Source organism: Pimephales promelas, chromosome 9, assembly GCF_988280905.1.
Source record: "Pimephales promelas chromosome 9, fPimPro1.hap1.1, whole genome shotgun sequence".
In the NCBI taxonomy this organism is placed as follows: Eukaryota; Metazoa; Chordata; class Actinopteri; order Cypriniformes; family Leuciscidae; genus Pimephales; species Pimephales promelas.
Genome location: NC_142777.1, coordinates 9,801,917 through 9,946,095, shown reverse-complemented (window position 1 = coordinate 9,946,095; position 144,179 = coordinate 9,801,917). Strand labels below are relative to the sequence as shown.

At 38.5% G+C, this 144,179-nt stretch overlaps 5 protein-coding genes and 1 long non-coding RNA gene across 8 annotated transcripts; 4 read left to right on the top strand and 2 right to left on the bottom strand.

The window, feature by feature from the left end:
* Window positions 1-30,880: 30,880 nt before the first annotated feature.
* Window positions 30,881-100,865, bottom strand: LOC148977510 (uncharacterized). Its single transcript, XR_016169641.1, has 7 exons — window positions 100,776-100,865; window positions 73,852-73,961; window positions 72,414-72,552; window positions 38,920-39,053; window positions 38,797-38,833; window positions 33,310-33,531; window positions 30,881-31,227 (listed from the first exon to the last, which is right to left on the bottom strand). It is a non-coding gene; the product is annotated as an uncharacterized LOC148977510 (long non-coding RNA).
* LOC148977511 (uncharacterized) lies at window positions 52,627-63,172 on the bottom strand. The gene is made up of 2 exons (XM_089134739.1): window positions 55,091-63,172; window positions 52,627-54,988 (listed from the first exon to the last, which is right to left on the bottom strand). Exon 1 carries the CDS (start codon window positions 59,700-59,702, stop codon window positions 58,776-58,778), a length of 927 nt encoding a protein of 308 aa, XP_088990865.1. The 5' UTR covers window positions 59,703-63,172; the 3' UTR covers window positions 52,627-54,988; window positions 55,091-58,775.
* On the top strand, window positions 70,345-91,350 carry LOC120474924 (matrix-remodeling-associated protein 5). The gene is made up of 7 exons (XM_089134740.1): window positions 70,345-70,671; window positions 72,352-72,584; window positions 73,805-73,934; window positions 74,103-74,493; window positions 78,777-82,052; window positions 83,352-84,255; window positions 89,361-91,350. The coding sequence occupies exons 2-7, from the start codon at window positions 72,391-72,393 to the stop codon at window positions 91,267-91,269; spliced, it is 6,804 nt and encodes a 2,267-aa protein (XP_088990866.1). The 5' UTR covers window positions 70,345-70,671; window positions 72,352-72,390; the 3' UTR covers window positions 91,270-91,350.
* Window positions 100,602-113,593, top strand: rab33a (RAB33A, member RAS oncogene family). The gene is made up of 2 exons (XM_039665565.2): window positions 100,602-100,993; window positions 110,011-113,593. Exons 1-2 carry the CDS (start codon window positions 100,730-100,732, stop codon window positions 110,455-110,457), a joined length of 711 nt encoding a protein of 236 aa, XP_039521499.1. The 5' UTR covers window positions 100,602-100,729; the 3' UTR covers window positions 110,458-113,593.
* A 1,327-nt stretch (window positions 113,594-114,920) lies between these two features.
* selenot2 (selenoprotein T, 2) lies at window positions 114,921-121,694 on the top strand. Of its 2 annotated transcripts, none has more exons than XM_039665563.2 (6): window positions 114,921-115,198; window positions 115,725-115,835; window positions 115,930-116,056; window positions 118,022-118,109; window positions 118,201-118,347; window positions 121,506-121,694. In XM_039665563.2, the coding sequence occupies exons 1-5, from the start codon at window positions 115,014-115,016 to the stop codon at window positions 118,320-118,322; spliced, it is 633 nt and encodes a 210-aa protein (XP_039521497.1). In that variant the 5' UTR covers window positions 114,921-115,013; the 3' UTR covers window positions 118,323-118,347; window positions 121,506-121,694. The 2 variants fall into 2 exon arrangements, with proteins under 2 accessions (XP_039521497.1, XP_039521496.1); XM_039665562.2 differs by having other exon boundaries at window positions 114,922-115,198; window positions 118,201-118,354.
* Window positions 121,695-123,419: 1,725 nt separating this feature from the next.
* On the top strand, window positions 123,420-134,949 carry rnf4 (ring finger protein 4). Of its 2 annotated transcripts, XM_039665561.2 has the most exons (9): window positions 123,420-123,555; window positions 124,078-124,165; window positions 124,322-124,448; window positions 128,525-128,601; window positions 128,741-128,753; window positions 128,978-129,101; window positions 129,608-129,659; window positions 133,794-133,945; window positions 134,056-134,949. In XM_039665561.2, the coding sequence occupies exons 2-8, from the start codon at window positions 124,154-124,156 to the stop codon at window positions 133,941-133,943; spliced, it is 555 nt and encodes a 184-aa protein (XP_039521495.1). In that variant the 5' UTR covers window positions 123,420-123,555; window positions 124,078-124,153; the 3' UTR covers window positions 133,944-133,945; window positions 134,056-134,949. The 2 variants fall into 2 exon arrangements, with proteins under 2 accessions (XP_039521495.1, XP_039521494.1); XM_039665560.2 differs by having other exon boundaries at window positions 123,421-123,555; window positions 133,794-134,949.
* The last annotated feature ends 9,230 nt before the right edge of the window (window positions 134,950-144,179 follow it).

The window sequence follows — 144,179 nt, the reverse complement described above, 5'->3', positions numbered from 1 at the left end:
ACTCATCCAATTTTCAGCATCAATTTTGCATCTTGCATCAAAATCCTTTCTATTCATTGTATGCATTTAGTGTATAGTGTACCTAAAATAAAAATAGTTTTCTTTACAGGTTTTATGACTCTTAATTTCTTTGTATTGATTAACCACTAGTAAACTTATGTCCACTGTTCTTTTTTTATAAATATAGGATATGTATTACATCTATATTCATTATAGTCGAATCGAGAATCAAATCAGGAATTGAGAATCGAAATCGAAAATTGAAATCGAATCGAAATTGAACATGTGAATCGATACCCAGCCATAAAATTGTTGTCCCCGTCCCCACCAATTTCAAAATCAAACCTACGCCCTTGATCGAGAAGCATTGTTATCCCTTTCAAATAAAGGCAATGTTGTAACATAATGAACTCCCATGTTGCTGTTACATACTGAGAGAAGAACAATTCCTCTGAGATCTTCAGATCTGGTCCTCAGTGGAATACACAATCAAACCCTGAGACCACTCCTTTCTCAATTATTTCACTGTTTTAATTATCTATGCTTTTAGCTCAAATTAACCATGGTAACCACTTATCATACCAGAATATTTAGTATTAGAGAGAGGAAGAAAAATTATATTTTTAAAGCTACCAAAATAATGGCCACTTAAACTCAGCCAGTTTATTTATGTGTCCACCAATTATAATTCTATTCTGTTCATGTGACCCTATGGCTCTTTGTTAGAGTGATTGGTCCTCATTTCTGCCATCCGCAGTGCTTCAAAAATGAAACCATTTCAAAGAATCTCACAGTTTGTTCTGTCTCTGGTGCTCTTTTATGAGGTAATAATGTGGTAAAAGTGATGCACTGCATTGTCCAGCTCAACAGTGGTTACTGGAAATCAGAGTTTTTAATGAAAACTCCACTGAACACTTTGAAGTCTGGGTTCATTAAGGAAGCAAAGCTTTCATATGCCAATCAAGTGATGCTGTGTATACCTTTCTCATTAGCTAAAAAGGTACTCTATGTAGACATTTTACAAATTGATCCACATTATCCATATTGAAGCAATGGCAAAAAAGTGTGATCTTTCTCTTCCTTGATACTCTACCACATTGGTTTGACTCAGAGCAGGTAATAAAGAGGAAGATCAGACTCTAATGTGAGTTTTCTAAAAGGCTAATTCTTCTACTTGTCATTTAAAAGGAGAGACAGAGCATCATCTGCTGGAGAGACCATGAAAGACAGACAGACTAAGCTGAAGCATGACACTCCATCTACACTGAGGTTTGCTGGTTAAAGCCCATTTACACCTGGATTTAAAGGATTATTTCTCCCGTAATGATTTCTTATACTCATCCTCATTATGTTCCAAACCTGAGTGACTGGAACATAAGATGATAGTTAGCATAATGTTAATGCGTATATTTTTAAATGTATGTGTGGCAAGAGAGGTCAGGTAGGAGATGGAACAAAGGAAACCATAATCCTATAGTTGACTATGCCACCCAGAATACCCCAGGAAATAATGCTAGGAATGCCCCAGGAAAAAACGCTATGCTAGGGAGCAGGTTCGTTGCCAATGGCAGGGTGAGCATGGAGACAGGGACAAAAATATATAGACAAATCACTTTACTCAAGCATACAAATTATTTATATAAAGTCAATCAATAAAATACTTCACACAAGGTCTCAATCACTGCATAAAGACAATACCAAATAACAGACAAATCCATGGAACAATAGTAAAAGAAATAGAGTGGGAGATGGCCAGCAGAGACCCTTAGAATTCTACCCCACACTCAATACCAAGCGGCAACATTCTAATCTGAAAAATGAAGCCTACCCGGAAGTGCGAAAAACTGCAATACATCGAAAATACGCTAGAGGCCAGTCACAAAAGGGAGCAAATATCCATATACCGCATGTTAAAGTCCCCGTGAACCGGAAGTTGCAAACGATTTTTCTCTAGTGCTGTGACGTATTTTGAAGTGAAACGGAATTTAATCAGATTTTGATTAAAGATTACCAAGGTAAAACATTTTTTTAATATATTTTTACTTGCATGGATTAATTGTTCACCACAAGACTAGTAATATGCGCTAACAAAGTAAATAGGTTCAATTTTGATTTCACGGGGACTTTAAAATGTCCGTTTTCACAGCATAAATTCATGTTTTTACAGTTTGGTCCCATGGACTTTTACTGTTATCTTCAATATATTCCGCGCACCTGACAACTGTGAGGGGGGTGAATTTTTTTTTCTAACTCGTTAGTTTAGATCGTATTTAGATGTAGATCTAAACTGTAGATACATTTTATTTTAGATGTAATAAAATGTATGACAAATAAGGGCAGTTAACTTTGATTGACAGCTGATAACAGGCAGGGCCGAGTGGAATTTGACGTCTCAGCCATGATCTGACACATCATACCACCTCTGTATCCTTTCTGAACATTTGTATTTTGTATTTCCCAAGATTTTCCAGTATGGCGCCGCCCAACAAACAGCCTCAAATCCGTTCTTCAGAAAGTCTATGGGTGATGTAACAGACGCTTTGTCCATATTTTTTACAGTCAATGCTCAACACACATTGTCAAGGCAAAATGTTAAGTGTGTACACACACACACGTACAGGATAACCATGGCCAACCCCTCTCACTTAATTTAACAAAATGTAACTCTACACAAAAAACAATACAAAAACAAACTAACACACAAGAAACTCAAGTTACCTGGTACAACCTTCAGGGTGTAGCTAAAACCCCAAAAGCAATTACACTTTAACAATAATCAAAAAGAAATTAAGTAATTAATCCACTCAAAAAGGAACACATGCCAATCAAATCAATTCAATGACAAATTAAGGAAACAAAATGGCAAGCAAGGGCCAGATTGCATAAACGTAGCCTCCCAGCTAACACCGACTCAGGCCAGTGCAATGCTCATTGACTCCAACACAAACATACCAAAATAAAACAAAATCGACCTAGGTGAGATCTAGGCAAAAATGCAAGTTAAAATATACCAAAGCAACCAAAAAAAGCCAAAAAAGCAGACGTCACAATACTTATTGTGCATTTGGCTCCACTTAAAATCATAGGAAACCCCTGGGTGTGCAGTTAAACCTGCCAAACAAGAAACAGATTGCTCATAAAAACTCATAAAAAGCATTTTTAGAACTGGGAATAACCTGAAAATTGGCTTGCAGTGCAAAACAAACATGAGCACGCACCAATCGATATCGCTCCATCGTAATGCCACATACCAACAAAGGGGCGGTAACAAAGGTCCCAAGCAACCAAACACTTCCCTTTTTATATTCCCAATATGGGCACCGATGGGGCTTATGATGACCAGTGGTGGAGGAAGTACTGAATCTCAGTACTTAAGTAAAAGTACAAATACCCAGATAAATATTTACTTTAGTAAAAGTAGAAGTAACACAATGACAACCATACTTAAGTAAAAAGTAAAAAGTACTTTATTTTAAATGTACTTTAAGTATTAAAAGTAAAAGTACTTGCATAACAATTTATTATCTTAATGTCTATTTTCTAATGATTAATAAAACATTTAATTCTAACTCATTCAACCTAATAGCCTACTCCTATAATGATGTTCAATAATGATGGAAAAAAAATGTCACCATTTCTGAAACAAGCTTGCAATTAGGCAATATCATGCTTATCCTTACAATATGTTAATAACTATGTTTGGCAGTAAACGCGATTAATTTATGGTGTAATTCTGAACCTCTTGGCTTGCCATAATCCTAACCAAACCAAACATATATTACACACGGTGTGTTTCCTATGCACGTAAAAACAAATTTTCGCGTATGAGTTGCATGATAAACACACTGCGTGTGAGACGCATTTAGTGTGACCGGGTTGATATACTGTATCTATGGCAACCAAACGTCACTGGTGAGACAAACGTGCAACGAACGGACGGTCAGATTACGTTTTGGCAGGGGAAAAACTGATCAGAAAATGTAACGAAAATGTAACAGAAGTTGTAGAAATGTAGTGGAGTAGAAAGTATAATAATTGCTGCAAAATGTAACGATGTAAAAGTAAAAAGTATGCACTATTTATTGTACTTAAGTAAAGTAAAGATACGTGAAAAATGTACTTAAGTAAAGTAACGAAGTATTTGTACTTCGTTACATTCCACCACTGATGATGACACTGACCAATCGTAATGAAGTGCAAACACTGATAGGTTCACAGGCTTGGATGACACCTGCCAATCATACCGAGGTTATACCTCACCTGGATTCATGTGCATACATGAGCTGTTAAGATGTGCAAACAGGACAACATACATCTTGGGCAATTGAATCAAAAGTGGTCAGTGCAAATTACAGGTTTTGTGATCCGATCATTTAAACCACATTTGAACATAGTCAGAAATGCACACTTTTGTAAACGCTAATGCTTTCTTTTGCATCCAAGACAAAAGTGAAGGAATGCCTACTAAAATACAAACTATAATCATTGCTCCAAAAACAATGGTTTTAAACCAACTCAATATTTCTGCAAGTTAAAGGGTTAGTTCACCCAAAAATGAAAATTAAGTAATTAATTACTCACCCCCATGCTGTACCAACCCCGTAAGATCTTCGTTCGTCTTCGGAACACAAATGAAGATATTTTTGATTAAATTTGAGAGGTGGATCACTGCTAGGCTGCCTAAGGGAATAAAAACTTGACGGCCCAGAAAGTCAATGAAGAAAATGTTTAAATATTCCATGTGACAATAGTGGCTCAACTATAAGTTTATAAAGCAAAGAAAATACTTTTTGTGCGAAAAAACAAACAAAAATAATGACTTTATTCGACTATTCCTTTTCTTCCTTGTAGGCCTGAAACGAGACTTCAAGAGATTTCCTCAACGCATGCGCGAGAACTGAACTAGAGGTAGTAGAAGATGATCGCAGTTCTCACGCATGCGTCGTGGAAATCTGTTCAACTCTCGTCTCAGGTCTACAAGGAAGAAAAGGAATAGTCGAATAAAGTCGTTATTTTAGTTTTGTTTTTTCGCACAAAAAGTATTCTTGTCGCTTGATAAACTTATAGTTCTGGACCGTCAAGTTTCATTCCCTTAGGCAGCCTATGTGGTAGTGATACAGCTCTCAAATTTAATCAAAAATATCTTCATTTGAATTCCGAAGATGAACGAAGGTCTTACGGGGTTGGTATAGCATGGGGGTGAGTAATTAATGACTTAATTTTCATTTTAGGGTGAACTAACCCTTTAAATTGCTTCTAAAAGTCTTTTTTATTATGACTCATAGAACTCATTCCTGAGCAATGTTCAATGTACCAGGTGAGCTGCTGAGCAATTTACTACACAAGAAAAGCCATACATATGGAGCTAGTTTTTTTATGCAAACAACAACATTTATTTACAATTCATGCACTATAGTATTTCAAGGTCATAACATTATATTGTGCAATGAACCAAACAAAAATATGCTGACCTGCCCCTTGTAATTATAATTTTATATGATTGTGTGTTCATTTCTGTTGGAAACTGCAGGGAATTGTATTTTTAGCTAGGACTGTTTTTTGTTGTTGATTTATTTTGTATCTTTTTCTACCCCAACTGTCCACTCGTATTAAACTCCCTGGTGCGTCCCAGTTTTGCTCCAAATAGATGATTAACGAGGGAGAGAACGAAAAGAAAAGGGGAAAACGGTAAATAAATGAATAGTGATTAAATAAATAAATATTAATAAAGTGAGGATTAGGTTGATAGATTAGCCTTATAGATATTTGTATTTAATATATAATACTAATATTTCACGTCATAATATCATAATCTCTCTAATATCTCACGTCATGATGTGTCTTCCATTATTGCTGATTCAGAGATGATATTTTAAATTAATATTTGAATCATTTACCAAAACATTTGCATGTTCACGGCTCTCTTAAACTATTTATTGATTGTAATTTGATAGGGGTGTGACGAGACCCTTATCTCATGAAACGAGATGAGACTCGAGATTGGGTTCACAAGAACGAGGTGAGACTTTTGCACAATATTTCAGAAATCCTCGATGACAAAATTCATGACTGGAAAAATAGTATGCAGGTGCATACTATTAGTTTTAACTAATAATCTTTTACTACATGTCATTTTAGGTCCACTTTATGAGTATGAATTATCAAATGCATTGAAAGAAAACAATATACAAGCACTGTAAAAGTTTTTTTTGACTGGCTTTCTCCTGTTTGATTTCACATGACTCTCTTCAGACTTAAATGTACATTTAAGAGCTTTCAGAACTTCTGATTGAGGCTGTGTGTGACCTCCTAACTGAACTCCTTGAAGTATTAAGTGCAAAGAATAAGTGCAACCATAATCAGAGTTAGCACACAGACTCTTTATAATTGTTTTGAAATTGCTGTTTTATTTTGCACCGGCAGTTATATGGTTAATGCGGTGAGTTCAGAAATAGAGCATCCCTTGTCTTTTGTCCTTAAGACATTACAGTACTCTCTCAATATTCGAAGTGGAAACAGAGACCATAGCCGCAAATAAACAGCCCAGAGATGGGTATTGGGAGACGGACTACGAAGCCTAATTTGTGCGCAATACACACCAGGGAGCTTGTGTTTTACTTTCAAATTGGTGATCGCGCGTACTCTGTGTATAGGGAGCAGCGGTACTGAGCGTGCATTCTACAAGATAAGACATTTATCAGACGTTTAGTCTATGTTGCACAACGAATCCTCCGCCATCGTCACACAATCAGTGAATTGGGATTCGTGCTGCACTGATTGCAACGCAACTTGTGCTGGATGAGCAGAGCAGACTTTTACATTAGTTTATAATGGTTTTCATTATTTTTTTATAAACACAGCAAAACGATAGTTTAGGCAAATGTAAGTGCGTCCTGCGTCATCTATCCATCGACTACAACTGATACAAAACGCAGCCGCCCACTTGCTCACAGGCACTCGTAAACGGGATATGTATATAGAGAGCCATGCTATTTTTCAAAAGCCACTTTGTCTTGAACTAAAAGCCTCCCAGGAAAAAGAGAAATGGGATGGGAATTAAGGTATGTCACTGATGCATTAAGATCGGAGAGAAGATAGATGTAATTTCACATTTGGAGAATCCTTGCGCAGAGGCAATTATCAAATGACATTAGGATGTGACAGACTGTAGGGGTTATCAAGAGGTCCTTAAGCCCTGCAAGACTGTTATAACTTTACTCAGTTCATCTGAGGACCCGGAGTTGTACTTGCAGCACCTACAGTACATCAGCAAGGTTTCACACAGACGCACAAGTCTTGATTGAGAGAAAAGAGTAGAGAAACTTAGTAGGTCAGTCTGCACATAAATGGTTTGATGTTTAAGGATGCTTTCACATCTGTAGTTTGGTTCATTTGGCCCGGACTATGGGCAAAAAATTATACTTTGTATCACTTTCAGGCGTTTTGGTTCCTTTTCACACCACACTGATTGCTCTGGTCCGAATCAGTAGATGAGTTGATTAAACAAACCAGAAAATGCAGTCACGTGACAACATCCAGATTACTCGTTGGTCAGATGTGTCTTGAACATATTTCCACAACTGCACTTCGATTGGTCAGAATTAACGTGCAGGAAAATTACGACAGAACTCCCTAAAAAAGAGGAGGAAAATCCGGCAGACATGCAGAGAAATCGTTCACAATGTCTGTTCAGAATCAGCACGGGCGTTATCCTTTCGTAAATCCCCTCATAAACAACAAAGTCTAGACGCAATATAAATAAGAGATTCACTGTGCAGTGTGGACAACTTCAGTGTTTGTGATGAGAGTTTTATTGAGAGTGCAGAACACGGTGAGTCAGTCATGGCTTAAAGGGATACTCCACATACTGGAAATAGGCTCATTCCACCACTCCCCCAGAGTTAAACAGCTGAGTTTTACAATTTTCAAATCTATTCAGCCGATTTTCTGATATTTAGAAGAATAACAGTAACCACACAGTTTCTGGTCTCATTGAAGTCAAGTCTGGTTACTGATATATTCTTCTAAATATCAGAAAATCGGTTGAATACATTATAAAACGGTAAAACTCAACTGTTTAACTATGAGGGAGTGGTAAAATGAGCCTATTTCCAAAAAAAGTGGAGTATCCCTTTAAAGGGAGCGCTATTGACAATCTAATAATTTTGTTATTATGGCAGCTGGTCTAAAAAGCACAGTTCTTTGACAGTTGGGTCTGTTTGAGGTTGGATCCCATTCTCACCACAAACGAACTGCTCCAGAGTACATTTGCAAGGGTACTGAGACCACCTCTTGGAGGAGGTCTCAGTACTCTTGTTTGGTCAGCTTTTGGTGCGCACCCGAGTGTGATTCACACCTGCCCAAACGAACCACAGCAAGGGGGAAAACGAACTCTAGTGCGATTCAACCAAACTAAATGAAGCAGGTGTGAAAGCATCCTAAGATGAAAAGTCAATGTAGAAAACAGCACAGTTGATCTTTTCTAGCCCTCTTTTTATTCGTTTAAACAGTTAACCACAATTATTCCAGTAATGCATGTTTGTATAAGATAGAGAGAGAAATGTCAATGCCAATAAGAAATATTTTAAGCTGTAAATCAGCATATTAGAATGATTTTTGAAGACTGAATTAATGATGCTGAAAATTCAGCTTTGATCACAGGAATAAATTACTTAAAATATGTTATTATTAATATATTTTATATTTGTACTATTAATATATCATATTATTAGTGTAAAATATATTATAACAGAAAAACGTTATTTTAATATCATAATAATCATAATATTAATTTAAACCATAATATTTTACAATATTACTGTTTATAAATGCGGCCAAATGGTTGGGAACTGAAGTAAATAACATATACAGAATGAAAAGGAATGTTTCGTTGCATCTTTTTGTTATACTGTGTGATTGGGGATCAATCATAATGAGTTTGTTTATTTTTTTAATTATATTTGTAAATATAAACTATCATCTGCTAAATAACCAATATTTACTTTATTAATCATTGATATCAGATTTGCTATAACTATCTGTCTGTCTCAGTCTTTTTTATGAAATCATGGCTTATGAATTTGTATAGCCTGTCATCACTAATTATGACGAGCCATCATCACCCACTGAAAGCCTAAGTGAACCGAGCAGCTCTTGTAGGAGAAACAGAGGGAGAGAAAAACCAAACAAGACTAGTGATGAGAATGACTCTGAACACAGTCACTCACACTGTTCTCCAAGTAAATATGTAAATAACGGAGGCCAGCTAGTCAGACAGTAGACCTCACTCCCCGTTTGGTGCTACGCAGCACCGTTAGCCAACTACGTTCACATAAGTCCTGTCGTTAAGTCCTCATAAGTCCTGTGTTTCCTTAAAGCATCGTTCTAACAAACATTTGCAAACAGCAGCGAAACGTTGTGTGGTTGAAACGACAGCTCTCGACCTGTGGTTTGAAGTGCATACTGTAGTTTCATGTTTGCATGACATGTGGACTCACAAAATCCTTATCTTGAGTAAAATAAGCAAGCTGACATTCAGTATAATCTGTATCTTTTATTTAGAATACATGCAAATTTAATGTACATCTTTTAGTTTGTCAAGAGAATGAAAGTGGCGTTTTTGAAGAGTGTACATGTGCGAGCATGCGGTACTATGTAAGAATGAGCCTATTACTGAATCTGGAAATAAAACAAAATGACTGTGAAAAATGAGAAATCATCCTCAGATGGCACGTCCGTAATTTATAGCAAAACATCTAGCATCAATTAGATCTCAAACAGATCAATTAAAAGAAGTTATTACTCCACCACGTGCTTGACGTCATAAACCAACGTGGTTAAATGACCAAGTTGCGACAATATGGTTTCGGTAAACAGTCTTGACTAGCTAGTTGATTTCTTCACCAATACATCATGCAATAGTAGTTAAGCAGCGAGTTATGTCGTTGTAGGGAAACGCATCCCTGCTCAATAGTGTAATAATGACAGCAAGGCTATACCTCATTGGTCTTGTGGACATTTAGAAATGAAACTCTCCTAAAACACTGTTCAAACTCACTTGTTTATTTAATCTGTCTACTTCTGCTTCTTAAGGTCCTGTAATTCTACATGATCAAAGACCTTGATTCATTTTGGCAGGTGTGTTTGATTACAGTGGACCTCCAGGGACTGAACTGAAGAACCCTGCTCTGCTACGAAGAGTGTAGGGTATATAAATCAATCACAGAAGAATTGTGTTCTTTTAGATGAATATTGGGTTAACACTTTATAACACGATCCCATTATTTAACAATTGTTAATGCAATAACTAACATTGAGCAAAACAACGGTTCATTGTAGTTCAAGTTAGCTCAGTTTCATTAAATATGAACAATACAACTTTTGATTGTAATAATGCTAGTACATGAGTTAGTAGGGCTGGGTATTGAGACAAATTTCACAATTCGATTCGATTTCGATTCACAAGCTTGCAATTCGATTCGATTTCGATTCGATTCAATATCGATTATTTTGGATATCAGTTACAATAAATGGCATTTTTTCTCAAGGGAATCAAATCTCTTAACTAATGCTGTAAACTATGGGAGTCTAGTTGTAGCCTATTAGGCTTCATTAGCCTAATATGAAGGTAATAATGAATGAATCACTTAAATTACACTTTTATTTATTTTTATAATAAGAAGATTATATGAAATATAGATATTTAAATGGTGGCTGTCATAAAAAACTTGCCAGATTTATTCAAATATGAAGGTAATAATGAATGAATCACTTAATACACTTTTATTCATTTTTATAATAAGAAGATTATATGAAATATAAACATTTAAATGGTGGCTATATATTAAGCAAAATGCTCCTCTCTGTAGTTATTTTTTCCTAGCTGACTAACGAGTTGATGTGGGTTTTCTGAGGTAAATATGACGATACATTGATTACAAGCTGTTTAACTGACGTCTTTCCACGTTGAAACGCTGATTGAGCGAATCAATGTGACATGATACGAATTTCGATAAGTTATACTCTATCTTTTAACACACTTTCAGACGCTCATTCATGTTTATTTCGCGCTGTAACTGGTATTATTAACCCGGAAGAGAGATCAGCGCTGCTGCTTCTCATCAGCTGCGCCAGAGCGATCTCACGCCACAGCGCCAAAACTCTATTTATGTTTTTGAATTTCTAAAGAAAATGGACGTAATTTGAAAATTGAGACTTTGCTTCATATCAATAGTAACAAAGGACAAAGATTATTGCGATTTTTTTTTTTGATGCGCACAGCCGCGATACAATATCCCATTCCTTCAAATGAAACAGGATGAATATTTGATTCTTGAGACTTAAGAATCGATATCGGTTCGTAAAAATGAGAATTGATTAATATCGAGAAATCGATATATATTACCCAGCCCTATGAGTTAGTAAATGTTAAGACTAATAAATGCTTTAGAAGTATTTTTAGAGTTTAGGATTGAAAGTCTGGGTCTGGGACGAGGCACAAACAATAAAATCGATAGATTAATGCCTTTGAAAAATATAAATGTTAATAATGAGCTTGTTGAAAAAAGAACAGCATTTTAATTTGACTTTCTTATTAGAAAATAAGTGATATCTGTTAGTTTAACCTCTGGGACATAAAACTGGCTTTAGTTAAAGAAACACCAAATGTTTAAGTTAGTGGTGCAAATAGGTGGAAAAGTCCCGTTTAATTAACACAATAAACTTCCTTGTGGGGCTGAATGTAATGTTAAAGCAGCCCGATCTCATGAAAGTTCGTATCTATGGCACGAATGTCATTTCTCGTGGCATTTATACGCCAAAAACAGTTTTTGCGTGTATATGGCACGCGATTTTCGCGTACATATGATACGCACTTTTTTGCGTATAATACGCACAAACTCCCCACCCCCCTCCCCCTAAACCTAACCCAGGGTTTTTTAGTGCGTACCATATACACGAAAAAAACACTTTTGGCGTATAAATGCCATGAGAAATGACACTCGTGGTATAGATACGCATCTTCATGAGACTGTGTTGTGTTAAAGCTAGGGTATACGATTTCAAAGATTGTTCATTATTACAGTTTTTTTCGATTGCTAAACCACAGTGGAGCACAACTGGAGCTACATATGCAAAACTCTAACTCCAATCTGCACAGCAGCAGTTCATGTGGACCAAACTCTAGATCGTTTTTCATTGCTTGAACACAGTTTTCAAAACTCTACACACTTATCTCATGACTTTAACCACAACCTGCACAACACTGTGGATTTACAGCACTTTGTTCAAAAGCTAAAACACTGCTGTCAAAACTGTGAACCACTCATTCAAAACAGAATAAATTTCAGCCTTGTGCCTTTCACACACTGCTGATTTTCGAACAATTTCAGCTGAAAGGCTGAAAACTTGTGGCCTAATGCTTGAGAGAGGCAGGGTTACAGTATTACAGTATGTACTTTTAGTTTCTACCTTTTTTTTTCTCATTACTGTAATTCTGTAAATTACAGTTTTTTCGATTGCTAAACCACAGTGGAGCACAACTGGAGCTACATGTGCAAAACTCTAACTACAGTCTGCACAGCAGCAGTTCATGTGGACCAAACTCTAGATCGTTTTTCATTGCTTGAACACAGTTTTCAAAACTCTACACACTTATCCCATGACTTTAAACACAACCTGCACAACACTGTGGATTTACAACACTTTGTTCAAATGCTAACACACTGCTGTCAAAATTGTGAACCACTCATTCAAAACAGAATAAATTTCAGCCTTGTGCCTTTCACACACTGCTGATTTTCAAACAATTTCAGCTGAAAGGCTAAAAAACTTGTGGCCTAAATCTTGTGAGCATTTCTTTACTTGCTTGTGAGCAATTCTTTACTCTGATATACGAGCACGCAGTAGTACGGGTGAACCCAGGACTTAAATGAGAGGGCGAATCGGCGAAATGTAAGTTTATTTAATAACAAATAAAATGATGAAGATCATTTATGCATTTTATATATTTAAAACATGTAAAACATCCGCGTTAGCACATCGCCTAGGCTGCAGCAGGGTTCGTTTTCAAAATGTAAATGTAAGAAACTAATCCAAGATGATTATGACGATGTGTACTATTATTTAACTGAAGTTATGATTACAAATGCCTTTAATTTGAAGTATTTTTATGCGCCGGGATGATAGAATTGACATCATTACGTGATGACGTAAAAGAACTGATGAACCGTTTTTTTGAACCGGTTCATTGAAACGAACTGTCCGAAAGAACCGGTTCGTGGAAAAGAACCGGACTTCCCATCACTAGTGAACTCAAAAGTGACACAGGTCTTGGATCAGGTAGCACAGAGGGGAGGGGTGTGTGTGTGTGGAGGGGTGGGATGAGTTTTTTAAAACTTCCCTACCGTCTCAGGCTTTCTCGACCGATTTTTAACATCGTATACTATAGCTTTAAGAAGAACTATTATTTGTCTTTTCTTCTGTATACAGAGTCTGCCCCAGTCTGTCTGTCTATAACTGAGAAAACACAGATAAAAAAAAGACTTAGGTCTGATAAAGGCAAACAGAAAATGCAGACGCAGAGTTACTGCATGATGCATGGACACACATCTCATATAGCACACTAATCTCTGAGCAAACACAAATAACTGCACGGCCATAAACGGAGCTGTGAGACGGAGACAGGCCTGTGTGTGGGATAGCATCACAGACTCATCTCAGTCGAGCAGGAGGGCTGAGCAAATACAATCACTGGTGCTCAATAAGACCCTCGGCCACTTCACAGGGACCACAGGACACACACAACGTCTGTGTGTAGGCGATGAGGACTTCATGACAGATGATGAGTTATTCTCATTCAGCCACATGTGCAAGAGCAACACAATAATGACCAACTTACTGTCATGAGAGATGATACACTGATTGCAGATCTTTAAAATTACTTACTTTTATTAGGTTTTTCATTTATACTACTTTGATCATATTTTAGCTTTTTTCATTCATTTCATTGGCAAATAAAATGCTGTTTAATCATACTTCACATCAAACATTATGTCCAAATGACAGTTGTGGCCAATTGCACAGTTACCACTGTTATATTCCAAATATGAATTATTTAGTGTCTTGTGCTTTTTTAGAAAAAATGCTATGAATACCACAGTAAATGTTTGTACAGTAAGACAAATATCAACAAATGTGATTGTGTTCTAAAGACTTTCCTCATATTCAATGTGTTTATACATTTTTTTTTTTTACTTCTGAAACAGGTTTACTAAATTAAACATTGCCTGTTTTCATGAATGGAAGAGGTCAATTGATGAATGATGAAGAAAACACATTAAAGGATTAGTTCACTTTTGAAAAAACTTTTGCTGATAATTTACTCACCCCCATGTCATCCAAGATGTCCATGTCTTTCTTTCCTCAGTCGAGACACTGATTATCTAGTCTCAGTGTAGTTAAAAACTCTAAACAACTGCACTAATTATGCAAGATAGAAACAAATATTGGCAATTTGACATTGATTGACTATTGATTTATAGGCTATATTGAATTTAAAATGATGATTAGCTGGACATTCTGGTCAATATGAATGCAAATCCCTCAGTAAATAACCATAAATCAAGATTTTGCTTCAACATGCATAAAAAAAATAAAATAAAAATCATAGGCTACTGATTCTGAAAATACCCAGGCTGTAGAGTGAACCAAAGTTAATCCCAAAAGCCAAAGTTCAGGGTTGTACTTTATTATTTTCTTCTTATTTATGTTTACGTTAATATTCACTTGTTATCTTAACATTCTATAAAAATGCTTTATTCATTATATTCATTATATTTTTGTTTAAAGGAGGGAGGATTGTATTGGGTGGTATTGAGTGGCAATGGAAAAAGGTTTACATGGCTCACGGCATCACAGATCAGGTAGAGGGCCCCTTAGCAGAATTTTGCTTAGGGCCCCAGGGCGAGGTCAGGATTGGCAAAAAAGGATTGTATTTTTTCCCGAAATCTAAGCGTTTTTTTTATTTTTTTGAGTTTTTCCATTCAATCCAGATTATTTCTTTTCAAATAAATAAATAAATAAATAATAATTTAAAAAACAATAAACAACAATATGAGGAACTCTTTTGCTCATTTGTCTCATCTCTGACATTTTGCAATCTTTATAAATAATAATAAGACCATAAGATGAGGCATTGCGTTTGGACATAAACATGCCGAGATAAGGCAATTTGGAAGGGGACAAATTCAACTGAATATATTCCTTCATGTAGCCCGTGAGGGGGGAGGGGGGTGCCCTTTTTTCAGGTCAGAGCAACTGCCCCTCAAAATTCCTGTGCACGTCCTGTCTATACAGATGCACAAACAATATCAAAATATACAAATAAAATAGTACTGAATTATGTGTGTTACACACAAGTGTTACAGCTAACCCCTCTGTCTGTTACAATTAACCTCGCATATGGGGTAAGTTGTAACATTTGCACTTCTGTCACTTTCAGTCCAACTGTACGAAAATGGTAGGTCCTAGAAAAAACTTTATGTGTTCATTTGTAGCAGATATGTCGCATGTGTATAAAAAAAATAATAATAATAATCTAACCTAATTATTTTTTAATTAATTGAGCCAAAACCAAAATGTGTTAGGTTGTGCCCCGCTCTCCCCTAATTTTAGTCCATCAAGTGAAGTTTAAACAAAGAGTCACAAAGAGATACAAAGAGGAAGGCTACTTTATATCAACATACTCATTAAAAACAACTGATACAAAGCTTACACGTGCATTTTATCGTATCATTCTCTAGCATTGATTATAATGTATTTTCTCCCTCACTGCAGCATGCATGAGGTTGTAAAGGACGGGACACAGCTACATCTAGTGGTGAGGAACAGCACTGCGGACTAGGACAAGATTAATGATCTGCCTCTCCTACAGAGCCTTTGAGTGCTTTTTCTCTCCTTGATTCATTCCTTATTTATGTCAGGTATTGTTAACTTGACCTCAGAGCAAGAAAGGTGATGGAAAAGATTTTGGAAAGGTAACAACAGCATTTAAGTTCTGTGGACACTGACGAATCATCCTACTTCTCAGTTTACAAAGTTAACAGCACGTGAGGTCACAAACTTAATTTTATTTTCAGCCTGATAGCTGAAATCAAGACCCCACTCCTTTGACCCATCTTCCTTTCGCCTGTGTGTGCAGAGGGTCAAATACTCATAGGCCTACGTGTTGACCTACTTCTAAAACTCTACTAATTCACAAGGTGTTAGTAACTGTGCATTCTGGGATGTAAACAAGAGACAACAATGTTAAAAAGTCGATTAAAAGAACAACATTTTTTATGCAGAGACAAACTTCTAACTGACGCAAGGAAACGGTACATGGAAAAGATGGCATTGATCGGAAATCTGGATCTGTATGAGGTCCCTGAATGCACTCGAGACCCTGTTGATTTACCTCCTCTGACATTTCCAGATATTTTTGTATATTTAGAGTGCTTACCAAGGCTTAGTTTCGTAATTATAAATCTATTGAAGCCCAAGTTCAGTTTACAAATGACTGGGTCCATGACTTGGAAGCCTACAAACCGCCGAGTTGTGAAAACACCTTCCTTCATTCGTACAAAGATATGTATCATCTTGCTTTCCTACCTGTGATTAGTAAAACTCCCGACTACCAGCAATGGTGTTTTGTCCTCTGTAGAGGACATTATAGCCCCTTTCACACAGAGATTCCGGAAAATACACGGATAATGTGACCCGGCATTTGTCCCGGGATTGTTTGATTTCAGTTCATTCACACTGCCAGTGATTTGCCGGGATCTGTGAGTGCATTCACACACAACCTGTAAAAATCACCGGGAAGACACATGATGTCAGGATGAGACGTATAACGTATGCGTCGAAAACATGTACACGCGCATAACGTTCCACAAAGCCGGTGAACGATCTCAGCTTCAGTACGGATAGTGAGGAGCTCCTGGTCTCTGCTTCGCTCCAGTTTGCAGGTATTTGTTCGTCCTTTCTTTGTTGATGACGAACACAAACTTTCTTCTAAGAGCAAGACAGTCGCGCGATTGCATGAGCGTCATCACTATGACATGGCATTGTTCCTGGCTTTTGTACACACTGCGCGCGTTCCGGGACTGATTCTGGGAATGTTACTAGGTCCACAATCCGGGATCGATGCCGGTATCAATCCCGGGTCGTGTTTGCGTTCACACAGAATGCGTTCTGGCAATTTCTCGGCAATTTCCCGGGATCAACGCGCTGTGTGAAAGGGGCTTATGTTTTCTCTGAGACATTACAAGTCTGGATGTCCTCTACAGAGCACATTCAGGGCTTTTCAGAGATATCAAATGATTGGATGTTTCACCATGACCGCTCCCTTTCATTGGTCTTTAAAATTGCCTACATTCATTTAGAGATCAAGTTTAACACACTTGTGGAAAAATTGTAATATTTTGTACTCATTTAAATTTGACTCAATATTTTTCAAAATTATTCTTATGCTCTAAACAACGTAATGGCATGACAAAAATATAATGTTTGTTTTTGGATCACGGTCCTGTTGAAAGATCCAAACATTTTCCCTTTATAAGCTTTCTATGATGCCATGTCTAAGATGATGAACAAGATGTCTAGGACCTCTGGTAGAAAATTAGGCCCACGGCATTAAAGATACAGCAGAGTATTTCATTTTGTACTGGCCATCACAGCAATAATACTTTATTTGCAAGCAGTACAGAATATGACATTAATCTGGATGTATATATGATTCTGTAACTGTTAATTCCTGGACATTATTATTAAAATATGTTTATTTGTAGTTTCACTCCATACCCAAGACCATGAAACCTGTGGACGAACAAACATGTTAATGAACAGTCGTTATTTTTGTTGTTTTTGCGCACAAAAAGTGTTCTTGTCGTTTGATAAACTTAAGATTCAGCCCATGTAGTCACTTTTTTCAAATAGTCCCATGTAGGACTATTTTAACGATGTCCTTTAATGACTTTTCAAGGCCAGCAAGTCATTCCCTCAAGAAGCCTATGGACTAGTATACAGGAGTGATCTTAATATCTTAAATATCTTAATTTGTGTTCCGAAGATGAACGAAGGTCTTACGGGGTTGGACTTCCTCCACACGTGCACGGACTTTGGTCGGCTCACCGGTGAGGCCGATTCAACACCTATACACACACACATACATTGGACAGACTCATACTTACCGGACTCAATGTATATATTATAATTATTGTTGGTGTTGGTATTTAATACATTTTGTGGTTACTCATCCATCTTGTTGTTTATTTTTGCTTTCACTGGTAATCAGTTTATTTTTCACTTAGATATAATGGTTTTTTTCCCCCCCTAATTATATTTTGAGGTGTAACCTGCCATTCAAGTGAGGCTGAGCGTTACAACGTTACATTGGCAAACTTATTCGTGAATTATTTCTCATTTGTATTTCTTTCTATATGGTGAATTACTGCATGATACCTGAATGTTCAATCAGGCAAAACTAGGATGGTTCACATCACAACACAAACGTCCGTGTGCTCGTCTGATTCAGAGATTTTGTTCAGGAGAAATTGCCATCTTTGAAATTCTCTGCAGCAGACGGACTCTGTGTCCGTAGTGCACAGCGAGAGCACAGGCACCAGCAGTCCGCACAGCTCGAGCCAGCCTGGGCTCCTTGACCGACAGGCAGCCGCCTCCATTTCCTCCATCAGCCTCAGCTACTCTATACTGCGGCTCATAAAGATAGCCACGAACATCGGATCCGAGCAGCAGAATTTCAAAATCCTCTTCTTCCATATCATGTTTAGTTTCTTCCGTCATTGTCATACTTCCTATTTCCACAGTGCTTGTTAGCTTAGCTTCCAAACAAGATGGCGGATATTGATTTCAGTATCTGTAAGTCCCACCCACTGATCTGTAATAGGTCTGTAACGTGAGTGGGTCCCACCCCCTTAACTAATAATGAGCCAATGGTTGTAGTCTCTACACTTTTCAATGAAATGTCCTATTATGACCTATTATAACGCAAAATAGTAAGTAAAACACTTGAATCCTTATTTCTCCCATCTCAGGGGAAAATAAGGGAATAAACCACGACCATTAAAAATATGACTGGGTTTCTAAAGATACAAAGCTTAATGCCAATGAGTGAAGTGTCCCTTTAAGTGCCAGCCTCAACAGCCCTGTGAAGGCCTCATCAACACGACAGCCATCGGCACTGATCCTCAACAACTTGTCTCCATACCGGCATGATTACTTTGACTTCCAAACAGATGGAAATGGTCAAATACTAGAAATGATCCAATCCTATCTGACTTGCAATGCTGCCTGAAACATACACTGTTCCTTCGTTGGCCAGAGGAGAACTGGCCCCCGACTGAGTCTGGTTTCTCCCAAGGTTTTTTCTCCATTCTGTCACCTGATGGAGTTTTGATTCCTTGCTACTGCTGCCTTGGCTTTTGGCTTGCTTAGATGGGGACATTTAATATTCAACAATATTATTGATCTCCCTTACTTAAGGTGGACCTTGACGCAATTTTCTTCTAGAAACAAACTTTGTTGTATTATTTTCATGTTACCACTGTGAAGCTGCTTTGATACAATCTGTTTTGTAAAAAGCGCTATATAAATAAAGGTGACTTGACTTGAATGGGCCTGAAATGTGACATTGTGTCTACACCAGAAGTGAACAGCGTGACATGTCAAAAGCAGATAGAACCCATTGAAATCAGTGATGCTGTCTACATTGAATGCCGCTCAACGCGACATGATAAATCCCAGACAGTAAACTGAAGCCCCGTTCTTTTCCTGACACACTTCAAGCACTCGCGCTACTTCTGACACGAGGAACAAATGGATTTGCAACAGTCGCATTTGCCTCAAGCTATTGTGCCGCGAAGTCGTATGATGAAATTCATACAAAAACTTTTTGTATGTTTTCATCAAACAAATCAAATAATTCATTTTTAGAAAAAAAGTAAGCAAAATGGACACCCCTAAATCTATCCAATAATGGCGCACAAGCAGAAATTACAAAAAAAATATGAACATACGAATAACTGTATGGATCCACCACCAATTCGCCAAAACATAAAATAGCTATGAATTGGCATTTGAGTTTGCAGGTTAATAAGCTAAAAATACCTAGTTTAATTGTCCAACCAGGTCCTCAAGTAGTCTGGTGTCTGAAAACAAGGTGTCTGAAAACATTCCTCAGACAGAAGCCCCAGATGCAGAAAGTGCACTGCATTCTGACAGAGAGGAAACTAGGAGTGCAGTGAGGAGTGCCATGAGCCTTTTTTAATCTCTTGAGAGAAATACTTGAACTGTTTGTGTGCGAGCGTGTGTATAATCTGTCCCTGTTGCTTGCAACATCTGTACAGCTCATCATATGGAGGAATTCCTATGTATGAGCCTGATATCTCATCTCTCTACCTCTGACCTGCTGCTTTGATGGGTTGTAACTAGAGACTGATTTCCTCTTTGGAGTTTGAGGTTTAGGAAGTAATAATTTACTGTGGAGGTCCCACACTGTGGCCTACATTTCAAACTGAGATCTCCTTCATGGCCGTAGCCTGGGGATACCGGAAAGAAACAGTTGCTCCAGAGCATGAATAACATTTTTGTGCTCACATTTTTAGAACATCAATAAAGACCAGATAACTTTAAATGAATGAGCTATAATTAGTAGGGCTGCCACCTAATAGTCGACTAAATGTTAATCGACTAAAAGGCTTAGTCGACCAAGATTTTATTAGTAGGTTAGTCATAGAAAAAAAAAAAAACTCCACAGGTAGTGGCAAAGTCACGCAGTCTGATAGGGTCAATAAATGCAGTGCTTTTGCAAAATAAAGAAGACAAAAATGTTGCCGTCTTGATCTCCCTGAACAGCAGGGAGCTAGGCTACTTGCCTCACATATATATGGTAAACCATACCCCAGACCAACATATACAAACTGAGGAAAACTGAATATTTTCTGAAGAATGTCTCCATACCAAAAGTAAATAAGACTCAGTCATAAATGCTGAAAATGCTCTGGTATTAGATGAAATTAACAAAGCTCTCCAACACATGCCAAACAACAAATCTCCCAGTCAAAATGGTTACACGGTTGAATTTGATTGAGAATTTTGGCATTTTGTCTCTTCTTTAGGATTACTAGTGCAAAGTGCCCGTGCAAAATCCGTTTTTGTGTGTTTTTAGTAATTGTTGGTTTGGTGTGTTTGAGTGCTCATTGTTAGAATTACACAGCGAAAGTTCAGTGACATTTTATTTGTGCGTAGCTAATCCAAACAACGTCAAACTCGGCCCTGCACCCGTAGCAAGACACCCGTCAAGTGTGAAATCCATCAGACTAACACACACACACACACACATACACAGACAGACAGACGTTCCTGTAATTTATAGATAGAATTCCTGAAATTTATAGATGGATAGTGCAAAATGCCCGTGCAGAATAATGCCTGTGTGCCCGTGTGTTTTTAGCAATTGTTAACTTGGTTTGGTGTGTTTGAGTGCTCAAATGAATAAGCGCGATGATTCAGGGAGGAAATCTGCTTTCTTCGTCCCTCATCGGACTAACGGTTCAAGAGATTTGCGATTAACAGACAGACACACACAGACAAACAGACAGACGTTCCTGCAATTTATAGATAGATTACAGAAAACTGCGAAACTGGAAACATACCATATCATTTGAAAAGAACATTGCTTGTTATATCATTCTCATTCCAAACCCTAAGACTTTACACAATGTTCCAACTATTGGCCAATTTTATTCATCCATGTAGATATAAAAATCATAAGCAAAACACTGTTTGCCAGACTAGAAACCATATTCACAACTTTAATACACAATGACCAGACTGGATTTATTAAAGGGAGACATTCTTCCGAAAGTACAAGACGCTTAACAAATGTAATTACTTTTTATAATAACTTCATGCCAGAAAACACATCAACTTTCTTAATTGCATCACTACATGCAAGGTGAAATGGTAATTTCTCTTCACCACACTTTGTCATTTTGGTTTTAAAACACATTTTACCAACAGGGTTAAAATATTGTATAAATCCCCTGCAGCCTCAGTTGAAACCAGCAGAATAATTTCAAAGCCATTTCCCTTAAAAAGAGGTACTCGTCAAGGATGCCCATTGTCTTCTTTATTATTTGCCTTCTTTATTGAACCACTGGCAGCGGCAATCAGGCAGTCCTATGGTATTTCAGGAATTCAACCAGATTCATACATCATAAAATAAGCCTATATGCTGAAAATATTCTTTTATATCCATACCCATCATTTAGACATGGAAAAACTATAAACAATTTAGATATTAAGAATCAACCATTTATAGAAAGTAGACATATCCTTGAAAATGCATGCTGGTTACTATCTCTAGCACAATAAATGCCTGGTGGAATACTCACAAAGGTATCAAAATACAGATCAGATCACACCCCACTGTGGCACAAAAACATATACTCTGATGGCCTGCTTATGCACAATTAAAATATAACATTCCAAACCAGGCCTATACTTTCGAAACATACAGTTTAGTGAAGTAATAAGAAAAGCAGTTGGTTCAAGAAACTTAAAAAACTATCATTCCCCTCTTCCCCTACCAAGCTCTCTCACTTTTAAAACTATAGAAATTGCTGTCACAAATATATAAGTTATAAATACAACAGACAAATCAATAGCCATTGCTTCCTACTCAAAAATGGACTACTGACACGGGCACAGTGAACGTTAACTGTCAACATGTCTGCAATAATACTCAATATAATACAATAATACTGCAATAATTTAAGTTTTACAATTACTCTGTCGTAATTGTAAAACTTAAAAAAAAATAAAAATAAATAAATAAACTCAACTGATCCAATACAAACTGCTACATAGAACACATATTAAAATGCACAAACTTCACAAATGGGATATAGACAACAACAACAAAATGTAAACACTGTCCAACATGATAATAATTTATATGTCTTTTGAGACTGCCAATACGTTCAATACTTTTAGTCGTGGGCAGGCTATCAGAGATTTTTGATGCTCCATAATAGGCACTGAATGCATGAGCTAACATGTCCGTTACCTTACACTGGAATGCACGCAGCATTGCTTGCCTCTGACGAGTAATTATTTTCTGTATCCACTCCAACTTCACTCAGGTGTTTTTATGAGCATCATGTGTCTTGAGAAATTCAAGTTTGGATTAGTTCACTGCATAAAAAGTGCACATATTATGCTTTTTCAGATATAAATTGTCATGCAGTGTGTTTCAAAGATCAAAGTTCACAATAAATGAAGTTATCGGTAATTACAGTCTTACTTCCTGCACAAATCTATAGGTTTGTTACAAATTTGCATTATGCCAGCCTATGTCTTCATTGGCTGCCCGTGAACAACATCGTCTTTGACTCGCCCTCAAACACTAATTGTAGCTGAGGCCTGAAAGAGTTTGGTTTGTGTTGTTGACATGTCGAGAATGCACTGTGAAAGCCAATCCACTTTGAAGCACTTCCAAAGTATTAGGACTTGTGCTCAAATTGATACGTTAAAACTGGTGCCATTGTTACTCTTCGCATCGCTGAGGAAGATCCAGAGCTGAAATCCAGATATGGTAATAAGCGTTTGGTTTTTGACTCACAATAAGCGGTAGACCAATTAAAACCCCTGACCTGACCAACCTATCATAGCAGAGTAGACCAGTCACAACAGACTGGGCCATCTGACCAATGAGAACTGAGTAGATCTCTTGGAAAGGAGAGGTTTCAAGACCGAATCCTTGATCGAACCATTTCAGACACAGCGAGAAAAGAGGTGATGCTGCAACGTATATTATGAGAAATTTAAAGTGTCTTTTGACCTTGGATGCATGTAAATCTATTCCAGGAGACCTCCAAAACAAAACTAGGAACTTTTAAAATAGCAGAATTGGGGCCCTTTAAGACTCCAAGGTAACTGATTGTAGAGCCGTGAGTGACACAGAGCCTTGTAGCTCCTTTTCATATTTATAGAAACATGCATCTCACATTGCGTGCACGTTCTTGCCAAGGGCAAAGTTATGTACAGCTAAGCAGCTGTCTGCAAGTGTTTGCATGAGAGACATGCCTTGACATGAGCGATGTTGAGATGTAAAACATCTCTGACCAGTAGAACATTATTTTGTACATATCACACACCCTTTAATGAGGTAGTGTCACAGCTTCTCAATGTATGTTGCATGGATGTGGGTAAGAAATACAGAGAGATACATTTGAAAGCTTCGGTTTTGCAGTGAACGAGCTTTGAGGACAGTGGCTCTGAGAACTGATGAATATTTAATTTACCTTTGCATCTGGGAATGAAACCATTCCGTGCATCTGATTAAAATGTGAGGCATCTTACATCAACAGTTGCTTTTGTATTTGTTTTTCTTAGTTTACCACACAACAGGAAAGAATCACAGTTATCTAGAAAATTAAACACAAGTGAGTAACATTCTAATAAGAGATTACATAGACCGGTCCCCCATCTGCCACAGTCATAAGCATGAGTGGTGCACATCTAGCCTAGGGGCCTCCATATGGACTTTCTTCCCCTAAGTCATTAAAGGCGGGCATGCACGGGACGAATTCTGTCCAGGCACACTTTACGAGTGAGTTTATCCAAAAATCGTACGGAGGCAGTGATATACAACAAGATTTTACGACCTCCTGAATTCCGAAGAAATCGCACGAAGTTCCGCGCTAAAAACACTCATAACTACATATAAAATATTAATACAAGCCGTGATTATTCAATTTTTCGTCTTTCTTCTGTGGATTTCCTCAGCTCCTGATTGGTCAAGTTCAGATCGATCGACAAATCGGCTCATTCAACTGCACACACCTCACGAATGCAAGCCGGCAGCTCCCGAACTTTTTCGACATGCTTAAAAATTATCGGGAGGTCGAGAGGAGCTCGGCTCGTATCTTCCTCGCACACAATACGAGCCACGACATGCGAGCATAACTGATTTACACACGATTTCTCTCGAGTGAAAAAAATCATCTGCGAGCTCATAAAACAGCAAAAAATCGCACCGTGTACGCCCGCCTTTAGTCTGAATTAAGTCTGCGGCTGCATTAACACTGCAAGACCTAATGCATAGATCTAATATTTTGAGACATCATATGTTCTCTTTCGAGGGAACTCAACTGATGCAATAGGGATGCGTCCCACAGGACTCTGTGTCTGAGGCACTAGGTGTGTTCGACATCGCCTGCGGCTGGATGCAACCGATCGGCGAGAACAGCCGCGTGCAGGCGGGGAGGAGCTGCAAACGGAGACGTGAAGTTGGACAATTTCTGGTTCCCGTAGTGACGGCTCACGTGGTGTTTGCATGCTTATACCACAGCTGAAGTGAAATAAATGCAACATTTGCCAAATAAACAGATATTTCAGATATTTCAGACACATTTTCATTCAATACTTTACTGCTTCATACAGCATCTGTTTGAACTAGAATAAAGTTCAAAATAAGCCTATAATCAATGACGTGGAATCAACGTTTTTTAATCAGTTTTATTTTGATAAACATGATAAACATATGACACAATATAACATTGCGACTACATGAAAAGAGTGTTTACTGTTATAAAATACTGATTTGTGAGCTTTAGTGGAACTAAACGCGTGAGAATAAACACGAAACGCACGTGATCGTTGTCATGCGGTGAATCCGGCGAATCGTGGAACAGCTGTGACATCATCAGAGCTCGTGCAGCCGCTCTTCAGAAGCTGCGCTGGCTGAGTCCTCCGACTACTCTCGTATCGCTCTCGCGGTACTTTGATGGTATATGTCACAGTCACGTGGAGTCAGCGCTGCATCAAGTCGGACAAAATTTCTAACCGGCATGCACTGTTTCAAGTCAGCCGCCGATCGGTCTGCGCAGAGCTGCATGAAGTCGAACAAGCCTACTGACAAGGGTTCGGATGCAGTGATGACGTCACAAGGACGTCCCCAGCATATAAAAATGCTCCTCAAGTAAAGTCACTTTCATTTATATAGCACTTTTAACAATATGGACTGTTTTGATAATAGGTATGTTTTGGCTTTACAGCAGCTCTAGAATAAAGTTATTTTCCAGCTGAAGTTAGTGATCGATTCACTTCCGTTTCAAAGATCATTAGTTTTTAACTTACACAACACCGCTTAAACAACACCGCTCTAACAGAAACCCCGCAACGCCCTCCGTCCCGCTCATTCACATAACTATTTATCGCTTCTGAGTAGCCATGTAAACTGGAAATATTTTGACAACATTTTATCTGAAGTAAAGGGAAGAAGAAGGGGGCCTTCATAGGGGAGAGACAAGTTGACACTTCAAGACTGCATTGTCGTCGTGTCCAGGCACAGGTCCTCCATCAGATCTGGATACGGCCTGGATCCGGCGAACTGCGGTAGTCTCTGACTAACATTAGAGTAGACGCCATTCTCCTTATGATCTAATGAGAAGACCAGGATTTATGGGGAGTGTTCCCGGTTCTGGCTGACCTAATCTATGCAGCCTTACAATGAATTATAGAAGTTTATAATCTGTTATGTGTATGCTAGGTCAAAGAGATGTGTTTTTATTCAAGATTTGGACTGACAGTGTGTGTCTGCTTTTCGGACAATGTTAAGAAGACTGTTCCAAAGTTTTGGTGCTAAATAGGAAAAGGATCTACCACCACCAGCTGATTTTGATATTCTAGGTATTATTAACTGGCCGGAATTTTGAGACAACAATAGACGTAAAGGACTATAATGCATTAAGAGCTCGCTCAAGTACTCGGGAGCTAAACTATTTAGAGATTTGTAAGTAATCAGCAATATTTTAAAATGTATACAATGTTTAATAGGGATCCAATGCAGTATTGACGGAACCAGGCTAAGATGTTCATACTTTCTAGTAAGAACTCGAGCTGCTGGGTTTTGGCAAACAGATGACGAAGGTTTGACAGAGCAGCCATCAAGTGTTAGACAGTATTCCAGGCTTTACGGATAATAAGGACGTTTTTTTTTTCAGAGTTAAGTAGGAAATTACTAGTCATCCAGTTTTTTATATCAGCTATGTATTCTGTTAAAGGAGCCGTATGTAAGAAATTTATTCGACCTGATACGTCACTAGACATTAAGAAATCATGTTCATTTCAAATACTTATATCACTGACAACAGTAGTCCTTTAGTCCAACAGTAGTAGGATATTGTCATTAAAAAAAGTGAAGTTGCAGCCCTCAACTGTCATGTTGTGTTTTGGTCTGATGCTCCACCCTCCACCGATCTACCAATCACGAAGTCAGTAGTGTTGCTGCATTCGGGTTGCCAGCTCTGGTCTAGTTACCACAGCTGCAGCTACAAACGTGTGGGATAAAAAAAATGTTGGATCCTGTAGCCTATCTGGCAACCTTGAGTCAGGGGGGAGGGGTAGGGTATACACTGCTCTACAGTAATTTGAAACTGATTGCAGTACCAGTTTTGGCCACAATCTTATATTCAGCTCCTTTAATTTTGTAAATTGATAAGTTTTGTCAGAAATGTAGAGCTGAGTATCAGCATAACAGTGAAAACTAATGCTATGTTTTGATAAGACATCTCTTCATTTACTGCTACAAACTGATAATGGTAATATAAGTATGATTTAAATCATGCTAATGCATCTCCACAAATGCCAACATAATTTTCGAATCTATTTAAACAGACTGATCTCATGAAGTAGCGTGTGTATGACACGCCAATTCGTATTTCCATTTTTGGCGTGCCACTGTATCAACACGCATAATCGCTTTTCAGCGTATTTATGAACGCCGTTGACTTAACGTTATTACTGTATATATAAATATATGACTTACCTCCCCGTCCCTAAATCTAACCATCACTGGAGTTAATGGCATTTATGACTGTTCCCTTACCATCCTAGGAAAAAAAAAATATGACTTACCTCAACCCCGTCCCTAAACCTAACCATCACTGGAGTTAATGGCATTTATGACTGTTACCTTACCATCCTAGGAAAGAAAAACATAGCTCCCCAGATGTAGGACATTTGACGGCGTGTACGGACACGCGGAATGACGTGGACGTTAATAGCGTAGACAAACAGGCAGACACGCGGGATACACGCGGATAGCTCAAAATGCGTCGAGATAACACGCCACTTGACTCGAAATTGCCGTGTATGTTTACGCAAAAGTCATGATGTCATGTTGTTTTAAAAGAATGTTTTGCTCAATATTAAACATGTCATCTGTTTCAATGACTTTAGGAAGCTGTTTGTCTGTATACTGTGTGAAGATTACAGTGTGTGAAACGAAAGAGAAGGCAATATGGCAAATACTTTAAACTCCGTGTCCCTCCATGCCCACGTTTCATCACTGGTCACGGACTGGTATGTGTGTGTTATCTTTCTAGGAGTGGAGCATGTACGTTAAGCCCTCAAGATGGCTGGATGCATTCATTGAAATGATTTCTCACTCTCGGCTGTTGCTCTTCATGAGTGAAGAGAGTCAAGCTGCTGAGTTTCGCGGATCAAGTTCTTCTATAAAATAGCCTTGCCCTGTACCCGTGTCTTTCTTCCTAGAGGTGCATGAAGAATATGAGGACTCAATGATTCCTCAAGATCTTGAAGACGGTGGTGAACTGATTAAGAAACTTTCTTCTTCTCTTCCCTTTCTGTCATTCAAATATCTTCCCTATGCATGTTCTTAGCCCGATTATGCTTAATAAACTACTCGCTTACTATCGTAACCTCAGTTCCCTGAGAGAGGAAACGAGTATTGCGTAGCTATACATAGTGGGGGAACTCCTTTTCCTCAATTTACTGAAGCCGATTGTAAAATGCATTTGCAGCTGTACAGCCAGCACACTGGGCATCTGACATGCTCATAGGCTGTGCTGCAGCAACTGCACATCCAATGACACGGGCAACTCTGATGTGTGACCAATGAGCTAGCCTTACGTCAGAGCCGGCCGAGGGGGCGCGACCCCCGAATTCGCCATTATAGCAGGTTTATACGACTGAAGCGACAACTTGACCAGTTTCTCTAGTGGTGCCAGTTACACAATACTTGTTCCCTCTCTCAGGGAACTGAGGTTACGATAGTAACCGAGTAGTTCCCTTTCAAACAGTCACTTTGTATTGAGTAGCTATACACAGTGGGAACACCATGCAAAACGTCGCACCCTGAGTAACTGGTTGTCCTGTCCTGACCCTGAGCTGACAGAACAAGCCATAACCCACTAATATATATGTATACATATATAACCATATATATAATGGACCAGACACCATCAGGCCTGAAGATATATATATATATATATATATATATGGGTATTAAGTGAGGTTATGCTCCTTCCCATTGCAACGTTGGGCAGGGGTGTTTGCCACTTGCTGGCTTTTGAGTTTCAGTGCCTAAAGCCTAGAACATACCAAGCCGACGCCGATGAACTTGCACTGATAAAAGCTGACAGTGTTGTGGTCTTGCGCTGGGGTAAAAAGCTGCACTTGAACACACAGAGATAACTACTGGTGACTGTTAGTTAGAACGCGCGTTCTGCACCTGCGTGTAAATGAGGCTGTTGTGATTGTTAACCAGTTCTTTATTGTTGGCTGTTGTCGCAATACTGTTGAAATGTCATGCGAATGCATGGGCTGCCGTGTTCTGTGTGGCTAAGAAAGTAAACAAGTTGCATTCCGCCAAAGCATGGCTCGTATATGTCTTCCTTTACAACATAACATTTGGCGACAAGGATGGCTTTATCTTTGCCTCCACCTGAGCCATTTCTGCCCCACGCTGGCGAACCTGTTGTGCCGTGGGAGCGATGGTATTTGTCATTTCAGACGTACCTTGTTGCCGCGTGTTTGGATGATGTCTCAACTGAGAGAAAACGCGTGTTTCTCCTCCATTGCCTCGGTGCAAAGGGATTACGGATCTTTCAATCACTCGGCACTGCACAGAAATACTCTGACGCTGTCGCGCAATTAAAGGGACATTTTCAAAAGACTCATAGCATGCTGTTAAAATGCTTAAACTTTAGACAAAGATGCCAAAGATCGGGTGAGTCATCCAGCCAGTTTGTCGCTGATTTAAGAAGTCTCGCTGAGCCATGCAAATTCGGCGCTCTCCATGATGAATTAAAGGGGTCATGACATGAGAAACCAAATTTGCCTTGATCTTTTGGTATACAAGAGATCTATGTATTATTAAAACTTCCTGAAAGTTTCATAGCTTAAGATGTCCTCCCCATTATAAACGAACCATTTATTTAATCAAGCTCAAAATACAGCTCGTTCTGGATCCATGGTATGAAGTGATGTCACGGTACGAAGTGACGTACCAATCGTTTGCATATGACCGCCTCCAGCGCAAGACAACTACGCCTCATTTCGCATCATCGCATGCGTTGTCGTGCAGCGAGTGGGTCTGTTTACAAGATGACTGTGATGCCACGCAGATGTGCTGTTGCTGCTATAGACAAACAACATGTTTGAATACGCTGCCGAATGATCCAGACATCAGGGAAAGCAGTCGGATGCAGTTTATTTGCAGCATATGCAGTGCGTCGATTTAAATGGTGAGTGAGATGAGTGTGACAGGGCATGACAGCAGAGAGCGAGCCCCGGTCGTGCGCGCGCCTTCAAACTCTCTCTCTCTCTCTCAGTATTGGTGTTAACACTGAAGTCTTAAAGGGGAAACACCCCCAAAACAGTTTGAATCAGAGGTGAGAAACAGGGTGCGAAAATGTCATAAATAACTACATTTTTTATTTTTTTTGTACAAAAAACTATACTAATACTACTAATAATAGTAATAATATAATTGCACCTAAGGGAACATAATAAAAAAAAAAAAAACATGTCATGACCCCTTTAATTAGAGATCAACTTAGTGAGAAAACAAGCAGTGCACGAGTCAGAGAGAGACTGTTAATGGAGGATGATGAATTTACGCTGGATTAGGCTCTCACCCTGGCACTCCAAATTGAGGAAGCTACTCAGTGTGCAGCTAAAATAGCAGAGAATAATGCAGCTAAAACTGATGTCACCACTGTACCCGCAAATGCAGTCACTGATGAGAGCCTCCAGTCTGCAGGTGGAATCATCCAGCAAATGCAGCCTCAGTCAAGCCAGCAAAGACGGAAGTGTGGCAACTGTGGCTCCATCATGCCAACAGGTCCCCAGACTGCCCAGCTATTGGCCAAAAGTGTAGGCATTGTGGTAAGCTGCAGGCTTGTGCACAAATCAGAATTGAATTGAATTTGAATTGATGTCAAAAACGGGATCTAGAATTACAATTCAAATTTGAATTTAAGGAATCAGAATTACAATTCAATAAAACTTCAAAGAAATTCACATAGATATTTTAAGTGAAGTGTTTAACAATGTAGCTTTACAATATATGTCAGATATGATTACAGTACATATTATATAAATTATATTAGTTTGAACTACCAGCAATGTTTTCCCCCAGCAATGGATGTTAGAACAATAATAAGTTTGATTTATTGTAATTGTGGTGCCATTTCCCAGAATTAAAAGGAAATTGCTTTACATTGATAAAGTAATCCAAATAAATTAATCTTTAAAAAAATAATAAATAAATTAATAAATTAATTAAATAAATTAATGGGTAACTTATAACAGTGAGCAATTACATTTCCAAATTAAACTTCCTAACCCTGACTGTAGGGGAGTGCGGGGCACAACATAACGCGGGGCTAGTTCTAACACACTTGTTTTAAATACTTCCACATGCTAGCATGACGAAACTTGTATTTACTAATTTCCATTTCAACACTACTGAGAAAAATTTGAGCCAAAATTCAGAGATCTTTGTATGATATCACTGAACATTTATTTAAGTACATTTTTCGTCTCTATTTTTTTTTCTAAATTAAGATTAGAGAAATCTGATATTTTTTTTATCTCTAATCTGTTGTTTAACAGTTGATATAGTTCTTTAATGCTTCGTTAACTATCAGAAGACACTAGCAGGGTTTAAACCCCAGTTGTGCAGTTGGGGCATGTTGTCACACTGCGTTACAATGTGCCCCTGTTAGAAATATGCTATTATATTCTATACTTTTATGAATTCGATTGAGAAAACATGAGAAACATGTAAATAAAGACTGAGAGTCAATGTTCAGAAATGATTAATTATTATTTTGTTATTATAGGCGTATTTTCCTGTGTGTTTGTTGTCATATCAAAAATTTGATTATTTTTAATTATTTAAAAAATGCCATTATTTTATATGAAAAAGTTAATAATTTAAACACTTTAAAAACGTGTATGGAAACGCAATTTTGCATGCCTAAGTTAATTTACGCACAGATGATTACATATACGAATACGAATGCTTAAAGTTGTGCATACATTGACATTGAACATGATATTTGAAGCTGATGTTTTCAGGTGGCCTTTTTATACGTTGGGGAGCACCTTGCAACGTCATCACTGCATTGGCCATGATTGGCTAATTGGTACGCATGGACTTTGGGGTGGTGATGGTGCAGTGGATAAGACACATGCCTTTGGTGTGAGAGACCCGGGTTCGAATCCACTGCGAGACACCAATGTTTCCCTGAACAAGACACTTAACAGCTAGTTGCTCCAGAGGCATGCGACCTCTGACATATATAGCAATTGTAAGTCGCTTTGAATAAAAGCGTCAGCTAAATTAATAAATGTAAATGTTTCAATGCAGCTTCAGTGGGCACTACATGATCCCAGCCGAAATATGTGGGTCTTATCTAGGCAAGTGTTCAGTAATTTAAAAAAAAAAAGAAATAAAAAAATGAAAAAAATTAATCGTTTCTCTAGATAAGACCCTTATTCCTCGGCTGGGATCATTTAGAGCCCTTTGGAGCTGCATTGAAACTGCAATTTGGACCTTTAACCCATTGATTGCCATTTTTGACTGAAGAAAGAAAGACAAAAACATATTGGATGACATGGTGGTTGAGTAAATTATCAGGACATTTTTATTTTTGAAGTGAACTAATCCTTTAAAAACCCCACTGCTAAATTAATATACGCTATTTCTGTGGGATGCTCAAACTGGATACTAAAAAGAAAAACAATTATTTTGTGTGTTTACTTACATACAACAAAAAATCAGTTCCAGATATTAGCAAAGAAATCTGAATTTAATTACTAATAGTAACAGTTCGAAAATTCCAGAGTCAGCAGAAACAAGATGAACGGCAGCTAGAAAATACTGTGTATTGACATTCTGAAATACTGGTTTCTGTAAAAGCGATCAGAACTTACATGAGAATGGAAAGCACTCAGCAACAGAGGAGAAGAATATGGCTGGTGCAGGGGGAGCCCAGTGCTTGTTTATATTGCCTATAAGAAGGATGGTGTACATGTGTGCTCTGCCTCTGAGGGTTTCACGTCAGATGGTTTCCAAATCAACTCTCCCTGGACCATCCGGTGAACAGCTATTCTGACAGTAGTGCAGTTTAGAGATACTGAGGATGTCCAGAGGAACTGTGGGTAATAACACACATACTGAATAAGCATCTGGAAAGTGTAGATAACACACAAGAAAAAAAAATGTGTTTTGTGTATCTGATTTTTACATTGGGCAACTTTCAATTTTATTTTCTCTTTCAGATTGACAAAACAGTATTCATTCTCCAAAGTGTTTCACCAACCGCCCTCTCATATTACCCACTAATCCAACACATATCAATTAAAATTGCATGAAGATTGCTAGAATACATCTGCAAGAAAACATCGATTAAAAAATAAATAAATACATGTGCAAAAAAATAATGACTAATAATTACACTAGGTATTGGTAACTTACTGCCAGGGCTTTATCACAGACATTGAAAGTACAAGTAAAACACCTGTGAAATTTTTTAATGGAAAATGATTTCATATTAATAAAGATAATTGCATTTGTACTATTGTAACTATGTTTACTGACATTTATTGCAAAGGTAGTTGCCTGGGTTAAGATTAAAAAGGAAGTAGCCATTTTGAAGCACTGCCTTATGGGTTTTACTGAAATAATTTAATAAATAAGTGGATGTTGGTTTTGTAAATTGAGTGAGAAAATTGCAAGAGCGCAGTGTCTGTTGTCCAGTAAAATGTTGTCACACAGATTGCTTAGAAAAAAAAATAGCACAAATGCACGACTTGAAAAATAATTACAGTGATAATTGCTTAAGCAAAGATAATTTATGACTAAACAAAAATAATGAGTCAATTATAAAATTCATCTAAGACCCACTAAACAAGCGTTTGAAAGCTTTAAAAATGAATAGAATAACCTGAAATGTGTCTACCTCCAGCTATTTAAACAAGGTATCGATGCAGCATTTAGACGTGCCAGAAGCCAAATTCCTGCTGCCATGTTCTCTCTACACTGCACAGGTCTTCAACCAGAATCCTCTTAGAATCCTTTCTTCATCCGTTAGGGTTAGGACAGCTGGACAGCTGCCAAAACACAGCGCTGGCCAGCTATTCAAGAATGCCAGGTAGGGTGAAGGAATCAGAGTTTCTGATGGACTCTTGTCAAATGTTTGATGTTGTCCCAGAGTTGGTATTGTCTGTTGACATCAGATCTCAGAAAGAGTTAATTACACAGATTCCAAAGCCACGGAGATCAATCTTCATGTTGTAATGAAGCATTAGCTTGAGCTGGAATTGTAGCCTGTCTCTGAAGACTAACAGCCTGCCCTTTCAGCAGCTCATTATATAGAAGCAAGTCTCATGTATTCCCCAAATCCAACAGGACTAAGAGACTAAATATACTAGATGGAACAAAATTGTTAACTAGATGTTTAAATTTTAAGAAAAAAAAATATGAAAAGTTTTCTGAAAAGTTTTTTTCTTTTTTTTTTTCTTTTTTTTTTTTTTTTGCAAAAGTGGTTGCTGTTGCTAATTTGTTTTTAATGTGTTGCTATGTGGTGGCAACTTGCAATTCAATTTAATCCTTAAGAAAAAAAAATGTTTTCCCTCTCGATGGTCCACTTTAGTGTCAACTAACTCTCAAACTAACTGTCAGCTTAATACTAACACTGCTCCATCAACAGACATTCTACTAACTTTGCAACTACTTGTCATATACTATCGCTAACACCTATACCTAACAGTAAACTAATAGTCTGGGAGTTAGTTTACATGTAGTTGCAAAGTTACTTATAGTTAGTATGTATTTTGGACAATAGGTATTTATTAACCTGTTAAGCCAACCCCATTTTTGAAAAATCCCCAGAAATGGCATTCCTGAAACTACGGAGGCGTTGCATTCTCTTGAAGAAAAAAAATCTACTCTGTTTTTCTGAATTAATGAGTTAATTTTTCATGAGAAAAAAAATTGCTCTGTTTTTCTGAATTAATGAGTTAATTTTTCATGAGAAAAAAAAATGTCTCTGTTTTTCTGAATTAATGAGTTATTTTTTCATGAGAAATTTTTTTTTGCTCTGTTTTTCTGAATTAACGAGTTCATTTTTCATGAGAATTTTTTTTTGCTCTGTTTTTCTGAATTAATGAGTTAATTTTTCATAAGAAAAAAGTTTTTCTCTGTTTTTCTGAATTAATGAGTTATTTTTTCATGAGAAAATATTTTTTTCTCTGTTTTTCTGAATTAATGAGTTAATTTTTCGTGAGAAAAAAAGTTTTTGCTCTGTTTTTTTCTGAATTAACTCGTTAATTCAGAAAAACAGAGCAAAAAAAAAAAATTCCATGAAAAATTAACTCGTTAATTCAGAAAAACAGAGCAAATTTTTTTTCCTCATGAAAAATTAACTCGTTAATTCAGAAAAACAGAGTAGATTTTTTTTTTCTTCAAGTGAATGCAATACGCCTTCGTATGAAACAGATACAGTTCATGAACATTTTGTACTAAAAGCACATGATCTAATTTGAAAGCTGACACCTGGCAGTTTATTGTAAATGTAGAACTAATTAGTCATAAGGAAAAACATCATTATAAATGGCTTCAAAATGTTGTAAAGTTATTAGAAATGTATTTTTATGAAACATCTTCATGAAAATCAAATTGAAGTTGGCATTGTATCTAGAAATGCACTGCAGCTCAAGCCACATGTCTGACCATGTTATATTTAAAATTTGAAGATAAGTCTAAAACTCTGCATTTAATTAAATGTTTTTTAAGGTCATGCCATATGAACATTTTGCTTAGACTCTAAAATGCAAAATGGTGTTTATTGTCATCATCTAGCATCTATTCAGTCTATTGACTCTGATTGTTTGTTTTTTGACTCTCTATTGATTGTTTTGTGGTGCAAACGAACCCCATTCATTAGTCAGTCTTCCTGCACACATTCACACCTCTCCAGACTGGTTATGGCTCTAAATATGCTTTTCTTTTGTCTGCATTATAATCACTAACGACTGCCTATTCACACTGTTTTAATCCCTCATTTCTTTTATCAAAGTTTTCACTTCACATTTGAAACCTTATCAACTGTCCTTTTTTTTAAAAATAAACACTTCAGTAAGCATTCATATTTAGAAAAAAATAACAGATGGGTGGCAGGTGCACCTAAGCTAGCAAGCATATTAGCTTAGCACACCATCAATAGATGACAATTTATGAGATTAAAACGTCTCGGTTACGTATGTAACCCTCGTTCCCTGAGTACAGGGAACGGAGACGTGTCGTCGGGGAGTTCCCTGATGAATTGGGATCACGCTAGGGAGCCTGATTACCTCTGATAGAATTAACAACGAGCCAATAACTATTGTCATTCAATCTTTGCATTCCGCGAGCCGCCTACAAGCGCGGATATAAACGTGTATAACGTGTCGTTGGGGAGTTCCCTGACGTATTGGGATCCCTAATAAAACACCATGGTGCTGGCCCCTTCCAGAGCCCAGCGACGCTACCCACGCAGTTTCAGAAATAATGGTAGCTAGCTAGAAGTCACACTGCTGTTCCGCAAGACCCAATCAGTGGACATTGGATAACACTGAGAAAGCGTGCCCAACCTGAAGAAGGGGAAGGGAACGCTGCGGAAGCCAGCCGCCTGAAGAAGGCCTGGAATACACATGTACTAGCCCAGGGGGATAGTGAAACATATGGCAGGCCCTGAGGTAGTCTCAATCCAAAGGAATGGGAGCGTACTCAACAGGGACGACAGAACGAGTCTGTCAAGGGGAAGACACGGCTGGACTGCACATGGCATAATGGGTCACCGAAGAGACCACTGGGCATAACACCCAGTCTACACAACAAGTCCCATAGAGGTAGTACACCTGGCGCCTGGCGGTCCGCCACGTCAGGCACCGGAGGAGTGATGGAGGAACTCCCGAGACTAACCAATGTAGGGCGCCAACGGAGCAGAAGACGTACGTATCCGGCTGAGGCACGGAGTGGCGTAGCAAGCTGACACAACCTAGTCCCTCGCACCACTTGCCGTAGCGAGTACTTGGGAGGAAACAGGTTCCACACGTAGGCTATAGAATCTAGTGAACATGTTCGGTGTCGCCCAGCCCGCAGCTCTACAGATGTCTGTCAGTGAGGCGCCTTGAGCCAAAGCCCAGGAGGCGGCAACAACTCTCGTGGAGTGAGCACGCAACCTGGGAGGACAAGGCTCACCCGTAGCTTCATACGCTCGGGTGATAGCATCCACTAACCAGTGGGCTAACCTCTGCTTGAAAGCATAGAGGGGCCTCATAGAGGTAGATCTAGCAGAAGTGATGGTGTTTACCACTGCCTGTGGTAGATCACCTAGAACCTCCGCGTCCCGTCCAGGGACCAGACATGGAGTTTCCAGAGGTCTGGACGCGGGTGCCATAGAGTGCCCCATATCTGAGAAAGAAGGTCCTTCCTCAGAGGAATCGGCCAAGGAGGGGCTGTCGCGAGGAGCATGAGTTCCGAGAACCAAGTCCTGGTGGGCCAATACGGCGCCACTAACAGGACCTGCTCCTCGTCCTCCCTGACCTTGCACAGTGTCTGTGCAAGAAGGCTCACTGGGGGAAACACATACTTGCGCAGGTCCCGGGGCCAGCTGTGGGCCAGGGCGTCTGTGCCGAGGGTCCCCTCGGACAGGGAGTAAAACCACTGGCAGTGGGTCGTGTCTAGAGAAGCAAACAGGTCTACCTGTGTGACTCCGAAAACACTCCAGATCAGCTGAACCACCTGGGGGTGGATTCGCCATTCTCCTGGCAGGGGAGGCAACTGTGAAAGCTCGTCTGCCACACGGTTGAGCACCCCTGGAGCATGAGTGGCACAAAGCGACCTCAGATGTTTATGACTCCACAGGAGGAGGTGGGAGGCGGCAGACGGATGCAGAAAAGAGAAAAATAGCCAAAGCTCGATTTACAACGATTGAAAATTCTAGACACGAGGGGACCAAATACAGTCTAGGGGAACTTGTTATTAATGTTAAAAAACCTCAGAAAATGAAAATTTCATGTCGGGGACCTTTAAACATATATATTGTTGTGTGAGGAAATGTCTAAGAAAGACAAGAAAATCTTGGATGACGTGGGAGTAAGTAAATTATCAGGAAATTTTCATACTTAAGTAATCCTATAAATTGTAAAAACATACCTAATTAGTTTGTGGTTCCCATCTATATGCCACATGGCATTAGGTGCTGGAACGAAATACTGTCGTCGTCTTATTGTGCGTAGCGACAAGGCTCGTAGCTGTGTTCCCTGTGGATCCACTCTCAGCAGGGACTTGTATACTAATTTCAACTAATATAACAGACTTTCAACTAATATAACAAAAGAGAAAAATAACAACAACAAAAAAAATCTTAATCTTACCTGTATAATTTCTCTGACAACCGAAGATCGCATTTGCCTGTTTCAGAAATTACATCATGTAATGGTGTCCAGGTATAAGTATGGCCAATTGTATCATTTTACATTAAGATGAACAAGTCTTACCTTGTACTTTAACACCTCTTGAGCTCAAGTGGCCATGCATCATACGGTAGCCAGAGTTGGGGTAGAGGTTCTGGATTTCTGCTACAGTTCTGTCCAGATCATCATTTGATATGTCAGTCTATAGGTCAGATACTCTGCAATAATGGGAAAACAATGGCATTTACATTTAATTATTTAGCTGAAGCTTTTATCCAAAGCAACTTACAATTGCTATGTCAGAGGTCACACGCCTCTGGAGCAACTAGGGGTTAAGTGTCTTGCTCAGGGACACATTGGTGTCTCACAGTGGATTCGAACCCGGGTCTCTCACACCAAAGGCATGTGTCTTATCCACTTATCCTAAACAGGTATGGAAAGTAAATTAAAAACAAAATTTTAGCCACAAAGACAGAAACTAGTTTCAAACTAATTTAGAAAGAACTTGAAGCATGCAAGTTCTGTGGGACTTCATTATCTTCTTGTGCTTCTAATACAGTAAATTTACAGCTGGTTTTTCACACACATTTCTTAAGTTAATGTTAGTCCCAGACTAAAATACAAATTCGAGTAGAAAATAACTTGGACTGACATATCTTAAAGATGAACTGAACTGAAAAAAAATCGACATTGAAAACGTGTTGTTTGTGACAATTAAAAGTAAATTACACTAAACATTTTTATAAAAAAATACTAATATAGCTTTTTTTAAGCAACGCAAAATTGCGCTTGTTAGCGCTGGCAATTTCGATGACGTCACTGGCACGGTAGGACCCGCGGAGCTGCATAGACAACAGCTGTAGGTCCTATATACACAGACGAAAATGAGCACTTTTAACGGCATGGATTACGCATTTGAGCCCGTGAGGGACAGGCCGGTAGTATCTGACAACCACCACATGGAGGACGATCAGTTTCAGGCTTCACTTACAGTACAGGATCGTTTGGGGGGAAGTGACTGTGAGCGCGAGCGCTGTGGAGCATGGGCATGCATACTGCACCGGAGTCGATCTGTTGCAGAGAGGTCAACCTGGAACATTTATTGATCGGCGAAAAATGCATCACCATGCACCGTTCATTCCGGATGCTGTTCGGTGAGAGAAACGTGTTGGGGGCTATGCTGTCTATAATGGATGTCCGAGCTGAGACGCGAGCGCGGAGCGCCCCATCAGTAGCAGGGTATTTTACGATTAGGTGAGCTGGGCTAACTTGTTACACTTTTCTCAGACTGTTTAGATTAACAGCGTACTGCCAGTTCACTCTATGGGCGAGGGTGCATTTAGAAAGAAGAATCCCATCCTTTACCGTGAACTATACATCAGGAATCTTTTCCCCTCAGCCGAATATCAAGGATTCGTGTAACGTTAACGTGATGCGTTGAACTTGTAACTTGTGTAACGTTAAATAAAAACATTTAATGCAGACATTTTCAGTACGTTTCGTCAATGAGTACGTTTCATGTACTCATTGACGAAAGTACATATCTCTAGATAGTGTGTCGCTAAAAATTCTGTTTCCTCAGCCATGTCAGTTAGCCTCAGACTGTTTACAAGCTATGGCTGTTCTGCTGGTGCAGGTAGGCAACGGAGTGGCTTACCATGCCAGTGACGTAGTCGAATGTTGAAATCCAATATGGAGGCGCCCGTGTAACAAAAACAACACTTTCAATGTACCATTTTATCCCTTTTAACAAATTCTGCCATTTTAAAAATTGTACCAATGATAATAAATAAAATACATCTGTTATGTCACCTTTTCTCAAATTTCAGTTCAGTTCATCTTTAAAATATGCCAGTATCACTGTCTCAAGATTCACACCAGTAATGTTTTACCTTAGGCATTTTTATAAAGCTGCTTAAATATACAGGTTCTAGCTTATTTAACTAACAGCAATTTAGGGATAACGCACAAAACGACTTACCTTTTTCAATATTCACGCATTCAACGACGTATGGTCATCTCCGAAACGCCAAACAATCTTGCGATTTCCGCAGCCTTTATACCTCGCAGTAGATATGCCTCGATGGTCTCTGCTGGGATGTTTTGACTTGGTCTCCCTGGCAATGGCGTTCCTCTGACTTTTTGCACCTGCCTCAGTACCTTGCAATCGCAACAGGTTTGCAATCGCAACGTTGTTGACCTCGGTGTCTGTAAGGGCCAATATTTCCCCCATTCTCTCAATAATATATTCCAATAAAACCTTTTCATCAACGTTTCCCAAGGAAATTTGTGCAGCCATTTTGAGAGTTTGATTTATTATTTAAAGGTGCATTGCGCAACATTTCATGTTAAAAATAGTCGTTTTCTAACCCATACATACTTAAACAATCACCTGATGGGCTGAATGAGCCCTTCTCTGATCACTGCGATCGCCTCTATAATCCCTAAAAATAAATGAGAGGGATTCGGGCTCGAATCTGAGACTGGGCGTGACGTCATGTGCGTTAACGCTCGCCTGGCTATGTGCCTATGTCTTGCAGGTTTAGTGTATTCAATTCCATTCTCCGTATCAGAGAAGACTACTCGAGCGACACAACTTTAGTCAACTTTCCACAAAGGTAGAAGATGGATTCAAAGGGGCTGTTTACACGCACTTCATGCGTTTTCTGTGATCGGATAGCTTGCCCTCCGAAACGCATTTGAGATGGATTTGAACCCGATCGCTCAAATCACGTGAGGACGTCTGGGCCACATTTCAGACGAAACTGGACCGCATTCCAGACAAAACTGGACACGTGTAAATGCATCTGGTTGTTGAAACCAGGCTATATGTCATGTTGTTTTAGTCATATATGATGAGACGCATCACCTCAGATGAGCAGCTGAGCGTCTATTCATAAAGCCAGCTCGACGCAATCTATCGCAAATCAAAGTGAAAGTAAGTCGCAGACGCACTACCATCTTCACTAAAAGTAAAGAAATGAAATAATAATACAGATTTGACTCGCTTTTGCAGCCAGCCTCATGTAGCCACTCAATGAATTGCAGTTCAATTCACTTCCGTGTTGGCTCAAGAGAGAGACGGGGAGGTTGCCCCTTGCCCATAACCCATAACTCTCATAAGCCAAGAGTTCACACAAAACATTTCAACATGAAAGCACACAAGCTGCATGCTACACAGCACAAGACAAAAAATGAAACTACATGAAACAAGGCACACAGTCAAGACAAAACAGGAGTGTCAAGACTGTCACGAAACCAAGAAATAGACTAGAAGCGACAGATCCCTGACAAAACAATTGCGTTCATTCTTACAAAATTTCTCGTGCTGCCTGTCAGATGCAATCCATCCATGAAAAAAATATATTAAAAAACATTTTACAGTTTATTTAGTAATTGTTTAAGCCTCTCGGATTTACGCAATTCATGTGGCTCATACTTTTCAGGTCAGAAAATACAGAAATCTGTACAAATACAAAAAATCTAATTCCTGATAGTTAATTTTTTTTGCTTAACTATCCCTTTAAGAAGTACTGTTAATGACTGGAAATTTCCATTTTCTTGGATCTTTGAAATGTTTCTAGCATTGATCCTAAAGCCTAAAGTTCTTTTGGCAAGGTTGTTAATTAAGTTGGCTGACAATAGCCGTAAAACCTCACCTAAAGCATGTTGTGTTATTTAGCATGATATCAGGTATTTTTTATTCTTATTTTATGAGACTATTATAGCCTGCTGTTCAACCCAACATAGAGGCCCATAAAAGCAGATAGCACCATTCTTTAGAGACATCCAAACCCTTCCAAGAGCCTTTATCAACTTCAAGACAATAGTAACCTCAATATCACCCTTTTTGAAATATTCCAGAGTATTTCCCATCTCTCTTGCCTCTCCTATGGAAACAATTATCATGGGTTCTTCTCCTCAACTCCTGTTACACTACACACAAAATCACTTTTTCAGGCATGGACATTCAAGGCTGGTTCTCAGCAGAGGTCCTAGGTGGGAACACAAGTGGTCTTAGCCCTGTGAGGCAGGTGGGAGTTATTAAAAGCGTGCAGTTGCCAAATCCGTTCACAGTTTTCATCTGGAAGTGATGAAGTGTTGTATGGCAGGGCACCACCTGTTGGCGCGTCTACTGAGCCCTGGGAACAAGGCGAGGGTTTTCTTCCCTCAGGAACTGGAGGACTTGACATGAAACACATACCAGTCACTTTTGCTTAGAGGTTCTTGGTGTGTTTTTGTTTGCTGGGTTTGATATATTGATGCATGTCTTCATTATAATGTATTGAGACTGAAGCATTGAACAACACAAAAAACATTATTGTTTCTTTCCAGCTTGGTTAGGTCATTAGCAATCACTTCAATGGACACTTTCCACAGTTATTAACATCATACATCTAGCAAAGTTGAATACATTTTTATTTATATATATCATATAAGCTATCAACTATGACAACTTTCACTTCTGGGAACCCTGGAAAAGGGTCCATGATCTAGACTCTGTTGACATGCTGATTATCATTGAAAAAGAAAAATATTTTGAAAAATTCCTTACAAAAATGATTACTTTTTTTTTCACTGGATTTGATTTCTATGCTTGATTACTAGTAACTCCCATCAGTCTGCAATTCTTTGCCGACTTATATACTTACACACTTTAAGCATATATATATATATATATTAGGGCTGTCAAAAATAGCGCGTTAACGACGTTAATTCGTTGTTTGTCGTTAATTACGTCAATTTTTTTAACGCATTTCACGCATGCGCAGTGTGACAAATTATTCAGGTCAGGAAAGTGATTGGGAAGGGAGCAAGAGGCGAGATGGAGCAAGGTGAGCAAAGTGGGCCTATTGATGGATTCAAATTTAAAAAGAATGATGATGGTACAGTTAACAAGTACAAGGTTATTTGCAAGATTTGTAACAAGGAGTTTCAATTTCACAGGAGCTGTTCAAGCTTGAGGTACCATGTCAACGCCAAACATGCGTTTGCTGGGTCGTCAAGTTCAGCAAGTGGTTCGCGCCAGACCACGCTGAATTTTCGCGGGCCATTAACAAAATCAACCTCAGATAATTTGACCAACAAAATAGCAAAATGGATTGCAAAGGATTGTAGACCCGTTAACATTGTAGAAGACTCGGGTTTCATTGATGTTTTGCGAGTGGCGTCTCAAGACTCATCCTACAGGCCACCGTCAAGAGCCACAGTTATGACGAAAATCCACGAGCTCTATCAAAACGAAAAAGAAAAAAGGAAAGAGGTCTTGGCTAAAGTAAATCATATCGCCCTGACAGGAGACCATTGGACATCATTGAATAACAACAATTACCTCGGAGTAACTGCACATTTCATCAGTGACACATGGGAACTGAAATCTTTTGCGCTGACTATATTAAAAACTGAGGAGCGTCACTTTGCGGAGGCTTGTAAAGAACAGTTCTTGTCTGTTGCACGTAAGTGGGACATCGAGGGCAAGACGACAACAATTGGGACTGACAGTGCACGCAACATGGTTGCCGCAATTCGACTTACACGCTATGAACACATGAACTGTGTCGCTCACATGGTGCAGAGAAGTGTCACGGTGAGTCTTGCTGACAGCGGCTTTGTAAATGCTTTGGCGAAGGCTCGCAAAGTTGTCGGTCATTTTAAGCATAGCCCAGCAAATGCTGCGGAGCTTCAAGCACAACAAGTCAGCCTGGGAAAGAAGCAAGAGCCATTGATCCAGGATGTTCCAACACGTTGGAATTCGACGCTGGAAATGGTCAAGCGCGTGAGCAGAAAAAAAGAGGCTGTCATCGCAGCCCTGGACAAACAGGATCACAAACTCGTTTTGCCGACCGCAGCAGAGTGGGATAAACTGCAGAGGCTGGAGACACTTCTAGAGCCATGCAGGTAAATCAGTCTGTAACTTATTAAATAACATTGCTTTGATTATTTCCTGGAATTAATTAAACCAAGTCAAATATCAATAACATGTATGTAAATAATAATAATTATAATGATAATGATAATGATGATAATAATAATGATATTTTGATAACCACTGTTCAAATAATAGACTGTCTCTGTGTGCATGTGTGTGCGTAGGTATGTAACTGAGCTCCTGGGTGGAGAGGCCTATGTCTCCTGTTCTGTGGTACTACCTTCTCTCTGTCACTTGCGTCTCAAGATGGAAGCCTGTGATGAGGACCCTGCATATGTGGTGAGATTCAAGACCAAGTTCAAGGAGGACCTAGCATCCCGTCAAGAACAGCTCAACAATGCATGGCTCCAGATTGCTACAGTTTTGGATCCTCGTTTCAAAGACTTGAAATGCCTGCCTAAGACAGACAGGGAAGCGGTGTGGACCACACTTGAACGGATGCTGCAACAAGAATCACCCAGAATCAGCCTTCTGCAAATGGGCTCAGATTCTGAATCAGAAGATGAAGAGGTCCAACCTGCCATACAGAGGTACAGAGCAGAGCCCACCATTAAATTGGAGGACTGCCCCTTGAGGTGGTGGGCATCTCATTCGGGAGCCCATGAGAAGCTGGCCTCACTAGCTCACAAATATCTAGCCACTCCTGCAACCACTGTTCCCTGTGAACGACTTTTCTCAGTTGCAGGTCACATTGTGAACAAGAAAAGATCAGCTTTACTTTCAGAAAACGTGAACAAGTTAGTTTGCCTCAGCAACTGGCTGAAAGATGATGAAGCTCAGTAGATTTAAAAGGTGATGTTCAAACAAAAAGACCAGTTTCAGTGCAACATGTTATAGTAGTTAGCAACTGGATTTTTGAGCAACTGGATTAAAGAATGGAGGAAAAGTTAAAAGATTGTTCTTTCTTTGGTTTGATAAAAAGTTTTATTTGAAAATGTTTTTTTCCACATAAAAACGCAACAGATGACTCAAATTGTGCAAAAATATGGTAGGTCACTGTTATGATTTGACTACATTTATTGCTTTCTCTGTTCAATTGAATGCTGTAAATTGTACATCCTGGTTAAGAGAAAAGCGATGGGACAGCTTGATTTAAACCACCATTATTGGCTGTGTTAATAAACAGACATATTATGAAAATTATATGTCTTGTCTTTTTTTTTTATCTTTTGGTATGCATTTCAGAAAAAAAATGGTTAGGATTCAGGTGTAATTGCAAATAGTGATTAATCATGATTAATCCACAAAAAATTCTGATTAATTTGATTAAAAATTTTAATCATTTGACAGCCCTAATATATATATTGCTTAAAATACAACTGTGGAAACACCACACCATTTTGGAATCTAACTCATCCAGAATTTTTTTTTATGCAATATCCCAAAATGCACATAAAAATAATTTGATGGAAACATAGTTACTGATGAATGAGCTATCAAAACCAGCAGATGGAAAGCTGTACTTTTCAGTAAAAATATCATAATTAAGTGAACTTGGCTGGCTTTTTGGCCACATTCTCAACTAAAGACCCTCATATACCAAAAGGAAGAGCGTGTGTACATGCATAAGCAGCAAGAGTTACGGGACCCAGATAACAGAGATCTACATGCAGGCAAATCTGTAAGGGTGATCATGACAGCCCAGCAGCCTCATCAGGCCATGGATTATATTCTTCTGGAAATGCTCGACTGATCATCCCAGCTGCTCAGACTTATCATGCCAAGAGTTGTTGTTCTGGCTAGGGTCCACTGTCCAGGAGAGAAAAACCAGCAGCTGGTCTTTGTTATACATATTTCCATTTCCTCAGTTCTTCAAGAGAGGAACCAAACCACCTTGTTGAATCTGGGCTAATGCATGTTGCAGCAAATGAGATGTGGGTGCGTTGTGTGATCATATAGCCCCATGATTGACGAACTTTGTTGGCAGTTCTAAACACATTTTTGAGGATTTTTTAAGTTTAAAAACAAAAAAATTGTGTAGTTCGAAAAGTCAAAACATTTGTGTTGTGTAAAGCTCAATGGTTGTTCATCCAAGAGTAAGGCCCGTCCACACTACTGCGTTTTCGTTTAAAAAATGGAGGATTAAAACGAATATGATCTCCATCCACAGCAGGGGGGGGGGGGTGGATTTTATCTTAAATGGCACCATTTATTTTAAAGTATTACAGCTGTATCTTAAATGGCATCTTTTTAATGAATGAAAGCCAGTATCACTAATATTATCCTGATATCTCGATGAAAATTATTTTCCAAAAATTTTTATAAAAAGCCTGAAAAAATATTTAAAAAAAAATTAAGTAAACTTAAGACAATCCTCATTTAACCCATAATGAATATCACATTTAACTGTACCATAAAGAAATTGAATAAGGTTATAAAACAGTGTGCCCTGCATACATTATAGATTAATCCTTATCAAAGCTACAAGCATTCTTTAGTCTTTATTCTTTAAGTGCAGTTAGTAATTTTCTGTCCCCTCTGTTCTTTAGGTCAACTTTACTGACAGACAGAATTAATGGCCCTGTCACTTTAAGATCTGTCGCTGACAGTCTGTGGTCGCTTCTGACAGGATCTCACGCATCTCATTCTCTCACTACTATTTACTTCAACTCATTTAAGACTGTTCTTGAGAGGATACTCAACAAAATAGACATTCTGGCATACATGTGTGTGTTATTGTTCGTTCAAGCGCGAAAGAGAACTCGATATACTGGCGCGCGTCTTTCTGAGTGTCGTGTGTGTGTGTGTGTGTGTGTGTGTGTGTGACATGTCCGCATAGGAAATTACACCCATAGGTAAGACATCATCCCGAGCTTTATGAACTTGCGCTGGCTTTCACCGACGACACTTTCGTGAAGTATGGATCTCAATCACACGTTGTTGCTAGGACCCGCCCTGCTCTGCTTCTGATAGGCTTGTAAAGTGTTAGAGCTGCATTGCTCTCATATGATTGGTAGGTGAAATCAATTGACCGCATTCAAGTTCACAATTTTTTCCCCCTCACGCCCCTACGCCGGAGATCCGGCACGGTGCCGGAGTACTTTAAGCCCTGTTTATCTGCGACCATTCACCAACACTGGGGATGCGCGTGCCGGTGTGAACAGTGGCTGACGAATCAGGGAAGGACACGTCTTGACTGATGGCACCGAATCATAGAGTCGAGTCATCGTTTCTAAACTCCTGCATTTTGTCCCGTATACACTAAAACGCCCTCCGGAGATTCAAAGCGCAAAACGGAGCTGCAGCGTTTCTAAACTTCTCCATTTTAGGTCTTAATTTTTTCCGTTTTAGTCTGGACGGGAGGTGCAAACGTAGCAAAAGGTCTCCATTTTTAAACGAAAACGCAGTAGTGTGGACGGGGCCTAAGGGATGCTTCCACAGGACAGATGTTTGCGATAGACCAGTCTTCGTCCTGGAGTACCCCTAGCACTGAACATTTTAGATGTCTCACTAATCAAACACACATGATTCAACTCACCAGCTCATTAGTGAAGACACAAAGACCTTCGTTTGTCTTTGGAACACAAATGAAGATATTTTTTATTAAATTTGAGAGGTGCTACTGCTACATAGGCTCCTAAGGGATCAAAACTTGACGGCCCAGAAAGTCATTGTAGAAAATGTTTGAACTTTGATTAACGGCGATATTTTTTTATCTCCCGATAAGAGTCTCACGTTAACGCGGCCCAGCACTAGAAAATTTTCACTTGACAGACAACAAAATGTGCCAAAAATATAATTTGCTGGGTCAAAAAATTTGTCCAGTGGTTGCGCACTTCAGAGCCAGGGAGTGAATTGTTCTATTTTGCACAACCCTGATATCTGGAAAGACAAAAGATGTGAGAACCTAGGGCAATGGTCAAAGACGTCCATCTAGTGCATCTATACAAGCAATGTGGAGGAATGCACAAATGTGTTCTGTGTGTAAAAAGATTCAATGTCTGAATGTATAATGTAAATTTATGGCGGAGATTGGATTCAACACTTTGTCTTTAAGGACCCAAGCACCGTAAAATACTACTTCGCAGACATACACTGTGGCAAGAGGCATCAAACTAATTTTTTACTTGTTATTACAGCCTCATTGCAGCCATGATTGCATTTAAGAATGGGCAGGAAGTTGTGAATAGACTAGGTTACTGAAATCGTTAGAGATAAGTAACTAAATATAGTTAGAAAAAAGTACTGTATCTTACCTTATAATAATGAAAAGAAATATTAGTTCTCATGTATTTCAACTAAAATTATAATAAAAAAAATAGAAAAGAGAATATATTTTTAATTATTTTAATTTAATATTTTAATTTGATTGATTTAGCCTAAGCCACAGCCTCCTGCAATACCACTGCTGTCAACACTTTGGCAAATATTTCTCTACCTAACTGAGATTTCAACATTGCAAGATCGAAACACGACACATACTGTAAGTTTCTCCACGGGTAAAGACAGCATTATTATACATAATGATAAACCTCAAACTTGCTGATGCAGATCAATACATATATGTCAGTGAAAATAAATTCATTAAAAGCAAAGTAAATATGTTAGAAGGGGTAGAGGATGGAGAGAAATGAAGCCCACTAAAACAAAGAAGCATTCATTCTCAAGTCTTCATGTGTCTTCTGTAAACAAATATTAACAGAGCATTCAAGCAATTTGGCCTCCCCTCAGGACGTTCTTCTATCTTCTTTATCACACGGAATTGCTCACAACATTACCATTAATCCTCCTTCCCTCTGTTTGGATAGCTATACCACTTCTGGTTCCATCAACCCCTTGGAGAACTTCCCCTACCACACTTCTACAGGTTGTAAATGAACTTGCCACACACTTGAGAGAAGACAGAATTGATGATGCATCGCTTCTATGGAAATTAATGAGCATCTAGAAGTGTAATGGATGGCCCTCACTGAGAAGATAGTGAATTATCAGAGTTTATTGCCCACAGCTAAGAGTCTTTCACATCCAATAACGTTGTCCAACAATCTCTGGTTTAATTCACTAATTAAACTGTTAATTCTCCACTGCTGAGACCTCAGACTAAAATGAAAGGTATCTCAAGCAAAGGTACCCTGGAAGTCTTTACAATACCCTGTTGGTGAGGACTTGGGTTTTCAAAGCGGAATCGGATGCAAGTCATCACACATTCAATATACCTAATTATAATTGCAAACTGACTACGTAAATAAATATAAACATTAGAAGCTGCTGAATGCTTTATTGAATCCATTTGGGTAATTTGGAACAGAGACTAAATAATAGGCTTCCATTATTACAGGAAGTCACAAGCTGTATTATTATTCCAGTTGATAATGACTAAAACAGCCAGTAGATATGAAAATGACTCAAGTAATCTAAAAATAGTCTGTTTTTATTGCAGTAATAAAGGTTGTGCCTCTGAGGAAATCACCCATCTGGTCGCAATTTAAAGTTATTAGCAGTGTGTGACTAAATACTGCTTATCGAAGGAGAGCTCCGAAAGATTAACTTAACTTGCAGCCAAACAAATAATTGCACTCTACCAAGGGTCTCCTTGTTTTTATTCAAAACAGGGCCATAATTTGTATGTTCTCATCTTGCCCTCAACAAGCTCTGCTGCGTCTCAAGGAACCTTTGAAGGCCCACTGAATTGCCTTGGAATGCGCAGCTTTGTATGATGTTAAGATGGTACATATTGAATGGCTCCTCCCCCTTTTCAAATAGCCAATAGCGTTTAGCATAGGGGGCGGGACACTTTAGATTCTATAGAGCATTTGATTGGACAGAAGATGTGATGGGACGCTAAAGTCCACGGTGATGTCATAAAAATCCGTGATCCATTTTGGCGGAAGTGCGAGACTGTAAGTTTTGATTACTTATATCTCCTAAATGCAAATTTTGTCATTGTTTTGACAGAACACCAGCTTATTCATAACCTTAAGAATAACATATTCACAATGAAATCTAAAAAACGTAACTTTTTATTCCAGGGGGCCTGGATAAGAATTGGCATCAGGGTTTAACAGTAGCCATATCTAAAGTGGCGTACTAGAAACTGCATTTTACATTTGAATATTTTTGTTTATAAATTTATATAACTGTCCAGAAGTTATACGAGTTGCAATTTTAAAAATGCATTGTGTTTCAATTTACAATTTATTTGCAAACCCAAATTTTACTTGCATTTGGCTTTGGCAAATGTTTTTTGGGCCCTGCTAGGCATACAGTATTTACCACAGAAATGAAAGCTTTAACGTAAGTTCTACCGTGAAGACTCAATTGTTATGTCACTTATTACCAGTGTTGTCAAGTAACGCATTAAAAAAAGTAATGCATTATGTATTACTTTTTGCTGTAACGTAGTGTAAAGGCCTCATTATGCTTCTGTGTCAACTCCACGGCGTAGCTACGTCGTCACCACTACGGCGGCGTGGCCGTTTTATGCTTCTCCGTGAGGTTGTGGTGCATCGCGGTGCATTTTGCCGCCAGAACGCTAGGGGGGTTTGAGAATGTCTTTGGTTCCGTGCGCCGCGAGCGAAAGAGAAAGAATGTTGTTTTTGCAGCTGCCAGCTAGAGCCAATCGACGTTGAATAACGAGACGACACAAACTTTATCCCCACAGAATCAACACGGATGTCCAGGACCCACAGACAGTAAAATAAAGGTTCCATCCGAGCTGGCATAACGATACCTGTTCGGAATGACTTGAAGGATTTTTTTCAGTCTCCACATGGAACTGAACAAATGTCTATTTATTGATTGATTAAAGTTTATTGCAAGCAAAAAAGAAAGAAAAGAATATATATATATATATATATATATATATATATATATATATATATACATATATAATACATAGACATATATATTAACAATGAAATAAAAAACAGTTTATTTTTTGTTTAATTCTTTATTTACTTTCTTTATAAGAGTATTATAATTATCAGAACGAGGGTGCAAATGTTAAAAATAGCGCTAATAGCGGGAGGGGGAAATCGGAAAAGCTACACTCCTGAATTGATGTATAATCTGACCAATCAAAGCCCTTGCTGTCTGCGTCGCCTCGACGCGTAGTTACAAATTTTTGGAGGTGCACGTCGAGCTACGGCGGAGGGGTCGGAGAGGGGTTCGCGTCGACGGATAGGGGTCTGCGGGGGTACACCGTCGATTCAACGCAGAAGCAAAAAACAGGCTTAAGGCATTACTAATTAATTTTCAGTGATATTTTACTCAGTACATGTTCAGCAAAGCTTGCGTTAAAACCATAGACGGTAAAAAAGCGGCGCCTGTGACGTCACCCATAGACTTTCTGAAGAGCAGTTTTGAGGCTGTTTATGGGGGGTATGGGTGGGATTGGAAAATATGGGAAATACAAAATACAAATGTTCAGAAAGGATACAGAGGTGGTATGATGTGTTGTGTCAGATCATGGTCGAGACGTCAAATTCCACTCGGCGCAGCCCGTCATCAGCTGTCAATCAAAGTTAACCGCCCTTATTTGTCATTTATTTTATATCTAAATCTGATTTTATATCTAAATATGATCAAAACTAACGAGTTAGAAAAAAAATTAACCCCTGTCACAGTTGTCAGGCACTCAGAACCTATCGAAAAATACAATAAAAGTGCATGGGACCAAACTGTAAACATATAAATTTATGCTGTGAACGCTATTGTATCTGAACTTGAGGATATTTTTCCCAGTATGGATTAACCACTGAAAAAGTGACTGTATGTGTGAAAGACAATGGGAGCAACTTTGTTAAAGGGTCACTCCATCCATTTGCATTAAGCTTTTCATTGTTAGAAACACAGTTATACTATTGAATGGTCGTGTAACACTCTCTCATTTTCCCCTTAGAAGGGAGAAATCTGCTATTTACCTTTTCCACTTCTGTAATGTTTGCTCACTGGCTAAAACATATTTGATAGAATAACTGGACTCTTAGAACTGTGTGCTTCTTTATTCACGTCCTAGCATTCAGCAACAACAACACATAGTCCCACGATTCTCGTTAAGCTCGCGGGACTTGCCACAGGGCTACGGTGACATAGTCAGGATGTTACATCTCCCTTCTTAAGAAACAAATGGCATTACTTAACACACATAACATTAATTCCGTGAACATAACAATTGTGCTTAATGCATATATAAGCATTCTGAAAAGTGCAGTCTGTGGTCATCATTAGTGCTATTGCAATTATGTAAACAAATACTGGCAGCATTTAAATGACATACGATGTGGACAGGTCATTAGTTTTACAATCAGAAACAATGTTTTGATTTTTGTATGATTCAAGTAACCTGGAGGTGAACTAGTTGTGATAAAGACAGAACAGGCAGTAAAACTGATGTCACAGTATTTCAGAGGTTTCAGGTAAGTAACAAGTTTGGAAATACATTTTTTTTTTCACAATTCAGTAAACACATTTTCTTTTCACATTTCACATTTTTTCTTTTAGGGCAGCGATCCGCCTACATCCTTTACATTACAAGTCAAGGACTTGTCTTGGTCTGGAGATGCGGCCAAACCGTGTTGTGTAATTGGGCTTTTGTTGGTTTGTTGGTTGCGGGTGGTCCGCAGGTTCAGCTTGTGGTGGCTGTGTGTTATTGGTGTGTGTTTCTGCATGCTGTGTGTCTTTAGTGTCTGGAGCATCTCTGCTTTCGCAGAGGTGCCAACGGTTGTGTCGTAGAGTTTGTCCATCTTCTGCCTGGATGTGGTCGCTTCTATGTGTGTGTGCATGTTGTGTTACCGTTGCAGGTCTCCATGAACCATCCTCTTGGCAGAAACAAATGGGTGTGCCAGCAGGAAGGTGAGACAATGGCTTGGTGCCTCTGTTGAAGTATGCTTGTTGGCGGCGTTGGCACGCCTTCCGTCTGTCTTGGATAGCTTTCTGGGGTGCTACCTTTGGCTGCAGGTGCCTACTGGTCGCTGGGAGTATGGAACGTTGTCGTCGACTCATCAGAAGCTGGGCCGGCGACTGAAGGTTGTCTAGTGTGGTGTTCCTGTACTCCAGCAGGGCGAGGTAGGGGTCTGTGTTTCCGGCTTTTGCCTTGTCCAGGATGCGCTTTGCTGTCTGGACAGTCTTTTCAGCGAGGCCGTTGCTCTGTGGGTAAAGTTCCTCGCTTTTGCGAAGCAGCGAAACTCCTCAGAGCTGTAGCATGGTCCGTTGTCGCTGATGACTGTCTCTGGGATGCCGTGACGGGCGAACGCAGACTTGAGTTTGGCGACTACTGCAAGTGAGGTGCAGCTCGTGAGTTGCTCCATTTCAAAGAATCTACTGTAGTAATCTACAATGACGATGAAGTTTTGAGTGTTCCATGTGAAGAGGTCTGTGCCTACCACTTGCCATGGTCTCTCGGGTATGTCATGTGACCACAGGGGTTCTTTTGGGTTGGCATCACATCGTTCTTGGCATATACAGCACTGTTCTACTATGGCTTCTATTTGTTTTCCCATTCTAGGCCAAAACAGGAGGTCTCGTGCTCTATGCTTGCTTTTCTCAACACCCATGTGTCCTGCGTGTATGCGCTGGAGCATGTCTCCTCTGAGGCTCTGGGGAACTATGATTTTCTCTCCTTTGAAGAGTATTCCATCCATCTCAGAAATTTCGTCTCGGTGGTTCCAATACTCCTGGATGTCAAGCGGGCATTTTCTCCTTTCGTCAGCCCATCCGTTCTGTGTGACTTTTCTGAGTGTAGCGAGCTGTGCATCTTGTGCTGTTGCATCCTTGATCTCCAGTAGCTTGCTGTCACTCACTGGAACAATACTTATGAGTGTATGTACCTGTGCTTCCATGCTTTCCATGAGGCTGCTGTCTTGGTGCTCGATGGATTTCCAGGACAGGGTGTCGGCCACTGGGATATCCTTTCCGGCCGGTGGATGATGTGGATGTTATATTTCTGAAGCTGTAGTATCATCCTCTGTAGCCACGGTGGTGCTGCAGCCAGCGGTTTTCAGAGGATTGCTTCCAGAGGTTTGTGGTCAGATTCTACAATCACACTCCGGCCATACATGTATTCGTGGAAACACTTACAGCCGAATAAAACTGCATATAGTTCCTTTTCTATTTGGGCGTAGTTCACTTCGGTGCTGTTTAGTGACTTGGAAGCATAGGCAATGGGTTTACCGTCCTGGAGGATGACAGCGCCGAGGCCGCATTTTGAGGCATCTACTTGGAGTCTGAGTTCTTTTCGTGGGTCAAAGTATGCGAGCACAGGGTGATCTGTCCCCACCATATGATCTAGCACAATGGTAAAAATCATGTTGTTTACAACTGCTCATTCCAGTACAAAGGCCAGAATTTGAACAATCTGCTTCTTCCAGGTCCCACTTTAAGCCCTACCCTGTTAGCGGAGCTACTTCGCTTCCGGGAACGCTCCACAGCCATAAGCAGCGACATCCGAGGGATTTTTCATCAGGTGACGCTGCTCCCTGAAGACAAATCATTACTTCTGTTTCTGTGGAGAGACGTGGCATTAGAGCAAGCACCAGATGTTTACCAGTGGCAGGTGCTTCCTTTCGGCACGACTTGTAGCCCTTGTTGTGCCACGTTTGCCCTGCAGAAACATGTGCTAGACCACAGTCAACCAGGTGACCAGGTGAGGGAAGTTATCGAGAAGTCATTTTATGTTGACAATTGCATGTACAGTCTCACCAACAAAGATGCTGCCAAAGAACTTGTCGATCAGCTTTGTTCCCTTCTAGCTGAGGGAGGCTTTGAATTGCGGCAGTGGGCCAGCAATTGCCTATCTGTGATCTCTCACCTACCACCTGAATTAAGATCTAACAGCTGTGAGCTTTGGCTAAGTCAGTGACAGCAATTTACCCCTGTATCCACACTTGGCCTTCACTGGCAGTGCCAGTCGGACACCTTGCACTACAAACATCGGATTGTGGACTGCGCAAAAGTAACTATGCGCAGTATCTATCATGTTCTAGATAGCCAATATGATCCTCTTGGATATATTATCCCATATACGAGCAAAAATACTGGTGCAGCACTTATGGGATAAAAAGCGTGACTGGGATGACCCGCAGCTCCCGGAGGATCTGCTTAGGTTATGAAAATTGTGGGAGGAAGAGTTGAGTGATCTGGAGAAGATTTCGCTGCCGAGGTGCTATTCCAGCCCAAAAATGGACCTCCCTTTTAGCAAGCGTCACACGTGTTCTGCGATGCTTCAGAGAAGGCTTATAGGGCTGTGGCCTATTTGCTTAGTGAGAACCAAGAAGGCCAAGTTGAAGTTGTATTCCTAGCAGCTAGGTCACGTGTCGCACGCCGAAAGCAGCAATCCATCCCATGCTTAGAGTTATATGCAGCTCTAAGTGGTGCTCAGCTCTCCAAGGTCCTTGTCACTGAACTTACTATCTCCATTTGTTCCTTAACACTCTGGTCAGATTCCACAACTGTGCTTACCTGGCTGTTGTCGAGCTCTTGCCGTTACAAAGTGTTTGTAGGGACACGGGTGGCGGAAATACAAGAACTTACAGAAGCTGAAACGTGGCAGCAAATACGATCAGAAGACAATCCTGCGGATAATATAACACATGGCAAATGCCTCTGTGACCTTGTGGAAGGAAGCCAGTGGAATAAAGGGCCTTCCTTTCTCAAACTGCCACTAGCAAATTGGCCCATGCAACCCTCCTTGTTAATTGATGAGCAAAGTAACGAGCTAAGGCAGTCTGCTTTCTGAGGATCGACTACAGTGATACCCATGCCGAATCCACAACAATATGACACGCTTACTGACTTCCTCAAGGCATGCAATCAGCAGCTTCACGGGGCGGCACAATTCTCATGCGCTGATGCACAGAGAGAGGTAGAGCTATTAGTGCTTCGTCAAGTTCAGACAGACTCTTTCACTACTGAGATGGCCCAATTAAAGTCAGGGAAACCAGTATCAGGTACAAGTAGGCTTGCTTCTCTTTCTCCTGAGTTTAACCATACCACTGGGCTCATTCGTGTGGGTGGGCGCCTGAGACGTCGCAGTGAAACAGATTTAGATTTAATTCATCCCATACTCCTTGCCCCTCAACATCCTGTGACCAAACTTATTATCAAAGATTATGATGAAAAACTGCACCACCCTGGGCCAGAACGAGTGTTCGCGAAGATAAGGAGGACCTACTGGGTATTGTGAGGGCGTGAAGCAGTTCGGCGCCACCAACGACACTGCGTAGAGTGTCGAAGATGGAAAGGACAACCAGAAGTTCCCCGTATGGCTGACTTGCCACTTGCAAGACAACAGCTCTTTAAACCTGCCTTCTTCTTAACTGGTATGGATTGCATTGGGCCCTACACAATCAAGATTAGACATCGAAATGAGAAGAGATGGGGCATATTATTCAAGTGCCTGACAACCAGGGCAGTGTACATAGATAATTTAGTCAGTATGGATTCAGACTCATTCCTGTTGGCCCTGAGGAGATTCATCTCTCGACGTTAAACCATATGAATTGTTAAGTGACCAAGGCACTAACTTCAAGGGTGGAGAGACACAGTCAACTACTGGCTGATCATTTTTGGAGACATTTCATCAAATATTACTTGCCTACTCTCCAAGCCCGCCGGAAATGGAGGTTAGATAAAGAGAATCCGCAAGTAGACGAAGTGGTGATGATTGTTGACCCTCAACTTTCTCAAGCATTGTGGCCAGTGGGAAAAATCACAGAATTGTTTCCTGGAGTTGATTCTAGGATGAGGTCAGCCACTGTAGAGGTTAAGAAGAAACTGTACACTCGACCGGTATCTCGTTTTGTCAAACTTCCAGCCCTAATTGATTAGAAGTAACTTCTATGGGGTAAACCCTTTAGTAAGATGTGCGAATTCAAGCATTGAATTCGGGGGCGGCTGTTCAAAAGGCTCCTATTACATGACCAATCACACCCTTCAACATCAGCAATGTTCACGTGTGAAGAAGAGGCAAAGCAGTTGCACCAATGTAATGAACGCGAGCTGTTCCAATATGACTTCACACTATCACATGTTGGTTGGCAGCATCTGAATATTACTGATGTAATATTGTGTGCGTGAATAGAAAGTACGTGTATTTTGTCTGTTTCTCCTCAGAATATGCCGATCATTAATGCCGCGAGTATCTAGCGCCATTGCACCATAGAAAACTGTTATCCAAGTAATACTGCCATCCTGTTACCCTTTCTCAATATCCATAATAGTTACTGCAAATAATACATGCAATTTACCGTGAAAATGAGAGATAACCGTTATGACAATGTGTTCGATTACTTTGTGATTTATGAATACAGGTTATTGTTGATTCAAATGTGTTCAGTCACTATAAATGCGCTGAGGGCGCCATCTTGTGGGTTTACACAGTATGTCTGTTAAACAGGGTTTGTTATTACCATATTAAGGGATCAAATTTATTGTTATTCATTCCTGTAGATCATTGCCTTAATGATAAATAGTAAATTAGTGATAAATATATCACTTCCAATTGTTAAAGTTCATTTATGTAAGTCACTTATTTAAGTTTATTTCTGTATTTTTGTTCCAGAAACCACACCTTGTCAATTGAAATTATCATCAGTAAACACTTTCAAAGAGATTTGGTGTCTGCCGAGTGAATTCACTACATTCTGATGTCATTACACAGTTCTAACTGTCTGCAGGGGCTCTAGACAACCCGGATTAGTGTACACTTAAACCTCAGTTACACTAACATATTGTAATCTCTAAATCTAAGGCTTATTTGTTATGATCAATGCTAACATGTCTGATTTATCCAGCTACTTCAATAAACAACAAGCACTGTATTATACCTGTCACGGCGTGTTGAAGGCAGAAGGGAAGACAGAGTCCAGATTCAGAAGAAGATGATTTTACTTATAAAATATAATGCAAGGATACAGGGAAACCGGAGCAAACACGGGGTAATATCAAACATTGACCGACCAAGACTGACTGAATGAGGGAGAACTAAATACCAGCAGGAATCAAACATAATGAGGTGAGAACAGGTGACACAGATGATCAAGACGAGGAACAGGTGGCTGATGAGGGAGTGAGTTCAGGAGTGGAGACAAGAGGAGTGCCAGGGCGGAGCCGGCTGAGGGCATGGCGAAGCAGGCTGAAGGCATGGCCAGGGCGGAGCAGGTTGAGGGCGTGGCCAGGGCGGAGCAGGCTGATGGCGTGGCGGAGCAGGCTGTGAGGACCCTTCTGGAGGCCACGGCGGTGAGGACCCTTCGGGCGGCCACGGCGGTGAGGACCCTTCGGGCGGCCGTGGCTGGGACACTGGGCCCCCCCCCAAAAAAAAATGTTTGGGCTGAGACCCCGGATTAGGGGCAGACGGGGAGTGGACGGTCTCGGGCTGGACGGTCTCGGGCTGGACGGTCTCGGGCTGGACGGCCACTGGCTGGACGGCCACTGGCGCTGGCTGGACGGTCACTGGCGTTGGCTGGATGGGGCTGGACTGACCCAGCGGTGAAGGGAGTTCAGGCAAGGGAGGGCTGGGCGGAACCAGCAGTGAGGGGAGTTCAGGCTCGGGAGGGCTGGACGGAACCAGCGGTGAGGGGAGTTCAGGCTCAGGAGAGCTGGATGGAACCAGCGGTGAGGGGAGATCAGGCTCGGGAGGGCTGGACGGAGCCAGCGGTGAAGAGGGCTCTGACTGGTGGGCGATGATGGCAGGTGCGGTGATGATGGTGGGTGTGTGTGGTTGAGTGGTGCTGTCATCTTCAGCCTCACCAACGGTGAAGGCTGACCCACTCAACCACAACACATGGTCCAGGTAGCCGGCGAAGGTTCCTGGAAACACTGCTGCTGGGGCTTGCTGGTACAGATGCTCGTCTAAACCCAGCCAAAAGACTGACTTTAGGACGTCATCTGACCAACTTACCCCAGCAGAGAGCTCCAGGAACCTGACGACATACTCCTCTGAAGAGCGTCCGTCCTGGAAAAGGTTGAGGGTGGTGAGAGCCGGGGTTAGGAGAAGTCCCATGCTGTTACTGTCAAGGGTCGGTCAATCTGTCACGGCGTGTTGAAGGCAGAAGGGAAGACAGAGTCCAGATTCAGAAGAAGATGATTTTACTTATAAAAATGTAATGCAAGGATACAGGGAAACAGGAGCAAACACGGGTTAACATCAAACATTGACCGACCAAGACTGACTGAATGAGGGAGAACTAAATACCAGCAGGAATCAAACATAATGAGGTTGACACAGATGATCAAGACGAGGAACAGGTGGCTGATGAGGGAGTGAGTTCAGGAGTGGAGACAAGAGGATCCTGGGAAGTGTAGTGCTGATGACAAGACAGACTGGTGCAGACGAAGGACTGTGACAATACCAAAGTATATTGATACTGACTCAAAAAGCTTTAAAGAGCAGAGGCTCCATATAACTTATTGTTTCTAGAACACAATTCAATCCCATACCAGCACTAATAACAGCAAGAGAGCCAGGGCAGGGAGATGTTGATTATACACTGTGAACCTGATCCTGCACATTAGAAAACCTACAGCACAAACCAGTCAATTTCCTCAAGGATCAGTTGATCCATATTTCAGTGGTTTGTTAGGATTTCAGAGATGGGATGCCATGCTAGTTCAGCACTCAGGGGTATCATGCTCATCTCTGATTAATGAGCATGAAGGCTGAAAGAATCTGAGATCTGTGTTTGGTGGCAGCCAGAGGCTACTTGGCTCAATCCCTGCTGCCCACGCCGTCCGCCTACACTACAAATCACACACTGAATTCTATGTATCCTCTCTGCTAACGTATCTCTGGCCCTTATTAGATACAGATGTATGTAAATATCTGATAATCCATATTATTAAACCTGTGTAATGATCAACAATGAGTAATCATAGCCATGCTGATATACTGTACATCCGTAACACAACTCTTAACAGTGATATTGCTTAAACAATGGCACAAGAGACAAGTATAATGGTGTGTTCACACTTGGCATGTTTAGTTTGATTAAAACGGACCCTAGTGCGATTGCTATTTTAAGTGTGGTTTAATTGAATATGTGTGAACACTGCCATCTGAACCCTAGTGCACACCAAACAAGCAGACCGAGACCACTGAAGGGTGTGCTCACACTTGTATTTTGGTTCGCTTGGTCCAGACCACAAAAAAGGCATATGAATGCAACATGGACAAAATACATGTAAACGAACCAGAAACGGGACAATGTCACATGATGCGACCCTAAAAGTATAGAATGCTCAAGCTTATTTTACCTGTTTTCCCCCCAAAAAAAATGAGATACGGACTGCAGGGTTCTCAAGTCTCACGCATTGGCTGTGAGACACACGCATTTCGACCGGTTCACACACTCACACGCCACACTGTGTATTTCTCACGCTGAAAAGGCAATGCCAACCAAGTTGTCCTGGCTGAAAGCTTTCTAACGTTGTATACGAGGCGCAGGCAAACAAAGTGAAGTTTCCTGCCGCCAGCGCGTATCTCCGCCAGATTGCGTTCGTTACTAGGCAACATACGTATATGCGCGCTGCGTGCACCACTGATCTATACAATGACATGTCATTCAGTAGCGCGAACACGCGGAAATGGACGGAACATCCTCGGTCACCGTACGTTCGTTACTAGGTAACCAACAACAACGCGCGAACACATGTGTCGTGATGGAGAAGTGTCACGGGGTGGGTGCAGGCAGACGAACAGGCAGAGTCCAAAAGGCTCCAATACAAAAGGTTTAATCACAAAATAAACAGGATACAGGCAGGCGGAACACAGGGTAACATTAACATTGACCGACAAAGACAGACTGAAAGAGGGAGAACTAAATACAGAGGAATCAGGAGTAATGAGGTGCAAACAGGTGAAACAGATGAAACAGGACGCTGAACGGGAGGCTGATGAGGGAGTGAGTTCAGGTGTGGAGACAAGAGGATCCTGGGAAGTGTAGTGCGGATGACGGGACAGACAGGTGAAGACGACAGACTGTGACAAGAAGAAGGTAAGTTGGAAGAAGCTCGTCTAACATTTTTGGGCTAGAACATTTAATATGTAGCCCATCGTACATTATTATTGATGCAGTCAAAAACTCTACAACTACTTTGCAACCAGGCTCAGTTTGGCTATCTTACGTTATCTGAAACTAAGAGAAATGTTAGTGGGTATGGAAAGGAATGAAGATTTACTGATTTTATTTTAAATTATATTATACTGTAATATTAATAGTCTTTCTAGTTACATTAAGGATGTATTACAGCAGATTGCTCTGGGTAATATTTAATCATTGTCATAATGTTGCATTTGTATTTTTCAAAGATGTCAGGAAAAAAGCAGAAAGATATTTTGTCATTTTGGGCACCAAAGGGTAAGCCCCCTAAAAAGGTTGCCAGATTAGAGGAGGAGACAGTGGAAGAGGTGGTGCACTCTAATCTGTCCATTTGTTCTCAATGTCCCACCACACAATAAATCATTCGTCTAGATAGAAGACGCATTCAAAAATCAAAATGCAATTTTTAAAGATTTGTTTGAAACTGTTTGGAGCAATTTGTTATATTTTTGGTTAGCTATATTTGTAATACTGCATTAAAGAGTATTTGATGTGATGAATTGCTCTGTCATTTATCAGATTTACTAATTGTTATAATTTTAATTTGTTCTGGTTAATTATGAACAATGGGTAAAATTGGGGGCGGGGATGGGTGGGGCGGGGCTTCATTGTGGCTCCTCCCCTAACCGCGTGTGATCTCACTCCAAGCTTTTGCTCAAACTTGAGAACCCTGCGGACTGTGACGACACATTACATTTTTAAAAATCATTCAGTATCCTTGTCTTAATGAATAAATCAAAACTGTATAAAATATGTCACAGGTTTTCAGAGAGGAGCTATTCTTGTTCTGTTCCATGCTGGCCAATAGTACTTTTAATTGCTGTTAAGCGAATCGAATTGCCAATAAGGTACACATATATTTTATTATGTTTATATTTTTTAATTGGAAACAGATAGGCCTTATTTTGTAACAGTTAAATACTTGTCTTTAATAATTGTCACTGACAAAACATTTTAAAAATTAAATAGAAGAACAAACTGTTTTGTCGTAAATTCTAATAAAATAAAGCCAAAATTAAGTTGATTTGGAATTTGTTTCGGGCATTCAAAACAGCTTGCCAAAGTAAGCTTTCCAGAAAAGTTCACTCCGGCAGATAAACGCTTTCAAACTACTATTGATCTATGATGATTATGTCATAGGTAGATGTGACTCTGGGGCTCCATTTTTGGCCACGAGTAAAAGCATGAACACACTGGAAAAGGTCTCAGGTTATGAATATAACCCTTGTTCCCTGAGAAGGGAACGAGACACTGCATTGTTGAAAACGACTCTTTGGGGACGCTCCCTTAGCATGCGCCTCTTAATTATGAATGAAACTAATCCAATCCTGATTGGTGTTGCGTCGTGACGTAAATGTGACGACGCTCTCAGGCATTGAAGGGTGTGGTAGGACAACGCAGTGTCTCGTTCCCTTCTCAGGGAACAAGGGTTGTAGTCATAACCCGAAACGTTCCCTTTCGAGGGAACTTGCACTGCGTCGTTGAAAACGACTGTTTGGGGAACGAATGCCCACTAGGCCATGCACCGAAATAGGCCTGCCCTAGATTGAAACTGATCTCAGGGGGCCCTCAAAGGTCCTACACTACATTAGGACCCCTTTCCCAAATCCCTCTTTGCCTGACGGATGACCCTCAGGTCACCCTTCTGGCTGGAGTACTTAAGTTGAGACGGCTTTCTCTGTTGCCAGGCTACCGCAGGAGGGGCTCTAGACTAGAGGCAATGCTCTCCTACTGCTCTTGCCGATTGGAGGAGCTGGTTGACGACTGAGGAGCTGCAAGGGAGATACTGTTGGAACGCCGTTGAATTTTTTTTCTTCTTTCTTCGCTTCCTGAAACCTGTCGACGACTGAAGTGACAGTGTCGGAGAACAGGCCAGAAGGTGAAATATTTGTCTTTCTCTTTTATACCGGACAAATTTAGTCACAGATGTCTCTCCAAAGCCACCATAGCTGCTACATAGAGCTAAAGCACTTTTAGTATCTTTAGTAGCCCAGAGAGACAATCTGCCTATGCCTGAGGAAGGGAGGAGCACCCACCATCATCAGATATGCTGCCTTCGATTTGAGAAGCAATTGTTTTGTTCCTGACTGAATCAATATTTTTGAACAACCTCATGATTTGAAATTTATCTGTATTTGGGGGCAGTGCAAACACATACGAAATTCACCGTCACTATGCTAGGGTGTTTCTGATGTTTCCCTGTAACTGACCTATACCTACTTTCACACAATCAGTGCTTTACAACCATATATTTAATAAAGTTGACTCTCATACAACAAAAGCAGTACTAAATGTGAATAATGTAAAGCCCCTATACTCCTTAGTGATATGACTTCAGTTATCATTCAAGTCCATTGCATAAACAACCCGGTCTCATCCCAAGACGTCATATAACTGACGTTTTGGGACGTCTTTTGACCATACGTCAATATTCGCCTTTTTAGGGCCCCCTTAAACGTCGGTAGATGAGGTTATGGGATCCTAACTCTACCCCATACCTAAACCTAACCCTAAACCTAACCCGTCACCTAACTGACGTTAAAGGTAAAGCGTCAGTTGTATGACGGCCCGGGATCGCCATCTACCAACGTTTAAGGGGGCCCTAAAAAGGCGGATATTGACGTATGGTCAAAAAACGTCCCAAGACGTCAGTTATATGACTTTTTGGGATGAGACTGTGTTAGCATAAACAGTGCTCAATGAATTACACCGTTTTTTTTTTGTTTTTTTTTGTAATTAAGGGTTTGACTTTGGACACAAAGTCAATTACATATACAACGCAACCACAGATTTGTCAAATCACCAGAACAAAAACTTTAAACAAATCTCTATGAAAAAAAAATGTGTTGAGCTGGATTATTGAGACTAGTAATTTATGTAAATAAAGAAAAGAAATATGTTCCTGAAACCTTTGTCAAAACCACATAGAATAACATTTTAAAAGATTACAGAAATGCTTAGTTTGACTTGTATCACCAAATTTCCATCTGATAAACCACCAATCACACATCTGCGCTCAAAATAGTATGTTTTCAGGCGGCTGACTAAGCTAGCTGTGATTGAATTTCTCAGTGCCCTTTGCCTCTATTCTGGCATATAATGAGTTGTATAATAAGATATTATGCAAAGCCCCTTCTCCAGCCACCAACAGGGTGCTTCAAGCTGTTAGGTAAAATGAAAAATATCACAGGTTTACCATTGCATTGTTTTATGTAACCTCCTAAAATGTTTTTTTCATTTCAAAAATTTCCAAATACAAACTTCTTAGGCCCTGTAAAATACCCCCCCCCCCCCCTCCCCCCACAGAGGACCTTATTGGGCCCTGATTACTCTTGCAGTATTTTAGTAGTATTACTTTTGAGGCCTAAAGTTGTTTCCCAGAGCTGAGAAGAATGTTGTGGGAAATGCAACAGAAGCTTATTTCTGTAAGGTGAGAGCACTCACAGCCCACTTGCTTCATTCAGTGCTCTCGTTCCCCTGTTTGCCGGTCTAAGCTTGATCATTAACATTCCTTTGGTGTGTTTAACATTGTTTAACCACCGAAACAACCCTTTAGTGAGCAGTAAGAATAGAAAATATGTCAATTACAGTTTTAGCAATGTTTTTTTAATAACTTACAGGGAAAGAGACCAACTTGTGCCATGAATGCTATTATTTTTTTATTCTATGACAGTGTGCCCAAATGCTCTGTGTGTCCTTAGGTAAAGATTTCTCAAGGTTTGCCTAGACTATATTATTGTTTTGGCTCCATGCTCTTTGTTTAAATGTGAGTCTGAGCTTCAGTGTAGAAAGCAAATAAATTAATTTGCCAGCTGTGGCTGAGAGACAAGGCTGGAATGATGAAAAGCAAGCATTTCCTCCCGCTGTTGGAGTACGGCAGAGAAAGAGAGAGAGGGGGGATCGTGAAAAGAAAGCAAAATGAAGGATCCATATGCGCCTCACAGGGAATGGAAAGATTGCAGTCTTATTGATGGGCACACGCTGACAAGACGCCACAAGAAAAGCTGTGATATTTAATGCGACACTGTAAGAAATGGATGGATGGATGGATGAATGGATGGCTGGATGGATAGATAGATTATCATTAATGTCATTAATCACATATCCAAACCCTTAAAACTTTCGATCATCTTGAAAAGAAATTTTTTTTTTTTTTTTTTATGAAATCTGAGAGATTTATGTATCTCCATTGACAGGTACGCAACTACCAATTTAATGCTTTAAAAAGTTCATAAAAAGATTGTAAAACTAATCCATATGAATTGAGAAGTTTAGTCCAAATATTCTGAAGAGACTTGTTTGCTTTGCAAAATGAGCAGATTTAATTTAGGCTTTTATTCATATAAACATTGATCAGCAGACATAAACAGAAGCTCAACCAAACATGCAATGGCAATGATGTATATCAGTCCGTTCATCTGGGTAAATGAAACCGGAGCTACTTTCACATCTCTTGTATGTTTCCAGGAAGCAGACAGACTCTGTCAGTCCAAATCTAGACTAAAAACACATGTCTTTGACCTAGCATAAACATAACACACTATAGACTTCTATAATACAATGTTAGGCTGCATAGTTTAGATCAGCCGGAACCGGGAACACTTCCCACAAATCCTGTTGTACTTGATACATCATAATACGGATGGCATCTACGTAGGGCCGGATTAACCATTAGGGCAACTGAGCACTTGCCCAGGGGCCCACGACATCTAAGGGGCCCTGGACACCAGTGGCAGTCGGGAGGGTCGGGAGTTTCCCAGATGGGCCGGTAGTGTTTCGAGGACGCGAGGGATGGTTTGATAAAAAGGAACGTATATTTGCACTAAGTGCCTGTCTTATATGAAAAAAGACGCTGGTTACGTCACAGCTAAAGTGGCTTAGGTCGTAGCGCGAGTTCGAATCCGCCTTTTGCCGAAGTATCTTCTCCCTTTTCCCAACACATATGAGATGTAAAATAACCCTAACATAGGTCTCTAGCGTTATATTTTGCCAATGAACTAAAATCGAAACCATGATATGGATTTTTGCCTTTATAAAACAGCACAAGACTTTAAGAATAGGCATCCCGTCAGTGCTGGGTGAATTAAAGAAAAGTGTGCACTTTGCTCACGCGATCATCATGGTCATCTGGTGTTTTCTCCTAAATACAAGCTCAAGGGTTTATTTATTTAAGTGAAGAAAGGACAAAAGTATTTTAATTTTACTATAGTGTAATGTAGACTAAAATATGGGCTACTTTTGAAATGTTCATTTTCATTTATATAGTACAAGCTTTATGGATTTTACGTCATAGGAATAATTATATAAACCATTATTACATTATTATAATAATTGTTTGGGATCCTAAAACACCATTGATAATGTACTGTAGACTGAGACTCAACTAAAAAGATGTTTGAGCCCTGTTTATTGTCCTGGTACAAATCAATGTGTTTTCTTTGTTCAACGAGAAGTTCATGGGTTGAAGCTCTTAATTTTGATCTCTCAAAGAGCACGAGATTGATGCATTTAACCTTAAAATGTACAAAATTTTCTTGCGGGGGAGCATGCCCCCCAAACCCCCAGAGGAACAGTAAATCAGTAAAACTGTAAATGCTATATTAAGGGTCCACCCAACATACTTTTACAAATTCCTATAGGAAAGAACAACCATTTATGAACTGTACTCCATCATAGTTCAACAAAGTTATTTTTAAGTCAGTAAAACCGTAAATGCCATATTAAAATGTCTTTGGACAAAATATATATTTGGCCTGCTTAAGAGGGGGCCTACAAGACATTGTGCCCAGGGGCCTCTGAACTCTTAATCCAGCCCTGCGTCTACACTAATATTAGTCTATCTGTTTATCCGAGGTTTACCGCAGTCCATCGGATCAGACTGATGAAGGACCTGCGCTTAGACACGACGATAACGCAGTCCTGAAGTGTCAACTAGTCTCTCTCCTGTGAAGGCCTTCTTCTCCTTCTCCTACCTCTGTAAAAATAAAACGTTATCGGGATAATTCAGGCTATGTGGAAGCGATAAAAAATTAGGTATTACACATTTTTCAATTGTACCTTGGAACCAATTTCATGGTTTGCGTTCTCAAGCCTCCAGGCACTGTTATGTCCAAAAGAGCGGCAGGAGTGTGTCTGCTTCCCGGACAATGTTAGGAAGACTAACATATATGTAAACAAAAAGCAAAAAAACACCTAACAAGCAAGTGTTTTGTTTGTTTTTTGTTTCATTACACACAATGGATGGAATGAGCCAATGATGGCTCTGTGACTTCCAGTCTATAAAATTGGACAAATGTGTTTATGCCACACATATGTCCTGAACAGAAACGGCCTTAAATAATGCCCATGATGTAGCCATACCTCTGGTAGGGTAGAATGAGCCCTCAGCCCTTCCCATGCTATTATAACCTAATATGGGGGACAGTGGGACAGGCGCTGACATGAAATAGGTTTAGCTTTATGAGAATCAGCAGAGAAACAAATGATTGCTTACTCTTCCTTAGTGATTTCTTTCTGTCCAGATAGTGACCCAAGGCACAGACAGGACACTGAAGCCACTCATCCCCCAATGAGGAAAAAGGCTGCAGATGGAAAGCAGTAAATCCACCTGTTTACAGGCGAGACCTGACTCGCTTTAGGCCCAAACTCTGAATAAGTTTTGAGAGTTTCTCTCGGGTAATCCATAGCAAACTGCATACAGGAGTTATGAACCGACAAAGTGTGAAGTTCATTAACCCGCTTCATGGTCGAAAGACCCAATAATAAAGCAGACTTTAGCGAAAGGAGCTTTAAATCAATATTATATATAGTCTCAAAATGGGGCTGAGATGCATTAAAGGGGCACTTGGCAACTCTAGTCATTTCTTCGCTGATTTTCACTTTTGTTTTTGCATGTTTTCTCATCGAGCGCCCCCTACAGCTGTGTGGCGTAAATTTCACAACACTGTCATAAAAAAAAAAACTCACTTGCAGCACCTTCCTCTTGCTTTCTACCGCTGCATATGTGCATTTGTTATTATTGGAGCTGACCAACTTTATCGTGTGGATCTATGTCTGCCGAGAGGGTAATACATCATACACTGTGTTATCATAGAATTATGTCGAATTGCCACAAAGGAATTCGTGTTTCTCGCTTGTTCTCGCTTCTCACAAGACTTCTATTTACAACTTACAACTTATTTACAACTTGATGTTGCAAAGTTGGTTGCCTGGGAACGATGGGGGGAGTGAGGAAAGTCACCATTCTCTCCAGAACATGTTATTAAACCATTCAAATGATTTCTAAACAGTTTAATTAAGTTGAAATAGTTGCCAAGTGCCCCTTTAAGGACCAAAGACAGATCCTACGCTGGAATCAGTGGCTTTGAAACCCTGTACAAACGCCACACACCTCTCATAAACCTGCAAATGAGTGGGTGTTGACCTGTGGTATTCCTGTCAATCCACACATGACACGATAAACCTTAAAAGTTGAAAGGGTTCTGCCCTTATCCCAAAGCTTCAACAGAAAACACATCCACAACAGAACAGAGAAAAGGAAAGACATGTTTCTGTGTGCACCATTGCTCAAACACATCCCATTTCCGATCACATGAAGCCGCCCTCACATTCTGAAAAATTTCAATCAGTCTCACAGGCAAATCCATAACATTCGAGTTTAAGCTCTCACGGGCCAGGCCCAAAGAGCCATTTTGTCCATGGCTAAGGGAAAAATCTCCCCGCATGCTTGAGTATAGTCTAATACTGTAATAGTGTTTGTCATGTTGCAAGGCCGATTGTTTTTTATATTGTTATACTATTTTTTGTATTATTAGGAAAACCCTTACCACAAAATACAGTCAAGAAAGTTAACTCAAATATAGTATAGTCCCATATTATTGCAGTATTGACAGGAGCACTGTACATAAATCTATTTGTGATACATATAAAGTAATATTACCAGACAGGGAAAGGGAACTTCACATTTCCTCCATTGTAAATGCATTACTGAAGTCAAAAGTATCTTCTGTGGCAGACTAAACCACAAGCAAAAAGAAAAGAAAAAAAAAAGAAAAAAACATGAATCATCTTTCAGTTCGTAAAGACGAAAATCTGTTTTTGAACTTAGAACCTTTCAGTCTTTTAATTGACCAGCATTTTTACCCAGGGTTACCAAATGAGCATTGTGATATTGTGCCTATTTGACAGTGAACTTTTGTGATACTGTTCCCCATTCATTTATTCAATGTAGCTGATTTGATTAATATTTTGCAAACAATAGTTTTGCCACTGGCAATTAGTCTCTCATGCATTAATCATGCTTAGAAAATAAGTTCTCATGGCCTTTCAAAAAGTTGGAACTGCAACTGCAGGAGAAAGAACAGAGGGGGAATGATAAACAGAATGTGAATGTCTGAAAATGAAAAGGAGTGTGAGTAAGACTCACTGGTGAGCATGTGTGTGCATATGCGCACGGCTCATTAATGTGTTTTAAAAGTGAGAAAACAGAACAGTGAGTAAGAGAAGAGTGGAGTTAGAAGAGAGCAGGCACAAGGAGAAAGAGAAACATCGGGAAAGAAACAACTTCAGGAAGCGCAGGTAATGGAGAAAGAGAGGGGATGGATGGAAGCCAAGTCTCCCAGCGTTCCCTCCCCCTGTACAGGCCAGTTCAGAGGAGGAGTGTAGGTGGGAGTTAAGCACTTCTCCAGATGTAGTTGACTGCTACTCCTGGAGTCCGACTTTCTCCAGATAAGCCTCCATCACTCAGAGCAACCAACAGTTCCAGCTCAGTCAAGTACAGGGATAAACAAAATTACAGAACTTTTACAAGTCATCTGCAAGCGATTATACACTTTGTTTTCACCTGTAACGTTTTCTCAACGGGAAAGACTTGAGGTAAGACGCAATATTTGTTCCAAGGGACTCAAGTTGAGATCTGTCTCAGCATCTAATTATCACAAATAGCATGCCATTTACTTTTTTTTTCCTTCAGAGCTTTCTTGGTAATAAATATTTCAGTGCATATTGAGAAGTTCACTGTATTTCCTCTTGGACATTAGGGGAACTTTGTGGTTTCATTAGAATCTGAGTTTTATCCCATTTGAATAAATTCACATAAATTTGACTTATGACCTTGCATATTAAGCAGAACTGAAGCTTGAGCAAAAGTTAACTTCAAAAGAAGTGTTGAGGTTTGATGATTTTTTTTAAAAATATCTTTGAAATAATTATGTATGAATTTAGTTAATATTTTAAAAGTGAAGTGAATCTCTGTCTTGAGTTCCAGGGCAATCAGCCACTATTCCACAGTAATTCAAGCTGCCAAAGAGTAATTTGAATTAATTTCAACATAAATTATGCCCTCAAAAGTCAAAGCAGAACTAATTTGTATAAAACTTTAATATTAGAGATCCTATCATTTGCAAGATATAGTAAACTTATGATTATGCTTTATTGCATAAGCTGCCACTAGATTCTTTCTACAGTGCAAATAGGGTTTGAAACAGCAGTTAGACCAATCATAATTCATTCATTCATATACATTCAAATGCCAAACCAGAAAATAGTACTGGATGAAAATGTTGGACTTGTCATTTACAGGCCCCTGTAAATATTAATTCAGTAAGTATCCTGACATAGAGTTGTTATCTTACCAGCAGCTGGTAACAGCATGAAAGAGACAGGAATGCAGAGAGAATAAAATTGTCCAAAATGGTCTGAGAGTCATCATGGGTCATCATTGGGCCTCTGTCAGCTGAATAAATCATGCTTGACGTTTTACCTTTTTGGCCGCTCTGCACTAAACATCCAATTTGAGCAACCCAAGCTGGCAGAAAAGCAATTAAAATGCAAAACAGGCATTTCTGTGTCTCAAAATCGAAACAGTTTTGTATTTAGAAAGCGAAACGCTTTTCTTCTTCCTCTTAAATGTACAGTAGTTTGTGTAATTAAGCTGTGGATGAGTTGCCAGATTGTGGTAGGAAAACCCATGCAATGCTTTACCTGAGACAAACATTTGAGCAAATTTTGTGTATAACATAGCAATATATATGTAACAACACAGTAAATATTCCTAAATATGTGCAGTAATTATAATTGGTACACTTCAGTGTCTACAGATCATTAATTTTAATAAATAACTTTTTTTTATTATTAGTGAAACTAAGTACTTGCATATTGTCATTATAACTGATCACATTACATCTGTAACAGATCAAATAAACTCATGTGCAGTATCTTACTTAAACCACAGTTCCTTAGTAATTCTTTCAAGAGACATATGTGGATTTTTTGTTTTTTAAATGTTGCAATATTTTATCTCTGCTAGTAAGGCATGGGCACAACTTTCAGAGGTTTATGAGTCATCACACTTCAGGCGTACTGTCACATGGCAAATCAAAATGTTTCTAGGAGACATTCAACATCAATCCAATTTAATTTCAAATATTATACATCTTTGTTTTGATTAATTTTAACTTTGTTATTTCTATCTTTTGTAAGTGAAATTGTAGACTGATTGCTGTTACTTGATTTGTATCAACAAATTACTTATATTGTACTGTATGTGATTTGCAGTCACACTGTTCCTAAATCAGATAATGGCATGAGCAGGACATGGCTCCAGTGGGTGTACCTACTCTCCTGATGTTGGCAGCTCTGTATCTGCTGCTCGTCTTGCCATCATGCTACCTGCATGCATGCCCAAGGTCCTGTAGTTGCCCCAGCCTTAAGGAAGTGCACTGTACCTTCCGCCACCTCCCCTCTGCCCCACGAAACCTACCAGAGGACACAGAGAGACTCAACTTAGGGTATGCTATACTGTTTTGCTGGCTTTTGCTTTTAGCAAAGGAACTACTATTCATGTTTTATTACAAATGTGCATATAAACAGGCCCCAAGATGATCACAATAACCACACTTTTAAGCAAAACAAAAAACAAAAAGGAGTTGATAGTCAAAATGAAGGGAAAAAAGGGTATTGTGACACTTGTGGTTTTATGAATTTCTTTAAAGGAGAACTCCAGTCAATTTTAACATTGAGCTATTTTTTTTGTACATTTGGAGTGCTGTCAGTACAGACAAAAACGTCAAAAATCTGTGTTGCCTACACCGTGTTATCCTCTTTTTAAAATTCGCACCCTGTTGACTTAACAACATTTGACTTCTTAACATTCTTGATTTGTCATTACAAGTGCACAGCAATGTGAGTGATTTTATTCAGAGTGACCACGGTCAATCTGACTGCATTAGATGTGAAAGATATTAATAAAAATGACGTTAATTCAGTCAGCTCTCATACCTGTATTTACTTCCTGTTTTCGGTCGAAGTCCACAGTAGTCGATTGTCGAGTTCGCGTGCGCGATCATTAGTAAAAATTAACTCAAAAACCTCCTCCGTGTGTTCAACATCTGATTCGGATGAACTATCTATTTGAGCTGATATTCTCAAAACACCACACAGCACCGTCATCGGCTGACAGCTGACAGTCTGAGTTGCTCCACTGTTGCTTAGTTACCAATGATCGCACATGCGAACTCGACAGTCAACTACTGTGGACTTCGACCGGAAACAGGAAGTAAATAGAGGTATTTGAGCTGGCTGAATTAACATTTTATTCATATCTTTCACATCTACTGCAGTCAGATTGACCGTGGTCATTCTTAATAACACCGCTCACATGGCTGTGCACTTGTAATGACAAATCAAGGATGTTAAGAGTCTAAAAGCAGGTTTAGAACTTGCCCCATTAAAGTCAACAGGGTGTGAATTTTAAAAAGAGGTTAACACGGTGTAGGAAACAGCGATTTTTGGCGTTTTTGTCTGTACTGACAGCACTCCAAAAGTACAAAAAAAATTAGCTCAATGTTGAAATTGACCGGAGTTCTCATTTAATTAAATTCTATTGATTAAATTATATTCAAAATTGGTGTTGATTACTGTCTCTCACAAAATTAAGGGGTAACTAATGTACAAAGTAATATGTCTTAAGCTAACAATTTTTCCTTAATCGTCTTTGTCTACTGCAAAGCTATAACAGCATTGGCACGATTGGGTCTTCAGATTTTGTGAACCTACGGCAATTGGAAATGCTTATGCTCCATGGAAACGACATCTCCTCTGTGTCTTCCGGATCCTTTTACCACCTCCGTTCCCTCCAGGTATATACACATATATGGTTATATGAGCTGTACAAAAGAAAACACATTATATTTAACTACTGTACTGTAGCTTCTTTGTGTCTCTAGTTTTCCATAAAGGTATACAAATAGTTATGAGACATGATTTTGAAATAGCATTTGAGTAACTGTTGTTCTTCTTCGGCACAGATACTCAAGTTGAGCTACAACAAACTCAAAAGAGTTGATCCCAGTTTGTTTGAGGGCTTGACAAGCCTTGTACGGCTTCATTTAGACCACAACCATATTGACTTCATTGAGCCCTTTTCATTCAGAGGACTCACATCATTAAAGCTATTGCAACTGGAGGGAAACAGACTGCAGGACCTTCACTCTCACACATTTATTACTATCTCAGTCCTTGGCACATTTTGGAGCTCAGGATTGCGGCACCTGCACCTGGCAGACAACCAACTAGAATACCTGCTTCCTGGAACTCTGCAGCACTTGCACAGGCTGGAAGTCCTATCCCTACATGGAAACCCCTGGGCCTGTGACTGCCACTTACATTGGCTCTTGAAGTGGGACAAAAATCATGAGGGTGAAACTAAATTGATTGTATTTTCCAACTTTTGCATCACTCACTCAGAATTTGATATAATAGGAAAAAAATCAAATAAAACTGTCCCACTCTCGCGTTACAATAATTTAATTTGGTAACACTTTATTTTTATGACCCGCAAACAACTGCGTAGTGTAGTATAAGGGAACAATATGTTAAGTTTTGGGTACTAAAGATGTAACAAACAGATATACAAGCAAATTATTTATAATGCAATTATTTTAAAACTAATATATTCCAGGCAAAAATTGTACGTCTTTTGTATATAAAGGTTATTATCACACTTCTGGCAAAATATGTTCTTGTGCAATTTTACAGGGTAATTTTGACATCTATGGGTTGACATTAAGTAATCTAGTAAGAAAAGCCAATAAAATCGTTTTTTATCATACTGTGCCTACAAACAGCGATATATATATATATATATATATATATATATACACTGCCAAACGATTAAAATATTTAATCGTGATTAATCACATTAATGTCGTAGTTAACTTGCGATTACAAGTTAACACATATTTATCTATTCTAAATGTCTCTTAATTTATTTTATTTACATATACTGTGTTCAATTTCACATTAACTCACTTGGCGCAAATAATCTTTCACACAATGTAACACTGTCTATCAATAAAAGGGTGAAATAAATACTGACAAGGTCCTGATATTGACAAGGGGGCGGAGAATTCGCATCAGCTGTGTGTGTATGTGTGCTTGGCCATCATCAAGTGGTATTTCAGACTGGACGTGCTGAGGTGATGATAGCTCAGTTCACAACGACAAAACACACAGATCACTTTGGTCTTGTTAATGGGACCATTTGGCAACTTTTTAAAAGTAAACTTTCCATTCAGAATCTTATTGGCATCCATTCCGGCGTCTCATGCTTGTCATAGACTTAAAACGTAACGTTAATCAACTATTTGGCCAGCACGCAAGCCTAAACAAATGTGTGCGGCATCGTGCCTGTTGTTTTGTTTCCGGTCTAGCTAGATCCACTTGCGCTTCGGTCGAAGAAGCAACAAAACGTCCTTGCGCAGCACAAGCCATTGAAATGAATGTGTTTCGTACAGGGGCGATTCTAGGATTTTTTCAACTGGGGGGCACAAGAGGGGCCACAATAATTACAGAGGGGCCATTCTTATGTTGTGTTTTTATGTAGAACTGTAGATATCCAAATCATTTCAAGTTCAGTAAGCTTTAAAATCAGCAATAAACAGTGATACCCTGTTATCTTTTAATAGCAGTTATTTACTGCTCTAAATCAAAACAATAAAATACAATTTATATTAACTTTTCACTTTACAAAAGTGATAGAAAAACTGTAATAAATAAAATAATCCAATGTATTAGTGTCCAACTCACAAATAATAATAGAACAACCTTATATATATAAGCGCATAATTTTATTAATCATTCATATAATAAATACACAATTAATGAATTTATAAAACTGTAATAAAATTGTACACATCTTTTTCCCCACATCCTATTCAATTTGCATTTCAGCAGTTGAAGTAAATTTGCATTGATGAATAGACCAAATCTGCTTATTTCGAGGGAGGCTAATTAGTCTTGAGCATATTGATTGTAAAATATCACATATAATACTTTGTTAGATAGCTACTTTTTCAAAAAGGTATGATTTAGTTTAACGTAATATATGTGGATCATAGAAACAGTGAATTAATTATCCAGTAGTATGAATTTTTTATTTTGCTATTTAATCATGCATTTTTATTTAATTATCTTTTTTTTTTTTGAGAATGTTTCTGGATGCAGGGATTAAATTAAAAAAAAATTATTTCGTCTGATTTTTTTTTTTTTAGGCCAAGTCATATTCCTGTAACTTTATTTAAATTGTCGAGACCATTAGCGTTTTAAGGAGAGATGTTTTAAACCGATCTAATAATGCCAGTTTGCGTAATTTGAAAGCTATTTTAATCTATGAAAAACAATTACTTATCTTGACAAATAGGCCTAATCAACCATCTACATAACTTTTCAGTGCATGCTTTTATGTATCTTGTTTACTTTATTTCTCATTGTATAGCTTATTATAGCCTACCTATTAGGCTACTTATACTTTTGAATGGGATATATTATCATTAAAACTGACATTTAACAAAAGAGACAGGGTTGTGCAATTTTATATATTCTAAAATATATAAAATATTCTTTAAATGTGTATGTTTTTACTATACATTCTCTTCACTGTGTGTAATACAATAAAACGATACAACCCTGTCTGTTTGTTAATGTCAGTTTTAATGATCAATGATGTTTCACATTTTTAAAATGAAAACAAAAAGAAGCAGGGTTGTGTTTTATATTTCGTGTTATAAATATATGCAGTGAAGATAGTCAATGTGAGTTAAGGTTACCTGAACCACATTTTTGTGGATATTAATATGTTTATGATAATATGTCCATTTATAAATGAAATGAGGCAGAGTGCTGTTTTATATGTATTTCGTTTTATTGTTGATGAAAAGAAGCAAAGTTGTGTTTTATACTAAGAGATAACCGGAGTAGCCGCGTGCTGAGTGACGCGAGAATGACCGGACTCGCGTCCTCTCGTCCTCGGGAGTTCGTTCTCCGAAGTTTGCGTTCTTGGTATTGAGAAAGGACCAATATTGACCCGCGTTCTGTTTTCTATCATATGACCGCAGCAAACGAGCAGTAGCCTGACATGCACTTCTCAAAATCTAAGATTAATTTAGTGAACATGGAGCAGTTTTTCCGTGAGCGGGAATTGAAAAACCGGAGTGGACCATGAGCGAAGTGATTACAGAATGCTTAGAGTGGAGAGAGGAACGTGCTTTCGCTCCACTCCAGGCTTTATCACATTCCCCTCAGCAGGGTGAATACACATCGTCTTTCCTTAAAAAATAATAAGCTGTACAAAACTTATCAACTTACCGTGTGGTTTTGAGAAGCATTGCGCGACGCGGAATCATGAATTATTCTAATACAAGCTGAAAGATTATGATTTGAATTTTTGAGTGACAGACAATTAGAAGGGTGGGGGCACACTGGGGGGCCAATCAGTTTTCAGGAGGGGCCAGTGCCCCCATGGCCCCTCCCCTGGCTACGCCACTGGTTTCGTAGCGCAGAGCCACGCATGTCGCATCCTGTTACAAGACCATTTGAAAAAACTACAACGTTTGCTAAGCCAAAAAGACCGTAAATCACACAATAAAAAAATTGACGGCGTCAAAATGGTTTTGCGTTAATATATACTGTATATATATACAGTATATATATATACATATTTATACACGTTTAATTTTCAACCCACAGATGTCAAATTTACCCTGTAAAACTGCACAAGAACATATTTTGCCAGAAATGTGATGATAACTTTAATATACAACAGACGTACAATTTTTGCCTGGAATATATTAAGAGAATGGTACCTGTTAGTTTTTATTGATTTGCTTGTATATCTGCTTGTTACCCCTTTATTACCCAAAACTTAACATATTGTTCCCTTATACCTAGATGGAAGTACTCTAGAAATGTACACCATAATTTCGGTGTACTTACGCAGTTGTTTGCAGGTCGTAAAATAAAGTGTTACCTTTAATTTTCATAAAATTATAAATCAATCCTTTTTTTGGTGTTTGTTGTCATTTGTGCGGTGTGAATTGGCCCTTAGATGTATCGTATTGAAGAAGAAGAAGTTTTATTTATATAGCGCCTTTCCGGAGCTCAAGGTCGCTTTACATTGTATACACATGTATACACTTACACAAAGATTACATTCACATAGGGTACATACAGTCACATTAAACGAAATACATGTTAAAGGGATAGTTGACCCAAAAATAAAAATTAAGTCATTAATTACTCACCCCCATGCTGTACCAATCCTGTAAGACCTTCGTTCATCTTCGGAACACAAATGAAGATATTTTTTATTAAATTTGAGAGGTGGATCACTGCTACATAGGCTGCCTAAGGGATCGAAACTTGACGGCCCAGAAAGTCATTGAAGAAAATGTTTAAAGTATTGGCTCAAGTATAAGTTTATCAAGCGGCGCAAAAAATTTTTGTGCGAAAAAAACAAACAAAAATAACGACTTTATTTGACTACGCCATTTCTTCCTTGTTGGCCTGAGAAGAGAGTTCAAGAGATTTCCACAACGCAACATTGTGTACAACTCTACTGGCTACAAATAACTGAAAATGCAGACAAAGAAGTTTTTTTTGTTTTTTTTTACTGATACATACTCTATCCCTCTATCTCTTTCTAGGAATTATTAAGTGCAAAAAGGACCGCGACTCTGGAGATGCTGGCAACTGTGCTGCGTGTGCCTCACCACAGCCTTTGAATAACAGCCAGATCTTGCAGCTTTCAACCAAACAACTCACCTGTGGCCAACCCTCCCTTCAGTCCCCTCTAAAAATCGGGGAGAGTAGTGTGTGGGAAGATCAGGAGCCAGATTCCCCCTACATCAAGGACTTGGAGCTTCCTCTTGGCCACCTGACCTTTATTCTCTCTGACAGCCATGGGAATAGAGCACACGTGGCTTGTAATGTAACACGTCCTGTTGAGGACACCTCCATGGTGTGGGAGCCTGTGAGGAGAACAGATGAGATTGCTGTAAATGTGACTCTACGTACACTGCTGGAGTGTGAAATCGATAGAGATGCTCTTCAGAACCTTTGGAGGTTAGTTGCCTATTACTACGAGAGCCCAGCTATTTTGGAACGGGGAACCAGACTTGGAAATTCTTCCCAGGTGACTTTTCAATACTCTCAAGCCTCAAATGAGGAATCGCCATATTTTACAGAGCTCAAAGGACACTTAATAGCTGAACCAGCCTGGCTTTTGCAACCAAGGGTCACCCTTCAGCTGAACAGGCGCAAAACTACAACTAAAAAACTGGTGCTGATCTTCTCCACTTTTATATCAAAGAACATCATTGGAAGAGGCGATGAGGAGGATGTGGTCTCCTCCTGGGCTATGATTCGAAGAGGAGCTCCAGGAAGAATTCAGTCAGTACTAGAACACTCTGAAGTCAGTCTGGATTGTAGTGTGCTCAGCACATGGCATCAGCATGTGGAGTGGATGCTTCCAGACTTAACAACAGTGGATAAAACTGATTCCCATAAATTAAGGTTGGAGAATAACAGGCTAGTAATTAAAAATGCAAGTATAGCAGACTCTGGACTTTATCATTGCTTTGTGAGGACAGACACTAATGTAGACATTGTCTCCTATAGACTCACAGTCAGGATGCGTCTGTTAAGTCCCAGTGATTTAAATGGAAAGAAGATGTCTGTGGAAAATGGGGACACTCTTAGTCTTGCCTGTTTAGTAACATCTCCTCATCCAATTGAGACAAGATGGTACCTTCCAAACAATCAAATTCTCAAAGCATCAGACATGAAAGGAAGGGTGTATGTGTCACTGAACAACACTTTGATAATCAAAACACTGACTTACGAGGATGCTGGAGAGTATAGCTGTTTAGCAGCTAACCTCTATGGGGCTGATATGTTGTCTCATCTAATTGTTGTAACTGGTAAAAAGGAAGCACAAAAAGGTGTTACCGTATCTAATGGTGAATTACCGCTTTTTGAGAGTGAGGATAGCGAAGGGTCAGGATATGAAGAAATCAAACGACCAACTGCTAAACTAACACCTGAGAGGGTCAGTGGTAAATACAGAGAGGGCATTGTCCGACAAAATGCAAAGGGAAAGAAAATAAAGGAGAGTGTGAGAAAACCAAATAACTCTGTCAAAGAGCTTGACCCCAGCCGCTGGGAACAGATTCTTGCAAAAGCTAATGCTAAATTTTCAACCATGCCACCAGTTACAACGCAACTACAAATTACAGAAACCTCAAAAACAGTGAGAGAGTTGTCAATGACTACAACAACCAACCCTTCGACAGGTGACATCTTTGAAACTACTCAAACAGATGTTACAGCAAGCAGTCCCAGCATAGGTTCAAGCATACACAATTACAATGCGAAACAGCTGAAACCACCACTCCAAAGTGAGTACGAAAAACAAGAAACTACACAAGGAGAAAAATCGAATTACAAGACAAGTGATTCTAACATTTCAGATTTGACTTTAGTACACATGGACTCAACAACTGTACCTGAACCTAAGACACAGCTGGTAAAACAGGTAGACAGACACACAATAGAAAAGAAAATACGGGTTAACAATAATTCCATCTGGAACCAAAGACAAAGATTCCCATTAAGGCACCGTAGGCCTCCATCACGTAGACCACGTCCAAAGAGACCAAATTTCACTCTAGCTTACACTACAGCAGTACCATTCACCCAATCTCCAGTCAAGACTGTGACCACCAACTCTTATTCTCCAACCCAAAACAAAACATCATTGATTTTAGAAGTTTCTCCTACTCATTACACAGAAATTGAAAGCTTAGCCATGGCTGTCACAGAAGATCCTCTTAAAACACCTATAAAAACAATCATAAAACAGGAGAAGCTTAATGAATTTAAAGGCAAAACGAAAAACATTGTTCCGCTCCTAAGTACAACACCTCTGCAAGAAACTGAAGTAGTTCCTGCTACACTTGCTCCCAGACAGATCAACAGGTATGGGCATGAAAACAGAGAGATCATTTTTAGAACTAATAGCCACCCAAATGACAATAAGACACGGCAGATTTCAGCAACAGCCATTCCTAATCTTCAAACCAGTAACATAAATGCTTCAGAAACAAAAAGAACACATACTGGGAAATCAAGCTTAACTAAAGTGGACCAACCAAGTGTTTACAATTGGGGGATGTATCCTGAAGGTGTGCCTATTCACCCTTGGCTAATCCAAAAGAATACACCAAAAAAACAAATCTCAATTACACCACATCCCTACACTCAATCTCCATACTGGGCCAAGAACTATGGCATTCCCTTCTGGCCCACAGTTCATAGCTCAAGACACCACCACTCCCAAGACAAAACTTGGTATTTCCAACAAAGGGGTGCAGGGGTCACCAACTGGCCTGAAATCACTGCTCAAACAGCAAAGCCCACAGCTTACATTTCTGGGTCAGCAACAGCTTCCTTTCTGAGGACCATAGCTCCACATGTCAGCTCGTCTAACGTACGCAACCACTTACTTTTCAACAGGCTCAGAAACAGATATAGACAATCACAGCTTGATGCATATCGACAAGCCCAGCTGGGAAAGACTGTCACTTCTAAGTCAATGACATATTATCCCACCCCACAGCCTCACCAAGCACCAAATGTCCCAAACACCTACAAGCCTGTGACTCCCCCATCCTTACTAGCATTTACAAACAAACCACCTTCCACAGCAAGCGTATCCTATGGTAGTCGCTGGCACTACAGTCATTTTGGAACAAAGATCACTGCGATTCCCTTTCCAAACCTGATGGGCCGTGGTGTCAAACCCAGGATCACAGCAACTGAATCCGTAACTGTATCTGCTCTAGCTGAGACTGATGTGCTCTTGTCCTGTAGATCATCTGGGGACCCCAAACCTGCTGTTTCATGGACCAAAGTTTCAACAGGTTAGGCGATTTTTCATTACAAAACTTCTGTGGATGCGTTTATCTGAATGGAAGATGAGATCCCCTTTTAGAGTGCTTAAATTTGACAGTAAACAAATGCTTAATCATGCTTAATAATTGCCCAAGATAATACCAAAACTGATCACATTTATTTGGCCAACTATATTAGCCAAACTGAACATGCATGTGGCAGTTTTCACTTGGTGTAAAATTATTGAAAATAAAACCATAAAATATTTAGATTAGATTTCTAATACCAGAATTATTATTGTAGCTTCTCTTTGTGAGAAAGGTTGGCCAGCATGCAATTTTACCTTTTTCTCTTCTTTCTTTTTTGAGTGCAACTGAAAATGATAATTATATATTATATTATAAAAGATAATTCCTAGAGGTCACTCTTACATGCCCATGATGCGATTTCTTGTTTTCCTTTGAGTGTGTGTGTGTTATGTAGCTGTTTGTGCATGTATAATGCTACGTTCACATCGGATGTGAATAGCGCATCAAATTCGCATCTACCGCATCTAGTTTGACGCTTGACCGCTTTGTGTTAATTCGCGCGTCAACAGCGAAACTGACGCGGGTCAAATAAAAAGTTTGATGCAAAATTTGCGCGCGTCTCGTGCCGCCGGTGCCACCATGTCAGGAACATGCTTTATTTTTGTTGCGAAAGCCAAACTACTTTGTTTGTTATTATAATCAGTAATTATGTCACCAATGAAATAGAACCTTACCAATCTGATAAGTTCTGGTCCAGTCGTGCTGGCAAAGATGATCGATCAGCTTGGTCATCGGCGTTTACCGGATACCGGATCAGATTCGGGCTCGAATTGATAAGGTAGTACTGACATTATCAGCAGTCATTATTGCTTTGGGAGCTGATGTTCCAAATATGGTAAGGTGTGTGACATTTCCATCACATGCTTAATATTTTCGGGCCAATCACACTATATCACATATGCACTAAATCACTGGCCAATCAGAGCAAACCACGCTTTTCAGAACGATGAGCTTTGTAAAAATCGACGCGTTTCAGAAAGGCGGGGCATAGAAGAGCAACAATAATGTATGGTATGTGTAACATAATGATTCTTTAAACCTAAAACCACGTAAACACATTGCATTAAACCAAATACACAAAATAATGTTCTTTTAGAACCATCATATGAACCCTTTAAAAGAATCGTTTGATACAATGCTTCCTTGTAATAACATCTATCATTAAACTGTGTTTGGCTTGTACGTTTTTATTAGTTTGTTGATGTTTATGCTTGATTGTTTTTTCCAACTCCTTAACAGGTGCAACAATTCAGACCAACACAAAACTTGGACAAAGATTTGAGGTCCTTTCAAATGGCACTTTTGTGATTAAAAATGTCCAGCTGCAAGACAGGGGCCAGTACCTTTGCACAGCTCAAAACAAATTTGGCTCAGACCGCATGGTAGTTACCCTTGTTGTCCAGACTCAGCCTCCAAAAATCATGAGCTCAAGGGCCAGAGATGTCTCAGTGTTTTTGGGAAACCCAGTCAGCTTGGACTGTATTGCCTTGGGTAAACCAGAAGCTCAGATTTCATGGATTCTTCCAGATAGGACATTTGTGCGAGACATTGGTACCCTTGACCGAAGAATATCTCTTCTTCCAAATGGAACACTGAGTATTCATTCAGCAAACCTTTCTAATAAAGGTGATTATAAGTGCATTGCCAGCAATGTAGCAGGAGCTGATACACTCACATACCACATCCGTGTTGCAGCGCTACCTCCAATAATCGTTGAAATGTCATCTGAGACAATGTTTACAAATGTTGGAAGAAACGTATATGTGGATTGCACTGCTAAAGGAGAGCCATTCCCTCTTATTAAGTGGGTTCTCCCTGATGGTTTACAAATCAAGCCCACACAGTTTATTGGAAGCCGGATATTTATTTTCCCAAATGGAACACTTTATATAAAGAACGTCACTCCCAGTGATTCAGGGAGGTATGAGTGCTCAGCAACCAACCCAGTGGGTTTTGTTAAAAGAACGGTGCAGATGGATGTTAAGCAAGAGGCTCCTGGCCCCTGGAAAGGCCTATACCAGCAACACAGTGTCAAGGCAATATATGGATCCACAGTTTTCCTGCATTGTCCAGAGTCCATGGGTTCCCACAGAGGTACAGTCTGGAGACTGCCATCTAAAACCATACTGGAATATCAGTACAGGTAACATGTTTTATGCTTTTAAACATAAGTTAAATGTATATATGTTCTATCTAGCAAGATTTTAACATTTCTTTTAATATAAAATAATGAAGAGTTGGTAACACTTTATTTGAAGGGGTGTGCATAAGGCTGTCATGACACTGTCATAAACATGACATAACACCTGTTATGAACTTGAAGGAGTCTATATGAATGTTTATGACTGTTGTCAATAAGTGTCATTCGGTAAATTATGACACTTTTAATGCAAAGTTGACATTGTTTAAAATGTCTTTGTTATGACAACTTGACATTAACAAAGACAAAAATGTCTTTGTCATGACAACTTGACATTAACCAAGACAAAAATGTCTTGATTATGACAACTTGACATTAACAAAGACAGAAATGTCTTTGCTATGACAACTTGACATTAATCAAGAAATCATAACTAGTCCAACGTGTTCCACTTTACTTGAGGTAAAGGGAAATATTAATGACACTGTTTCTAAAGCATTTGACAGTGTAATGACCCTTAATGACATCTTTATAACTAGTACAATGTGTTCCACTTTACTTGAGGACAAGTCAAATATTCATGTCACAGTTATAATAGTGTCATGACAACCAAAGTTAAAACCAACCATAACATATGATAGGGTAATGTAATGTTAACACATTACAGGTTAACAGGTTATGATTTCTTGGTTATGTCAAGTTGTCATAACAAAGACATATCTGTCTGTGTCATGACAAAGACATTTTTGTCTTTGTTAATGTCAAGTTGTCATAACAAAGACATTTTAAACAATGTCAACTTTGCATTTAAAGTGTCATAATTTACCGAATGACACTTAATGACAACAGTCATAAACATTCATAAAGACTCCTTCATGTTCATGACAGGTGTTTTGTCATGTTTATGACAGTGTCATGTCAGTCTTATGCACACCCCTTCAAATAAAGTGTTACCAAAGAGTTTGTCTGCTTAATAATATGGTAACTTATTTTCTCCTTCAGAACAATCCTACAGTGGTATTATTTAAGTCAAGCCGTCACAGCTGTATTGTTATTTCTCCTTTATGAAGTGTTTTACTTTTCTCTTTTGAGCAATTATTGGTCCTCATTGTTCAAGCTGACATATGCTCTCAAACTCACAGCAGGCCTACTTCATCACTAGAGGAATTCAAACAATGTCTGCCGTATTAAACAAGCAGTCTGTCTCAGCCCAAACAACCCCTGCTGATTCAGATAATACAGTAACAGAGCGGGATGCAATGGCAATTTTTCTAAATGCTCAGCCAGGAGCCAGCTAAACAACAGGCTACTTAAAGCAGTTAGATAACAAATGTTTAACATTAGTCAGTCATTATTTGCCTACAAACATCTAAAATTAATCAAAAATAAATTATGTAAAAAAAAATATCGGTAACACTTTATAATAACTGCACGCTATTAATCATTAGTTAAGCATGAGTAAACAGTTAATACATCATTTATAAAACATTAATAGACATTAATATGCAGTTTATAAATATAGCTATACATGCTTTTTTCTTGATTTATAAGCATATCTATAATGTGTTTAATGATTGTATTTTCATACTTTGTTAATGATCAATTAATAATTTCTAAATGAAGTATAACATTATTTGCAAACCAGTTGTTTAAGAGTTGTCATTCATTCATAAAAGCACTTAGAAAGTGTAAGTAAATGTAGTAAATACAGGTAGTTATAAAGCATTTATTAGTGGTCAGTTAACTATTTTTGTGAGCTAATATAAAGTGAGGACTATTCATGCTTTGTAAAGCATTTATAAAGACGATTTAAAGACTCGTCAATCTTCTAAACAGTAAAATGTAACAAACACAACACAGTGATACAGAACATAGAAATATTTAACAGCCTTTAAAAATGCTTTACAAGGCATGACTAGTCCTCACTTTAGATTAGGTCACAAAAATAGTTAACTGACCACTACTAAATGCTTTATAACTACCCAAATTAATCCTTAATTACAGCATTAATACATGTTAATAAAGCATTTATTAACACATTAAGTAACCATCACTATATGTCTGAATAATAAGATGTATGAATGTACATTTAAATAGTTTATTAATCATTTACTTACTCGCTCTAAGTAATCGTATGAACCACGGACAACTCTTAAAGAACTGGTTTATAAAAAAATGCAATTCTTCATTTAGAAATGATAAATTGATCATTAATAAAGGATGATTATTAATTAAATTATTAAACAAATTATAGATATGCTTTTAAATCAAGAAGAAAACATTTATAGCTGTATTTATGAACTGCTTATTAATGTCTATTAATGCTTTATGAATGATGAATTAATGGTTTACTCATGCTTAACTAATGATTATTAGCGTGTAGTTATTATAAAGTGTTACCAAAATATCTTATTCAAATTTCGATCTTATTGAAATTTTGGTTCACAGCCATGCAATGTGACTTTAGCTACAACATTTTAATGAAGAACCAATACACCTTTTTCCTGACAAACCTAATGTATTTTGAATTATGGCACTTCTGGTTTGGGGAACTTCCATTCAAAAAGACTGAAACAAATAATTCCAAATAATAAGGTTCCACTACAAATAATCCTCATCAGCCATTTTCACAGAATGAGCTGTCAATTTCCATTAAACTTTTTATTTATTTGTTAAGCACTTTGAGATATTATCACTCAACTTAAAGAAATTTAGTTAGCATTAAGTGAACATTCATTAAGGCAAAGTATTTTACTTTGCATAATACAGACACACACACACACACATATATATATATATATATATATATATATAGGAGGTCTGTATGTATGTATATATATTACTACAGTGATATTTAACACCCATAATACTGCTGTGGAAATAATCAAACTTTTGGGGTTAATAGTCTGATCTTGTAATTTGTTAATCCTTTTACTCGTAAATTTCCTTTTAATCATTTTAATATTAATCGGAAAAATGTCACTTCATTGTACCCAGAATTTTTTAAAGCTTATTATTGCGTCCATAGAGCGAACCTTTCACTGCTGTTTACAGTTTAACGGATAGTAGTACAGCAATTGATGATGATATATAGAGTTTTTACAATATAAAAATGTCTATGGAATGTCCCCATAAAACATGAAAACCCAATCTGTGTGGTGTGAAAGAGAGGAGGGAGAGAGACATTCAGTCAAACAACTAGACCCCCTGGCTCAAACAAAGCTTTGTGACATCAACATTCAAAGTTTGTCTTCACAGGACACACAAAGGTTAAAGTAGTCCTCAGATGCCATGTTCTTTACTGCAGCATTTCAGAGAAATTAAGTTTTGGATTAAGCTGCTGACTGAATGTGTCCGGGAGTAAAGTATACGACAGTTAAAAACGGAATATTAACGTGATAAAAATAAATTAACCGCTTTCTAAATAAATTAACCGCAATAACCAAGCAAAGATACAGAGAAACAAACCAGCTTAAATAGACAACACAGAATGAGAAAACAGTAGCACTGATTACTAAAGGCACATAAGAGTCCTGTGGTGATATCTAGTGGTCAAAAATAAAACATTACAAAGCAAAAAAAAAATATCAGAAAAAAATATCAAAAATTATCTTCAGTCCAATATGTTGAGCCAATGTCAAGTCAAGTCACTTTTATATATATATATATATAGCACTTTATAAAATACAGATTGTTTCAATATTATGCTTTTTGCATCAGTTTTGATTGTGTTGATTCAGTTCTGTTCTGATCATTATTAAATTAGTTAATTTTATCTATAACATGGTTCAAACAACAGGTGCCATGTTACTGCGGTTTCGGAAAATCCATGAATACCACGATTCAGTATCGTGGAGTGCGTTAAGAGTTTTTCTGTTAGAACAGTGTTGTGTTAGTGGCCCCTATTCACAAAGGATTGTAGCGACACCAGCGCCTCTCACAGTCGTCCGGGGTCTGCGACACAAGCGGGAATGCTGCATTCATCTGCAAACAAATCCTCACCCATCTCTCACGCTTAGTTTTGCTTGATATCCCAGTGCCGAATTTCACTTTTATTATGTTTTTTTTTTTTCTAGCACTAACTGGGCCAGCAGCAGATCCTGCGTCCAGTTGGGCTTTCTTTTCATTTTGGCGAGATCATAATCCACCGTCATTCAACTATTAAATTACTTCAATAGGAGCAACATTTCCTTGCTTTAAGTAGTCTAGTTAGGCTAATAGAATGTCAATTAACCAAGCCAGTGTCTTTTTTCTTTATTAGGCAAGTGTAGGTTTTCATTATGGTATTAGGCACCATTCACATATAGCCTACCGCCTAAAAACGCAAGGCGTGCCGCGTTCTCCCGGTGGTTGCGCTCCGGTTGGTTCTTGTCACGTAACCTACGGTGCGCTCCATACGGACACGCTTGGAAAAAATGGGCGCGCATACCCCGTGCCTACATTTAAAATAACAAACTTGAGCACACAAAAGACGCGATACGTGAACACTGCATGCCCTTAGGCTACCTTGAATAATTTCATTCATGACTTTTCTTTCTCTGCCTTGAATTACACTTTACTGGGGCCTGCACAAACATGTCATTATATAGCCTGATGCAATTCGATGGCATTACTTTTTTATTTACTTTATTATTATGTTGTGTAGGACACAGACATATTTAGGCTAGATGTCGTAATTCCATGATTTGTTGCTGTGTTATGTTCCGCATGATGGCCCTGTCATCTAACAACCAATTACCGTGATCATTGCGAGGAAGCTTGTGCATTAAAATTGACGTCATCCATAGCAACAAGACTCACTCTTAGTTTAGAAGTTGTAATTTTTTCTTACTAAGAGTAGGCCTGAAAGGAATTGTGAATAACTTTTGAGAGAAAACTCCTAGCTAAAATATTTTAGTGCGATTTAGGAGTACTCCTAGTGGTAAGATAAAATTCTTTGTGAATACAGCCCCAGAAAAGTAACAACTATAGTAAAGGACAGGGAAAAGAAATTGCACGGTGTGCAGCCAGCGTAGGAAAGATTCTATGAGCTATTTTATTCTATCATACTATGAAAGAGTTCAGCTGTCATAAAAAGGTGTAAACAATTTATCTCTTTTTGTTCTCAGTCCACAAAGGCACATCACTGCATTCCCTAATGGCACTCTGAGAATTCTGAGACTGACTGAGAAAGATGGAGGCAATTATTTTTGCATGTATCAAAGACCAAATGGTGAGGACATGGAGCTGTTTCAAGTAGAAGTTCTCATGAGGCCACCAAAGATAGAGAACAATGGAGCACATCATAAAAGAATAGCTAATGGAGACAACTTCTTGGTTGACTGTGTAGCTTCTGGCCTTCCAGACCCTGCGGTTTCATGGAGCCTTCCAGATGGCACCATGATCACCAATGCCCTTCAGTCGGATGACAGCGGATCCCGTAACCGGCGCTATATCATCTTTGGGAATGGAACGCTTTTGTTGCAACAAATGGGAAAAAAGGATGAAGGTAACTATACATGCTTCGCTAAGAACAACCTGGGGGAGGATGCAATGAAAGTAAATGTCCAAGTGGTGCAAAACTCAGTCCAAATATCTTCTAAAGAGCAGGTAACCATGCAAGGACTTTTCGGGCAATCAGTCCAAATGAAGTGTGATGCTACAGGTGTTTTACCACCTACGATCATCTGGATCTCACCAAGGAATGAGATAATTACCTCATCTTCGGTCAAATACCAAATCCTAAACGATGGGACTCTGATCATAAAAAAACTGACTTTGGCTGACCAGGGAAAGTATGCCTGTGTGGCACGGAACCTAGCCGGAGATTACATCAAGAATGTGAAGCTTCAAGTTGATGTTAATGGGCCGCAAATCAATGGACAGAGTGGGCGAACAGAGAACAAAGTTTTAGCAGTGTATTACCAGACACTACTGCTGGACTGCAAAGCAGAGGGTATGCCTGAGCCACAGGTCACCTGGACCACACCTTATAGCATGTCTCTACCCACCCCATATTTGGGAGGCAGGTTCCAAGTCCACAGGAATGGCACTCTTGAATTGAGGGGCATTCGAAAGACTGATGAAGGTCGGTTTCTGTGCGTAGCCAAGAACTTCTTAGGGGAAGCAAGTCTAGTAGTTGACCTGGAAGTAGCATCACTTGCTGAGAAGCCGAGCTTTTCAGTGCCAAATATAGAGGTTCTTCCTCTCAAACCAGATGGTGATGACATTTCTTTGGAGTGTCGTGCTACAGGAAAACCAAAGCCAGAGTTTCTTTGGATTCTACCCAATGGAACAGCACTGAATCCAGGCATGAAACTTCAACGGTTCACTCACTTCCTGGGAAATGGTACTTTACACATTATGCAACCAGGTGTCATTGACAAAGGTGTATATCGATGCTTGGCCAAAAATGTAGCTGGACAAGGAGAAAAGCGCTATGCTTTAGAACCTGGACAGAAGCCTCAAATTAGAAATAGTGCTACTGCAATGAAGCTTTCATTTGGGCAGACACTGAATATGCCATGTAATGCGGATGGTTGGCCTCAGGCAGCAATTACCTGGACTCTTCCAAATGGCCTGGTCTTGGGCAAGCCTCAAGTTATTGGAAGAGTAACATATTTATCTAATGGCACACTTCAGGTAAAAGAAACTTCCAAATTTGATAGAGGAACATATACCTGCAAAGCCACAAACACATTTGGATCATCAACATTGTCATATCCAGTGAGTATTATGGTGTTTCCACCTCAAATCACTCAAGCCCCACCTTCAATAACCAGAGTTAACAGGGGGTCTCCTGTCATTCTGAACTGCATAGCTGCTGGCATACCCAAACCAGACATTTCTTGGACTCTGCCTGGACGAACCACACTTGTACCCAATAGTCGCTTCACAGCACAGAATGGAATTCACATGACAGAGGAGGGAAATTTGGTAATACAGGACCCAGGCCTCATGAACTCAGGGATTTACAAATGTAATGCTAGAAATGCCTTGGGAACGGACTTCAAAGCAACATACCTTCAAGTGATCTGAACAATAGACAGAAATCCATTAGATGATATAGATGTAACCTAATTTCCAGAAAAGATGGGACCTTTTGTAAAATGCAATAAAATCTGTTGCGTCACTGTGGAGTAGTTGTATTTAACGTTACTGTCGTAAATACCACTCACGCAGAGCGTGACGTGTTACATAGTATACAATAGTACATTGTGTTTAATTTGTCGTTTAATGAGATAGGGTTCCCTATTTTAACGATCTGAAATGCAAGTGTCAAAGCGCATGGCGCAAGTAACTTTGTGGGCGGGTCCCGGCACTCTTGCTATTTTCCCGGCGGGATAAATGCCTCTTGGGCCTGGCGCAAATCTAAAAGGGGTTGGTCTGAAGTAGCTTCATTATTCATAGGTTTTTTTTTTCATTATTCATACCTTTAAGAGCAGGTGCGCATGTTGCATGACGGATTGTTATTATAACGGCGGGTTTACCAGGCGCGCGCAAGGAGCGTTCACAGCCGATGAGACCGACGTTCTTGTCAGGACAGTGAAAGACAGAGAGGTGACGTTGTATGGGGATGGGAGAAACCCTCACACATCAGCGTCGGTTAAACATTATTTACGTACGTTTCTTGCCACTATTGGGCAAACAGGTATGATCCTTCACTACTACAATTAGCCTTAAAAAATGGGTAATTAGTTTTTTCATCTTCAAGTAAACCACAATGATTTCCCTCATGTGTTAATATTTTTCCTTGTTATAATGTATGATTTGTAAAAAATAGAAACTACTGCATCTGTGTTGATGAGAGAATCAAAGCATATGCGCGTTATGTACCCGCTACATTATGGCCAAGCATGCGCGCTTAAAATAGCATTATGAACAACGCGCAACGCGCCACTGACTTTAGACCAAGTGTTTTCTGGTCAGTGGCACAATTGTTTTCTGGAAGTGTAAAATAGCACCAGGGAATGTTTGCGCCGAAACACACCTCCTTTTTGCGCCGATCCACCCAGGGAGCGCAAGTTCATTCCCTAGTTTACCAACGTGCGTCTGTTGAGGGGAAAATCCCGCTTTGCGCGCGTGCAAAATAGGAATGCGTTTGTGTATAAAGTCATTTGCACCGGGTGCAAGATAGGGCCCATAATATACGTTGTTAATTTTCACGTGATTAAATACCCAGATCCGACAATTGTCCCCATGTACTTCAAAGGTCCAGTGGCTGAACTTGGGTTGGTCCTGGGTTCTAATCAGCACTAGTAGTATAGTTTATGATCGCAACGGCAACGAGCATTTTGGTCACTTGATTTTAAAAACAACATATTTCAGATTGCCTCTTATTTAAAGGTGCCATCTAACATAATAAATCAAATCCTACTCCATATTCCATAACAGATGGGGGCAGTATACCTCCAGAAAATGACTTGTGCTCCTAGCATCGCGCATGTTATTCAAATCATTTGACATGATAGTAAAAGGTTGGAAGACCGCAGTTTCACGTAGAGCATTTGGAGATTTTTAGAGATCAGAGACTCAATGAACAACATCTCAATGCTAAATGATGAAGACCGCTTTATAGACGCCTGTCTCAAAAACAAGCTGGTGCATTTCGACTATATGGGAAAATAAAAGCTTGGGCAATTATTTGAAGTTTATGGTAGGCCTATTCGTTTTGTTCATATTACACTTTTATTGTTAGTGAATTAATTTGACAGACAGCATTTGCTGATGTTGATCAAGCTAGCGCCGTGAATTCACCGTGAGACACACGCAATTGACACTTAGCAAGCAGGTTAGTTAAGCTCTCAGATTCTGTCAATTTTAGTACGCACTTCAAAGAATAAATACCGTTTTGGCGCTTGTACATGTTACACCACAGATCCCTAGCGCACGTGAACCGATCGTCTCTGCTAGCTAATGGAAAAAGGACATGAACTCTGTTGAAAGATACAGTATGCTACAACTTACCAAAATGTATTCCTCATGCATAATGTCGACCAATCATTTTTTGAACTCTTCCCTGAACTGAGATGTAGTAGTGGGCTGTATTTCCACACGACTGACATCAGGTTCAAGTACACACACACAAGCCGGCGCGAGCGCGACTCACTCGTCTATTGCACTTTGGCTGGTGGTAACGTTGCCCGCCCGCATACCGCCTCCCATGGCCGGAACTGGTATTACGACACCTGCCGGGCCGGGGCTAGTAATTTAGCATGCTAATTCAGGTTAATATCTCGGCAGCACTATAACTTGTCAGTTTTTTAATGACATCATTGCACTTATTTCTTCTCATTCTTTTGATGCGTGTAGCTCTTTTTTTTTGGATATTGTTACATCAATTATTACATATGGCACCTTTAAAAAATGAACAAAATGAATACTCTTTTAGAGTAAACTGATGTTTTATTTGTTTGTAATGGTACATCCATACCGCGAGATATTTCAATAGCCGCATTTCCACTGCCGAGCAGTAGTGTCTGACAGGGCCTGTCGCGTTTCCACTGTCACTTGCGGGGCTTGATCGGGGCTTACTCAGGGCCAACAGCCAGGATTTCTGGCCCGTCGAATACCTTGGGCCAAAGCGGGCCAGCTCAGGCTAGAGACGTGCTCAAGGTAAAAGGTGGACTTTATCTGTGTTATGGAACGTTATGATCTGAAGAAAGATGCACATTTCACTTTTTTATATTGCGCAAAATAATCGCTGCTCGAAATGGAGAATCGCCTGTACAGGTCTGTCAAAGATACCAAAGCTCTTCTGAGCTTCACAGTTTAAGATATTTTAGATTTAGTCGGCGAGCTTTCTGTCCCTCCATTGAAAATGTATGTACCTTATACTGTCCTTGTCCATAAAGGCAATACAGACATCATCAAAGTAGTCCATGTGACATGAGTGGGTTAGTTCGAATTTTATAAGCATCGAAAATACTTTTTGGTCCAAACATAGCAAAAACAACGACTTTATTCAGCATTGTATTCTCTTCCGGTTCTATTGTCATTGCTCGTTCACGATACCAATGACGCTGCTGACGTGTTATCTTGTGCGCCCGATTAGGACGATTAGGACATGATCACGCTCACCTTGCTATGTGCCTATGTCTTGCAGGTTTAGTGAATTCGCCGCCATTCTCCGTATCAGAGAAGACAACAACGAGCGACACAACTTTAGTCAACTTTCCACAAAAGTAGAAGATGGATTCAAAGGGGCTGTTTACACGCACTTCATGCGTTTTCTGTGATCGGATAGCTTGCCCTCCGAAAAGCATTTGAGACGGATTTGAATCCGATCGCTCAAATCACTTGAGGACGTGGTCTGGGCCGCATTCCAGACGAAACTGGACAAGTGTAAATGCATCTGGTTGTTGAAACCAGGCTATATGTCATGTTGTTTTAGTCATATATGACGACGCGCATCACCTCAGATGAGCAGCTGAGCGTCTATTCATAAAGCCAGCGTGTCGCAATCTATCGCAAATCAAAGTGAAAGTAAGTCGCAGATGCACTACCAGTCAGATGCATAAGTGCAATGATGTCATTAAAAAACTGACAAGTTATAGTGCTGCCGAGATATTAACCTGAATTAGCATGCTAAATTACTAGCCCCGGCCCAGGCAGGTGTCGTAATACCAGTTCCGGCCATGGGAGGCGGTATGCGGACGGGCAACGTTACCACCAGCCAAACTGCAATACACGAGTGAGTCGCGCTCGCGCCGGCTTATGTGTGTACTTGAACCTGATGTCAGTCGTGTGGAAATACAGCCCATTACTACATTTCAGTTCAGGGAAGAGTTCAAAAAATGATTGGTCGACATTATGCATGAGGAATACATTTTGGTAAGTTGTAGCATACTGTATCTTTCAAAAGAGTTCATGTTCTTTTTCCATTAGCTAGTAGAGACGATCGGTTCACGTGTGCTAGGGATCTGTGGTGTAACATGTACAAGCGCCAAAACGGTATTTATTCTTTGAATTGCATAATAAAATTGACAGAATCTGAGAGCTTAAAGCTGTAGTATACGATGTTGAAAATCGGTCAAGAAAGCCTGAAACGGGAGGGAAGTTTTAAAAAACTCATCCCGCCTCTCCACACACACACACACACACACACACACCCCTCCCCTCTGCTACCTGATCCCTCCCGGGAAACGAATTGAACAACGTCACTCAGTCAAGTTGTGATCATACTTTCACAACATTGCTTAGTCGCTTCAATCTAATGACATTGCTAATGACACTTCATATGTAAAATTGCCTTTAGACACTTGAACTTAGTTGCTTCATCAACAATTCAATGACACGTTTGAGATCACACCAACGCAAGATTAGCAACACATGAAATGTTCTACACTACCCACCACCATAAGTATGATATTAGTAGTATTGCGAAGGTTGAGTAATTGTTATAGCAGCATACAGCGCATCTTGTTTAAATTCCGATCGGCTCGAACAGAAACCCGCTAGGCATACTGAAATATAATCAAGCACTTCAAGAAATACATTTACTTTGACCCGTGATAGGCGATGCTAAACAGCAAACATTCCAATTTCGACCGGCAGCATTAGCAAGTTGTCAGACTGATAAAAATCTATTTATGTAACACGTCATGCGACTCACGCCATATAAGAGTATAAATAAATGTTTAACGTTACCTGCTCAACAAAAAGTCAGCAGTGTCCGCATCGGTATTCAGTCCCAGATCTCGCTGAAGCTTTCTCCATCGGTCAATGGTGGACCCTATATTTATTCTCCTCAAATTTCGGCATTCTTCACATTTTCTTGTAGGGGCAAGCAGGGGACGCTAGCTGTTGTCTTTTTCGTTTTTATCCATTGCTGATATGCTACTTAGCTAACTACCATATGTGGTCAGCTGCTAACACGCGCGTTTCTCATGACGCAGAAGGGGAGCGCGGTTGGGTGCGGTGGAGACGCGAGCACCAGGCGGAGTTTCAAGTGTAGCTGGTGATTGGATGAGAGCAGTTGACCAATGTAGCTTTGCGGCCACAAAGCTTTCATTGGTCAACTATTATGCGGCTGTACAGCCAATAGAGTGAATGGATTTTTTTCGTTCTTTTTTCTATTCATATTGTTAGGATTGTACTATATAACCATAACCAGCATCTAAACGAGGATATTAATAATGAACAATCTTTGAAATCGTATACCCTAGCTTTAACTAACCTGCTTGCTAAGTGTCAATTGCGTGTCTCACGGTGAATTCACGGCGCTAGCTTGATCAACATCAGCGAATGCTGTCTGTCAAATTAATTCACTAACAATATAAGTGTAATATGAACAAAACGAATACCATAAACTTCAAATAATTGCCCAAGCTTTTATTTCCCCATATCGTCGAAATGCACCAGCTTGTTTTTGAGACAGGCGTCTATGAGGCGGTCTTCATCATTTAGTGTTGAGATGTTGTTCATTGAGTCTCTGATCTCTAAAAATCTCCAAATGCTCCATGTGAAACTGCTGTCTTCCAACCTTTTACTATCATGTCAAATGATTTGAATAACATGCGCGATGGTAGGAGCACAAGTCATTTTCTGGAGGTATACTGCCCCCATCTGTTATGGAATATGGAGTAGGATTTGATTTATTATGTCAGATGGCACCTTTAAAAATGCCCTCATCAATGTTGTTAAATGCTTGTTAGCTTTGGATCTGCGCATTCATTGACCCAAGGATAAGATGTCTTTGGCATCCTGTTTTTAATTTATAATAACATTAGTTTGTACATATTTATATATTCCACAGGGTAAACAATCATTTTACATATTTTTCTAACATAAATTGTACATAAAACATTCCAGAATGTCTGCAAATATTCTGAAATACTGTATGTTGAATTTCTTGCATTCTTTAGTGCGTTAGAACAAAATGGCCTTGTCAGAGAGGAATGAGGCAATGTATGGTACAAATGTTGCTAATGATGTGGTAGCTGAACAAAAAATAAGACAAGAACACAATTATGTAATATGCTTACTATATATTACTATAAATAAGACAAGAACACAATTATGTAATATGCCAATAAATAACATTATTATGGTATTTTTGTTTCAACTCTTTAATACCATTTATTTTACAAAATGTCACAATTGCACCATAATACTAAGGAAATTAAAGTGGGCCTATTAATTTAATTTGAGATCTATTAGATTTTAAATGTTAGACGCCACAGTTATGAATCAAGCAATAGTACTAATTAATGCAGAGGACATAAAAATCACAGTGAGATATTAATGAGATCTCCTTGACAGTTGTTTTTTTGTGCATGTGTTTTCTGATTTGTCTGCTCCAGAGTTTGACAATGTCACAATCTGTGCAATAGATTTGCCAAGATACTAAAGTTTTCAAACAAAAGTCAGATCTCAATATAAACTATGAAATATGAATATCTTATTAAATTCACTCAAGACCAAACTGTCTGAGCTATTCTATACACATGCGTTTTATGGCTACATACTCTTAGTGTATTTTAACAATTTTCAAGATTTTTTTTTTTCTGATTGATACATAAATGAAACCTAAATTAATTCCATAAATCTATGAGCTATGATAGAGTGATAAAATACAGTTAGAGGTCTGAAAATTAAAATTCTGTCATAATTGATTCACGCAGCAATGAAATCTTCTCTATTCCACATATTAAAACGGAAGTGTAATGCTCAGTTATGACACATCCTAGAAATGGCAAATGTAGACAAAAATATCAAACCTTGCCATACTATTTTTTTAAATCCGAAAAAAAAAAAAGCATATAACTACAGTTTTGCAGAGGGGTATTTCCGTCAATAACTGATTTGGTTAAAAAGAAATACTGTAAAAGCAAAATTACAGTTTTTTACAATCGCTATGACAATTTTTCAATACTATTAACACATTTTCTAAACTCTTAACACACCAACACACCTGCAACACACAATTGGCACAAACACAAAAACGGTTAATTTTATATACAGTATGTCAGGCCTGCCCTTATACAATAGACAGTATATTTGATTGTTTATGCAGTAGATTGTTTTGCACTGCAGTTTATTTTTAAGCTTCTCTACAGTTTTGTTAGCAAATGTGTGCATTTTGTTTCCTGTGTTGTAGAAATTCAATACAAAACAAAAAAAAAAAAAAAATTCAAAAAAACTGTGTTTAGCTGGGATGTCTTGGGATGCAGAATCCACTGCATCCAGGAGGGACATTTGGTCCTGTGGACGATGGTCAAAAAACTTTTTTTGTGATCAAATGTTTATTTATTTTTCCTTTTAGAAGGCAATATATACAGGTATGTACAAGCCACAGAAACAGCGTACATATATATGTAGCCATATACAGTATATATAGACATATGTATGCACACACCTCCATATATACAAGCATTTGCATATATAGACAATGGTCAAAAACCTTCCATCTCCAGGCTAAGAAAGGGAAAGGGGACATCATCCTCTGATGGGATCAAACCAGGCCATGATTGCACTGGAATTGTGAAATGCCACATTGTCACATTGTCCCATATTTGCATTATTCAATCAGCTGTTTCTCAGTAACAATAGAATAAAATACAGGGGAATCATTTATTTTTCAATTCACAATATAAACAGCTGTTTACCTTGACTTTAGCCTGTAAGATTAGGTTTAGAACATGGTGTTATCTGTTCTGACATACAGTGTTAAAGCAATGGTAAATTTAACAGTAAAAATCCATTGTTTGTCTTGTTTGAGCTTGTGTGTAAAAGAAGTTCAAGCACTTTAATTTGTGTTAAAGGTGCCCTCTGGGATTTAAAATCAAATCATACAACATGTTCCATACCAGATGGGGGCAGTATACCTCCAGAAATACCTCCACGGCCACGCGCTCTCTCATGTCTTCAAACAATATGGGCGAGTGCTGTGTTGCTCTGTCTCCCTCGTGCATATTAATCAAATCAATTGACACGATAGTAAAAGGTTGGAAGACCGCAGTTTCACGTGGAGCATTTGGAGATTTTCAGAGATTAGAGACTAAATGAACAACATCTCAATACTAAATTATAAGGGCCGTCTCATAGACAAGTCGGTGCATTTCGACGATATGGGAAAATTAAAGCCCAGGCTATTATTTCTAGTTTTATGATATTCGATTTGTTCATATTACATTTTTTATCATTAGTTTGAATTAATTTGACAGACAGCATTCCCTGATGTGGACCACGCTAGCGTCTTTCAGAGCTGCCAACTCTCACAACACTTTTCACACACTCACGCCACACATCAATTTTGTCATGCACAGAAAAGGACACGGAGACCGATCTCAGCTCTCAGATTCTGTTCATTTTATTATGCAATTCAAACAATAAATACAGTATTGGCGCTTTACACGACAGATCCCTAGCACACGTGAACCGATCATCTCTACTAGCTAATGGTAAAAGAACACGAACACTGTTAAAAGATAAAGTATGCTACAACTTACCAAAATGTATTCCTCATGCATAATATCGACCAATTATTGTTTTTTAACTCTTCCCTGAACTGAAATGTAGTAGTGGGCTGTATTTTCCACACGACTGACGTCAGGTTCAAGTAAACACAAGCTGGCGCGAGCGCGACTCACTCGTGTACTGCAGTTTGGCTGGTGGTAACGTTGCCCGCCCGCATACCGCCTCCCATGGTCGAAACTGGTATTACGACACCTGCCGGGCCGGGGCTAGTAATTTAGCATGCTAATTCAGATTAATATCTCGGCAGCACTATAACGTGTCAGTTTTTTAATGACATCATCAACCTTATTTCTTCTCAATCTTTTGATGCGTGTAGCTCATTTTTGGGATATTTTAACCTCAATTTTTACAGATGGCACCTTTAACTGTATGCATTTTGTGTTAAAGCAACAAGAAATCTGTTAATAGTATAGCTTACACAGCCGGATGTAGTGCTAACTGTGTTTTGGAAAATTGTTAAAAGTATTTAAAAATCTGTCATAGCAATTGTAAAAAACTGTAAATGAATTCAGGCAACTTGGACCATCATGAAGAGTCATATGGTGTTCTTTTTTGGACACTTTTATGATGTTTTGTTGACATATCACAAACTGTCTGGAAAAGAGTTATAATATTCTTCCAAAATTATGTTGTATTCCACTGCATTTAGTGATAATAGTCAAGTCACCTTTATTTATAGCGCTTTTTACAATACAGCTTGTATCAAAGCAGTAAGATAGGCATTATTTTAAATTTGTGGGTGAACTATCCCTTTAAATTTAACTACCATACCCATGCTCTCATTTTTATTCAATTATGGGTAAAGTATCATTTATTTTTCAGCTATTATACGATTTTAATTGCGTTAAGGCTACTGCATCAGCTAGGATACTTGTCAGTCAGTCCATGTAAACTAAAGTGTAAACTCACTGCATCTGCAAAGGGAGTGTATCTGCCATCCCTTCCCCCATCCCCACCACCACCACCACCATCACCGCCGGACCAGTGAACACCAGGCTCGGTACATCATTTCACCGTTATGGCAAATGAATTCCCAGAAAACAGAGAAAGAACTGCCAACTCACGCCATGCCAACATCACGTCGTCTCTGGACCTGAGCACGTCTCTAGACCACAGTGTGCAGACGCGGATTTTTAAAATCATTGTCATCGGGGACTCAAATGTTGGTAAGACCTGTTTAACCTTCCGCTTCACCGGCGGAGCCTTCCCCTGCAAGACTGAAGCAACCATCGGCGTGGATTTCAGGGAGAAAGCTGTGGAAATCGAGGGCGAGAAAATAAAGGTAGGATATATTGTCGTAGCTGCGCTCTTCCGAAGGCCGATATCTCGTTGTGTCACGATCGTATTGTGTGTTTGGGTAGACGTGTGACAGCAGCAGCATCAAGCTCAATGTTTACATTCTGACCATGACTCTGATCGCATGTTGCATGAAGGCATTGTCTTTAATTTCAGACTAATCAAATTACATGCCTTAATATCGACAATTTAGAAAACACCTGCTATTTCATCGTGCTCCTCCATAAGTAAATTGGTCAATTGAACATTCAAAAAATGGTATTAGTAATCTAGTACTTCTTGAGTTACAGGCATGCAAACTAACTTGAGGCAAAAAAAAGTGTTTTTTTTTTTGTTTTGTTTTATTACCATTTTTGAACAGTATCCATTGGCATATCCATAAGTTTCCTACGCCCCATGAGGCCTTGCGTCAAAAGTGGGCGCGTCTTCAGGTTCGAAGTAAACCAAGCGTGACTAGACATACTTTTTTTTTTTAATTGAACATAATATTAACAACCATAATTTGCCTGTTGGCCTGGTACAACGAACTGTCTTTAGACAACAGACAAGCACCTTCACATAGGAAGTAGAAAATACAAATACAGTAACGACTTGACATACTTCACACGAGTCATTCAACAGTTGATAGTCATTCAAGTTATAGCTATCCAAACTAGCTAACGATGTGGGAACACAACCTCAACGAAATTAAAAAGCGTGAAATAACAGTACCTTTACCCTCCGCAGTTACTTGGTTGGGAGTATTATAATAACATTAATAATCAATAATCATCAAGGCATGGTGACAGACAGTTGTGTGAGCTGACAAACAATTAAAATAAAAAATACACACTTAGTCATTGTGCTTTGGAGTTTATTCAAAATTATAAATGAATGTGCTACTTGAATACATTAACGGGCACATTTGGTATTCTGTCAACTCAGGCTTTGATCCTGAGTTTAGGTGTACCATCAGTAGCGAACAGCCAAACACATGCTGATAGATTACCTGTAACTCGTGTTTTTCCAACCTCATATCCGTGAAAGTGCACTGGAACGGCAGTCAAACCCGTGACTTCCCACCCGTGAACTCGTACTAGACCGATGTACTCTCAGTTACAAGTTCTGACGTCACATAGCCCGACAGCCCCTACGGATGCAGTGTTTCTGCAGGCGGTACTCGGTGAGAATACACTTTAGGACAATATAACGTTAACTAGTTTTCAGTCCATTGAGTGCAAGGATAAATTAATAGCAAATACATTTCCAAATATACAAATAAAGTAAAATAAAAGGTATAACAGCTTATTTTGCCTCATGCGCTATTTTTCCCCCTCAGTTTCCCACAAATAAACAAGGAGTAAGCACCTTTGGCGTTAGAAATGCGCATGAGCCCCGTAAGGTCTGCCATGCTGGTTTGTTTACATCTAGGTAGTTTGGCGTGAATGACCTGGAATGCTACAAAGTCGTAAGTCGTGGTTTGAAGTCGTGATTTACGTGTTCAAAAACCTGCCTGGAACGCAGCATAAGATTTAAACAAATGTACACAGAAAGATTCGTAGTCTTTTGGGAGGTGATGGAAACTAACGTTACAGTCGTTGGCAGGATCACTCTGATTTCGTTTTCGGCTTATGTTCAAAACAATCGTTTAAGCCACTGAATTAGTTTAGTCCGGTTATACATACAACCGCGAACAGCACATGTTGTCCCTGAGCTCCGTAACGACATCTCTCATAAAGATTTGCGTCTTTAAATAGTAAAATAATTCTCTGAAAAACAGCTAGCCTCTTCGCTAACTAACACACAAAATACCAAATTTGGATTGCTACTTCCGCCGCCTTACCGGAAGTTTCACCCACTTTATTTTTTACAGGAGCGCCCCTTGGAAACTTGTGGATAGCCTAATGCAATAAAGATTGCTAAAGTCAACAGATTTAACTTATAGAGCTCCCAATCTCTGTAAAAAAAATAAATGATAATGCTGCCATCTTCAGTCACTCTTTTTACCCCCTTGTAATTTGACTTCAAATCTCAGGTGAAAATTGTCATTTTGACCACACTCTTCAAAATAATGGATTACTCAGTAAATATACACTCACCTAAATTATTATTAGGAACAACATAGTGATACTGTGTTTAACCTCCTTTCACCTTCAGATCTGCCTTAATTCTTCGTGGCATTGATTCAATAAGGTGCTATTAACATTCTTTAGAAATGTTGGCCCATATTGATAGGATAGCATCTTGCAGTTAATGGAGATTTGTGGGATGCACATCCAGGGCACGAAGCTCCCGTTCCACCACATCCCTAAGATGCTCTATTGGGTTGAGATCTGGTGACTGTGGGGGCCATTTTAGTACAGTGAACTCATTCTCATGTTCAAGAAACAAAGTTGAAATGATTCAAGCTTTTTGGTGCATTATCTTGCTGGAAGTAGCCATCAGAGGATGGGTACATGGTGGCCATAAAAGGATGGACATGGTCAGATACAATGCTCAGGTAGCCCGTGGCATTTAAACAATGTCAAATTGGCACTAATGGGCCTAAAGTGTGCCAAGAAAACGTCCCCCACACCATTACACCACCACCACCAGCCTGCAGGATGGTAACAAGGCATGATGGATCCATGTTCTCTGCAGAAATCGAGACATCAGAACTGGCAACATTACATTTTTCCAGTCATCAACTGTCCAATTCACCTTTGGCTAAGCCACACCCTAGAATGTAGATTGACCAATCACAGCGCAGCCAAGATTGAGCTCCCACAGAGGTCAGACACTTTTTCACAGTGCTCCATTGACTTTCAACACAGGCGTCTCATATTTTTGGTCTCGGCAGGCTATTACCATCGTAGTTTTATCCAAAATATGGTTAAACGTTGTGCCTCGGGCATTTGTAACACAGATACGCGTTTCCCAGAGAGGTTGGAGAGGGGTGTCCGTTTTTTCCCTTCCCAAAACCGAAGTCAAATCCTGACAAGTGTCGTCTTTGGAAACTGTGTGGATGCCCTCAGTCAGCTTGAGCTAAACCCCATAAAGATCAACAAGCACATCTTTTTTTACTTCTAACCTTACTGAGAGTGTGAAGTTATACTAGTTAGACCGTTATATAATGTTTTAGGTTATGATTCCGGTTCTCCTACCGGTTGTTGATACGCTAGCACATGCTGCTAATAAATACAACGTTATACTCGTGTAGTCTGTTTGCTTTGTAATAACCATTATAGAAGTGAATAGAGACCTACCCAGCTTTGCATGAATGAATAGTGTTGCTCCCTGAAATTGTTAGTTCCAGCCTCAGTCTTGACTAGTAGGATATGCGGTGGTTCATGTTTTGACTGTGACCGGTAACGTTATGCTTTTGCCTCTATTTTGGATGCCTTGTTGTTTCTTGCGTTTCACCTGTATGTCTTGTATATAGCCTTCGAACGCATATTGCAGCCCCTTTTGCCTACTTCTATTGGACACTTTATTTGCTGCTTTTAGTGCTTTATAAAAGTTTGATAACATTTCAGCAGGAAGAGCTGTTACAGCATAACACCGTGTCCTAACTACACGTGACGCGATAAAATTCCAGCGACAGCAAGTGTGTCTGTCCACACTATACGCGACGCGGCTGTGAGATGCCACACATTCAGAACAGCGTGTGAGCCTATGGTGTGAGCAGAGTCTCTCTGTGAAAGCGCACTGTTGGCCCGCACTCGCATTGGAAATGGGTAAGGACATAATCAAATCAAGAAATAACATTATTAAAAATCAAAACATTTACAAAATATACTCATTGACTAATTTTGTTATGAAGTACTGTTGTATGTTTGCATAGAATTCATTTTGAATGCTATATTACATGCTTTCAAAATCTGAGGAATATTATCCGTTGTCGCTTGTGACCTATTTTTAACTAAAAATAAATAATGTATACTCATAACCAGTGTAATTTCTTCATTCTGTCAGCCGCGACGTCACAGAAATAGGAACCGTTTCTAAATTAGAAACTTCGCGTGTCGCCGTCGCGTCTGGTTAGGACAAAAACTCTGATTAACATGGAAAAGATACCTTTTATCGCGTGTCGCGTCGCGTGTAGTTAGGACACGGTGTAAACCATTCAGAGCGCAGATGAAGTTTGACGGATGTAGCAACAGTAACTAAGGGGGGCGGGGCTTAGCCAAAGGTGAATTTTGGTGAGCTCTTGCAAATTGTAGCCTCTTTTTCCTATTTGTAGTGGAGATGAGTGGTACCCGGTGGGGTCTTCTGCTGTTGTAGCCCATCCGTCTCAAGGTTGTGCGCATTGTGGCTTCACAAATGCTTTGCTGCATACCTCGGTTGTAACGAGTGGTTATTTCTCTCAAAGTTCCTCTTCTATCAGCTTGAATCAGTTGGCCCATTCTCTTCTGACCTCTAGCATCAACAAGGCATTTTCGCCTACAGGACTGCCACATACTGGGTGTTTTTCCCTTTTCACGCCATTCTTTGTAAACCCTACAAGTGCGTGAAAATCCCAGTAACTAAGCAGATTGTGAAATACTCAGACCGGCCCGTCTGGCACCAACAACCATGCAACGCTCAAAATTGCTTAAATCACCCTTCTTTCCCATTCTGACATTCCGTTTGGAGTTCAGGAGATTGTCTTGAACAGGGGCCTATACAATGAAGCTGGTTTAGGTGGCTAGCCAGCTATGTTTCAGTTTAGTTTGTGCCAACCCTGGGTTTTAGGCACCATGAAATAGTGTTGCACGGTGCACCGATACTTCAAAAGTATCGCAATACTCGGAAATTAAAAACCTCACGATACCTACATTTATTAGTATCGATACTTTTATGAATGACCGCGACCCAGATTTGTAAGAGACGTATTTCATGTTGGTGTGTGCCACGCACGCTTCCAGTCTCTACCTATGAATGTCTGTGTTTCTCCTCACACACGCAGCAAAGAAGCTGCAGCTGTCATGAGACAAACACACTACAGTGGCCGCCTGTCAGTAGCGGAGTGGCAATCAGGAGAGTCGGATCTTTTCCCGGTGGGCCGGTGGTGTTTCGAGGTCGTGAGGGCCGGTCTGATAGTTACACATTGCAAGTTTTTAGCAACACAATCAAGAGGTCTCTGCAACGGCGATAGTTTGAAACGCCGACTTCAGACGGTGCGCGACTGTGCGAACCGCAAAAGACACTGTATCCATATCCAACTGATAGCAGCGAAAAAGAGTGGTGCTTGTTAAAAAAAAAAAAAAAACAACAACAGATTTTAGCGCTAGATCTCTTATTTAATAGCGAACTAAATTAATTATCTGCTAGTTAACTGGAGATGTTTTATTTATTTTTGTATTAGGTGTACAACTTTCCCCCCAACTTTCATAGATAGCATAAATAATTTGCAAGCTGCTAAAATAAAGGATACAAAACATCAGCAAAATGATCTATCGGCTATATGATTATAATCAGAGCATGTGCATGTCAGTGATTTATTTATATTAGGTTATTACAGCATTAAAGAGCACAGACCTATGCAAAGGAGGTGCATATGAAACGCCTTGTAAGAAATACTTTCCTTTTCAGGAAAAGTATCGAAAAAGTATCGAAATCGCAATACTTGACTTGGTATTGGTATCGAAACAATAATTTTGGTATCGTGACAACACTACCATGAAAGTGGTTTGGCTTTTAGCAGTGTTCATCGCCATAGTAACTTACATTCCACGGCTAACCTGGTCCGGGGCAGGTTATGTTCCAGGTAAGAGGTTGCAAACTGAACTTGGACCAATCAGCTGTGAGCAAAGTGACACATGTATGACGGGATAACGTCACTCCACAGCAAATGATTTTAAAAGACAAAATCAGGGCTTTTAGTAAATAAATTTGTATGATTTAGAAATTTTTTCTGTAATTATTATACCCTAATACAATCTCACATGTACAGTTTCAGTTCATCTATTATTATTACGCAGATTTTAAAGGAATACGTACAGGGTTCGTACGGGTGCTTGAAATCCTTGAAAATGCTTGAATTTTGATGTTGTGTTTTCAAGGTTTGAAAAGTGCTTAAATTTTGGATAAAATGCTTGAAAGTGCTTGAAATTGTAACTGTTTCTTTCACAACAAATACCTATCTGACTGAATATTTTGTTTATTAAATGGCGAAATAAATCATTTGCTGCGGCCCGAGCGCGTTTGTTACCGGCGCCCCCCGCAGCGTTGGCCTGGTTTCACACTCAACTTGATTCTATCAAATCCTGGTGCGTTTGCGTGCATCTTACGTCATTACAAACGTGCACGACGCATGATAGAAAACACGGGTCAATATATTGTGTTGTTATTATGCGCAGCTGAGTGAACAACAGGTTTACTGTGTATCGCATTTGGCTCTCTGCTGCTTGCAAACGCAGGAGACAGTGGACTTCTAATAATTTGTTAGCCTGAGTCCACGCGCTATATGTGTGTGCGAATACACTGTAGACTTACTCTCGCTCGTATCCAAGGTAAATCATCAACACTATCATTCTTATACATGTGTTTTTATTTTACATCATAATCAGCTAAAAGTAAAACGCATGCACAGGTCACTTTACTAAGTGCGCACCCGAGTCCTGTCCGTGATTCTTTCACATTCACGCGAACCGCGGCATGGTTCGGGAGCAGCCGAACTCGGAGCACCTCCTCCAGGTAGTCTCGGATAGTCGGTACCTGAGGCAAAATTACTAAATATGCAGCGCGAATTATAAATTTCTAACTCTAAACAATTGGCCTCTGAACCAGCTGATAAAATCTTCATTTGATTCGATCCGTGATACAACCTGACGCTCAAATGAACCGATCGCATTTTACTGATGCAAAGGACGCGCGCACACACACACTGAGAGGGATCTCGGTGTTTCAGTGTGTACCCCGGCTGTGGTAACATATTAAATAATGACGCAGTTACAAGGTGTGTATAATATAGGTGTGTATAACTGCTTAGTCAACATTAACAGTAGCTGCTGTACGGTTTTCATACTGCTGCTGCTCTCCTTCTAGTCACTTCTGAACTTGACACACACAACTGATTCTGAACGTCTCTTGAAAGCTCCAGGTGACGGGTTGCCAGATATCACAAAAAGAGCAGAACAAGGCCCTTAAAAAACGAAGTATAATAAGCAGACATGGCAAAAAATGTACCCGGGAACACATTTAAACATAATAGTATTGCTAATATTATCCTACAAAATTAAAAGGAAGTTACTAAATTATTATGAATAGAATAGTTCAAAATAAAATATTTAGATATTATAAACTGATTGATAAGGTAAAGCAATAACATGAGATTGAAAAATGATTCAGCAACACTTTATTTAAAGTTTAATTGCACATATGAGTTGTATATTGAGTGCCTATGAGCACCTATGAGTGTTGTAATATCAGTCAGTTGGGGGAAGTTCTTCTAAAAGTTAATGTTTTTTCACTATATTTAGCTATCAAAATAGTTTGCTAAATAAATTATTTGCCAAATAAGAGTCAAACAAGGAAAATAACTTTTCATTTCTGAAGTATTTGGGTTTATTTAGTATACAAAGCCCTTTATGATGATTTTTGGAGAATAACTACATGTATAAATAACTATAACATGAAATATATCGTTACCGTGAAATAAAATTAGTCATACCGTGAAACAGAATTTTGGTCATACCGCCCACCCCTACTGCATGTCATTTGGATCAAATCCTCTAACAACATTTTGAAAAATAAAACCTGTGTTTTGCTTCAATATCTGATCCTTCTGCTATTCCGAAACACAATTTTGCCTGTTTATTTCATACTATCTCTTTTAATGTGGAAAAACCGCAAAATAATATTTTTTTACTATGTATTGGTTTGTAATTTACAGTGAATAAGGTCCTGGAAAAAACTTTAAAATGGACCTTGAAAGTGCTTGAAAAGTGCTTGAATTTGACCTTGGAAAAGGTGTACGAACCCTGTACGTACATAAAGGTAATATAAATACACTTTAGAATCAATAAATGAAGCTATAAAATGACTACATGTGAGCTTAAATGTTAAATTCTCTCTATACCTTTCATAGACAGCTATTTTCTTTTTGCTGTGTAAATTTGTTTAAATTCTTAATATTTTAATACTTTTATTTAATTGCGTTAAATTTAATACTTAAATAAGTGAATTGCGGTACTTCTCTGGCGAGAAATTAATTTCAATGAGTTTTGAATGAGTTTCACTCTTTCTCAGTATGTGATTGGCTGTTTGCTACTGATGTCACACCTAAACTCCTAAACTCAGGATCAAAGCCTGCGTTATCAGCATTATGGTACCAACAAAGCCTGGTTGGATTGGTTTGGTTTTGTCAACTCGAAACTAATCCTGCAACCCTGAGTTTGTTCAACTACCATCATGGTACAGGCCCCAGGACATACAGTACATCCCTACATACGTTGAAGCAACTGCCATGTGATTGGTTGATTAGATAATTGCATTAATGAGAAATTAAAGGTGTTCCTAATAATCCTTTAGCTGAGTGTACATCCATGACATTTAATATTTTGGTTTTCATCACTATTTATCTAAGTCTTTCTTCAGAAAAAAATATTAACAAAATCAAAAATGTTATCAACTCAATACATAGACTGGTGGAAAGGGCATGACAGTACATAGATAACACACAAATACACACACAGAGTATGTATTTTGTATATTAATATAAATTAATGAATTTTGAGAAAGTAACACATCCGTCTAATGCATTATAAGCAAGCACTAAATATTCCAGATGCATCAACATTTTTATGTTGAGCCAAAATAAGTTGTCATAAAATGAAAAAGGAAAACACTATGACATTTAAAGAGCACAGTCATATGCAATTGAGTAAAGGTCAAAGATTTGACCAGCAATCATTTGGAATTAACATCACGCCATGCATGCTTAAAAAATGGCTAAATTTGATTTATTCATTGTCATGCTAGTTTATTTCTGATGCATCAGTTTTCTCCTTCACCTTCTCCGCAACCTTGAAATTAGTTTCTGTCTTGTTTCTTCTCTAACAGGTACAAGTATGGGACACAGCGGGCCAAGAGCGCTTTCGGAAGAGCATGGTGGAGCACTACTACCGCAATGTGCATGCTGTGGTATTTGTGTATGACGTCACAAAAATGGCCTCATTCCAGAACCTAAAGACCTGGATTCAGGAGTGTAACGGGCATGGGGTGTCATCCTCAGTCCCTCGAGTTCTGGTGGGAAACAAATGTGATTTATTTGACCATATCCAGGTCCCTTCCAACACTGCCCTAAAGTTTGCAGATTCCCATAACATGCTACTGTTTGAAACATCAGCCAAAGATCCCAAGGAGAGCCAGAACGTGGACTCCATTTTCATGTGCCTGGCATGTCGTCTAAAAGCCCAAAAGTCCCTGATCTACAGAGACGTGGAGAGAGAAGACGGCAGAGTGAGGCTGACGCATCCGCCCGATCCTAAGAGTACCTGCCCATGCTGAGGACCTTAAACTGTGGAATTATTAACATTTATGATAATTCAGTGCAAGAATGTGCCTGCAACTCATTTTAGTTACTTTACGCCATGAACTATCCCTGTTTCTCTGTGTGCCTGTGCTTATCTTACATGTTGTTATTTGTCTATGTTTTTCTTTTTCTTTTTTCAATTACACCATCACTAAAAGGCAAATCCCACAAAACCAGTCAAGAATATTTCCAGGTCGTATTTCATTTCAAAATCAAAGAAAAGAAATGAGAAAGAAAATAATGCCAACTTTCCATTGTTACAATATTATCATGACAATTAAGCACATTCCCCTACAATTCACATTAGCATTTGTTAACATTAATTAAAAAACACATTAGTAATCCCTAGTGAAAAAATAAATATACTAAAATATATTTTAAATAACTAACTATTATTTAGTTAGTTTTCCCAAAAATGCACATTAGTAATTGTTAACATTAATTAAAATGCACATTAGGAATTAGTCATTACTAGTAATCCCTAGTGAAAAATAAATATACTAAAAAAGATTTTAAAAACATTTATTTTATGCTAAGTATACTACAAATACATTTACGTGTTATATACTTAATATAAAACCCTGCAATTGTACTTTTGGTATACTACTTGTATGCTTAATGTATGCTAAATTGGAACAACTAATTTTGTACTTAATGCACTTTAGTTGTCCGGAAATAGTGCTGAGGTCCAACTAAAGATATACTCAAGTATATTTGATTGTGCTAAAGTGGAACTATTGCAAGTATACTTAAGGTACACTTTAAATATCTTGCATTTAAAGACTGATATTATGCAGAGATCATACTATCCTTACAAATAGTGATATTAAAACACATTTTAAGACTTAATATTCAGAAATGTGCATTAAAGAAGTACTCCAAATAAAGTGTAATGCTAATTTGTATATCAGTAAGTCTCAAGCGATATGTCAGTAAATATTTTAATGGATTTCTAGGATACTTAGTATGAAGTAAATGTATTTTAAATAGATAGATAGGTTTATTTCCCGAGGGAGTAATGGTGAAAAAGTCTTATTTTCATTATTGCAATGCAAAACAATGTATTATTTTAGTATTTTTGAGTATATGTTGCAAGTATTTATTTTATAATTACAAAAAAAGAAGTAGTTTAAAAACATCAGGCACTTTATTTTGAGATTGCTGGTGAGGAAAAATTAGAAAATGTAATGGCCCCTCAATATGCTTAATTTTTGTCATGTCTAGCTAGACAGGTTTACACAAGATTTTATGCATGTAGAAGAATGATTTTCAATCCCTCATGCTTAATTCGCGGTGCACTTATAAGTAACCTTTAAAATGTGACATTTGTTATATTTAGTCATTTGGTTTTGTCACCCATTCATTTAGATGCATTCATCGGCATAAGACAACATCTTACACATTATTGGCTGATGGTCTTAAAGGGACAGTTCATGGATATTTATATAGCGCTTTTCACAATATAGATTGCATCAAAGCAGCTTCACAGTATCAATCAAAACATAATAACAATGTTCGTTTCTTAGTGGAAAAACATCCACTTTTGGTAGATTAACTTTTAGGGCTGGGCAACGATTAATCGCATCCAAAATAAAAGTTTGTGTTTACATAATATATGTGTGTGTAGTGTCAGTGTGTATAATTATTTTGTATATATAAATACATGCATGTATATATTTAAGAAATATTTGCATGTATATACTGTCTATATATTTATACATAATTTATATTAAATATACATGTTAATATTTTATATATTAATAACAAATTTTTCTTAAATATATACATGCATGTGTGTGAATTTTTATATAAAAAAATAATTATAGACCGTACACACACATATATAAACACAAACTTTTATTTTGAATGCGATTAATCGTTGCCCGGCCCTACTTTTTATTTAACTTTTTAGTTCACCCAAAAGTTAAAGTTCTGTTAGAATTACTCCCACTCAAGTTCTGTACCTGAATGAGTATCTTTGTTCTGTTGAACACACACACACACACACACACACACACTAATACTAATGATATTTTGAAGAATGTGGATAACCAAACTGTTTCTGGTTCCCATTTACTTAAACAGTATTTTTTATACTATGGAAGTCAATGGGGACCAGACTGGTTATCCACATTCTTTAAAATATATTTTTTGTGGTTGTTCAACAGAACAACATCCCTTTAAGGTTTCAGCCATCAGGAACTGCACATGGAATCCAAACCCAGTTTCAGAGTTTTTACATATTAATATATTAATTCCTTTTCCTAGCCTTGTGGTTACTCCATGCTAAAATATGTCTAACATTAACCCTCACTAACAGCATGGATGTATTTTTTACTCATTAAAATTTGGAACCAATTAGTACATATTCTGATAGTTAGCATTAAATAGTCTAGTGACCCAACAAAATGCTTAATGTAATCTGATACCGCTCATAATTCACCACATTGGGAACATTTACAATTATTCATTTAGCTGATGCTTTTATCCAAAGCGACTTGCAGTTGTTATATATGTCAGAGGTCGGACGCCTCTGAGGGTTAAGTGTCTTGCTCAGGGACACATTGGTGTCTCACAGACAGTGGATTTGATCCCAGGTCTCTCACACCAAAGGCATGTGTCTTATCCACGGCGCCATCACCACCCCACCAGAGTGGAACCGTGTGGGAAGTTTTATGTGGCATCACAGTATTTCACCAGCTTAAAGTGGTTCTTCCAAATGCATTAAGAGTTCAAACAGGCTAATTATTGTTACATTTCAATTCAAAACAACCAGAAAAACAAATTGTATTAACATGACAAATAATGGTGTAAGTGTTTGTGGAAATGTTGATTATGAAAAAAAGAGTGCGGTGCCCCTGTAAGTATGTTTTTATTATAACCTCTATCCACTGCCTATTCTATTCTGTTATTTTGGTTTTACAGGAGAAGTTGCAGTGTGTGTGGTTTCAAATCTATTAAGATTCATAAGAGAATTCTCTGTTTTAGCCTTATACTGTATCTAAGACATTTAAGCCTTATGATTTGTCTTGTTTTGTGCCATTGTATGCTGTCACGTTACAATATGTATGTTACGTTTTGAGCACCAAATTAAATCTCACATATCCTGAAGCCCCAGCCCTTTCATTACCTGAGAAATGGCTCTGCTACAAAAGCAACAATTATTGGAGTTCATATTTTATTTGTCATAGAAAAAAATATGAACTGATTAAATGATGAATTGATCAACAAATTGATGAACTGATAATGCTGAAAACAGAATCCTGCTCTGCTGAAATTATTAATGGATTTATTGAGGACTTGAAGTATTAACAATACTAATAGACATTATGCAATCATCCTGTTGTAATAAATGCGAAAATAAAAACACATTTGCAATGTAAAGAGAGGAGGTAAACATTTTTAGGATGTAGAAGAAATAATAATTTGTAATAAAATAAATATTTTTTCACTGTACTAAATATAAACAGTGGGAAACGCCATAATAAAGTTTACCCAGGCTGCTTATGTAATCAGGCTTTTGAATATTATTTTTGCATTCACAGAACAGTCATGAATTTTAAAAGTGAAATTAAACTTTAGTCAAAAGTGTTTAAGATAAACATAGGCAGGCAGGCAGGGCTTAGATTAAGGCATTGGTTAAATTAGGACACTTAAGTAGCTTTTATAAACTTGTCTTAGAAATAAATATATCACTGGAGTTCTTCTTGAGACAAGCATGTGAAACCGGGCATATGCTGTTACTCTCAGAGTTAAACAATGACTCCAAAATCTCTCCATACATGAATAAAAATATAAAATATATAAACAATAGGCTACAATAGTCCAATAAATAATAATAAATAAGTAGCTTTTATAAATGTGTTTAGAAAAAAAGACATTACTGATGTGCATCTCGAGACAAAACAATGGCACTGACATATTTTAAGATATGTTAGTACAAGTTTCTTTCAGCTCAGGCATGCATTTTAGTCTGGAATAGGCTTAAACCTTTTCTGTGAATCCGAGTTTAACTGCCATATATTTTAAAGTTAAACTCATAATTCATTTGCAGCCTGTAATTTATTTATTTTTAAATCATGCCAAACACACACACACACAAATGTGCATAATCAACATAATCGAGTAGCTGCCATATAGTGTAGGTACTCGATTATGTTATGTACTCCTGTCAACTCTCCACATTTTAATTTTTGAACATTAGCTATGTAATTAATGACACTGGCAAAATGGAGAAACAAATTGTTGTGTTTTTTATGAAATAATCTTTAAACGTTTTTAAATAATTCAAAAGTAATCTAAGATGTTCCCTGTAATTTCCTTTGATGAACACGTGGTGGAGCTGAAATGCGTTGATGACACAGACAGTAGATGTCGCTGTTTACACGCTCTCTGTAATGACTCAGCGTGAGAGACTTTTATTTTGAAACATTCTTGTCTTGTCTTGTCGTTTAATCCTGATTCACTCTCGACCGTTCGGTGGTAGCAGCGGGTCTGTCGGCTCGGTTCTGTCGCTGTGGACGGGCCGGAGATGGCGGAGTACAGTCAGACGGGTATATTAACGGCCCTCCTGCTGTTTACTGTGGTAACAGTGAAGGATATTTATGTGGGCCGCAACAGCATGATTCAGCAAGACAGCACCGTACCCGACATGCACACACAGAGACCGAACAAACACACATTATACACGGGTCCGGTTCTCAAGTTCCAGTTCTGGTGAGAGACTTCACTGACATTCATGTTATTGAATGTTTTCACTTTCTGTTTAAAGCCCAAAGGGCTAAGCTAATACGGCTAACATGGCATGACTGAATAAAAAAAAAAAAAAAAACTATTCAAATATTTAAATTGAAATAATTATAACCTGTATAATAATTTTATTTACCCAGTAAAGAGGATGAATTGAGACCATTTGGGCCGGTTTTGTCATGGGATGAATGCCAGATTCAATCCACCCTTTAAATACGTTATTATAATCATTAAGTATTTTTTACAACACATGCATATGCATACATGATTAAATACATTAAACATGTAGGGTGGAGCTTGGTTCTTTGTACTGGTTGTTGATTGTATGATCAAATGATTTGAGAAGACCTCACTAGAGAGATGATGTATGACGTTTTTGATTTTACATTACAAATTAAATCAAATATATATGTGCAAAAATATCTTCATAATTATGACCATTTGTCCATTTCTAAAGTGATTCGTCTTGACCATTAACTGTGTTTGTTTTCAGTATATCCTGAGGGTACAGTAAGGTGTTTCAGGAGTACTCCCGGTCCATCAGCCAGCTGTACCCGGACATCCGAATCGAGGGAGAGAATTACCCTCCCAAACCCATCAACAAGTGAGAGAGAGCATTTTCCCTGATCTTATGGAATTGACCCTTCTCAGAAAGTGGTTTAGGCCTGACTTAATTCATAATGTGTCTTCCTCTGCAGATACTTGGGTAACTTCATCTCTTATTTCAAACTGCTTGCCATTGCTTTGATTGTGACTGGACAAAATCCTTTTCAAATGTTTGGAATGGACACTCCAAGAATATGGTCCTGGGGACAGGAGAATAAGGTAATGTTGAAAATGGTGCTTGGACTCTAACCTGGTTTTATAGCGGACTCGAGGCTGAAGATAAACTTTCACTGTGTCATAGTTGAATTGACGCAAAAGCCGGTTTTGGGGAATGAGCAGCATTTCAGAGCTGTAACCACATCATTCAGTTTGAAGGCCAAGAATTGGCAGAATGTATATAATGGCCTACTGATTGTAAACACCTGTGTAAAAAAGACATAAAATCAATTTTTCTGAGAGCCTGGTTATATCAGCAGAAAATTCGTTTCAAATGCTGGAAGTTCCTTTTGTGGAACAGTTATGAAATCAAACTTTGTTTTTGTTTAGAATAATATGCACTGATGAATCATGCTCAATGAGACTGCAGGTAAGATATTAACCAATAACATGATAAGCTAAATATGACCATTTAATCAAATCCTGCTTTTACAGTATTCCCAGCTGAATATGCTGTTTCAATTTAAAATGTCCCATATGATATTATGTCACAAATTACAGTCTTTAATCAAAAGTGGCAGAGGTTTCACACCATGACATTTGGTCAAGAAACATATGATGATATGGACACTCATCCAGCTCTATTTTATTGGATGGTTGCGTGAATTATTTGACAGTCAGGATTTAAAGTCCCTGTAAAGGTAATTCAACAAAAAAATTCTAAACACATTATAAATGTTATAAATGCATTGCTAAAACATATTACAAAGACTGTGAACTGTGAAGTTCTGAAATACGGAGTTAGACCGTTAAACAGTTTTTCACTCTTGCTATTTTACGGATTTTTTGGGCGGGGCTAAACAGGTCTCGACGACGCACTGGAGCCCAAGAGCTCGTGGACACGCCCCAACTTGATGACGCACGTTGGCTGAACCATAGACAGGGGCTGATCTCTCCCCTAACAATAGAGCACATTTGCATTCGCCGCTCAATCGCGAGTTACTGTCAGTACTAGTTACTACAGTCTACAGTTTGCTAGCTTGCTATGCCTTTGACAAGGAAATGCATAGGCTACTACCTGGATGCGATCATGTACAAAACAGATCTATGTCTTTATTTAAATTTCCTAAAAGGCGATAACATCAAGAAGAGGTGGATTAATTTTGTGTAGAGCCAACCTTGATGAAGAGCTGAGGATCACCGACAGCAACACCCGACTCTGTAGTGATCATTTTACACAGGATCGTTTTATAAACTTTCCTCAGAGACAACTGGCATTCACTGATAATCCGATGCTGCTGGTGAACGGGGCCGAAACGACTATCTTCCGCCTCAGTGTTCATCCTCCCTTTCCGAGAGCAGTTTCACCTAATATCACCGTCGACAGGTTTCCCGCGAGTGGGTGTGGTTTCAGCGCAGCCAGCAGACACGCCCCCAGCGTTTGAGAACAGAGATAACTGCTGATTTTTTCAAGATTTAGATAGCTTATTTTATGTACTTGCCGGCTTTTTTTATCATTCGAATTTGGCTGGGTGGCTAATATCACATTTTTCTGTGGTATGACAGACTCAGAACACATACTTAATTTTGACTTTACAGGGACTTTAATGGAAGTAGCATCAGATGCTTTATACGTATTGTGAGTGATATATATATATGTGTGTGTGTGTGTGTGTGTGTGCATACATACAAGTTAAACAGATTATCGAAGAAGAAAATGTAGGACTGAACTTGGTTCTGGACATCGATTGTTGATTGGATGCAGGCAGATCTGAATGAAAGCTTGCAGCCAATTGTCAGGAAAGTGGGTGTTTAAGCAGATAAAATGATTGGAGAAGTCCATCATTTCACTGGAATATTTTGATTAAGAAGTACAATATCCAATAGAATTAAGAACTCAAACGCATGCATGGGGTGAATTTACATTTCATGCCAGCTGCATTTTGTCCACTGTCTTCATAGTGCTTTTAAATGGGAATCAATCTATATCTGGAGCTTGTTTCTCATGGTTGATGGTCTGTTTTGCAGATTTTCTCCTGCCTTATGGCATTCTTCCTTAGTAACATGCTGGAGACCCATTTTCTCTCGACCGGGGCTTTTGAGGTTACATTGAATGGTAATGTCCTTTGGATGACCACTCCACTTGGGGGAAAAATATACATATGAACAATGTATGTCACAGATGCATAACTATCTTTCTGTTTTAGATGTACCAATTTGGTCCAAGTTGCAATCTGGATATGTGCCCAACATTCAGGAGCTTTTCCAGATCTTGGATAACCACCTTAAGATGAATCAGGTTGACAAGATGAACTTTCCCTCACCGTAGAGCTGTTGTTTTTGCCAAGAGACATGTAAGAGGTAAAACCTGTACAATGACGTCACCGTGTGTGTCACAGCATGTTTTGTTGTTGCTTTCAGTACAGGTGTTGCATGGTATGTCATTATGGTATTTGCACTATTGTTAAAAAGTTGGAGGTCAGAAAGATTGTTTTTGAAAGTCTCTTATGCTCTCCAAATTTGGACGGGGCTAGTTTTCCAGAGGGACGTTAGAGAAATTTGTGTTTCACAGACGTACGTTGCTATTTTAATCCCGTCTGAATCTTCCTAGACTGTTTTTCTCCCACAACCTCTGTAAAAATTGCGCAGTAATATGCTAGTATGTGGTTTCAAATACAGCATTTGTGAAGGATAAAGATAAAGATCCACCTCTAAGGTCATTTGCTCAGCTCATTAGGGCTGTAGTCAACCAAAGAAATCCTTACTCGACCAAAGTCTTGTCCTGTGCAACGATCAGTCGAAAAAAAAAGACACGTTTTGCAAACCCAAATAGCCTAAAAACAATCCTAATATTAATCGGCTGTAATCGTTTTGTTACATTATTTAGGCTATTTTCAAATGTGCCAAGTTTACAAATAAAAACAAAATCATAAGGAGACAATCTATTGAGTGAGCATAATAAAGCCGTTAAAGGGCCTGCTCACATATCACGTCTTTTGCGCGCTCAAGTTCTTTATTTCAAATGTAGGTGCACAGTATGCACGCTCATAATGGAAGAGACTCGGTTGTGGTGAAAACACGCTCGTTTTTTGCAAGCGCGTCCGCGCCGCATCGAGATTAAAAAGATCTCAACTTTTCAGAATGCCGCAAGCAAACCATAAGCGCACCGTATTTCACGTGACAAGAACCAACCGGAGCGCAACCGCCCTAGTTGCACACCTACTTATTATTATCTCGCTTACTGCTTTTAGGTGATAGGCCATATTGGTCGTTGAGCTATGGTAAGTTAGCTTTAGGCCGCATAGCTTGCATTCCACAGTCTTGTCGTCTTTTTTTATAAAATGCAGCCAGACCAAAGATTTAGATTTCTTCGACATTTTGTCGACTAAAGCCAAAACAAGTAGCATTCTGACTGAATGAATACAGCAAAACTATATATTGCTTACTGAGGGTGAAGCAGCAGCGCAGACAGCCACAGGTGCGGCTCCTGAGTATTCTACATGGTGCGCTAAACTGTGGCGCTACACAGTACCAGCTCGACTCGGCTCGCCTTTGTTTGGTTTTCCACTGTGTAAAAGTTGTACTTGTACCTGCTTTTAGGTACTTTTTTTTTAAGGCGAGCTGAGCCGGTACTGGAATGTGACGTGAAAACGATGCCGACTGCTGATTGGTCGGAGAGAATCGCCACTATTCACTGCGTCATCATTGCACGCGCCAGATGGAGTATCCAGAATAAGCCTGCCAATTTTAAATAGTCTGGCTAGAGATAGTTACTAAACTTACTACTATTATAATGGCAAATATTATAATGGAATACGCCGTGGTCAAACGAGGTTAAACATTTTTTTTGAAAACCTCATGGACAGCTCCCACTCACACTCTCCGCCTCTGCAAGTTTCGGAAGGGAATGATTCCGTTTCCTCATGCCACAGCCACTAGAAGACAAACGGGTTGCTCACGTCACATCTATGTCGTCAAGCTCTGTTCGAGTCAGTTTGAGTCTGCGCGTCAGGAACGGAAGTCCTAAAAAATCGCTAAAATGGGCTTCACTTGTCTCAAAGGAGTTCCAATGAGAAGGCTCTGTCCACTTCTTATACTGTCTATGGTTTAATGTGTTGTTGTTGTTTTTTATTCCTTGCAGCAAAATCACATTCAGAACGATTTAATTTACCTTGGCTATGGAGATTTAGCAGTGGCAGCATAGAAAAGTGATGCAGCATGTACCTCTCTAAGGGTTGCCAACTCTCACGCATCTGGTGTGACACTCACGCATTCAGCCTCAATCTCACAATCTCACGCTCAACAAAGGAATCTCACGCTAAATTCGAAATTCTTCTGTGCTGTATTTTTTTTCTATTACTATAAGCAAGTTCAGGCTCTTAATTACTGATTGGACCACTGCATTTTATCACGCAGAGAAAAATCGCGGAAAAGGGTGACACTGACACCGACAGACAGAGAAGTTTACTCTTGATATGGAACGCTTTGGCACTTTTAAATGTGACAGATCGCAGTAGCGCGTCAGTTCAAACAGCACGTGATACAGTTGCCTAGGCTACAACACCCACAGGGCACGAGCAAAATACTGTATCTGGTAATCTCCCACTTTATATTAAACAAACTGTCAACACGGGCTTTTGCGATGCACAGAGAGACGCTGCGCTGCCTATGACTTTGAGTGGACTTTGAACGTGAGTTGAGAGCGTACATTTGCACTACGTGCCTGTCTTTTTAGCAAAAAAGATACCCTACACTGAATATCTATAGTGGCGTAGGGCGAGGGCGTGAGGTGCTTGAAAGTAGTGTAAGTAAAATATGCTTTTGAAATATTCATTTTCATTTATACAGTACATTTATTGGCTAGGCCTATATGGATTTTACGCAATAGGAATAATTATAAAAATAATCATTATTACATTATAATAATCGTTTGGCATCCTAAAACAGAGGATTATATCATAACTAAAAAGATGTTTGATCCCTCTTTAATGTCCAAGTGCAAGTCGAGGCTTTTCCTTTTTTCAATGTCACAGTTCATGGGTTGAAGCCAGTTAAAGCTCTTAATTTTGAGCTCTCAAAGTGCACCAGATTGATGCATTTAACCTTAAAATGTACAAAATTTTCTTGCGGGGGAGCATGCCCCCGAACCCCCCTAGAGGAACAGCTCTCAACATAGTTAAAATCATATGGGAAAGAACAATAATTTATGAACTTTACTCCCAAAACACATTCTGTTTAAATCAGTAAAACTGTTAGCTTATTTGGCCTACAAGACATGTGCCCAGGGGAAATTGTGCTCTACAAGACATTGTGACGACATCCCCCAAAAAAATCTCACTCCAAGCAAAACTCACAAGTTGGCAACCCTGCTCTCTATGGGGAAAAATGTAGTAAAAACTTATTTTTTTCTGATTTCATGACCACTTGATGCTGCATTGCACTTGTTAGGACACGTCAATCAACATGCCTAATACTACCCAAGAGCACCATCAAAGTATGTTCTCATCCGCAGATCTCCGGAGACGTTTCTCTGTTCAGAGGGACTGTGGACTGTGGCATAATGAAGGCCTGCACTGAAAACAGCACGCTGTGAGTGCAGACTCGATGCTCGGCCACCACACACACTCCTCCTGCCCAGCGACACATCTCTGGATCAACTACATCGCTTCAGAGCATCAAACTTCATGCATTTGTAGTAGGAGAGTCACATGAGCGCCAAAGGCAACACATTTATTACCTAATGCTGAAGTTTTTTTTTTTGTTGTTGTTTTTTTCTCTCGGTCATTCTGTTTGTAACGTGCTTTTAACTGAGATTGAATTGAATGTTCCATCTTTTTTGAGGGCAACTGCGATGTTTTCTTAATGTAGATGTCTTTGAATGGTTTTTAACATGATCATTTGTTTGCACTGGTGTAGACTGTACTGTACTTGGGGGAATCTGACTTTTTTTAATCAGTGGGAATGTCTGTGTATTGTGGAAACTTGCAGGGTTTTTTTTTTTTTTTTAATTTTTTTTTTTTTTAGAGTGATTTAATGTTTTTTTTTTTTTGTTTTTTTTTATGCTTGAAGTGGTACATTTTTGTGTTTGTCACAGGTTCACTGGTTAGATTCATAAGTACTGCATGTGATGAAGGCCATATCTTCTGACTTTAACTGTATACACTGCCAGAGTGAGCTGTGAAATCATCTGCAGTTGTCTTAATAATGGTGTGATTGAGTGTTGCATATCAGAAGATGTGAATGGGAACTCCAAAGACATCCACTATTTTTCCAGCTCTCTCCATTTAGATGTGGGGACAAGCAATGTACCCCTGATAGTTTAGCGTATCTGTGAATTTGTAACAAAAGTAATATTGATAGTTGGGATTGTTGCATTGAGAGAAGAAATTATACTCCATCACTGTGATCTAAAATAAAGATTCAAATAAATAAATAAAAAATGTGAAATGTGAATTATATTTTACTATCAGTTTTCATTATAATTGAGTAATAACATGGTTGTTAATATGGTTTCTGTTTTTGTGCTTGAAGTATTGGTTTAGAATGTTTTAATAGGTGAAGTACTACATTGGCAAATATGATACAAATTGCTGGACAAAAGTTTATCAATTATCTCAACAGCTTTAACCACTGATATTTATCAATTGAAATGTTTCAAACCTAAAATGATGCCATATTATTTTATTTTTAATTTTCTATTAAGACAACATTTTAAATATTTCTTAGTCTGTTAATTTGTTTGGACAGTTGCACCACCTGACATATTTGGGGTTTAAAATAACAAAACATAAAATAAAATGTATTTAAATGTACTAAAAATGAATTCAAACTAAATAGGTTTTATAGATTAAAGTGATATATGTCATGAATTTATCAAATTGCTGTAAAAGGAAATAATGCAATTTAAAAAAATGCACATCATGTCATTGACCCATGTCCAAGTGAGACGGATTCTCGAACAAGAACAAATGTGGGGTGGGTCTTGATTTTGTCGTGGGGAACTGATGGATCATTCTAATTGTTCAGTATTTCTCATTGAGAGCATGACGTAAATTAGATATATTTTTAAGATGGAAAAATTTGGTTTTACAGATAATAGACACGTGACTTTCAAATGAAAGATTGCTATTAAAGAGCACACCCAGGTTCCTAAACGACGATGAGGGTTTGACAGAGCAGCCATCAAGTGTTAGTTTTCTAGGTTATTACGTAAGTTTTTTGTCCAATAATTAGAATCTCTTTTTTTTTTCAGAATTAAGTAGTGGCTACATGTTTCTTTTCTCTACCTTTATCAAATTTGTATTTATTTACTAATTAATTAATTTTAATCAAATTTTAAAAAATATATTATTTTTGTGTGTGTTCGTGTGTTTCGTGTTATGTTGTGTAATCTGGATGCTAGAAATTTGCAGTTCATGAAAATATATACATTCAGAATACTTCCAGTCCCGCAGGTGGCGCTGTGTGGAGCAGAACTGTGCGTCTTATTCTACTGTATTTCTGCTGTAGCTTTCTTTTACTGTCTATGAGCTTTAACGGTTGACGGCTGGAGAGAGTGTTGAGTATGTAACCGGCTATTCTGTAAAACTGACGATAATGTTGATTTAATATGTAAATTTAAATATAAAAGCGACTATACTAATGCATTAAACAATAATTTAACCAAATGTAACGTACATTTCTAGAATCAAGCTAGCTGTCTAACAATAAGACCATGTTAGCTAATTAGCAATCTAGCTACTATTTAAAACACTTTTTGACAGGTTCGTTAATGAACACGGTCAAGTATTTATTATTGTTTACAAAATAACAAAACGCGCCTTTTGTCCATGCTATTCGGGTTTCTATTCACTTTAGTCATGTAACGTTACATAAGGCTAGAGTAATGCAGATTTTAAACTCGCTCATTTATTTAACTTGCAAGGGTTTTATCTTATGAGAAAAGAGCAAACTACACTCCATTTAAAACGAGTGATGTATTGTCGGGAGTTAATAACTGACATCTTTAGAATGAATTGCTAAGATTTGAATAAATACTGTCTAAACCGTTTATGTCCTTATAGTGCGACTAATTTGTGTTTTAGAATTTATTATCCGTCTCGAGGAATTATCTGTCGACTGATATTTCGAGGCATATTGGAGTTGTGAACACCAGTCATCATGAGTAATGCTGTAAGTATGGCTGATCATGTGACCACTCACGTGACTGATTATTGCTGATTAAATTTAAACTATTTCAGCTTGTTGAATGGCGTTTTTCCTGCTTCCAAACGATAACAGTAATACAACATCTGTACTATAGTAACCACTTGTGTCTCCTGTGTTTAGACCCAGAGGAAAAGACGAACATCATCCACTGCATGTTCAGCCCGTGTCAGCAGAAAGAGGAACCAGACCCAGATGTCTCAGACGGTGATGGAGACTATTGATGTGCAGGAAAGTGACAGAACTAACAGTGAGTTTGCTTTAGTTTTGCCAGATGAGTCATTTACTTCTTCTCATATATCATTTATCAAGTACGACATGCAGCGGTTTACTGGAAAGACCGTATGGTCAAAAATATCCTGTTTAAACAAAGCCTTGTAGCGTGGTTGACACCAGTCCCCTCTCATTTTGGTCTGGGGATGTTTCATTCACAGCCCATTTCCAAAGGCATCCAAAGCGTCATCAACTGACGTCGCTCAAATGACTCTGGGCGCAATTGGATAGACCTAAAACCAATCAGAGCATTCGTCATCCTGTAAAGCTCGCCTCAACGTTTGTGTTTGATGCCTCGATTTGGAAAAATTGGAAAATGGGCTCTTGGTCAGACTGACTTGCAGAGCAAATCTCAAATTTGTCTGAAGGGTCGTCTGGCTTTTCCCTGGCTAAAAGCCTTGAACAGTAAATCACATTTTGCAGGAGGGTTGAGGCGAGAGCAACATTCAGAATTTACAGTTTCCTTTTCAGTTTGTGAGGTGGAGTGCAATAGTTTGGTTCTGGAAGGAAAAATCCCATTTGTTTTCTTCATAGGGAAATTGATTTTAAAGGGGTGGTTTGGAATTTTGGACATTGGGCCTCATTTCCAAGTGAGCCTTAGTGTTAGGCTACGTTCACACTGCAGGCTGAAACAACCTAATTCCGATTTTTTTTGCCCCTATGCGACCTGTATCTGATTTTTTCATGACAGTCTGAACGACACAGATCCGATCTTTTCAAATGCGACCCAGGCCACTTGGGTTTGTGGTCTAAATCCGATATGTATCCGATCTTTTGAAATGCGACTTCAATCTGAACGGCCAGGTCACATATATCCGACCCGCACGTCATTGCAAGCACCTGTAGCCAGCCAATACACGCTAACTCCAACGCGTTTCCTCAATGTTATGGGCCACTGCAGACGTGTCTCTTCCCCAGTGTTGTGCCTGAACGCGTTCAATGAACGATAGTGCATGAACGCGTTCATATTTTCGCGTATCATATTATTCACGTTCGCCCGAAATAAACATACTGTATTACTGCCTGATGAACATTACTGTGAACACGTTCATTCTGGTGTATGTGAACGTGCGCTCTCTGTCAGTATAACTTTGTACAGTAGGGTGCCAGATATAGAGCCTTCCAAGCGAAAACCTGGCTAAAACACATGTGAACATGCCTTAAAATGTAGCGAATAACCACCCAATCTGGCAACACCGCGGCCGCCGGTGACAAAGCAAGGAGCGCCGCGGACACGCACTATCAATTAAACAGGTTTTATGACGAGGTCGGTGAGGATCGGAAAAATCCTACATTTATGTGCAAACTGCCCGTCGATAAAATAATTATTGTCTGTGTTTGTATATGGGCTGTGGCAATAATAATAATAAAACAAAAGCTCGCAACATATGAAAAAAAAGAACTATTCTGCAAACAACAAGTGACGTCTTGGACCGTTGATTACTCTTCTGCGCATGCGGGTCACTTCTGGGTCATTTCACGTTCACACAGGAGATCACAAAAGGTCGCATTTAATTGGAAATGTGAACGGCCTTGCAAAAAAATCGCATTTTTTGAAAAAATCGGAATTGAGCATTAAGCCCTGCAGTGTGAACGTAGCCTTATTTATCAGTGGAGACAGTTTTTAAAAAAAAAATCATCCAGTCGTCCGAGTTGCATAGTTCGCCGGTGCTAGGCTAGCGCGAGTCGACGGTAACTTTTAGCATTCCATTTAAACAGTTTTACCCACTCCACAGTAGGGTTGGGCGATATGGCCTAAACATAAAATCTCCTATTTTATTCTTTTTAATTTGATTTACGATTTTTTTACGAAAGCATTAACAATACATTCAAATCTGAGGAAAATTGTTATAATTCGAGGATTTGCCAGCAAACAGAATTCAGCGCTGAACAAAAAGTATCTTAAATGTTTCTGATTGGGCATTGCGTTCAAGAACATCTATTATAAATAGAAACTCTGTCCTGTAAATCGTTTCCATTTTGTTTTAGTTGTTCTTTATGCTTTTCTGCAACAGATGAATACAAATCTATTACTTTTTTATGTTTTAATCATAGATATTTCCAGTTTGCGGGAGTCCCGGGAATCGTTTTATTCTCCCCCAAACCGCACACACAGAGTGAATGCATTACCGCCTGCTCCGCGCACGGCCATCAGATCTAATTAGTCCCGCGCCGCACTCTATTGCATTGTTAGTGCACGTCTCTCAAGGACCGGCCTGACCCAAGGATAGTGACGGGAAATATCGGCCCGACCCACTCGGGCAGAATAAACTCTAGTTCACTCTACGCTAAGGAACAAACTTCCCACTCTCACCAGTAGCCATGTTGTCGCTTGCTCTATGCTGTTGCCGTTTCGTGTGTGCTATGACGTTGTTGTTGTCGCTTGCCATACTGCCACGTGAGTGAAACTAATGCTATGGAAACTCCGGGGAGCCAAAAATGTGACATTACACAAAAACTCGATTTACTTATTTTTTAAATCGCCCCCAACAAAAAATTCGAATTAATTCATTTAATCGATTTTTTGCCCAGGCCTACTCCACAGTACACCAAAAGCAAATCGATTATAACGCCAGACTATCAATGTAACTGTCTGTTGAGAGAATAATGTTAGAAATCAAACTATCCTACATCTCAATGATTGCATTACATTTACAGGAACTAGTTTCCCAGCAGCGGCGGAATTAAACTTCACTCCGGTCAGACGACTTTAAAGAACCATTTAATCGAAATGGTCACAGGTTAATGACAAGGAATGCAGTCCAGCCGTCTATTCTCTCAACAGACACTTAAATAGTGTATAAGTAGCGATAGTCTGACGTTATGATTGCTTTGGTTTTGGTGTACTTTAGAGTGGGTAAACCCGTTTTTATGGCATGCTAAAAGTTACCGTTGACTTGTGCTAGCCTAGCACCGGCGAACTATGCAACTCGGACGACTGGATGAATTTTTTTTAAAACTGTCTCCACTGATAAATAACACTAAGGCTCACTTGGAAATGAGGCCCGATGTCCAAAATTCCGAACCACCCCTTTAAACAATAACTTATAAACTGTTAAAGAGCAGTTTCCAGAGTGTCTGTGTATATATATCTCTCTCTCATAGATAGATAGATAGATAGATAGATAGATAGATAGATAGATAGATAGATAGATAGATAGATAGATAGATAGATAGATAGATAGATAGATAGATAGATAGATAGATTTAGGGCATGTTTACACCTTTATGCTTCCGCTCCTCTGTGAGAGATGCGAGACCGGTGCATCTCACAGATGTCGCTCATTACCACTCACGCCACCGGCCTAACCACCACATACCCACATTTGCCCTCGCAGGCTGAGGGGTACCCACGAGACTGCGCTCTACTCCTCCCCGGTGAACGGCGCCGACTCCTCCGTTCCCTCACGGACGACAGTCGCCCCTTCCAGTACCCAAGCGGCCGGTCGCGAGCCCGACTGGACTCATTCCAGCGCACCGTCTCGAGCGTCCATGCTGACGGACTCTGCCCACCATGCTCGACTGCACCGCGGATTCCCCACAGCGGCAAGGACTCTTTGACCGCGCGTTTCTCCTTCCTCCCGGGTTTCGGGACCAATGTAACGGGGAGGGAGGGGGCGGGAACCGGCGAACATTCAAGACATTAATAATAATACAAATAAACAAATGCAAAATGAAAGTAAAGCCAGTAGCCCCTCACGGACGACTGCTGGCCACATAAAACCGGAACAAACACAACGTAAAATTAGTCCTGTTCCTCTCTCGATCTTCAGTGTTGTCGCTCCTCCTGGATGTTTCCAATCCTCCGTGAGAGAGACAGGACCACTGCGTCTCACGGGTGTCGCTCATTACCACTCACACCACCGTCCTCGCACCGCTCTCACGTCACTCGGCCTCATCCTGTGTAAATGGAAGAGTTTTAACAAAAAGTTTAGCTAGCCGATCAGTAAAAACACATGAAGTGACCAGGTGTAAACAGGCCAGTAGCTTCTTTCTAAAGGTCTCGAGATCTAGACTGCTAACATGTTTCTCTTTTATGCTGTCTTGTTAAAGGTGAAGATGTAGTAGATTTAACGTGTGAAGGGTCAGAAACTGCGGTCGTTGACCTCACCAATAATGATTCTATTGTGGTGAGTCTTCAACTCTTGTACTATAGTATAAGTTTGACTGAAGCATGTGCTTTCTGTTCTTTGGTTGTCTTGGTATCATTACATTTTTTTTTTTAATGTATTATGTCTCTCCCTTTTCTCGTTGTCTCATGGGATCAAGGTTGTGGAAGATGGTAATGTATCATTTTGTTTTTTCTATTGTTGATGTAATTAAACTTCTATGTTACATAAGTGTTTTTTGATAAAAGCTAATTATAAACAAATAAAGCTAATGTAAATGTAGTTTTCTTTAAATATGAAGTAACTGGGGTGGATTTCAAATAATATGACAGAATACTTATTGTAGTGGCAGTGAGGTGAGTTTTTAAAAATCTGATAACATTCACGTGTGCTGCAGGTGTGCAGAGCAGACGTGGACCGGGCACAGAGAGTTATGTTCTCAGCAGTGATGAAGAGGAAGAGTCCAGTCTCAGACTTAGTCCAGGTTTACTGTCCACCCTACAGGCCAGCTCACGGGCCAGGTACATCCATGCTTCTCACACAGATTACATCAGCCTACGCCTATGAGTCTTGGAGCCCATTCCAAAGCCACCAAACACTGTAGTTGTGCAAATGAATGGCCAGAACGAATTAAAAGTTTTCTGTTTTCTGTTGAAAAGGACCCTAAATTGATAACTAAAAAAAACAAACTAATGATTTTTTTTTACAACGTAAGTGAATCAATCAAAAATTGGACACTTTAGCTGGACAATAACTTTATTCTAGAGCTGCTGTAAAACCAAAACAATCTCTGTTCCACTCATTTCCTATTATCACTGTAAAGCTGATTTGAAACCATCTATATTTAGAAGTGCTGTATAAATCGGGCATGACATATGCTAAACAATAGTCTTCATCCTTCTATGTACATTTTGTGAATGCAGCTTTGTGCTCTTTTACACAACAGTAAGGTTTAGAACACTAGATCAGTGTGTATTTCTCCATCTTCTCGTGTTGACTTGTGTTGTGGTGTTGTGTTTGGCTGTAGGTCTACACCAGGAGCCGTTAGCTGTCCTGTTTGCATGGATGCTTATTCAGAGGTAAGTCCTAAATGTGGTAAATAATCTTATACCATGGTCTTCGTGAATACTCCATTCTGATTGGCTGCAGGGTGTACATTAAAAAGTGATGGAGGACTCCTAATAAAGAAGTACTGGTGAAACGGACTGTTTACAGTTTCGAAATTACTAAATGTGCTGGCTACATCAGCTGTAAGTAACCATAGCAACAGGCAGTCAAAGTATCCATTTATCCGTCTACGAGCTGAGCAGACTATTTTATCTCCGGTTGCTTAATAAACCGTAAGGTGTAACCAGGGAAACCAAGTTATTGTTTGTAAAAACTTTAGATTTCAATTGTAAAACTAATTAAAATATAAACTAATGTTTTAAAAAAATGTGTTATTTGGCAATTGACCATGTATTATTATTACCAGGCAAGTGGCAAGTGACCAGGTATTAATGGATTCCGCTGCATGTCGGATGGTTCACGCCTCGCCGTCGTCCATTAATACCTGACAATGGACATCTTGTCCGGCATTAACACTAACATAAATGCAGTTCATTTAAGCCGAAAGTATTCTTCATTTGACGCATGCGCATTACAACAACTCTGTCCAGTACCTGGGCAATCCCTCTTCGTGAGTTATAGCCAGTTGTACTGTACAAATGAGGGCACTTTCTGCTTTCTATACACAATCTCTCATCCATTTAGCCACCCGTTGTTGGCACATGTTTTCTCTGTTCTGTTATTTATTTATTTATTTTTTCTTGGATTACCTTGTGAATCGACGGCCCTTGCGGACAAACTACGGTAGGGGGCGGTAAAACTCCTAAGCGGTGAGCAGCCGGTAACAAGAAGTAGACGAATGAGAACGTCCTCGTCTCAGTTCTCGCGCATGCGCCCATAAGGAAGTAATGGAATAGTGGAATAAAGTCGTTATGTTTTTTTCGCACAAAAAGTATTCTCGTCGCTTGATAAACTTATAATTGAGCGGCTGTAGGCACATGGAATATTTAAACCTTTTCTTTAATGACTTTATGGGCCGTCAAGAGCCAGTCCCTTAGGCAGTCTATATAGGACTGATCCAGCTCTCAGATTCAATCAAAAATATCTTTATTTGTGTTCCGAAGATGAACGAAGGTCTTGCGGGGTTGGAACAGCATGGGGGTGAGTAATTAATGACTTAATTTTCATTTTTGGGTGAACTAACCCTTTAACAACCGCCAAATGCGGGTGGATTTCACGAATAGCGGGTAACACAGTAACTCCTACTAGCCACTTTGGAGTGTTGAGAAATTAGCCTTGTCAAAAGACATCTGACAAACGAATTGCAATTAGAGAAGATTAAACTCGCGGACTGGCCGTCGGAGTGAGGGCTGTTTTAGTCTGCGTTTAATTATCAACTTAATGTGATAATATAGCAATCTTTTTTTAATAGCAGGGGAATCCAGAACATAGGCGCATCTCAAGTGCTCCTGCAGTACAGCTGCGCGCCAAATATGACATCCAGACTTTTGTAAAACAATCATCACACACGACTGTTGCACACACACATTAACACACATTTCAGTCAGTTCGTGAGTGTGCGTGGCTGATAGAAAAAATAATCTTCATGATTTATGGACACGGTGTCGGTATTACTACTAGCAGGGCTGCCCTTATGCCACGTCATATCACAACTATCTTTCCAGAGTTAATTTTATGTTTTAATAAAATCAATCATGCCATGAAAGAAAGCAGGAGATGCATTTGTGGGAATAATCTGTAAAATAAAGACCTGTAGGCCTATACTTGTTTCAGGTGGACATATCTCCAGTTGATAATTAAGTAAAGTTGGAGCTCTGAGGAAATGCTGATGCAAAACAAACAATTCAAAGTCCCTAAAACTGTCATATAGGCCTATATGAAGTTGTAATCCTGTTGCCTTAATTGTGTATTTTTTTTCTTAGAAAAAATAATTTATTCTTTGCTAATTTTTTTTTCTAATGCAGATAATTCTACTCTGAGCTTTTTTTTTTTTTTTTTTAATTTTAGCACGTTTAAAGCCCAACAATTTTCCAACAACAAAAATTTGCCTAGTAAAAGTGCTGCGTGGATAGTAATTTTGGAAAACCACTAGCCAAATTGGCTAGTGAGCAAAAAAGTTAATGTCAAGCCCTGATTGTATTATTATGGAAACAATATAAGTTTTTACTTTGTATAGGACCCGTTTGAGCCCTAGAGCATACCGGAGATCTCTCCATTTGTTGAAAGCTTCCCGATGTTGACTCACGTCTTATTCCGAGGCCTGGCACTAGACAGACAGAAGTTGTATTTTCTTTGTCTTACGTGGAGTTTGCGTTGCGGTTTGGAATGAACTACAAGCCGGCCTCTTTGGGGCTGTTTACACCTGGCCACTTCATGGGTTTTCTCAGATCGGATAACAGTTAGCTATCTGATTTATCAAAACGATTCCATTACACCTGGTCACATAAATGTGTTTTTGCAAAACGGATATTAATATGATCTTCAATTCCCGCGCTATATACAGATTTAATTAAGTGCTCGTCACTGAAACGCAACAGATATGAGCTGCATTTTATTAAGCATCGGCTAATTTCAAAATCAGCAAAGAAAGACAGCAATAAGAGAGAGCTGCAACAGGCCTGGTAAGATTATTTCATTTCTTTACTTTTAATGAAGATGGTAGTGCATCTGCGACTTACCTTTTCTTTTTTGATTTGCGATAGATTGCGGCGCGCTGGCTTTATGAATAGACGCTCAGCTGCTCATCTGAGGTGATGCGCGTCATCATATATGACTAAAACAACATGACATATATAGCCTGGTTTCAACCACCAGATGCATTTACACTTGTCCAGTTTCGTCTGGAATGCGGTCCAGTTTCGTCTGCCCAGACCACGTCCTCAAGTGATTTGAGCGATCGGATTCAAATCAGTCTCAAATGCGTTTCGGAGGGCAAGCTATCCGATCACAGAAAACGCATGAAGTGCGTGTAAACAGCCCCTTTGAATCCATCTTCTACTTTTGTGGAAAGTTGACTAAAGATGTGTCACTCGAGTAGTCTTCTCTGATACGGGTGAGTGGAGGCGAATACACTAAACCTGCAAGACATAGGCATGACGTCACGCCCAGTCTCAGATTCGAGCCCGAATCCCTCCCATTTATTTTACTGTACAGGATTATAGAGGCGATCGCAGTGATCAGAGAAGGGCTCATTCAGCCCATCAGGCACATGTTTAAGCATGTATGGGTTAGGAAACGGCTATTTTTAACATGAAATGTTGCGCAATGCACCTTTAAGGAGAAAAAATGACTTTTTCTCAGAATTGTGAGTTCTCACAATTCTGACTTTATAACACAACTGTGACTTTATATCACGCAGTTCTGACTTTTTTTCTCTGAGATAAAAAAAGTAAAGTAAAAAGATCAGAATTGTGAGATAAAAAGTCGCAATGACTTTTTTTATTTTTCATTCTGTGGGGGAAACGGCTTCTAACGATGATGGTGTGAATTGGCTTTTCTGGATAATTTTCAAAAAATGGGTTTGAATGAATGATTAAATGACTTGCTAATAAAGATTCACTTATTCCATTACTGAATGAATCGGAATTTTTGAACACATATTTTGAATGAACGAATCAATGACGAGTACATCTGCACTTTTCGCCACCTACTGGTGTAACGATTTAATTGATACAATCTTTATTTTTAGCGTCTATTTACTTCCGAAAGGTGATTTACTCTATTTTGATTGCTACCATAGACATCAAAACAAAACCTGTTATTCTCAGTACTTCTGTGAAGATTGAATTACTGTTAAAAAGACTGTTTTAATGACAACTGCTCTCTCTTCATCTGTTCTCATCGTTCATCAGCTGAAAAAGAAATTGTTCTGAAAGTGATTCCAGCTATTTTCCTCTGTGCCATTATTGGTATAGTTGTGGTGTGTTATTCGTTTCCTTTTAGAACATTTTTTTTAACCGTATCATTATTGTTAAACTGTATTATTAACCTTGGTGTGAACTGGCCTTTAAAGATGAATCGTTTTAATTTTGGATGAAATCATTTAATTGAACTATAAATATATATTCTAGTCTGTAATATGATGTATTATCTCCGGTTAAATAAACCGTCTGACTCTGTAAATAAATCTTTCATCCCACTTCCAGATCATTGACAGTGGTCGGCTCATGGTCTCTACGAAGTGTGGGCACCTTTTCTGCAGTCAGTGCATCCGCGACTCTCTCAGCAGAGCTCACAGCTGCCCTACATGTAGAAAGAAGCTCACACAAAAACAATATCACCCAATATATATCTAATGGTAAGACGAGCAACTCTCTGAGGTCAGCGTCTCAATCTCTGCAGTATGTTTTCTGCAGTCCATTCAACTGCAGACCTCTATGTTTTCACTGGCTGTTTCATATTTGACAGATCAGTGCTGAGATGAAAAGGCACAACAACAGAAAAAGATGACCTTGTGTGATTTTGTTGGAACTGAAAGGGCACTTAGTCTTGGATTAAGTATTTTTAAATTGTGAATACAAACACCGTTTTGAAGTTTAGAGGTATTGGGAATATAAACTGTCATTGGGTAGTCTGGGTTTGAGGTCTTGGCTGCTATAGTAATACCCTCGCCCCACCCATTTTTTTTTTTTTTTTTTTTTTTTTTTTTTTTTTTGTCACTCCACTCTGCCCAGTTTTAGTATTGAGTAAAATGGTTAAAGTTAGGATGCAGTTTGAATGAAAAAATGAGTGACCAACCATCACAGTAGCATCTAGTAATGTTAGTTTAGTCTTGAGAAGAAAATGGCTCAGAGATGTGGTGGTCTCATTTCTTGTTTAGTGAAACTTGTCAGTGAAATTTGTGAGCTTTTAGTGAATGGGGCGCATCGATGTACAATGAAGTCCCCCTTCCCTGTACCTGCTCTCATTTATTTGTATAGCCTTGTTAGCTTTAACTGTCACTCACAGTTAACTTGTGCTTCATTATCACTTTATTTGATGGGAATTCATATTTAGATTTATTATTTGTCATTAAGTATTGTTACATTCAGACAAATATTTGAAGAAACAATGACTGCTGGACAACACTGTAAATGTGTCGTCCTGGTTGCGCATTCATCTCAGAAGCACTTTTAAAATCATAATTTGCTGACTGGTTAGCGGTGGGTGACCAGGGACTGGAGCTAGCAAGGCTTGTTTGCCAACTATACATGTTAAATGTTGATATTGTATATATTTCCATGTATAAAGGACCTGTAATTTAAGAGGCGTTAGTATTGTTAAGACCATAACATTTATTTCAATAAACGGTTTGATCACTGATTGTGTACTTTATTTCATGGGTTTTTAGATTTTTTGATTAATGCTGACAGACTTAAAGGGTTAGTTCACCCAAAAATGAAAATTAAGTCATTAATTACTCACCCCCATGCTGTACCAACCCCGTAAGACCTTCGTTCGTCTTCGGAACACAAATGAAGATATTTTTGATTAAATTTGAGAGCTGTATAACTACCACATTGGCTCCTAAAGGACTGCCTCTTGACGGCCCAGAAAGTCAATGAAGAAAATGTTTAAATATCCCAAGTGACTACCGTGGCTCAACTATATGTTTATCAAGCGACGCGAAAACTTTTTGTGCGAAAAAACAAACAAAAATAACGAGTTTATTCGACTATTTCTTTTCTTCCTTTTAGGCCAAAACGAGACTTCCTTAGATTTCCACGACGCATGCGCGAGAATTGCGATCTGCTCACACCAGCTTACACTACTTCAGATCGCAATTCTCGCGCATGCGTCGTGGAAATCTAAGGAAGTCTCGTTCTGGCCTACAAGGAAGAAAAGAAATAGTCGAATAAACTCGTTATTTTTGTTTGTTTTTTCGCACAAAAAGTATTCGCGTCGCTTGATAAACATATAGTTGAGCCACGGTAGTCACTTGGGATATTTAAACATTTTCTTCATTGACTTTCTGGGCCGTCAAGAGGCAGTCCTTTAGGAGCCAATGTGGTAGTTATACAGCTCTCAAATTTAATCAAAAATATCTTCATTTGTGTTCCGAAGACGAACGAAGGTCTTACGGGGTTGATACAGCATGGGGGTGAGTAATTAATGACTTAATTTTCATTTTTGGGTGAACTAACCCTTTAAGGCCACAATATGTATTTTTTTCTGTTTTAAAAATAGCAAAAATAACTATGTTATATATTTCTGTTAGATGTGTACTTACATTATCCCGGCAGTTTCCACCAACTTTAAAATACAGAGAAATGTATAGTTTAATTCGAAGACACGGGACGTTTCTTTATTTCCGTTTCGTCGCCCGTCTATGGCGTCATATAACCTTTGACTCCTCTATTTTCTCTAACTTCCTGCGGAACCCGGCGAAACCCGCCAAACACAAAGGGGAACACTGGACTACCGCCAATAAAGCAAAGAAAATGACGAAGAAAAAAAAGTTGTACGTATTTTTATGTGTGTAAATCACGTGCCTGCTCACGAGCACTCATTCTTAACAGACACACTGTCCCCGGTGCTGCTCGCGCGTTACAGAATGTTCATAAAGCGCTCCCCGTTCACAGTAACCGGGTCATCTCATTCAAATCAGCCAGCTGCTGTCAGCGAGCCGCGCAAACCCAGTCAAACGTTTGACTGCAGTATCTTGTGTGCCTTATAATCCGGTGCACCCTACATATGAAAAATGTTCTAAATAGGTCATTCATTGAAGGTGCGTAATATAAATATTTATATTCGTCTGTATCATAGTTATGGACCACGATTACGCTTTGCCTGCACGTTCTGCTGTTACAGCCAGCTCAGTAAAGCTCAAACGTACAGGTGAAAAATATGACTGCGGTCACGCCATCTGTGCTTCAGAAAAGCGCGGTCACGCCATCTACGCTCTAAATATATTGCGCGTCTATACGAGGTTGCGTGGTAGGCTCAAGGTGTATGCGCTTGGTGTCGGCACACTTTTACAAATATATATTAATAATAAAATAAATAAAATCACATTGTTTTCTGCAAATTCCACTAGATTATTGTTCTACATCTCACATACTACCACTGTGGTGATTTTCATGTTGATCTACTGTTTTATTATTTAATAATTACCTGCCAAAGTCCTATACACTGCCTTGTTATACCCTATACCTTGTACCTTCCTATACCTTGTTATACAGCAATTGCTGTATTACAAGGTATAGGAAGGTACAAGGTATAACAATGCAGTCTATTAGACTTTGACAGGCAATTATTAAATAATAAAACAAATATTTAATAAATTCATAGAAAAATTAAATCAAATGGTTTTCGGCAAATTCCACCAGATTATTGTTCTACATCTCACTGACTAACACTGTGGTCATTATCATATTGCTTTACTGTTTTATTATTTAATAATTGTCTGCCAAAAATATGAATATTTACATTGCAGCAAAGCAATATTTGATAAATTCATAAAAATCGCAATCAAATTGTTTTCTGCAAACTCCACCAAATTCTTGTTCTACATCTCACTGTCTACCATTGTGATGATTTTCATGTTGTTTTACTGTTTTATTATTTAGTAATTACCTGCCAAAGTCCTATACTGTATACCTGCTATATAGCAATATTAATAAATTCTTAAAAAATCGAAATCAAATTGTTTTCTGCAAACTCCACCAGATTCTTGTTCTACATCTCACTGTCTACCATTGTGGTGATTTTCATGTTGTTTTACTGTTTTATTATTTATTAATTACCTGCCAAAGTCATATACTGTATACCTACTATATACCAATATTTAAAAACAATTTATAAAAAATGCAAATCAAATTGTTTTCTGCAAACTCCACCAGATTCTTGTTCTACATCTCACTGTCTACCATTGTGGTGATTTTCATGTTGTTTTACTGTTTTATTATTTATTAATTACCTGCCAAAGTCTTATACTGTATACCTGGCTATATAGCAATATTTAATAAATTCATAAAAAATGCAAATCAAATTGTTTTCTGCAAACTCCACCAGATTCTTGTTCTACATCTCACTGTCTACCATTGTAGTGATTTTCATGTTGTTTTACTGTTTTATTATTTAATAATTACCTGCCAAAGACCTATACTGTATACATATAGCAATATTAATAAATTCTTAAAAAATCGAAATCAAATTGTTTTCTGCAAACTCCACCAGATTCTTGTTCTAAATCTCACTGTCTACCATTGTGATGATTTTCATGTTGTTTTACTGTTTTATTATTTAATAATTACCTGCCAAAGTCATATACTGTATATACATATAGCAATATTAATAAATTCTTAAAAAAATCGAAATCAAATTGTTTTCTGCAAACTCCACCAGATTCTTGTTCTACATCTCACTGTCTACCATTGTGGTGATTTTCATGTTGTTTTACTGTTTTATTATTTATTAATTACCTGCCAAAGTCCTATACTGTATACCTGGCTATATAGCAATATTTAATAAATTCATAAAAAATGCAAATCAAATTGTTTTCTGCAAACTCCACCAGATTCTTGTTCTACATCTCACTGTCTACCATTGTAGTGATTTTCATGTTGTTTTACTGTTTTATTATTTAATAATTACCTGCCAAAGACCTATACTGTATACATATAGCAATATTAATAAATTCTTAAAAAATCGAAATCAAATTGTTTTCTGCAAACTCCACCAGATTCTTGTTCTAAATCTCACTGTCTACCATTGTGGTGATTTTCATGTTGTTTTACTGTTTTATTATTTATTAATTACCTGCCAAAGTCTTATACTGTATACCTGGCTATATAGCAATATTTAATAAATTCATAAAAAATGCAAATCAAATTGTTTTCTGCAAACTCCACCAGATTCTTGTTCTACATCTCACTGTCTACCATTGTAGTGATTTTCATGTTGTTTTACTGTTTTATTATTTAATAATTACCTGCCAAAGACCTATACTGTATACATATAGCAATATTAATAAATTCTTAAAAAATCGAAATCAAATTGTTTTCTGCAAACTCCACCAGATTCTTGTTCTAAATCTCACTGTCTACCATTGTGATGATTTTCATGTTGTTTTACTGTTTTATTATTTAATAATTACCTGCCAAAGTCATATACTGTATATACATATAGCAATATTAATAAATTCTTAAAAAAATCGAAATCAAATTGTTTTCTGCAAACTCCACCAGATTCTTGTTCTACATCTCACTGTCTACCATTGTGGTGATTTTCATGTTGTTTTACTGTTTTATTATTTATTAATTACCTGCCAAAGTCCTATACTGTATACCTGGCTATATAGCAATATTTAATAAATTCATAAAAAATGCAAATCAAATTGTTTTCTGCAAACTCCACCAGATTCTTGTTCTACATCTCACTGTCTACCATTGTAGTGATTTTCATGTTGTTTTACTGTTTTATTATTTAATAATTACCTGCCAAAGACCTATACTGTATACATATAGCAATATTAATAAATTCTTAAAAAATCGAAATCAAATTGTTTTCTGCAAACTCCACCAGATTCTTGTTCTAAATCTCACTGTCTACCATTGTGGTGATTTTCATGTTGTTTTACTGTTTTATTATTTATTAATTACCTGCCAAAGTCATATACTGTATACCTACTATATACCAATATTTAAAAAAAATTCATAAAAAATGCAAATCAAATTGTTTTCTGCAAACTCCACCAGATTCTTGTTCTACATCTCACTGTCTACCATTGTGGTGATTTTCATGTTGTTTTACTGTTTTATTATTTATTAATTACCTGCCAAAGTCCTATACTGTATACCTGGCTATATAGCAATATTTAATAAATTCATAAAAAATGCAAATCAAATTGTTTTCTGCAAACTCCACCAGATTCTTGTTCTACATCTCACTGTCTACCATTGTGATGATTTTCATGTTGTTTTACTGTTTTATTATTTAGTAATTACCTGCCAAAGTCCTATACTGTATACCTGGCTATATAGCAATATTAATAAATTCTTAAAAAATGCAAATCAAATTGTTTTCTGCAAACTCCACCAGATTCTTGTTCTACATCTCACTGTCTACCATTGTGGTGATTTTCATGTTGTTTTACTGTTTTATTATTTATTAATTACCTGCCAAAGTCCTATACTGTATACCTGGCTATATAGCAATATTTAATAAATTCATAAAAAATGCAAATCAAATTGTTTTCTGCAAACTCCACCAGATTCTTGTTCTACATCTCACTGTCTACCATTGTGATGATTTTCATGTTGTTTTACTGTTTTATTATTTAGTAATTACCTGCCAAAGTCCTATACTGTATACCTGGCTATTTAGCAATATTAATAAATTCTTAAAAAATGCAAATCAAATTGTTTTCTGCAAACTCCACCAGATTCTTGTTCTACATCTCACTGTCTACCATTGTGGTGATTTTCATGTTGTTTTACTGTTTTATTATTTATTAATTACCTGCCAAAGTCCTATACTGTATACCTGGCTATATAGCAATATTTAATAAATTCATAAAAAATGCAAATCAAATTGTTTTCTGCAAACTCCACCAGATTCTTGTTCTACATCTCACTGTCTACCATTGTGATGATTTTCATGTTGTTTTACTGTTTTATTATTTAGTAATTACCTGCCAAAGTCCTATACTGTATACCTGGCTATATAGCAATATTAATAAATTCATAAAAAATGCAAATCAAATTGTTTTCTGCAAACTCCACCAGATTCTTGTTCTACATCTCACTGTCTACCATTGTGATGATTTTCATGTTGTTTTACTGTTTTATTATTTAGTAATTACCTGCCAAAGTCCTATACTGTATACCTGGCTATATAGCAATATTAATAAATTCTTAAAAAATCGAAATCAAATTGTTTTCTGCAAACTCCACCAGATTATTGTTCTAAATCTCACTGTCTACCATTGTGATGATTTTCATGTTGTTTTACTGTTTTATTATTTAATAATTACCTGCCAAAGTCATATACTGTATACATATAGCAATATTAATAAATTCTTAAAAAATCGAAATCAAATTGTTTTCTGCAAACTCCACCAGATTCTTGTTCTACATCTCACTGTCTACCATTGTGGTGATTTTCATGTTGTTTTACTGTTTTATTATTTAGTAATTACCTGCCAAAGTCCTATACTGTATACCTGGCTATATAGCAATATTAATAAATTCTTAAAAAATCGAAATCAAATTGTTTTCTGCAAACTCCACCAGATTATTGTTCTAAATCTCACTGTCTACCATTGTGATGATTTTCATGTTGTTTTACTGTTTTATTATTTAATAATTACCTGCCAAAGTCATATACTGTATACATATAGCAATATTAATAAATTCTTAAAAAATCGAAATCAAATTGTTTTCTGAAAACTCCACCAGATTCTTGTTCTACATCTCACTGTCTACCATTGTGGTGATTTTCATGTTGTTTTACTGTTTTATTATTTATTACCTGCCAGGTATACAGTATAGGACTTTGGCAGGTAATTAATAAATAATAAAACAGTAAAACAACATGAAAATTACCACACTGGTAGACAGTGAGATGTAGAACAAGAATCTGGTGGAGTTTGCAGAAAACAATTTGATTTCTATTTTTTATGATTTTTTTAAATATTGCTATATAGCAGGTATACAGTATATGACTTTGGCAGGTAATTAATAAATAATAAAACAGTAAAACAACATGAAAATCACCACAATGGTAGACAGTGAGATGTAGAACAAGAATCTGGTGGAGTTTGCAGAAAACAATTTGATTTGCATTTTTTATGAATTTATTAAATATTGCTATATAGCCAGGTATACAGTATAGGACTTTGGCAGGTAATTAATAAATAATAAAACAGTAAAACAACATGAAAATTACCACACTGGTAGACAGTGAGATGTAGAACAAGAATCTGGTGGAGTTTGCAGAAAACAATTTGATTTCTATTTTTTATGATTTTTTTAAATATTGCTATATAGCAGGTATACAGTATATGACTTTGGCAGGTAATTAATAAATAATAAAACAGTAAAACAACATGAAAATCACCACAATGGTAGACAGTGAGATGTAGAACAAGAATCTGGTGGAGTTTGCAGAAAACAATTTGATTTGCATTTTTTATGAATTTTTTTAAAATATTGGTATATAGTAGGTATACAGTATATGACTTTGGCAGGTAATTAATAAATAATAAAACAGTAAAACAACATGAAAATCACCACAATGGTAGACAGTGAGATGTAGAACAAGAATCTGGTGGAGTTTGCAGAACACAACAATTTGATTTGCATTTTTTATGAATTTATTAAATATTGCTATATAGCCAGGTATACAGTATAGGACTTTGGCAGGTAATTAATAAATAATAAAACAGTAAAACAACATGAAAATTACCACACTGGTAGACAGTGAGATGTAGAACAAGAATCTGGTGGAGTTTGCAGAAAACAATTTGATTTGCATTTTTTATGAATTTATTAAATATTGCTATATAGCCAGGTATACAGTATAAGACTTTGGCAGGTAATTAATAAATAATAAAACAGTAAAACAACATGAAAATCACCACAATGGTAGACAGTGAGATGTAGAACAAGAATCTGGTGGAGTTTGCAGAAAACAATTTGATTTGCATTTTTTATGAATTTTTTTAAAATATTGGTATATAGTAGGTATACAGTATATGACTTTGGCAGGTAATTAATAAATAATAAAACAGTAAAACAACATGAAAATTACCACACTGGTAGACAGTGAGATGTAGAACAAGAATCTGGTGGAGTTTGCAGAAAACAATTTGATTTCTATTTTTTATGATTTTTTTAAATATTGCTATATAGCAGGTATACAGTATATGACTTTGGCAGGTAATTAATAAATAATAAAACAGTAAAACAACATGAAAATCACCACAATGGTAGACAGTGAGATGTAGAACAAGAATCTGGTGGAGTTTGCAGAAAACAATTTGATTTGCATTTTTTATGAATTTATTAAATATTGCTATATAGCCAGGTATACAGTATAGGACTTTGGCAGGTAATTAATAAATAATAAAACAGTAAAACAACATGAAAATTACCACACTGGTAGACAGTGAGATGTAGAACAAGAATCTGGTGGAGTTTGCAGAAAACAATTTGATTTCTATTTTTTATGATTTTTTTAAATATTGCTATATAGCAGGTATACAGTATATGACTTTGGCAGGTAATTAATAAATAATAAAACAGTAAAACAACATGAAAATCACCACAATGGTAGACAGTGAGATGTAGAACAAGAATCTGGTGGAGTTTGCAGAAAACAATTTGATTTGCATTTTTTATGAATTTATTAAATATTGCTATATAGCCAGGTATACAGTATAGGACTTTGGCAGGTAATTAATAAATAATAAAACAGTAAAACAACATGAAAATTACCACACTGGTAGACAGTGAGATGTAGAACAAGAATCTGGTGGAGTTTGCAGAAAACAATTTGATTTCTATTTTTTATGATTTTTTTAAATATTGCTATATAGCAGGTATACAGTATATGACTTTGGCAGGTAATTAATAAATAATAAAACAGTAAAACAACATGAAAATCACCACAATGGTAGACAGTGAGATGTAGAACAAGAATCTGGTCGAGTTTGCAGAAAACAATTTGATTTGCATTTTTTATGAATTTATTAAATATTGCTATATAGCCAGGTATACAGTATAGGACTTTGGCAGGTAATTAATAAATAATAAAACAGTAAAACAACATGAAAATTACCACACTGGTAGACAGTGAGATGTAGAACAAGAATCTGGTGGAGTTTGCAGAAAACAATTTGATTTCTATTTTTTATGATTTTTTTAAATATTGCTATATAGCAGGTATACAGTATATGACTTTGGCAGGTAATTAATAAATAATAAAACAGTAAAACAACATGAAAATCACCACAATGGTAGACAGTGAGATGTAGAACAAGAATCTGGTGGAGTTTGCAGAAAACAATTTGATTTGCATTTTTTATGAATTTATTAAATATTGCTATATAGCCAGGTATACAGTATAGGACTTTGGCAGGTAATTAATAAATAATAAAACAGTAAAACAACATGAAAATTACCACACTGGTAGACAGTGAGATGTAGAACAAGAATCTGGTGGAGTTTGCAGAAAACAATTTGATTTCTATTTTTTATGATTTTTTTAAATATTGCTATATAGCAGGTATACAGTATATGACTTTGGCAGGTAATTAATAAATAATAAATCAGTAAAACAACATGAAAATCATCACAATGGTAGACAGTGAGATTTAGAACAATAATCTGGTGGAGTTTGCAGAAAACAATTTGATTTCGATTTTTTAAGAATTTATTAATATTGCTATATGTATACACAGTATAGGTCTTTGGCAGGTAATTATTAAATAATAAAACAGTAGATCAACATGAAAATGGAAAATGAAAATGAAAATCAACAAGGAATCTGGTGGAATTTGCAGAAAACAATGTGATTTTATTCATTTTATTATTAATACATATTTTTAA

Bases quoted from the DNA above. Each gene is read 5' to 3' on its own strand.
- LOC148977511 (XM_089134739.1), bottom strand. From the start codon at position 59,702: ATGGGACTTCTCCTAACCCCGGCTCTCACCACCCTCAACCTTTTCCAG.
- LOC120474924 (XM_089134740.1), top strand. From the start codon at position 72,391: ATGGCTCCAGTGGGTGTACCTACTCTCCTGATGTTGGCAGCTCTGTAT. The intron at 72,585-73,804 runs GTATGCTATACT...TCTACTGCAAAG, and splicing joins ACAGAGAGACTCAACTTAGG to CTATAACAGCATTGGCACGA. The intron at 84,256-89,360 runs GTAACATGTTTT...TTTTGTTCTCAG, and splicing joins ATACTGGAATATCAGTACAG to TCCACAAAGGCACATCACTG.
- rab33a (XM_039665565.2), top strand. From the start codon at position 100,730: ATGGCAAATGAATTCCCAGAAAACAGAGAAAGAACTGCCAACTCACGC. The intron at 100,994-110,010 runs GTAGGATATATT...CTTCTCTAACAG, and splicing joins TCGAGGGCGAGAAAATAAAG to GTACAAGTATGGGACACAGC.
- rnf4 (XM_039665561.2), top strand. The intron at 129,102-129,607 runs GTACATCCATGC...GTTTGGCTGTAG, and splicing joins CAGGCCAGCTCACGGGCCAG to GTCTACACCAGGAGCCGTTA. The intron at 129,660-133,793 runs GTAAGTCCTAAA...TCCCACTTCCAG, and splicing joins GCATGGATGCTTATTCAGAG to ATCATTGACAGTGGTCGGCT.